Source organism: Myxine glutinosa, chromosome 10 (assembly GCF_964187855.1).
Source record: "Myxine glutinosa chromosome 10, kmMyxGlut1.1, whole genome shotgun sequence".
Classification (NCBI taxonomy): domain Eukaryota; kingdom Metazoa; phylum Chordata; class Myxini; order Myxiniformes; family Myxinidae; genus Myxine; species Myxine glutinosa.
Genome location: NC_136270.1, coordinates 30818661 through 30962064, shown reverse-complemented (window position 1 = coordinate 30962064; position 143404 = coordinate 30818661). Strand labels below are relative to the sequence as shown.

At 45.6% G+C, this 143404-nt stretch overlaps 7 protein-coding genes across 12 annotated transcripts in view; 4 read left to right on the top strand and 3 right to left on the bottom strand.

The window, feature by feature from the left end:
• Nucleotides 1–31965: 31965 nt before the first annotated feature.
• Nucleotides 31966–37956, top strand: TMEM167A (transmembrane protein 167A). Its single transcript, XM_068127385.2, has 4 exons — nucleotides 31966–32105; nucleotides 32609–32718; nucleotides 37157–37191; nucleotides 37574–37956. Exons 1-4 carry the CDS (start codon nucleotides 32103–32105, stop codon nucleotides 37642–37644), a joined length of 219 nt encoding a protein of 72 aa, XP_067983486.1. The 5' UTR covers nucleotides 31966–32102; the 3' UTR covers nucleotides 37645–37956.
• A 4375-nt stretch (nucleotides 37957–42331) lies between these two features.
• Nucleotides 42332–44238, top strand: LOC137434411 (BLOC-1-related complex subunit 8). The gene is made up of 5 exons (XM_078785516.1): nucleotides 42332–42570; nucleotides 42723–42785; nucleotides 43272–43384; nucleotides 43546–43610; nucleotides 43896–44238. Coding segments are annotated over exons 2-5 (342 nt in total). The 5' UTR covers nucleotides 42332–42570; nucleotides 42723–42784; the 3' UTR covers nucleotides 44059–44238.
• On the bottom strand, nucleotides 44229–63704 carry SPG21 (SPG21 abhydrolase domain containing, maspardin). 2 transcript variants are annotated; one of them, XM_068127378.2, is made up of 9 exons: nucleotides 63603–63704; nucleotides 59130–59195; nucleotides 53161–53322; nucleotides 52818–52898; nucleotides 52525–52670; nucleotides 51718–51826; nucleotides 51256–51363; nucleotides 50975–51115; nucleotides 44229–45832 (listed from the first exon to the last, which is right to left on the bottom strand). In XM_068127378.2, exons 2-9 carry the CDS (start codon nucleotides 59190–59192, stop codon nucleotides 45521–45523), a joined length of 1122 nt encoding a protein of 373 aa, XP_067983479.2. In that variant the 5' UTR covers nucleotides 59193–59195; nucleotides 63603–63704; the 3' UTR covers nucleotides 44229–45520. The 2 variants fall into 2 exon arrangements, with proteins under 2 accessions (XP_067983479.2, XP_067983478.2); XM_068127377.2 differs by lacking the exon at nucleotides 63603–63704 and adding an exon at nucleotides 63250–63361.
• Nucleotides 63705–64021: 317 nt separating this feature from the next.
• On the top strand, nucleotides 64022–78582 carry DDA1 (DET1 and DDB1 associated 1). Its single transcript, XM_068127376.2, has 5 exons — nucleotides 64022–64110; nucleotides 64213–64293; nucleotides 65904–65955; nucleotides 75850–75911; nucleotides 77542–78582. The coding sequence occupies exons 1-5, from the start codon at nucleotides 64057–64059 to the stop codon at nucleotides 77650–77652; spliced, it is 360 nt and encodes a 119-aa protein (XP_067983477.1). The 5' UTR covers nucleotides 64022–64056; the 3' UTR covers nucleotides 77653–78582.
• Nucleotides 78583–94670: 16088 nt separating this feature from the next.
• Nucleotides 94671–122395, bottom strand: PMF1 (polyamine modulated factor 1). Of its 3 annotated transcripts, none has more exons than XM_078785512.1 (7): nucleotides 122179–122380; nucleotides 121726–121820; nucleotides 121438–121575; nucleotides 117696–117801; nucleotides 99952–100052; nucleotides 95331–95526; nucleotides 94671–95100 (listed from the first exon to the last, which is right to left on the bottom strand). In XM_078785512.1, the coding sequence occupies exons 2-7, from the start codon at nucleotides 121767–121769 to the stop codon at nucleotides 95032–95034; spliced, it is 654 nt and encodes a 217-aa protein (XP_078641638.1). In that variant the 5' UTR covers nucleotides 121770–121820; nucleotides 122179–122380; the 3' UTR covers nucleotides 94671–95031. The 3 variants fall into 3 exon arrangements, with proteins under 3 accessions (XP_078641638.1, XP_078641639.1, XP_078641640.1); XM_078785513.1 differs by having other exon boundaries at nucleotides 122095–122187; XM_078785514.1 differs by lacking the exon at nucleotides 121726–121820 and having other exon boundaries at nucleotides 122179–122395.
• A 139-nt stretch (nucleotides 122396–122534) lies between these two features.
• On the top strand, nucleotides 122535–132027 carry FXN (frataxin). Of its 2 annotated transcripts, none has more exons than XM_068127370.2 (5): nucleotides 122535–122704; nucleotides 122840–122913; nucleotides 123609–123729; nucleotides 131282–131379; nucleotides 131722–132027. In XM_068127370.2, the coding sequence occupies exons 1-5, from the start codon at nucleotides 122624–122626 to the stop codon at nucleotides 131873–131875; spliced, it is 528 nt and encodes a 175-aa protein (XP_067983471.1). In that variant the 5' UTR covers nucleotides 122535–122623; the 3' UTR covers nucleotides 131876–132027. The 2 variants fall into 2 exon arrangements, with proteins under 2 accessions (XP_067983471.1, XP_067983472.1); XM_068127371.2 differs by having other exon boundaries at nucleotides 122563–122704; nucleotides 122870–122913.
• A 1768-nt stretch (nucleotides 132028–133795) lies between these two features.
• Nucleotides 133796–143404, bottom strand: part of DUT (deoxyuridine triphosphatase) — a 19872-nt gene continuing 10263 nt past the window's right edge. For both annotated transcript variants that reach the window (XM_068127369.2, XM_078785515.1), the window contains exons 3-7: nucleotides 141949–142040; nucleotides 139870–139914; nucleotides 138673–138747; nucleotides 137351–137421; nucleotides 133796–133952 (exon numbers count right to left, since the gene is read on the bottom strand). In XM_068127369.2, the coding sequence (XP_067983470.1) occupies nucleotides 133896–133952; nucleotides 137351–137421; nucleotides 138673–138747; nucleotides 139870–139914; nucleotides 141949–142040 (340 nt within the window). In that variant the 3' untranslated portion in view covers nucleotides 133796–133895. The remainder of the gene's footprint in view (nucleotides 133953–137350; nucleotides 137422–138672; nucleotides 138748–139869; nucleotides 139915–141948; nucleotides 142041–143404) is intronic.

The following is a 143404-nucleotide window of genomic DNA, read 5'->3' as shown; positions in this document are numbered from 1 at the left end:
CCTCATCATTTGAACACCTGGCTTTTAAACTCTCTGGTCGCACGCAGTCAGTCATGGCTGTCGTCTACCGCCCTCCCAAACCACACCCATCATTCCTGTCTGACTTCTCCTACTTTCTGACACAGCTATGTTCCCTCTCCCCCTCAATCCTCCTCCTTGGTGATTTCAATATCCACATGGACTCCACTGACTCCACAATAACCACTGACTTCACTGATTTACTCACCTGCTTTAACCTCACTCAACATGTCGACTTTCCTACCCATATCCGTGGTCACATTTTGGACCTTGTCTGCTCCACTGGATTAAATTTGCACCATCTCTCTGGCTCCGACCTCACCCTCTCTGACCACTTAGCTATCACTATGACCATCAACATCCCCACCCCAACACCAAGACATTATCGCACTATCAACTTCCATAAGCTAAACGCTCTTTCACCGACCTCATTCTCATCCACCCTCTCTGAAAAAATGTCCACTTCTCCCTTCGTTGACCTCCACACCCCTTCCGACCTCACTGACTACTACAACCACACTCTCTCCTCCTGCCTTGACCAGCTTGCGCCTGTAAAAACCAAAACAGTTTCTTTCACCCATTCTGCTCCCTGGTTTACCCCTGAACTCCGCCTGATGAAAACTCGTGCTCGCCAACTTGAAAGACCGCAATAAAACAGGTCTCACAGTTCACTCCCAAGCCTACAAGGACCACCTACAACACTACAAAGATGCCCTCTCCCGCGCCCGCTCCGCCTACTACTCTCAAATTATCCACTCTGGCTCTGGAAACCCAAAAGCACTCTTCTCGACAATAAACAAACTCCTCCGCCCCCTGAACACCACCACCCAGTCATTCACAGTAGACAACTGCATCTCCTTCCTCTCTTTCTTCCAACGCAAAATTGACAACATCTACAACAGCTTGACCAACGCCGCACCCGCTCCCCCTCCAACCACCTGCCCCCCCTTGTCCTGCCATCTCCTGTCTCGGTTCTCCCCAATCTCCACTACTGACCTCTCTGAACTCCTCATAGGAATGAAAACTGCCACCTGCACTCTTGACCCCATTTCCTCCAGCTTTGTCAAGGCCTCCCTCCCTGCTCTCTCTCCACTTATCATTGCAACAATAAACTCGTTCCTGTCTACAGGCATCGTCCCACCTTCCCTCAAAATTGCTGCTGTTACCCCCATTCTAAAAAAACCTGGTCTAAACCCTGACACCCTAAACAACTTCAGACCCATCTCCAACCTACCCTTTCTGTCAAAAGTTTTGGAATGCGCTGAAGCCACTCAACTCAAACATCACCTCTCTGCCAATAACCTGTATGAAACATTCCAATCCGGATTGCGCTCCAACCACAGTACTGAAACTGCTCTCCTCAAAATCACCAACGACCTTCTCCTCTCCTCTGACGCTGGCAACCTCAACATTCTCGTCCTCTTCGACCTCAGCGCTGCCTTTGACACCATCGATCACACCATCCTCCTCACCCGACTTGAATCCACCTTTAACGTTACCGGCACTGCCCTCTCTTGGATTAAATCATACCTCTCTGACAGACGCCAGTTCATCTCCATCAATAACTGCAAATCCCCCATTGCTCCCCTCCCCCAAGGTGTCCCCCAAGGTTCAGTTCTTGGCCCCCTCCTCTTCATCCTTTACCTGTCCCCCCTCGGTCACTTAATCCGCCGTCATGGTCTCCAATTCCACTGCTTCGCCGATGACATCCAGCTTTTCATCTCCACCAAATTTGCACCATCTCTCTGGCTCCGACCTCACCCTCTCTGACCACTTAGCTATCACTATGACCATCAACATCCCCACCCCAACACCAAGACATTATCGCACTATCAGCTTCCGTAAGCTAAACGCTCTTTCACCGACCTCATTCTCATCCACCCTCTCTGAAAAAATGTCCACTTCTCCCTTCGTTGACCTCCACACCCCTTCCGACCTCACTGACTACTACAACCACACTCTCTCCTCCTGCCTTGACCAGCTTGCGCCTGTAAAAACCAAAACAGTTTCTTTCACCCATTCTGCTCCCTGGTTTACCCCTGAACTCCGCCTGATGAAAACTCGTGCTCGCCAACTTGAAAGACCGCAATAAAACAGGTCTCACAGTTCACTCCCAAGCCTACAAGGACCACCTACAACACTACAAAGATGCCCTCTCCCGCGCCCGCTCCGCCTACTACTCTCAAATTATCCACTCTGGCCTCCCTCCCTGCTCTCTCTCCACTTATCATTGCAACAATAAACTCGTCCCCGTCTACAGGCATCGTCCCACCTTCCCTCAAAATTGCTGCTGTTACCCCCATTCTAAAAAAACCTGGTCTAAACCCTGACACCCTAAACAACTTCAGACCCATCTCCAACCTACCCTTTCTGTCAAAAGTTTTGGAATGCGCTGAAGCCACTCAACTCAAACATCACCTCTCTGCCAATAACCTGTATGAAACATTCCAATCCGGATTCCGCTCCAACCACAGTACTGAAACTGCTCTCCTCAAAATCACCAACGACCTTCTCCTCTCCTCTGACGCTGGCAACCTCAACATTCTCGTCCTCTTCGACCTCAGCGCTGCCTTTGACACCATCGATCACACCATCCTCCTCACCCGACTTGAATCCACCTTTAACGTTACCGGCACTGCCCTCTCTTGGATTAAATCATACCTCTCTGACAGACGCCAGTTCATCTCCATCAATAACTGCAAATCCCCCATTGCTCCCCTCCCCCAAGGTGTCCCCCAAGGTTCAGTTCTTGGCCCCCTCCTCTTCATCCTTTACCTGTCCCCCCCTCGGTCACTTAATCCGCCGTCATGGTCTCCAATTCCACTGCTTCGCCGATGACATCCAGCTTTTCATCTCCACCAAGTCCGTCTCCACCGACACCCACTCTATCCTGACAAACTGCATCACTGAAATAAAATCCTGGCTTCAAATCAATTTCCTCAAACTTAACTATGATAAATCTGAAATAATCATCATTGGCCCAAAAACGCTCACAAAATCCACCCATAACTTTGCCCTCAACATCGACGGTATCCCAGTATCCACCTCCCCTCACATCCGGAATCTTGGCATCATCTTTGACCAAACCCTCTCCTTCGACAAATACACTAAACAGATCACAAAGTCAGCCTTCTTTCACCTGAAAAACATTGCCCGTCTCCGCTCATCCCTCTCCTCCACGGCTGCAGAAACCCTCATCCACGCCTTCATCACCTCCCATCTGGACTACTGCAATAGCCTCCTCTATGGTTCACCCTAAAAAATCACCAATAAACTCCAATACATTCAGAACTCCGCTGCCCGTCTGCTCACCCATTCCCGGACCCGTGACCACATCACCCCCGTCCTTTACAAGCTTCACTGGCTCCCCATCCCCCAGAGAATCCAGTACAAAATCCTCCTCTTGACATACAAAGCCCTCCATAACCTGGCCCCATCCTACCTGGCTGACCTCCTCTCCAGACACACTCCCACCCGCAACCTCCACTCTGCTGGTACCAACCTCCTGACCCCCTCCATCCGGACCAAATTCAGATCCTGGGGGGACAGGGCCTTCTCCATCGCTGCTCCCACCCTCTGGAACTCACTACCTCACACCATCAGAGACTCCTCCTCACTCACCACATTCAAAACATCACTAAAGACCCACCTGTTCAACACTGCATTCAACATTCAACCCACAGCATTTAACCCCTGACTATCTCTTCTCCTTCTCCCTCCTTTTGCTTTAAATATTTCCCTATTGATTCTTGTCTTTTTGCAATTGTTGTTTTCATGTATTGTTATGCATTATGTTTTCCACTCTGTCAAAGCGCCTTTGGGCTTCTTGAAAAGCGCTATACAAAATAAATGAATTATTATTATTATTATTATTAATGTTTGGTACCTTCCGGGTGTCGTAGAAATTTGGCGTTCCGACGGACATCGAAGCCGGTGCACTGGGAAAAATCACAGAACCGTCGGAAAGCGTCCGTAAATGAAAATTTATGTTAAATAAACTTTAAACGCATATGTAAAAACCAGATGGTATTCATAGAATACTTACCCTGCGCAGTCAACTTTGTGTGAGCCAACTCTTCTATTTTTGAACGTTTCTTTTTTTTTATCCAACATGGCAGCCAGACCACGTCAGCGATTACATCATAAATTTATATTCTCTAAATAATTGTTGCGTAGATCACGCTCAATACATTTCAAACTGATCAGACTGAGCGTTGTCCCTGTCGAATTATGACGTCCAATTATGAATTATGGCACCAATGACGTCATCGTTTACAACACCTATTCCCCATATGGAGTTATTTACAATGAGCCACGTTTCAATTTTTAAAATGCTGACACGGCACACACTTTACTTTACTGAAATGCAGACACAAATGTTATATTTTCGTCAAAAATCGTCGGAATTTTGCCAAATCTGTTTTTGTCTTGTGTTAATATACCTCGGCGATTCACAAATCTGAAATCAGAATTTTATTTGAGGTCAAAATGACCCCGTGAGGTACTTTGCCTCCGTACTTTGCCTGCTCGTCATGTGCAGTGTGATAATTAATTCCATGGCCACTCGAGAAGACTCTTATTCTTTTCGCAATAACAACTTCTAGCTTCCAGACCGTACATCCAATCATCTTGAAATTTTGCAGACTTGTTACACTTCATTATCTCTAATATAATGTAAAGTTTCACGTCGATCAATGAAGCGGTTCAAGAGTTGTAATTTTTTAAAATATTTTCGTTTAATTATTTATATCTGCCAAACCACGTCACCTATCACAAATTCCAAAATCATTTTAGTAGACTGATATGCTGAACACATCTGTGAAGTTTCCCCTTGAACGGATCAAAAATGAGGGAGGAGCTAGGTTTTAAAAGTTTATGCTTAAAAACGTCATATATCCGAAACCATGTGATGCATGACGTCATGCTCGCTGACTTTTTTGTTCGTCATGGGTATGCGATTCTGCTTGCAAAGTTTGGCCTCGATCTGTTCAGTCGTTTTGGAGAAAATTTGATTTTAGTGTTTTTCAGGCTTTTCACTCAAAACAATATGGCGGCCGAACCACGTGACCTACGACGTCATTACAATTTTATTTCTGCATCAATTTATACCGAGAAGATGCTCAAGAAATTTCATCCTGATCGGATAAAGTTTTTTACTTGTCGAATTATCACGTCATAACAGCAGCACCTATGACGTCATCATTATATAAACCACCTTTAGAGGCCATTTTTCCCTGCAAGCGGGGGTTGGCCTTTTTCGGGCACCGTGGTTGTTGTTGTTTTTTTGGTCCCCTTTTTAAAGCACATCATTCACATCATTCACATATGTTATTCCGCATGGAGAGTTCTTTGCAATGAGACCTGTCTCAATTATTTATGTGCAGCGGTTTTTGAGATATAGAGGTGCAAAGTTTTTTGATTTTTCCAAGATGGCGCCCGTACCACGTGACGTGTGACGTCATATTATTCACTAAAATATTCTACAGGAGGAGTCCCTCCTATGGGGAAAATTTCATGTCAATCGGACCAACGGTTGCAGTGAACATGAATTTTTTAAATGCTGACACGGCACACACTTTACTGAAATGCAGACATGCACGTACGAACAATGCTTAACCCTGCCTTTCGCTTCGCGAGCGCAGAGTAATAACAAGACTGAAAGTCTAACAGCGGCGTAGCTGGGCTTGTTTGATACTTTAGTTGAAGAGGATAGTATGACCTGGGTGGAGATACCAGTTAGCAAATAATGTAAGTATTAAATTACTTTGAAGTACTCTCAGTCTCTAAGCTGTCTGTCAGTGAAGAGATGAGATTGAAGTGAAGATATTGCATTGAGACGCTGGTTTATTCTATAGGTTGGTCAGTTATTCAACACTATCAAAGTGACCCCAGCACAACACTATCAAAGCGACACCACTGTGTGTGTTACGGAATGAGGTGTTTTACGGAATGAGGTGTTTTACGGCGGCCGGAGTGCAAATCCTGCCACCAACCTCCTTGAGAGAGGACCCAGTACTCTGGTACTCATTTTGCCGACCTCGGAAGAATGACAGGTTGAGTAAACCCCACCTGGTGTTAATTCAGCAGCTGACCGGGATTCAAACTCAGGACCCTAGGCTCCCAAGCCCGCCACCCAAACCATTAAGCCAACACCAGGCTCAGGGTGGTTGGAGGCAGTCATAAGAAATGCTTCAATGTTTGAAGAGCCCTCAATCAAAGTTTTAATTATAAATGATATGGGGGGCATGCACCTCACCCCTCCTTCCCACATCCCGTCATATATCATCTACCTATTGTCATAATTTCAGTTTCCCCCAATCGTCAAGTGTGATAATTTGCCCGTTCATATATTGTCAAGTGTGATAATATAGTTGACGTTCCCAAAAGGGTGTTGAAAGAAATATAACTGGCAAAGCCAAATGGTGGTACATTCTACCTTTCAGAAGCGTAATTGTCAGCTATAAAACTCACCCAATATGTAGGATGAATATGTGAGGGACATACATATGTACATACATATGGAGAGACAAATGCTGTAAACACAGGGAAAAAACATCTACGCCGTAAAAAATCGTTTGTTTAATTACGAATTTGCCAGTTCTAAAAGCCTCTTTGTGAGTTTGAAGAATAGGAAGAAGCGCTAATGTATGGTTTATTCACACAGCAGTTTGAACAACAACACAACAACAACATGCATTTTAAGGCCATTTTCCCCGCTAGAGCGGGGGTTAGCCTTGCGGTCCCCATGACAATCTTCTCCATTTTGCCCTATTTTCTGCATCTCCCCTTGTTAACACCGTTGCCCGCATTTCTTCTTTCACCACCTTTAGCCAAGTCTTTCTCGGTCTTCCCCGTCCTCTACTTCCTTCTACATTTATTTCCATCACTCTTCTCAACCAGTCACTTTCATCCTTCCTCAACACATGACCAAACCATCTCAACCTGTTTCTCTTCACAACATCAATCACAGGCTCTATTCCCATCGTCTTTTGCAATTCATCATTTGTCTTCCTCTCTCTCAACGATACTCCGCACATCCACCGAACCATTCGCATTTCCACCCTTTCCAGCCTTCGTTGCTGCTCTACGTTCATTACGCATGTCTCACTCCCATAAATCATAACATTTCTCACACATGCAGCATACACCTTTCCCTACAGCTTCAACGACACACTCCCCTCCTCGTCAGCACACCACTCAGTTCCCGAAACTTCTTCCATGTACATCTCACTCCAGCAACCGTTGCCGAGTCTGATCCACCTTCTCCATTCAGCATGTCTCCTAGGTTGGGATGAAGTGGAAACGTCTAGGAGCAACAACAGCTCAGCCGCGAAGTGGTAGGCCACACAAGCTCACAGAATGGGACCGCTGAGTGCTGAAGCACATAAAAATCGTCTGTCCTCGGTTGCAACACTCACTACCGAGTTACAAACTGCCTCTGGAAGCAACGTCAGCACAACAACTGTTCGTCGGGAGCTTCATGAAATGGGTTTCCATGGCCTAGCAGCCGCACACAAGCCTAAGATCACCATGCGCAATGCCAAGCGTCGACTGGAGTGGTTTAAAGCTCACCACCATTGGACTCTGGAGCAGTGGAATCGCTTTCTCTGGAGTGATGAATCACGCTTCACCATCTGGAAGTCTGACGGATGAATCTCGGTTTGGCGGATGCCAGGAGAACCCTACCCGCCCGAATGCGTAGTGCCAAATGTAAAGTTTGGTGGGGGAGGAATAATGGTCTGGGGATGTTTTTCATGGTTCGGGCTAGGCCCCTTAGTTCCAGTGAAGGGAAATCGTAACTCCACAGTATACAATGACATTCTAGACGATTGTGTGCTTCCAACTTTGTGGCAACAGTTTGGGGAAGGCCCTTTCCTGTTTTAGCATGACAATGCCCCCCATGCACAAAGCGAGGTCCATACAGAAATGGTTTGTCGGGATCGGTGTGGAACAACTCGACTGGCCTGCACAGAGCCCTCACCTCAACCCCATTGAACACCTTTGGGTTGAATTGGAACGTCGACTGCGAGCCAGGCCTAATCGCCCAACATCAGTGCCCAATCTCACTAATGCTCTTGTGGCTGAATGGAAGCAAATCTCCGCAGCAATTTTCCAACATCTAGTGGAAAGCCTTCCCAGAAGAGTGGAGGCTGTTATAGCAGCAAATGGGGAAGGACCAACTCCATATTAATGTCCATGCTTTTGGAATGAGATGTTCGATGTTCGGGTGTCCACATACTTTTAGTCATGTAGTGTAGTTATAGTAGTGATATTTTGCGAAGCAATAGAAAAATATATAAAACTACACAGAATGAGCCCACAAACAACAACAACAGCCACGATAACGATCGATGTTAAAAAAAGATCTTTATTTTCACGTGTTTTATTTCAAGTGTTTCACACTGAATTAAAAATGTAAAGGTAGAGCATGCAGATTGTGATACATGACAGGTTCAACGATATGTCCGGCCTGAAAAGCATAGGAATCAAAATGGCGGTGTGTGGAGTCAGCCATCGTACTGCAGTAATGACATCACATCACCCCTGTCATGTGACCAGATCCTCAGCTTTGATTGGTGTACGTTTGAGGGGACATACATACATACGGACAGGCAAACACTGTTCTAGACGGCTTTGCCCTATGGCTACGTCGTCAAAAAAAACTCAATGTCTAGCTTTTGAAAATTTTAATTTCTATAACTGTAAACGGTGAAATAAACCTGACAATAAAGTCCGTAAATGAAAAAAAAAGAATAAGCGTCCATTAATGAAAATTTACGTTAAGAAAACTTTCAACGCATATATTTAAAAAAAAAAAAAAACGCAATATCTCGCATTTAAAAATTGTAATTTCTAAAAAATAGTAAAAGCATACGTTTAAAAAAACCTCAATCGCTATCTAGCATTTGAAAATTATAATTTCTATAACGGTAAACTGTGCCAATAATGCCAATAATAAGCATGCCAATAATGTCTGTAAATGCGAAAAAGAAAAAGCATCCATAAATGAAATTTTACGTTAAAGACCGTAAACGCATATGTAAAAAAAAAACCTCAATCGATATCTAGCATTTGAAAATTATCATTTATAGAACTGTAAACTGTGAAATAAACATCTCAATGCAAATTTACGTAAAAACCATAAATGCGTCCATAAAATAAATAAATAAATATACCTAAATCGATATCAGTCGGTGATGCTTGCCTGTAATCATAAAGCTTCTATTTATTTTGTACCTATGTACGAAGCGCAGTTTTTTTTTGCCGCTTCGGACAAATTAGCCCAGGTTTCTTAATACAGTAATATTGTTTTGTAATCTATCTATAATTCCAGTAATCTCTGTGTGTGTGTGTGTCTGTGTGTGTGTTTGTCTGTGACCGCTGTTTCTCGACAACCACGGGTCCGATATACTTGAAACTTGCCAGATATATTGCTGGGGACCTGAGGATGTGCCTTTTCAAGGTTTCATATTAATCGGAGAAGTAGTTACCGAGCTATGTCCAAAAAACGATTCAACCAATCAGAGAGCAGTGAGCTATCACGTGTGCCGAACGTGGCGAACAGACTCTGCCTCGGACGGCACATTTGAGAGCGTATTCATTTATTTCACGTTGGCAAACTATGTTGGCGCTATGTTGGCGTTAAACTATGTTTTAAAACTAATTAAAACTAATTTGCGATTCATCGTAACTGCGATATGCGACCTTCCGGACAGTCAAATGAGGACGTCACTTCCGGACTTACGGATAGTCATAGTGACGACGTACTGATGCTGAACGTGGCGAGCAGACGCTGCCTCGGACGGCACATTTGAGAGCGTATTCATTTATTTGACGTTGCAATCTGTGTTGATTGTTGTAAGGTACGATCGATTGTAGTACACGTTTATAATAACTCTGCCGATACAGGCCCGATTAACTGCAGCGCCATCCGAGCTGCGGCGTCGGGACGATACATTCATTGTACGGTCACATCACGCACTTACGGGCACGCCCATGGAGACATTTTTTTTTTTTTTTTTGGCAAGGAACGGGCACCCACGTACGGGCACGTCCTAGTAATAATAATAGCGTTAATACTAATTTAAAAAATTCCCTTTTTAAGGCCATTTTCCCTGCTAGAGTGGGGGTTAGCCTTGCAGGCCCCATGACAATCATCATGGTTCCCTTTTTGAGGCAATGTTTTTATGACCGGATGCCCTTCCTGACGCCAACCCTTTGGTCGCCTCTTACGACACGCAAATATACAGTGTACCTGTTCTAAAGTGGGGCACACCCCAGCACATTCATCCCAGCAAGCTGGTACTTAATTTGCCGACCTTGGAAGGATGACAGGCTGAGTCAATCCCCCTGGCAATAAATCAATGATCGACTGGGATTCGAACTCAGGATCCTAGGATCCCAAGCCAGCATTCGAACTCAGGATCCTAGGATCCCAAGCCAGCACCCTAACCGCTAAGCCAACACCAGGATAGCGTTAATACTAATAATATAGTAAATATAACGTAATACTGCTAATCCTTTTGTTGTTATTGCAAAGTTTCTAGATTGAAGCAGTGTATGGTTGGTTCATTGTTGACTCGAAACATCTAATAAACTAATACCGGGATTAGCCGGTATCGTGCATGTGCATCGTGGTGAAGAAGTGTCCTCAAATTTGTAGTTCTGTTTTTAGTTTATTTTAATTAATATTTAAATTTAGCAAACAAGGGAGTTCCAATGCTTCAATATGGATTCATACATAATGACTGTTCAGACACCTTGAGCTCCCTGTATTGCATGGTTCGGTGCTGGGGTTCTGTCTCTTGAGGCCTACGTGGTTCTGCAATGGCTGACCCTCTGATGGTCTCGGTGCCTGCACGGACTACGTGCCCCTGTTCGTGGATGTGGCGGTTTTTGTGATGCTCATGTTGGTATCCCCACCCAGGTCATACTATCTTCTTCAACGAAAGTATCAAACAAGCCCAGGCTATGCCGATGTTACACTTTCGGTCTTGTTTTTTGGAGATCAGATCCAAGATGGCCGACTGGCGGCCATTTTATCACTTAAACGTGTCCCCAACCATTTCTCGACATGCATGGACAAAATTTGTTCCGACTTGGCACAAAGACAATGCATGATGGTGCACATATGCAGAAGATTTTGTTTTGTAATCCCATCAAAGATGGTCGACTGACTGCCTTTAACTCAAAATTATTAGACCATGGGCCATGGGGGCTATGGCATTTTACGTGTTTTTTTCTTCTTCAAGTTTAATTATTATTATTATTATTTTTTAATACAGGATCGAGACTCGTGTAAGAGCTAACACATTAAACATGAAAACATGCACAGCCACATAAAACATACAATGAAGGGAGTGGGAGACAAGAGGAGAGACAGGGAAGCACACAAGCACAACAACAGGAGGGAACAGGGACGTCGGTAGATCTGTGGAAGGGAGAGGGCTGGCAGGAGGGGGGGAGAGGGCTGGCAGGAGGGGGGGAGAGGGCTGGCAGGAGGGGGGGAGAGGGCTGGCAGGAGGGGGGGAGAGGGCTGGCAGGAGGGGGGGAGAGGGCTGGCAGGAGGGGGGGGAGAGGGCTGGCAGGAGGGGGGGAGAGGGCTGGCAGGAGGGGGGAGAGGGCTGGCAGGAGGGGGGAGAGGGCTGGCAGGAGGGGGGAGAGGGCTGGCAGGAGGGGGAGAGGGCTGGCAGGAGGGGGGAGGGGGTACATGGTATAAAGCAAATGAACACTACGGTACTAGGAATTTCAGGAAAGAAGTTGGAGATTGAAATGGGCGGATTTGGGGTGTTTTACCACGGATAGAAAAGATCAATGTTTTGGATGGGGGAAGATAAGAGATGGTGGTGAACAGCTGTTTTAAAGACCTGGAGGGAGGAGTGGGATTGAAGAGAGTGAGGGAGTTTGTTCCAGAGGTGGAAGAGAAGAAGAATGAAAGAGTGAAGGTGAGCAGAGAGTCTTGATTTTGGCAAGTCGTACTATATCCCAAGTTTACATTTTCACAAAATGGAGATCTGAAATGTGCAGCTTTATTTGAAAAAACCCAAAAAGATTTCTTGAAGGACGTACCAGGATATTATAAAACGAGAACGGCACTCAGTAGAGAGCATACCTCTGCCAGGTGAACAGTTTACGTTTTGTATCCCAGGGTGGACCAGAAATCACAATACAGAATCACATTTAATCAAAATCATCCGTCCACAACTTTATGACATATCCTGCTATGTATCGTTTTCGGCTCTATCTCCCAATGGTGAAGAATCACTTTAAAAATTCTACTAGCCGGATCCAGATCCAGATCTCCAAAATTGAATCGATTCTTCCTTGTCACACACACAACCTGTCCACCAAGTTTCGTCCAAAACCATTTATAATTTTGAGATATCCTGCTATATGTTGGTTTTAACACTATCTCTCAATGGTGAAGAATCACTGAAAAAATCAAATAATTCTCCTATCCGAATCCATATTCAGATCTTCACCAAAATCGAAACAATTAGTCTTTGTCAGACACCCAACCGATCCACCAAGTTTCGTCCAAATCCGTACACAACTTTTTGACATATCCTGCTATGTATCGTTTTTGGCACTGTCTCCCAATGGTGAAGAATCACTGAAAAAATTCTCGTAGCTGGATCCGAATCCGGATCTTCACCAAAATCTAATAATTTCGTCCTTGTCGCATACGCTACATCTCCGACAAATTTCGTCCGAATCCGTCCACAACTTTTTGAGATATCTTGTTCACAAACAAACAAACAAGAAGACGTCATGCGGAGCACGATACTTGCAAAATACGCCCCCCCCCCCCTCCCCAAGAAAAAAAATTCCATTGATACAGCAAATTGTCCATTTCATCAAGATTAAAATTGACAATCTTGATCAAAGCTCGGGTCAATAGGAAGAAAAGTGACGATTTTTCAGATGAAAAATGATGATTTTGGAAGGTTGACCTTGAGTTGACCTTTTGACCTCAAAAATAGTTGATTTCCCTACTTAGTGACTCAATGTGCAAATGCTGTTCAATGTTCAAGTCAATCGGATGAAAATTGACGGTTTTTCAGATAAAAAGTGATGATTTTGGAAGTTTGACCTTGACCTTTGACCTTTTGACCTAAAAATAGTATATTTCCCAATTTAGTGACTCGATATGCAAATGCTGTTCAATTTTCAAGTCAATCGGTTGAGAATTGACGGCTTTTTAGATGAAAATTGATGATTTTTAAAATTTGACCTTGAGTTGACCTTTGACCTTTTGACCTCAAAAATAGTATGTTTCCCAATTTATTGACTCGATATGCAAATGCTGTTCAATTTTCAAGTCAATCGGTTGAGAATTGACGGCTTTTTAGATAAAAATTGATTATTTTAAAAATTTGACCTTAAGTTGACCTTTGACCTTTTGACCTCAAAAATAGTATGTTTCCCAATTTAGTGACTTGATATACAAATGCTATTCAATTTTCAAGTCAATCGGATTTAAAATGGCTATTTTAGAAATTCGACCTCCAGATGACCTTTGACCTTTGACCTCAAAATCAATATGATTCTGAATTGGGACGACTTATACAACGTGGTGAAGTTTCGTGACGATCGGTTTAGAATTGTGACCTGCAGGCCGGTGACAAACAGACAAACAGACAGAACCACAAACGGAACCGACCAATATACTTGAAAAAAATCTTCGATTTTGCAAGTAACAAACAAACAAACAGACAGACAGACAGACAGACAGACAGACAGATAGACAGACAGGGGATGAAAACATAACCTCCATCCACCTTTGGTAGCAGAGGTACAAATTATTAAAAGTAACAAACAGAGCCAAAACAGAACATGGATTTATTAAATTTTTTGGACACATGCATAAAACTTAATAAAAACAAAGCAGAAGAGTATTGTTGAATTTATGAAAATGTAAAAAATTAAATCCAAGTACTTATTTTTCAAAAAAAAAAAAGAAGTCTTTCTTATTAACAAAATACTTATTTTTTCATGCGATTCTTTCCCACTATTATATTTCATTTTCTATTTTTCTACAATCGAACTGATTGCTATTCATTGAAAAGAGATATGCAATTAATGCGTTATCATATAGTAGTTATGTTCAGGTAAAAAGACAGAAATATCGTTGTTTACCTCCGAGATAAAGCTATGTTACTACCCCCACCCACATTGTGTGAATTATTTTGTATTTGTAGATTATAACCGACCATGGAAACAAGTCAAGATGAAGAATGGCTGGAGCTTTGTCCGTCCGAATCAAAACGTAGCAACACCAGTGACTGTATTATTAGCTCACCTGGTTCACTGCACTGATGATGATGATACAAATCTGGTGTCAACTGATTCTGAGTTCATGAAAAACATCATTAGAAGCTGTAAAAACAAGAGAACATTCTGCTATTTTCGAACTATCAAAAACAGTGAAAAGATGAAAGAGCAGCGGTGTATTATCATACAAAATGTAGGAGTTCATTTACACACAAAAAGTTCTTACTCAAGAAAAAAATGTATTTTTTGGAGTAAATTGAATAAATACCAGGACAGAACAACCAGAGAAACATTCATTACACTGGTCAACAAAATTTTAAAAGTTTTAGGGTTCTAGTATATTTTGAGGTGATTCTAACCAACATGAACCTGTGGATTTCGATTATGATATCCAATTTTCACGAGCACATCCAGTTTTTGAGAACCAGGATACCATAGGAATACCACTTCATTTGAAATTTACAAACCTCTTGTTGACCCTGAGAAGGTATTCTTACCACCACTTCATTTGAAACTTGGTTTGATGAAGAACTTTGTGAAGGCCATGGATCAAGATGGTGCTGGCTTCCATTATTTGCTAATGAAGTTCCAAGGCATTGTTCCACTTGGTTCCAAGTCAGAACCATCGACTTCCGCTTCCGGTCCGGTCTGGAGAGGACTCTGGCGTTACTTGTTCGCCGCTTCTCCGACTGGGCCATTGTACATAGTTTGCTTTTCTGGTGGTCGTGGCGGATTTTTGACCGTTGGGTCTGCCCTCTGCTCGGTCCCGGCTCTGCTCCTGGCTTCGCCTGCCCAGCTCCTCCACTGTTTCCTCAGGCCCGCTCCCGTTGTCTGTGGCCGTTGTTTGTGGCGGTGGCTGTTTGCCGCTGCGGTCTTGATTAGCGGCTGCGGTCGTTTGCCGCTGTGTTTGCCGCTTTGCCTCCTCGACCTTGGCCTCATACTCGTCCCTTCGCTCCTGCCTGGCATGGCTCTGAGGTACTCCGCCGCAAGGCTTCTTCTGATCAATACTCACTCCACCCCATCATGCATCTCTGCAATCAAATCCCACGGACTCCTGCGACGACCCAGATACATTCATAGAGGCTCCGGTCGTAAGTTTGTTTATTTACAAACAGGTCACTTCATTCCCGTACTCTGGTCGGCTCAGCGCACTCCCACTCATTGTCCCAGCGCACCTGGTCACAGCAATGCACACGATCGCACCTCCTGTCTGCAAACCCTGGCTAAATCACCTGAGTTCATCCCCACCATACAAAACAACATCAAGCTCACCCTGTTCAATACCCGGTCCCTCAACAACAAAAGCCTCATCCTGAACAACTACATTCTGGATAATAAACTGGACTTTCTCTGTCTCACTGAAACCTGGCAACTACCTCTGGACTACTTCTCACTCAACCTCACTACACCCAATGGATATTCGTACATCAATAAACCACGCTCGGAGGGCCGAGGTGGTGGAATTGCCGTAATTCACCGACAAGACATCAAGACCAGCCTCATCTCAATCTCATCTGCTCCATCATTTGAAGACCTGGCTTTTAAACTCTCTGGTCACACACAGTCAGTCATGGCTGTCGTCTACCGCCCTCCCAAACCACACCCATCATTCCTGTCTGACTTCTCCTACTTTCTGACCCAGCTCTGTTCCCTCTCCCCCTCAATCCTCCTCGGTGATTTCAATATCCACATGGACTCCACTGACTCCACAATAACCACTGACTTCACTGATTTACTCACCTGCTTTAACCTCACTCAACATGTCAATTTTCCTACTCATAACCATGGGCACATTCTGGACCTTGTCTGCTCTACTGGATTAATTTTGCACCATCTCTCTGGCTCCGACCTCACCCTCTCCGACAACTTAGCCATCACTATGACCATCAACATCCCCACCCCAGCATCAAGGCATTATCGCACTATCAACTTCCGTAAGCTAAACGCTCTTTCACCTACCTCATTCTCATCCACCCTCTCTGAAAAAATGTCCACTTCTCCCTTCGTTGACCTCCACACCCCTTCTGACTTCACTGACTACTACAACCACACTCTCTCCTCCTGCCTTGACCAGCTTGCGTCTATAAAAACCAAAACAGTTTCTTTCACCCATTCTGCTCCCTGGTTTACCCCTGAACTCTGCCTGATGAAAACTCGTGCTCGCCAACTTGAAAGACTCCGCAATAAAACAGGTCTCACAATTCACTCCCAAGCCTACAAGGACCACCTACAACACTACAAAGATGCCCTCTCCCGCGCCCGCTCCGCCTACTACTCTCAAATTATCCACTCTGGCTCCGGAAACCCAAAAGCACTCTTCTCTACAATAAACAAACTCCTCAGCCCCCTGAACACCACCACCCAGTCATTCACAGTCGACAACTGCATCTCCTTCCTTTCATTCTTCCAATGCAAAATTGACAACATCTACAACAGCTTAACCACCACCGCACCCGCTCCCCCTCAAACCACCTGCCCCCCCTTATCCTGCCAACCCCTGTCTCAATTCTCCCCAGTCTCCCCTACTGACCTCTCTGAACCCCTCATAGGAATGAAAACTGCCACCTGCACTCTTGACCCCATCCCCTCCAGCTTTGTCAAGGCCTCCCTTCCTGCTCTCTCTCCACTTATCACTGCAACAATAAACTCCTCCCTGTCTACAGGCATCGTCCCACCATCCCTCAAAATTGCTGCTATTACCCCCATTCTGAAAAAACCTGGACTCAACCCTGACACCCTAAATAACTTCAGACCCATCTCCACCCTACCCTTTCTGTCAAAAGTTTTGGAACGCGCTGTAGCCACTCAACTCAAACATCACCTCTCTGCCAATAACCTGTATGAAACATTCCAATCCGGATTCCGCTCCAACCACAGTACTGAAACTGCTCTCCTCAAAATCACCAACGACCTTCTCCTCTCCTCTGACGCTGGCAACCTCAAGATTCTCATCCTCCTCGACCTCAGCGCCGCCTTTGACACCATCAATCACACCATCCTCCTCACCCGACTTGAAACCACCTTTAACATTACCGGCACTGCCCTCTCTTGGATCAAATCATACCTCTCTGACAGACGCCAGTTCATCTCCATCAATAACTGCAAATCCCCCACTGCTCCCCTCCCCCAAGGTGTCCCCCAAGGTTCAGTTCTTGGCCCCCTCCTCTTCATCCTGTACCTGTCCCCCCTTGGTCACTTAATCCGCCGTCATGGTCTCCAATTCCACTGCTTCGCCGATGACATCCAGCTTTTCATCTCCACCAAGTCGATCTCCACCGCCACCCACTCTATCCTGACAAACTGCATCAATGAAATAAAATCCTGGCTTCAAATCAACTTCCTCAAACTTAACTATGATAAATCTGAAATAATCATCATTGGCCCAAAAACGCTCACCAAATCCACCCATAACTTTGCCCTCAACATCGACGGTTTCCCAGTATCCACCTCCCCTCACATCCGGAATCTTAAAGTTCATATTATAGTTCAAATAAAAACTTAAAGTTCATATTATTTTTTGTGATATTTTATAAAGTTCATATTATTTTTTGATATATTATAAAGTTCATATTATTTATTTTTGGAGATTTACATTTTTTAAATGTGATGTAAATAAAAACTTAAAGTTCATATTATTTTTTGTGATATTTTATAAAGCTCATATTATTTTTGAAGATTTACATTTCTTTTATGTGATGTAAATAAAAACTTAAAGTTCATATTATTTTTTGTGATATTTTATAAAGTTCATATTATTTTTTGTGATATTTTATAAAGTTCATATTATTTTTGGAGATTTACATTTTTTTATGTGATGTAAATAAAAACTTTAAGTTCATATTATTTTTTGTGACAATAAATATACTTATTGAGACTTAATCAAGAAATTCGCATGCTCTAAAGATTTTTTCCACATTTATGATGTACTACGTCAAGGTTACGTGATAGCGAAATTTTAAGGTCAGATTCGGATTCGTGGGCACCAAATTAGTTAGAAACAGTTGAAAATAAGTCAGAACCAATTTGGCGGTTGACCAGTGTTTGGAGTCGAGATACTTTGAGAAAAAACTGTTTGAAGGATAGCAACTGAAAAACAGGACTATACTATCCTGGCTATCTATATACAGTCAGGGATTAGTTACTGTTGAAACCCACTATTCTTATTAGCAAATACAAAAACATACAAATAAATGCTGTGCAGAGGACGGGGTTATGTAATCACTTCTGTGCGTCTGTGTGTGTATATGTCATAACTTTTTTTTTTTTACCATTTGAGCTATTGTCATCAAATTTCACCAAAGCTTTAAACTTTGTGATTTTACCTTGAATTTCCATTTATCAACTAAAATATTTTAAGAAGGTGCATGACGTGCACATTGGGTTTAAATCTAGGCATATGCAGTTACTAATATTTATTCCAACAAATTCCACATCAAGTACAGTTTCTACATCATAATATTTAAGTGTGCAATATCTAGAATAAATTGGGTCAGCATTAGTAACAAAACAGACATGGTACTCATAAAAATTTATAAAAGCAAGTAATTAAATAATATGACAAGATGGGCTCAAATATGTATATTTAACGGTATATTTTAGAGTCAATTTTAGATAGTAGGCCTGAGAGTGAGGACTTGTTTCCGACCCTTTTTTGAAATCTACATGCTTTAAATGATATGGATGCAAATTTTCAAACTTTCTGCCAGAAGTGAACATCTTATTCCATTTTTGTTGCATATCCACCCCACTATTAGGATTCCTCCATCTCTAAATTTTGCGAAATAAATAAATAAGTGAAAGCCTTGTGCAATAAAATGCAATAAAATAAATAACATTAAATGAAATAAAAATGAAATGCCATAAATTAATGCAATAAAATGCAATGTTTATATAAATATTGGGAATCAAGAGAAGATAATGGATCAGGCTCTGCACACAGGCATGGAGTGAATGTCACACAGGCATGGAGTGAATGTCACACATGATGGATGATATGTTATGCTCAAGATGTGGAAAGGTTTGACCTGTGCAGGTTTCCTGGCATGCCAAGAATTGCAGGAACCCGAGATGCTGGTCCCTGTAGTATTCACTGGACCATTGTGTGCTTTCTGCCACCGGTGTCGGAGATGTCCAAATGGCTTCTTCTTCACTTTATGACAACAGAAATATTGATGTATTATTATCTCCCTCGTGCCAGGAAACTTATGGCTGTTCATATTCCACTCCAGATTCACTTACATCCTCCTTACTCCGTCTCCATTTTCCCGTTAATATACAGGGTGTTTCAAACAGATGGACCCAATTTCAAAGCAGTATATTTCACGATGGCAACATGTTTACAATTACACAAAAATGTTACAAACGGTTTAATGAGTTATCAAGTTTTAACCATTTTATAAATGCTCTTTGTGCCCTCCACCTGCTGCAAGGACAACATCGAGACGATAGTTGAATTCGTCCCAAACGTCTCTCAGTGTTTTCTTTCACTGAAGTCACCGCTGCCGTGATTCTGTTTTTGAGGTCATCCAGATTAGTCGCTAATGGTGGCACAAAAACACGGTCTTTGACGTATCCCCACAAGAAAAAGTCGCAGGGTGTAATGTCTGGGGATCTTGGGGGCCAAGTGTGTAGCGCCAAGTCTTGGGGTCCCGTGCGACCTATCCAACGTTGAGGCAGCGTGTCATTTAGAAAACGTCGAACCTGCAGGTGCCAATGTGGCGGTGCTCCGTCTTGCTGAAAAATGAAGTCATCGGAATCTTCATTAAGTTGTGGAAAGAGCCAGGTCTGCAGCATTTCGAGATAGGTTTGCCCCGTAACTGTTTTTCCCTCGAAAAAGAAAGGGCCATAAACCTTTATTTGAGAAACGGCACAAAACACGTTCACTTTCGGGGAATCACGCTCATGCTCTACAGTTTCGTGTGGATTCTCTAGTCCCCATACGCGCACATTGTGATGGTTAACTTTACCGCTTGGATGAAACGTTGCTTCATCACTAAAAATTAAACGCGGTAAGAAGCTGTCGTCTTCCATGTTCTGTAACATCGCATCACTAAATTCTACACGCTTTCCTTTGTCACCTGTATGAAGAGCCTGTACCAGTTGCAACCGGTATGGCCTCAGGATTAAACGTCGCCTTAACACACGCCAGACAGTCGTATGAGGGATCGCAAGTTCTCGGCTGGCACGACGAGTGGACTTGCGCGGGCAACGCAGAAAACTCTCTTGAATTCTTCTCACGTTTTCCTCTGAAGTGCGTGGTCGCCCTGGGCTCTTCCCCTTACATAAACAGCCTGTTTCCTCAAATCGTCGGTACCAACGACGAATGCTCTTTGGCATTGGCGGATCAATGCCAAAACGCCGTTGAAACGCACGCTGCACCGCAATTACGGATTCAGTCTTGCTGAAATGCAGAACGCAAAACGCCTTGTGTTGCGGGGTCGCCATCTTGCGAACGACTGAGGCTAGAGGCTATCGGTGCGCTGGGAGAGCCATCTAGCGGTGGTCATTTGAAACTCTATGCCCCGCCCTTTCAAGTGGTAAGCGGTTCATTTATGGGCGGTTCGTGGTTGCAGAGATATAGCGATTTCAAATCGGGTCCATCTTTTTGAAACACCCTGTATTGTCATGAGCCCGGAGCTTCCACCCCGTGCTTTGAGCATCTTGTCGAGGACAAACCACAAGAACGGACAAGACCTTTTATTTATTGTGACTGAGCTCCACCAGGTGCACCCAGTGAGGTTTCTACAATTTAATGTCCATGATCCAATTAAAACCATGGAGTCACAAGTTATAAATGTAGCCTCACGATCTTATTCCACTTCAAATTAACTCTCATATTCAACCATGGCAAACACTACTACTATTATAATGACCACCATTACTACTAATATGAATACGCATTGCGTAGAGTGAGAGCTTCGTCGACAATGGTCAGTCGATCGAGTACGCAGCCCTCACAAACATCTGTAGGCCTCGGCCTAGCGAGGCTAGGTTGTTTGGTCTTGGGCTTATAATTAAAATTCAAATTAATTTTATTGAATGGATACATTGGGATAGAATGCAGGACTTACCCACTGTAGGCTATATAGTCTAGACTTCTAGTCGACTATACCAGGTACGTAGGTCCGACTGGCAGGTACGTACTGAAATCGGTGTACCTGGCTGAAATGAAGTCGGTGTAGCTGGCGGAAAACTGAAGCCGGTGTAGCTGGTGGAAAAAATAAGTCGGTGTAGCTGGCATAAATTGATGAGCGGTTTCGAATTCAAAATCCGTTCTGTACAGTACTGTATTGTAATTTATTGATTTTAATCACCAGGTGAAAATAATTTTAATCAACAGGTGAAAATAATTTATTGGCCGCGCCAGACCAAAGCAAGATCATGTGAGCAAGATGCTTTTATGAAAAAGCGAACAATGAACAATAAATGAATAAATGAATTCATGTATATATATATATATATATATATATATATATATATATATATATATATATATATATATATATATATATATATATATATACATATATATATTGATTTTAATCACCAGGTGAAAATAATTTATCGGTCGCGCCAGACCAAAGCAAGATCACATGAGCAAGATGGCGGATCATGGAAGGGACAAGATGGCGGATCATGGAAGGGACATTTCAAATGACAACATGAAATTTTGTTCCCAAGGGAATGGGGAAAGATTTGAAATTTTTTTTAGTGAAATTTGAAATGAAAGTGAACTTTTGAATGGATTTACAGAAAATTTTGAATGGATTTACATATACATGCAATTGCCATAGAGGTTCACTTAAGAAGCTCTTGACTACTACTACTACTACTACTACTACTACTACCTCTACTACTATGACCATAACTACGACTGCTACTACTATTACTTTAATGACCTCAATTATTCCCACCTTCTTTTGGCGTTTGCCAGGGAACGTTTGTGACCTGCCTTTCACGAACCAGCTGGCCAGGCCTGACGTTCAACTGAAGCCAATTTGGGCAGGAATTTATCATTTGTGCAGTCCTCAGGGTGCCGACGATAAGTGTGTGTGTGTGTGTGTGTGTATGTGTGTGTATGTGTGTCAGAGTGTATGTGTGTGTGTGTGTGTGTGTTTATGTGTGTGTATGAGTATGTGAACGTGTGTGTATGGGTGTGTGTGCATGTGTATGTCAGTGTGTGTGTGTATATGAGTATGTGAATGTGTGTGTATTGGTGTGTGTATGTGTGTGTCAGTTTGTGCGTGTTGTTACGACCTGGCCCCTGCGTGAAGGGCTCGGGGTACTGCCTATTGCTCCGGAGATCCTAATTGACGTGCTCGGGAGGCCAATACGTTCCCCGTGGGCTGGTCGCACCGTATGAGCAGTCAGAAGTGACCGAGCGAAGTTACCATCCAAATGCTGACGCAATTTTACACCCCCCCCCCCCCCCCCCCCCACCCCTCCTCCCCACTCTTCAACACACAGTATGCGCCAATCCAGAAATGCAAGGCACATTCAAAACAGTGGAATACATGCAAATCCTTCACCCAGGACCAAGAAAAACACAGGGTATATCACCAAGGAATAGATAAATCGTAAGGAAAATAAATCCCGCTGATATGCAGCAGCAAAGATCAAGTAATTAAAGGACAGACAGGCACCAAGACAATACGGACAAGACAATTAAACGACCCACCCGGTATCCCTAGCTAAGGCCAAAAAAAAAAAATTGCTGGTCTCTGTTCAGACCAAAGTTCCAGAATTGATGCAGCGATGCGTTTTTTTTTTTTTGTTTTTTTTTGAAAAGCATGGATTGCACATATAAAGGTGTTGTTTTTTGTGGCCTCATGCCTTGCGGTCCTCCTCATCTGCCGTGGCGCCGTCCAGAGAGAAATTAAAGACAGCCAATGGGACAGGTCGGCCTTTTTGTAAATAATGAACACAAGCTTAAGTTATTTTAAAATGTATTTATTCTGAAAATCATTAAGCTCTTCAAGCATATTATAGAATGTCATTTCGTTCTCGAGATCGCCTCGCCCTACCGTCAAACATTCCAATGCGTCGATCGCGTCAACACTGCGCATGCGCAAGTAGTCTAACAGGCGATTGCCGAAGCATTTGAATGCTGAAAAAACCGCGCATGTGCAAATGACTACACCCCGGACCAATCTTCGTGTACGGGATGACACGCTTCATGTGTATAAAAGCCGCGCATGCGCAGATGGGCTGTATGGTGTGGTTCAAATCGGCGCATGCGCAGCTGGGCTAAATGGCTAACGCGGCAGCGCTTGAATCCATGCCAATGGTCTCCCACGATCTCTTCTCCCAGTCCACCAGATTATCACAGACACTTACAACTTCATGACAAACGAGATAGGATCCAGGCCTAACTAAGGAGACCACCCGCAGCTCTCTATGCCTTCTGGTTGCTTCACAAAAACCCGACAAAGAACGTCTTCGTTTCAATTCTTTGTTTTCACTGACGTCACAAATTACCCATCTCGCATTGCGCGGCGGCCATTTTGATACCCAAGCTAATCTGTCCGTGTGCACTGATATTGATTTGTTGTGTTGGTTTATGGTGAATGCGGATCGCAAAAAGTCTGTTTTATAAAGTAATTTTGTTTGTTTTGTCACGTTCATGTGGAGTGTGGTGCCATCTAGTTTATATTACGTATTGTTGCCCAACAAACACAGAACATTCGGTTTAAGTTTTCCGTGGACCAGTGAACTGGTGAACACCTGGGCAGTGGGTCAACCTGCAACCAACTACCTGTAGAACAGACTTGGAGTGTACGTAAGGATACGGTAGATCCAGGCTTGAGTATGGCTAGCAGTGCGAGTGCCAACCTTGGCTACGAAGAGACGCTCCCCCCGGACGTTCTTGTTCGTTACAAAGAGAAGATTTCTGTCATTGGGTGTGACCCTTATGGTCTATCAAATGATCAATTTGAGAAGAATGTGAGCAAGTGGCCTCAGGTGACCCACATCGACGTGATCAACTACCTGTTGTTCAGCAAATCGGCCTATACCAAAGATGAGTTGAAGAAGTATAAATCCCTCGAGGCATACAGGTTGTACCAATATGGATGGGTGCGACAAATCCTACACAAAGAACTGAATGACGTCCACTTGATTCGATCCAAGGTATTAATATATTAAACAAACATGTATTTTTTAAAGCTGCTTGTGCTAATGTTATGGACCTGATTGATTAAGTGCCCTCCATTTGTTCAAATGTATGTATTGTATTCAATATCATTAATGATTATAGTAATTGTATGGTTATACAATGAAACATGTTCTTACTTACTGTTAACAAAATGCTCGGAGCAGACAGGTGTGCGATCCCACTGTGATTCTGTTTGGATGTCACTGCGATTGATGGCAGCCTTCCACAAACGCCGCCTCTCTTCACTTAAATTTCTTGTTTCCTCACCCTGATTCAGTAGAAGTTTGGGCGTTTTGTAAAACTTAACTCCTGGCCTAACGCCTGGCCTGTTTGAACAACGAAATACGCCGCAAATTGGCATGACTGGTCGTGAACAAAAACTATTTAATGTGAATCCGCTGACGACGTTGTTCGAGAGGGTATCAAAATGGCCAAGGTGTCCCAGGGTGCCCTGCGCGCGTGCTCCGATGACGTCACAAGAAAACAAGCAATAAATGACAATAACCAGCCAATTGGATTCATGACGGCACGACACACAAAACTACTCATATCTTTGGAACGGCTGGTTGGATTTGGACAAACTAAACGTAATTTTGCAGGGGCGAACCGTGCGCAAACGTCGATATCAATGGCGACCCTCATAGACCCGTACTTCCCGAGATCAGTGTTGCCACTCGGGTTTTTCGAATTTCTCCAATCGGGTGCCTAAATTTCACCAAATTGAAGTAGATTTCACCAGATGCCAAGTTTTCATTAGATATCGACTGCGAAATGATAACAAACTTGTAAATATTGTTTACGATACAAACCTTATTGACAAATGAACTGTCGAACAAACTTTTTTCATGAAAATCTCGCAAATCTCAAAATCTTGCGTAAAGTTCGCAAAACAGCCTCATCATTTGCCGTGGTCTGACGTCACCGGCCCTTCCCTCCAATCAGCGTGCAGCTTGTTGGTAGGTCTTTTTCGCCCTCCGCACCGAATGGCCGAATGTTTGCACCTCCCTCACTGATTGGCCGAGGTGTCATTGGTCGCACTTCGATTGTCAGTGGCCAATCAATGTGGCCCGCTTCTTGTATGCCCCTCCCCCTTGTCAATCAAAGGACCTCCTCGGCGTGGCTATTGCTTGCCTTGCACGATGTTTGCCTGTCATGGTGTTGTACTGGTGATGTGGCTGACTGCGGCACAATCGGCAGTGCCCCGAACTGGCTTCCTGTTGGTTCTTAACTACTTAACATGCCCTGCCCCCTCGTGGCGGGGAGGATTGTTGATATTTAATAATAATAATAATAATAATAATTCATTTATTTTGTATAGCGCTTTTCAAGAAGCCCAAAGGCGCTTTGACAGAGTGGAAAACATAATGCATAACAATACATGAAAACAACAATTGCAAAAAGACAAGAATCAATAGGGAAATATTTAAAGCAAAAGGAGGGAGAAGGAGAAGAGATAGTCAGGGGTTAAATGCTGTGGGTTGAATGTTGAATGCAGTGTTGAACAGGTGGGTCTTTAGTGATGTTTTGAATGTGGTGAGTGAGGAGGAGTCTCTGATGGTGTGAGGTAGTGAGTTCCAGAGGGTGGGAGCAGCGATGGAGAAGGCCCTGTCCCCCCAGGATCTGAATTTGGTCCGGATGGAGGGGGTCAGGAGGTTGGTACCAGCAGAGCGGAGGTTGCGGGTGGGAGTGTGTCTGGAGAGGAGGTCAGCCAGGTAGGATGGGGCCAGGTTATGGAGGGCTTTGTATGTCAAGAGGAGGATTTTGTACTGGATTCTCTGGGGGATGGGGAGCCAGTGAAGCTTGTAAAGGACGGGGGTGATGTGGTCACGGGTCAGGGAATGGGTGAGTAGACGGGCAGCGGAGTTCTGAATGTATTGGAGTTTATTGGTGATTTTTGAGGGTGAACCATAGAGGAGGCTATTGCAGTAGTCCAGACGGGAGGTGATGAAGGCGTGGATGAGGGTTTCTGCAGCCGTGGAGGAGAGGGATGAGTGGAGACGGGCAATGTTTTTCAGATGAAAGAAGGCTGACTTTGTGATCTGTTTAGTGTATTTGTCGAAGGAGTGGGTTTGGTCAAAGATGACGCCAAGATTCCGGATGTGAGGGGAGGTGGATACTGGGATACCGTCGATGGTGAGGGCAAAGTTATGGGTGGATTTTGTGAGCGTTTTTGGGCCAATGATGATTATTTCAGATTTATCACAGTTAAGCTTGAGGAAGTTGATTTGAAGCCAGGATTTTATTTCAGTGATGCAGTTTGTCAGGATAGAGTGGGTGTCGGTGGAGACAGACTTGGTGGAGATGAAAAGCTGGATGTCATCGGCGAAGCAGTGGAATTGGAGACCATGACGGCGGATTAAGTGACCAAGGGGGGACAGGTAAAGGATGAAGAGGAGGGGGCCAAGAACTGAACCTTGGGGGACACCTTGGGGGAGGGGAGCAGTGGGGGATTTGCAGTTATTGATGGAGATGAACTGGCGTCTGTCAGAGAGGTATGATTTAATCCAAGAGAGGGCAGTGCCGGTAACGTTAAAGGTGGATTCAAGTCGGGTGAGGAGGATGGTGTGATCGATGGTGTCAAAGGCAGCACTGAGGTCGAGGAGGACGAGAATGTTGAGGTTGCCAGTGTCAGAGGAGAGGAGAAGGTCGTTGGTGATTTTGAGGAGAGCAGTTTCAGTACTGTGGTTGGAGCGGAATCCGGATTGGAATGTTTCATACAGGTTATTGGCAGAGAGGTGATGTTTGAGTTGAGTGGCTACAGTGCGTTCCAAAACTTTTGACAGAAAGGGTAGGTTGGAGATGGGTCTGAAGTTGTTTAGGGTGTCAGGGTTTAGACCAGGTTTTTTTAGAATGGGGGTAACAGCAGCAATTTTGAGGGAAGGTGGGACGATGCCTGTAGACAGGGAGGAGTTTATTGTTGCAATGATAAGTGGAGAGAGAGCAGGGAGGGAGGCCTTGACAAAGCTGGAGGGGATGGGGTCAAGAGTGCAGGTGGCAGTTTTCATTCCGATGAGGAGTTCAGAGAGGTCAGTAGGGGAGATTGGGGAGAACAGAGACAGGGGATGGCAGGACAAGGGGGGGCAGGTGGTTGGAGGGGGAGCGGGTGCGGCGGTGGTCAAGCTGTTGTAGATGTTGTCAATTTTGCGTTGGAAGAAAGAGAGGAAGGAGATGCAGTTGTCTACTGTGAATGACTGGGTGGTGGTGTTCAGGGGGCGGAGGAGTTTGTTTATTGTCGAGAAGAGTGCTTTTGGGTTTCCGGAGCAAGAGTGGATAATTTGAGAGTAGTAGGCGGAGCGGGCGCGGGAGAGGGCATCTTTGTAGTGTTGTAGGTCGTCCTTGTAGGCTTGGGAGTGAACTGTGAGACCTGTTTTATTGCGGAGTCTTTCAAGTTGGTGAGCACGAGTTTTCATCAGGCGGAGTTCAGGGGTAAACCAGGGAGCAGAATGGGTGAAAGAAACATGTTTTGGTTTTTACAGGCGCAAGCTGGTCAAGGCAGGAGGAGAGAGTGTGGTTGTAGTAGTCAGTGAGGTCGGAAGGGGTGTGGAGGTCAACGAAGGGAGAAGTGGACATTTTTTCAGAGAGGGTGGATGAGAATGAGGTAGGTGAAAGAGCGTTTAGCTTACGGAAGTTGATTGTGCGATAATGTCTTGGTGTTGGGGTGGGGATGTTGATGGTCAGAGTGATGGCTAAGTGGTCAGAGAGGGTGAGGTCGGAGCCAGAGAGATGGTGCAAATTTAATCCAGTGGAGCAGACAAGGTCCAAAATGTGACCACGGATATGGGTAGGAAAGTCGACATTTTGAGTGAGGTTAAAGCAGTTGAGTAAATCAGTGAAGTCAGTGGTTATTGTGGAATCAGTGGAGTCCATGTGGATATTGAAATCACCAAGGAGGAGGATTGAGGGGGAGAGGGAACATAGCTGGGTCAGAAAGTAGGAGAAGTCAGACAGGAATGATGGGTGTGGTTTGGGAGGGCGGTAGACGACAGCCATGACTGACTGCGTGCGACCAGAGAGTTTAAAAGCCAGGTGTTCAAATGATGAGGATGAGGCGATGGGGATGAGGCTGGTCCTGATGTCTTGACGGTGGATAACGGCAATTCCACCACCTCGGCCCCCCGAGCGTGGTTTATTGACGTAGGAATATCCATTGGGTGTGGTGAGGTTGAGTGTGTAGTAGTCCAGAGGTTGTTGCCAGGTTTCGGTGAGACAGAGAAAGTCCAGTTTGTTATCCAGGATGTATTCGTTCAGGATGAGGCATTTGTTGTTGAGGGACCGGGTGTTGAACAGGGTGAGCTTGATGTTGTTTTGAACAGCAGGGATGAATTCAGGTGATTTAGCCAGGGTTCGTAGGCAGGAGGTGCGATTGTGTGCGTTGCTGTGACCAGGTGCGCTGGGACGAAGAGTGAGAGTGTGCTGAGCCAACCAGAGGACGGGGATGGAGTGACCTGATTGCAAATATACAAACTTACGACCGGAGCCACGGTGAATGTACCTGGGTCGTCGGAGGAGTCCATTTGATTTGATGGCAGACATGCATGATGGGGTGGAGCGGGTATTGAGCAGAAGGAGCCTTGCGGCGGAGTACCGCAGAGCCATGTCAGGCAGGAGCGGAGAGACGAGACGAGGCCAAGGTTGAGGAGGTGAAACAATGGTCCCAACCCACGGGAGCGGGCCCGAGGAAACGGAGGAGCCAGGTAGGTGAAGCCAGGAGCAGAGCCGGGACCAAGCAGAGGGCAGGCAGGAGCAAAGAGACGATCACGAGGCCAAGGTTGATCACGGCAAAGCGGCAAATGCAGCGGCAATCGACCGCCGCCGCTACAAATCTAGATCACGGCGGGAAACCGCCACCAAACCGCTGCGATGGTCACAACCCACGAGAGCGTGCCCGAGGAAACAGCGAGCAGGCGAAGGAGCCGGGCAGGCAAAGCAGGGAGCAGAGCCGGGGCTATGCAGAGGGCAGACTCAATGGCCAAAAAATCCGCACGACCACCAAAAAAGCAAGCAACTGACAGTGGCCCGGTCGAAGAAGCGGCGAGCATGTGACGCCTGCGTCCTCTTCATACCGGACCGGAAGCGGCAGTCAAGTCAAGTATATAAGTATTTCACCAGATTTAGACCAATTTCGATTTCTTCCACCAGATCACCAGACTCGGACCGATTTCACCCAATTGGGTGAAATTTCACCAAGAGTAGCAACGAAGCCCGAGATAGAGCGCCGGCCCGGCAACATGCATACATTATATGGCTCCTCACGCTCGAAATCGCGTTTTCGGCGAGAACGTGACGTCACGGCTCACTTAATTGCAATTATCTCGTCTCGGAGCCGCCTCAAGTATCCGCGAATACTTGAGGCAGCGCGGCATTCTTTATGTTTAATGTGCTCTATAATTTATGATGTGCTCTATGCCTCTATATTATATAGACGGCGCACGCTGTTGTAGGTAGCCACCATTGGAAATTTGAAATAAAAATAAATTGTTGACGCACAGGGTCAATCGATGCGCGCGCTGACCAGAGACCGGAAATATATTTTTCTCAGCCTAATCCCAAAGGGGAGGGAGGGGTAAGCAAAATAACAAAGGAATATTCACCAGCTTATAAAGAATATAATGGGTAAAATAAAACTGGGAGAGGAGGGGGGAAATTCAGGCCTGTTTCAGGTGGCATTCCAGCTGCCTCGCCGCAGACACGTGTCCCGAGGGTGGTGCCTCACCTCCACTCTTCTCTTTCTCAGTGGGTGTCCTCAAACTCCACGAACGACTTGCCCAGAGCAGTTTCTGAAAAACCATGAAGCCACACGTTGCCTCTGGTCGGCTCAGACGATACTTGACGAGGAGCAAACGCTTCTGCTCCCTCTCCCACTTTTCCTCATGATCCCACATGCACCAGGAAAACCCTCATCCACCCCTATCTCTCCGGCACTGACTGTGCCTCCAACAGGCAGCCCTCAGAGAGATTAATCAAATCCTCAAAAAGCTCACACAGGCTCAGTTTCTCGTCAAAACTTGGACCGCGCGTCCTGCATTCGTTTTCACCTTCCTTCCCCCGTCCCGACACACTCTTCTTCCTCTCACCTCCTGTTCTTTATTTTTCTCCCCAAGGTTCTTTCTCTATTCAATTATGTAGACCTCCGGTGGGAGGGAGAAGGTCGATAAGGAAGATCTTTCTTTTTTTAACAAAATAATAAAATAAAGTCGAAAGGGAAGGAAGAAAGAAAAGAGCTAATCTGGTTTCTCAGCTGGCCCGGCATATCACACAAGATACACCCTAACGATCACAGTTTCTCGTCAATGCAAGCCCAGCCCCACGAGTGTACCATCATTAAACAATCCACCCCACGAGTGTAACAGTGTGTGTGTGTCAGTGTGTGCGTGTGTGTGTTTATGTGTGTGTGTGTGTGTGTGTGTGTTTGCATGCATGTGTGTGTGTGTGTGTGTGTGTGTGTGTGAGTATTGGTGTGTGCGCGTGTGTGTATAGCCGTATAGGTGTATGTGTATGTCAGTGTGTGTGTGTGTGTGTGTGTGTCAGTGTATGCGTGTGTGTGTGTTTGCGTGTGTGTGTGTGTGTGTGTGTGTGTGTGTGTGTGTGTGTGTGTGTGTGTGTGTGTGTGTGAGTGTGCATGTGTGTGTGTGTGTATATGTGTGTGTATATGTGTGTTTGTGTGTTGTTTGTTTGTTGTTTGTTTGTCAGGCTCCTCCTACAGTTCTGAGCCGATTACATCCAGACTTGCTACATAGGATCAGCATTACCCCGATTTAGTGTATATAAATATAGGGGTGTTTTTATATTTGCTGGTGCTCTTCGTCTTAGGGGAGGATGCGTAAATTTATCGATGCTAATGTGTTTCGTGTGGTGCCGCCTCCACGTGGGAGAGGGTATTACAAGTCCCACTGTTTACAGTGCAGTATTCTTGTTCCCACGTTTTGCAGTGCAGTGCAGTGAGGCGTTTTGAGTTACACGTCTGAATAAGGATAAAACGTTACTCTATAACAATAACATCACCCACCTGGCCGCTCCCATAGGGCGAGATTCTTTCTCGTGAAGAATATTTTGTTGAAGAAAAAGAAGATGTTAAAAGTCCTTTTAGTTATGAAATAAAAACATTAAAAAGTATAATAAGTAAAAGTTTATAATTGAAAAATAGCGAATAAAAACATTATGAGGTATAAATTTACTCGAACATGAAACATCAGCATATTATTATTAGTAGGCTTGATACATCACGAACGAATCATAGTTTTTTGTTGCGTATTTATTTGGCTCTATTGGAAGCTAGAGTGCTTCAGACATCTGCCAGTTGGTTCAATACTGTACGTATGTGTCGATTTCCTCGGGTTAATTAACCTTTACTGCATTGCATTTGATCGGTTTGTATTCGCTACAACGATGTAGTTCGTGGCAGTAGCTTCACATAATTCGATTTTTTTTTTCGTCAGTCATGTCAAACTAAACAATTATTTGTTTAGTAGTAGAAGTGTATGTATATGAAGCTTGTCTCATTTGTAAAAAATAAACAAACAAACAAAAAAAACCGTCAAAACATATGCAAAGAGTGGATTGAGGTTGAGGAAGATATTTTATTATTTAACTATGAAGAAGAAGAGAGGAAAATTATTATACAAGTGACGTGGAGTTTCTTTCTCTGGAACTTTTTCAGATGGTAAGTATAAAGTAAACGTTTCTTTTTCGACGTTAATTTATATGATTGAAAAACCATTCGGCCGTTGTTGGTCATAACATAATTGACACGATCGTGTGGTGTTCGCGGTTTAGTTGGTTCTTGCTGAGATGTTGATTGTGGATTGTTGTCGGGCTGCTGTCGTTGCTCAGTGCTGGCATAACTAGCCGAGTAACTGTCATAACTAACTGTAAGTAACTGTAAGTAACTGTAACTGTCATAACATAACTAGCCGAACTATTCTGTCATAACTAGCCGAGCGTCGGTGTCGTGGTTGCACTAGGCCTCGGCTTACTCGAAGCTCATGATTTCCTCTGTTCCTGTTTGTGTTATTAAACTCCTCTATGCTTACGAATTCTCTAGATTTCTCCTGCATTCGTCATGTTGATGTAATTTGATGGATAATTGACAGCATCACTGATTAATTATATACAGTATTAATGTGTTCTTCCTAACCGTTGTTTTGTGTCGGTCCCTTGGTGCAGTCGGCCCTATTTAACTTTCAGTCTCTGCTGACGGTTGTTTTGCTCCTAATCTGTACGTGTGCGTACATCAGAGCACACTTTCCCACCATGTTGGACAAGAACAAAACTGGGTCAGTGGCATCAAAATCGTTATACCGCAAAGTATTACAATATCTATCATGACTAACTGGAGATTGCTCCGTTTGGTCCTTTCCTAGGTCTTCCATGAAAACATTCCTTTAATTCTCAAGTGGAATTCCTTGTGCTTTTTGCTCCTTGGCCCCTGATTCACCTTCAGTTTTTTTATTACATTTAAACACACTATTTGACCTTTGAACCCTGACATCCTCTCTCTCTATCTCTGGCGTCATCCCCAGACCGTACACCCCCCCCCCCCCCCACCCCAATATAATTGATCACAATGTCTGCATGGTGAATAGTAACCTACTCCTGATTTGCCATGAGTTGATATCCTGTCTTTTAACTTTGAAATGATGTTAAGGATGGTACGTAGAGGCGTGAATCCTGCACCAATCTGCGCTGCGTACTATTTTGCCAAATCTTTCGGAAAGTCCTGGGAAGTACGGCAGTGCAGTGCCCAAGCCTGTCTAGCTCCTTCTGTTCTACCATTCTCCGTTCTTTTAGGCGAGGAGTATATGTATAGTATACCTTTTACTACACCCATTATTAAGCAGGAGTAGTCTTGCTAATCTAGTTAATTAAATTGCATCGACTTTGGAAGATGACACTGCATGACAGGTGCAAAAGTATTCACCCCCTCCAAAGTGAACTATTTCAAAGTGATGCAGAAAAATGCAGACTAAATGTGAATACGTTTGATTAACGGAGAAAATCAGATGATTCTCAGTTGCACAAGTATTCAAACCCTTCGCCTAATTAACCCTAAATCTCTTCAGGAGCAAATGATTTGTTTGAAAGGTTACAAAATAAGTGTAATCGTTTTCACCTGGATATAATCGGTGGTTTAACTTTAAAAAATAATGTCCCCACTTGTCTAAGGAGTTTTAAGGTGCAACTCACTTGGTGAAACAACAAGGCAAACATGAAGACCGAGGAGCTTTCCAAAGAAGTCAGACTTGAAGTGATGGAGAAGCACCGATCAGGAGAGGGTTATAAGAAGATTTGAAAAATCACTTATTATCCCTTTGAGTATGGATAAATCCATCATTAAGAAGTGTAAGACGTGTATCATACCACCCAGACCCTACCCAGATGAGGTCGCCCATCCAAGCTCAGAAGCCGGGCAAGCAGGAAACTGGTTCAGGATGTCACTGTAAATCGATCAATAACTTTGAAAGATCTGCAAGGTTCTACATCCAAGATGGGGGTCATCGTTTATCAATCAACAATATCTCGTTCCCTTCACAAAGCTGGGCTATATGGATAGGTGACAAGAAAGAACCTATTACTGAAAAAGACACATCTAAAAGCTCATATGGAGTTTGGGAAAAAGCATCTTGATTATACTGCAGGCAAGTGGAGAAACGTTTTGTGGTCAGACGACACAAAAATTGAACTTTTTGGTCTAAATTCAGTGTGTTACGTCAGGCACAAGCCCAAAGCTGTACATTACCCAGTCATCACCTTCCTTACTGTCAAGCATGGTGGTGGCAGCATCATGTTATGGGGCTGCTTTTCATCAGCAGGGACTGACGAGCTTATCAGGGTAGAAGGGACGATGGACGGTGCAAAGTACAGGAGAATCCTTGATGAAACCTGCTTGTCTGCCATGAATCTGAAATTGGGTAGGCGATTCACATTTCAGAAGAACAATGATCTGATGCACAAAGCTAAAGCCACGAGGGAGTGGCTGAATAAGAAGAAATTAAATGTTCTTCAGTGTCCTTGTCAAATTCCTGGCTTGAACTCTATTGAACATTTATGGTGAGACTTGGACATTGTATTCCTTGACAATCCCTATCAAAGTTGGCAGAACTAAAGTAATTTTCACATGAATAATGGGCAAACATTTCTCCATCTCACTGTGAAAAGCTGGTAGAGACCAACCCAAAAAGACTCGTAGAAGTTATTGCTGCAAAAGGTGCTTCCACCAGGTACTGCCCCAAGGGGCTGAATATTTTTACAACCAGTGAATTTTGTGTTGTACATGTTTTTTGCAGGTATTCCTGACGTGACCTCCAACTATAACGGTTTCATTTGATCTCTTTATGAATAAAAAAAAGTTCATTTGGAAAAATTGTTTTCACATAATTCACTAAATGTGGCATTATTGGTAGGGGTGAATGCTTTTGCAGGTCATTCATTGTACAGTGTGTGATGTGGGTGATTCGGTTGCAGCATTTTAAATCCAGTAATCTGTTGGTGTGAGTTGGTTTTTGGTTTCCTCCACATCCTTCCACGTCCAAAAACGGCAATTTGGTTTATTTGTCGATCGCTTTCATGAAGCTAAGGCTGGAAAGGCCTGGAACATGAGACCACCATCTTGTGCAACTTTGTGGATGTGGGGGGTGGGGGGGGGGTAGTATTTGCGTGATGGGGTTTACCACTAGGTTTGATTTGAATTTGGTTTACGGGTTTGATTTGAGGATGCCAAGGGCGGATGGACGAAGGCTGACAGAACAATTTGATACCATGAAGGGTGGGACAACCGATGTGGGGGTTGGGGTGAGGCACAGGTTTACGAACGATTCAGGAATGAAACAAAGGAAGTATAGAAGAGGGATGTTTGTAAATGTGAGTAGGAAGATTAAACATTTAAAAATTGTCATTTATATGACTTGGGTTGGTGGAGTGGGATGGGAGGAGGAAGAAAAGAGGGAAGTTAGAAAAGAACGTTTTTGGACTGAATGACTTGACAAATGACCTCAGAATAAGTAGTAACAAGTACAGATACATTCAAAGTACACCGCCCCCATGCCAAAAAAAACTAATGTCTTCCAGTGCGGTATTGCTGGGGTGGCCAGCGATACCGCCGTGCAGCACATAGAAGATGGTATTGTGAGGGAGAGGTGTAAAATAATTGATTGATTAATTGCAAAATTAAAATCAATAAATACTAATCGTAAAATAATTTCTTGATCAATTGGCTAATGGCATACCTCAACCACCAGTGTTTCATCCGAAGCTGTAACTTTTTGAAAATTAATCGATAATAATCGAGTAATCAAAAAACAAAAAATACAATTTTTGTCAAAGCATGTGCTCACTATTGTGCTGAAATTTCAGCTTCCTAGCTCAAAGCATGGCAATCGCCCGGACAACCAAAGAAGAAAGAAACCGGAGTGAAAACTGAGTACTGCATTTCAGCGCGCGTCATCCCCAGGCCCCCTTCGGTGCCTGGTGATGACGTCATGCAGCACCTGGAGGTGGAATAGGAAAGGAGCGGTGTACAATAATGAATGTCTTTGTATTCTTATTTGTGGTTATTTCGAGAAGGAAATGAGGGAAAGGTTTTGAGACACGGAATATGAATTAAACTGGGCATGTGGGCCTCGGTGGTGTCCTAAGCTGGTCGGTGTTATGACTCGTCCCTTCCCCCCTCCATCTGGAGCTGATCTTAACGAAGGTTGAAACTTTCACAGGGTAATATGCAGCTGTATAAATGGTCTCAGCAGAGAGGACATTGAACAACGTTGAATGGAGGAAAGCTGTGATGTCCATGATGTGCTGATAAAAATTCCTCCAATTCCATGAAGAAGGAAAGCCGTACAAAAGACTATTTTAAAAGTAGGAAACATGGCTGAGGCCCACTATTTAGTAAACTTTTTGAGACTACACCATGGAGCATACTCCAATTTATATATTCCTCGTTCTTACCTACTATTTCATCCCTCTGTCCTGTATGCCATACAGGTGTATTTAAGCCTTGTGGGGAAGCTTATACCTGTTGTAGGGTTTGTTTCTACAATTGGTTCCCCCAAGTTTATTAGACCCCTATAATTACTAAACCACCATTTAGGTTTTTTCTTGTATTCCTGCCAATGCAGGTGTACCTCGTTCTGTACCTCGTTCCTGGCTGGTACTTTCAGAATGAAATTTTGCATCAATAATGCCAATACGAAGTATGCAGGGTTAACGTAATTTTTTTGGACTTTGATCTAATTTTAAGGTCATGACCTAATTATACCATTTAATTTTTCCCCCACAACTCTATGAAGGTTTGTCCGATCAGACCGAAATTGCCCTCTCGGTAGCCTAGATCAAGGCACATTCATGCTTGATTCACATCATTCCCTTCTGGATTAAAGGTCAAGGTCAACTGGCGGTCTGGAAAAATAAAAAAAATTGTTTTTGTCATCGCTCAGTTTTGCCAATGCGGAATCTCAAGACTTATAGGCCTTCCAAGATGTTCTTGCATCATAATGGTGTACCTGTACTGAAGTTGTGCGCCTGATATTTGATTCGTGTCCTTGACCTACTTTTTCAGATTGTGACCTAATTAACAAAAAACACCTTTTCGATCATTACTTGAATCATTTTACTTAACGCAAAAGCTCATTACTTAACGTTTCCTCTACATGATTATCCATGAACTGTGAACGGTTTGTCTCAAGGATTGCAATACCATGGAGATTTTTGTTGTTGCAGGTTCCTTGGAATATTCTGGAAGTGTGCAAGGATAGGTATGTACGTTTTGGGTTGCATTATGTCAAGACTTTTTGGTTGGTGAAAGGATGGATAACCCAGATGTGGATTTGTGAAAGTCGGAAACATCCAGTTTTTAATAAATTTAACGTTTTCATCCATCCTGTCTTGGAATCGTTCCAAATAAACAAATTGGAAATGAACTCGTTTGAATGAGGCGACTTTGATGTGCAAGTGTCCGCCTTTTGTGCGGAGTCCAACATTATTATCCATGCCTCGTTTCTTATTGTTTCGTCATCTTGTCTCGTACGATTTCCATTTTTATTCAAACTGGTTCTGGTTACGGCGGTGACGGATCCATGCATTCTGTGCCCAAAATGCCTGCGGAAGCTCTTGCAGTTCATCCTGTGTTCCTTGCAGGGGAACGCAAGAGCCCTTACGTGGCCATCTGCTGCATGGCAATGGCATTCAGCATCCTTTTCATGCAGTGAAGACATTTGCAAAAAGCTGACCAAAGCCGGCCGTCCTGATGCTTGGGATCCATCTGAAGTTGGTAAAACAATTGTTGCGCATCGAGTCCTTGGTTTGTGGGAAGAAGATACGACCTGACGGAAGCTCGTCCTGGACTTGCTGTTTGTGTACAAGTCGGGTGGCTAATTCTGCAACACAAAAGCTTTGGAGTTTTCTATTTTATTTTATATTTGTGTTGTTGTTGTTTCCCATACCACATTCCCAATTATTGCCTCTTGTTTTTCTTTAAATGAAATGTACAGCTCTTTATTAAACATTTTCGTTAATCCAAAGTTGTTGTTTTTATTTGGTTAATTTTTTTTTTTTTTTTTTAACCTTTTGGGCTTGCAGGAAATCGACGAGTTCATCACAATTTGAGCTGGAACGGCAGTCGGTAGAGAGCACATACCTCCGCCAGCCTGAAACAATTTGTTTTGTATCCACTGATGGGCCGGGTCCAGATTCGGACATGAACCAAAATCGAATCTGCTTGTTCTTGTCACCTAACCAACCCATCCACCAAGTTTTGTCCAAATCTGTCAATTTTTCTGAGATATCCTGTTCACAGACAGACGGATGAATTAACAGCGCATTACACCAGAACAGTGCACATCCGTGCATGCCAATCACGTTTCCCAATCCAAATGTGCATGTACACACCAATCACGTTTGCCAATCCAAATATGCATGCATGTGTACAATGTACATGCCAAACACGTTTGCCAATCCAAATGTGTGTACACGCCAATCACGTTTGCCAATCCAAATATGCATGCATGTGTACAATGTACATGCCAAACACGTTTGCCAATCCAAATGTGTGTACACGCCAATCACGTTTGCCAATCCAAATATGCATGCATGTGTACAATGTACATGCCAAACACGTTTGCCAATCCAAATGTGTGTACACGCCAATCACGTTTGCCAATCCAAATGTGCCTGTACACGCCAATCACGTTTACCAATCCAAATATGCATGTGCGTGTACATGCCAATCACGTTTACCACTCCAAATATGCGTGTGCATGTACATGTCAATCATGTTTGCCAATCCAAATATGCATGTGCGTGTACTTTATTTTCAAATTTTGCCCTTGTATAAGTAAACCAAAGTTCATTTAGTAAACAAGTTTCTAAGGCACTAAATTTTACCATAGGAGCTCCTCCGCCTGTAGAATTTTTTTAAATGATAATTATTATGATGTAATCGCTCACGTGGTCTGGCAGCCATATTGGATCAAAGAAAAAAACCGTTCAAAAACAGAACAGTTGGCTTGCATCAAGTTGACTGCACACGGTAAGTATTCTATAAATACCATCTAGTTGATGACAGTTTGCTGAGTACCACGTGTTTTAATTTGTTAATGCCTCCGCCCCCGAAGGTGGCCAGAGGCATTATGTTTTCGGGTTGTCCGTCCGTACTACTATACGGGCTAAACCTCGTTTTTCTCAGCAACCACATGGCCAATTGAGACAAAATTTTCAGGGTAGGAGTGACACCCATGCAGAATGTTTTTATGGTAATTGTCACGTCATAGGTCACATGGTATGGCAGCCATCTTGGATTAAATGCGAATAATTGAAAAAATATTTCTTAGAAACCATTCAATGTATAAATTTGAAACCGCACAATGTCAAGTACTCCCAATGAGGAACAAAAGCATGATAATGACATCGGTGAAGTGGTATAGCAGAAATAAATGTTTTAATCGAATTCCTTATCCTAAAAATCTGAAATTGCTTGCACATGCTCTATGACCCATTTGTATTGAAATATTAAATTTATGACATAGGTCACATGGTATGGCAGCCATATTGGATTGAAGGATGATATTAAATAATTATATCTCTGAAAGCGCTTACCCGATCGATGCGAAATTTTACAAATGTCATCTACCACCATTGTTGCATATAGTTTGAAAATGATGATGTAGGTCACGTGGTTTGGCAGCCATCTTGGATAGAAAAACGAACCTAATCCGATCAACACCAAACTTCACAAACGTGATCCCCTACCCATACATATGCAGAGTGTGCATTTTTGACATCATATGGCACGTGGTATGGCAGCCATATTAGCTTCATAGTCGGTATTTTTTTTAAATCCCTTCTCCGAAAACGCTTCACTGATCGGTGTCCTGTCCTGTGGTAAAAATGTGATACTTTAAAACAGCTGAAGGATTTAAACCAAATTTTTGGCCATGATGATTTTTGTTGTTGCAGGTTCCTTGGAATATTCTGGAAGTGTGCAAGGATAGATATGTATTGTTGCGGATCTCCGACGTCAGCTCTCCCCTTATGAAGGGGGGATTAATCCCCTTGTCTTTTTATCTGGCCGACGTGAGTCCTGGAAGTTATAACGTCCTTCTAGGTGCGGCGTTAGATAGGGTTTGTTAGGCCTAGGGATTCGCTACTACCTAAGTACTAACGCCGACCGGGCACGAGGGAATAACTCCCGCTCGAACCACGGATATGGATGGAATAGGCCGAGCGGATAGCAATCCGCGACCCGAGCTGTTAACAATGACTAACCCGATTCTAAGTGGTTGCGATCGTGCCACGTTTACCCAATGGAGAAAAGACTGATGCGATTGGACAAGAGGAAACCAGAAATAACAGGGCAATTTATTAACAAATGTACAAGAAGAAGAGGAAACGAAAGAAATGTACATGAAAGAAAGAGGAAGGAGAAGTACACAGGGCAGTCTTAATTACAGGCTTAACTTATTCCCTGGACAAACGGGCCCGTCTCACATACAAACACTCACACGGGGATTGCAGATGGTAGGTTGATGGTCACCAGCGCGTCCAGGCTCCAGTCCAGGCGATGGAAAACCCGGCAGGCAGCTCTTCATGTAGCGTAATGCGAACGGACAATTATATCACGGGGGAAGGCTGGTATATTGCGTACGTACTTTGCGCACGACTTGCGCCAAACGCCGCCTCCCCAATGTCCTGTACGCAAGCGCCAATTGTGCAAGTCCTGTCCTCTCCGCACCGTCCTAAGGTCGACCTTCGCACCGTCCTCTCATCAGCGCGCTTCCTCGCAGTCCTCCTGCAACGCGTAGATTGTCCAAGTCCTCTTAGCGCAAGCTTCCGCTGTAAGTCCTTCTACCAAGCGCGCTTCCTTATAGTCCTATTTAACGAGCGCTGCTGCCTAAGTCCTGTGGTAATCAGCGCCAGCGAGTAAGTCCTGTAAAAGGGCTTTGTGCGCTGGCTTTTATAAGTGAATCTGTGCCGCTCCGCGAGCCCCAACCACACCCTGTCAGGCGATGTCTGTCACTCCAGCCCTGGTTGGCTGGTTATTGCTTACCGGCCCCGCCTTGACGGCTGGGTGACGTGGCCACACCTTCTCCCTGGTGCTCCGCCCCCTTTTTCCGGGCTTTACCTCGTGGCTTATGGTGGCGTTGGGCGAGTTCACGCTCAAGGGCAGCGAAGGCTGCTGCTGCTGGCCAAGGAGCGTACCAAACCGGGAGGGGCCATGGGGCACAGACTGGGGAGCGCGCTTAATGGCGTCGCTTGGAGGGAGGCTGCAAAATGGACGGGGGGACCTACTCTTATTTGATTGACGCAACGCAGATTCAACTATTGGAAAATGGCCTTCTCTAACACATACTAAGAAATAACTGATGTCCTATGGTGACCTACGTGTTGCTTGTGGCCTATCTATGGGGTGCTACCTTTAACCTTTAATGATGTGATATTTACAACAAGTGTGGGTTCTCAAAACCGCAACAGTATGTTTTGTATGCAGGTGCATGGTGCAGAGTGATGCATGGTGCAGAGTCCAACATTTATTTTTGAAACTATAGAGAGATCGAGTTTAAAGGAAATGATGTGAGGTTTCCTCACCCATCCCGTGACATTCGCGGATTCACCATTTACATCATGTAAATATTACCCACCTCACTTCTGGTGCGTTCAGCTGTACTGAGGTTTTTTTTGCCAAAGTCCTTCACGAACTGGCTGCCCATGCATGACGTTCGACTGAAGATGTCACCATAATGTGGAATTTATTGGTTCATGGGTTAACATCCGCCGTTTCCGCATTGTCTGTGCGAACATGGCCACCGACCTGTGCATAGCACAGGTACCTCGCAGGTTGGCGAATAAAACGGACGTGCACCTGCATTAATTCGTCGCTTTCGTTCTTCCAGTAACCATAAGCCACATATATGTACCAACTGATACGAAATTAAACTATTGTATTGTAAACTTGGAGATGTCGTTCACTAAGCCGTCCATGTTGGCCATGGTGATGTTGTTCGCGTGAGCTACCGGTACATGTTTTGCCGAAAGTTCATTTAATCGATTTGTTGTTGTACGAGTTCATTCTGTTTCAAACGCCGTGAATATTTGCTTACAAAGGAATAAAACGACATAGCGATACTTTCCACCTTTTAAATACCCACCTAACCAAGCCAGCGCCAGCGTCCAGAAAGCTTTTCAAGGTAGGCCTCGCTCCCTCACCTTGCTGGCCTCGCTTCCTCACCTTGCTGGCCTCGCTCCCTCACCTGGCTGGTCTCTCATTGACCTGGATCAATTGACCTCTGGAATCTCTTATTGACCTGGCTCGACCTTGCTGGCCTCGCTCCCTCACCTGGCTGGTCTCTCTCATTGACCTTGGTCTCATTGACCTGGATCAATTGACCTCTGGCACTCTGGAATCTCATTGACCTGGCTTGACCTTGCTCGCTCACCTTGCTGGCCTCGTTCGCTCACCTTGCTGGCCTCGCTCGCTCACCTTGCTAGCCTTTGCTCCCTCACCTGGCTGGCCTCTCTCCCTCACCTTGCTGGCCTCGCTCCCTCACCTGCTGGCCTCGCTCCCTCACCTGCTGGCCTCGCTCCCTCACCTGCTGGCCTCGCTCCCTCACCTGCTGCAAGGAACTCCGTTTGTGCCAAAGGTTCCTCACCCAGAAGTTTGTATTTTTACATTTGTGGCAGTTTGTCCTGATTAACATCACGTGTTCACCTCATTGAGTGAATAATACCGGAAACGATGTCTTCATCAATTGGCTTTTTTAAAAGTTTAAATTGATGTGCGATGCCATTGCAGGTGTTTATTGTTGGCGGGAAAGATGGACGATCCAGAAATACATCAGAAAGCTAAAAAAGGCAAGTACGTTATTAATCAAATAAATCATGAATTCGAAACTCCGTGAAGAGTAGGCGAGCTATCGCCGGCACCATGGCCAAATTACAAATTCCAGTCCTAACCTTAGTCGAACGTGAGGCCTCGCCAGCCGGTTCGTGAAAGACGGGTCCAGCTTCCTCCAGGCAACTCCACAAGGAATAATCGTGGCCCGTTAGAGAAGAATCTCGAATTCGAAATAAACGTTTTAACGATTAACCAATCAGAGGGTCGATGTGCTTGTGCTCCAAAGGAGCTGGTTTTGTCCATCTTGTACCGTTAACTCATTAACTTAGCACTGGGTGGTGTTCCTTTGACCCATGCAACACAACCCTGCATGCTGTCACATACACCTGACCTCCACCCATTACTCGTCCCACAAAAGAACATACACACGAAGTTGGATGAGCTTCATAGGAATTGGGTGAAGTTTGACGGCGCAAGTCCTCCTTGTAACTGTTGTTGTATCCACAGTGACTGACAGAGTCACCGAGATGGTCCTGGTGCTCGCACAAGAACCCAGTGTTGGTCTTTTCCGACTGCAGGAGCACATTCTGAAATCCCTGCCCGACTTGGTTGATCTCAAGGTGGGATCGGTGAAGGGCAAAATTAACTGTGCTTTGACCTGTGTTCATGAGGCCATATAAATGTGAATTATTGATGATAAAATATGGACTTTGGGATCCTAAGGTACAAAAATTAATAAACTACACAAAAAGGTCTAAATGTGATTGCTCATTGCATACAGGTGAGCTTCCAGGAGATCTACAAGAAGTGCAACGGTGTTGTTTATGACGTGGAGTATACCACCAGGTGTGCAACGGTTTCCATTTCTTCCTGTTGATCCCAATAATTAATTTTCTGCCAAAAAACTTTTTCCACCATAGTTTGTAAAATGCAGAGATTACTTTGTATTTGTGTTCTGCTGCTTATGGTAAAAGGGCATAATCTAAAATTATATACTGTGGGGGAAGAGGAGGAAATGGCAAAGGGAGTGGGCATGTTGAAAACCTGTGTGCAATGTTTCCCAATGGGGAGATGGATGTTTAGTTCATGGTCATGGGGTCATGGAATGACGTCATCATGCTGTTTATGTAGTCCGTTGCAGGGTATAGAGAGAAGCAGCACAGTATTCGGCAACGTGGAATCGCTGCTCCGACAAGCCATCGACGCCAGCAACCAGCGCCGCGCTGATCCATTGCTCCCTCAATCCTCCGAACCCGCCGTGGAGTCACAAAGGTGCAGCCAAGCAGACATTTAAATAGGCTCAAGTATTCTGGACACCTGCATCTGAAAGCACTTTAAACACACGAACTTCTGTCTCACCTCCACGAGGCTGCGCTGCCATTAAGATGCACACCACAAAGGGAGTTAGTGTGGAACACTTTGTACATTTCACCTCGGTGTAAAATACATCAATAAAGTACCACCTTTACCAAAATTGCAGTTTATTTCAAGTCACCCCAAAAAAAGAAGAAGAAGAAAAAAAATCATCATTAACTGAAAGATTGGATCATTGATTTACACAAAGGTAAATAGCTCTTGCAATACGGAGCACTCGCTGTTAACACGTGAAATGTACGAGCACGAGGGCGGTCGGTCTCGGCACAGATTTGTTTTTAAACATCCTGCGGGTCGAGCTCCGTTATATGGCACGATATAGGATATGGATTCCATTACCGTCGAATATGTACAAAATACACTGTCGTCTGACATGTAGGGCACGTCACCCATTTTTGGTCTCGCTTTGTCTGACGTACGTATGGAAACGGTTGTAACTGTGGCTCCAATCGAGTGAAGAGTACGCCAGGCCGCTAAGAATGTACAAAGGAAGCTTCTGCTCAGGTTCGCTCTGGACAATACACGATGCTCGTATCATTTGAATTGCACTTTGAAAACTGAAAAGCAGATAAAACTCAGACAACTAGGGGGCTCGTATATGTTCTTTTTACCCCAAATCACATTTCACCGTACCTATTCGACCGGAGGTAAAGCCCCGACGGGATGTACAACCGATAATCACATTCTGCGGCCTTGTTTACTTAAACGTTATAAGTCGGAGGCAAGAGACTTCCACAAAATGCATAATCACAGTTACAAAGACGTACATGGATATAGATTGGTTTAAAAAAAAAAAAGTGTTTAATGCAGTAAAGAAACTGATGCTTTGGAAATGGCAGTCAGAGAGGGTTCTGGTAAATATTTGGCTTTTTATGTATTTCACCACTTTGAATTGAAAAATTGATCGACAAATGATTCCAAACAAAACTGTGAATCGACAAAAATCACTCAAACTCCAAATTAAATGGTTGATAATTTGATACCGATCCCAGACACCAATGGCCTGCATCGTCCGCTAATCAAATCACTTTGGCAATGAGGACTGAAGCGGACGTGCACTGCGAGTGGAAGACGGTAAATGTACAGGCCCGAGCACCAAAACTGCGCAACTGACCTCAAAGCGCCGAGACTAAAATGCAGGTACTCCGTGCAAATACAAAGGAAATCCTGTTGAGCTAGAAAAATTGCCAGCGCAGAGTTGTGATTCTCCAGCAACAAAATAAGAAAAAAGAAATTGAAGGAATAGAAGTTGATGCTGCAACCGCATCCAGCACCAAGAGGCACACCAGCAAATTGGCACGGCCGTTGCAGCCCTTTAACAGTGGCTGCGTCTATGCATTAAGTGAAGGCCGATATTGTATTGCGAAGGATGCCAAAGCACGTCAGCCTGTCGGCTGCTCCTCATCCGGCTGCCCCTCATCCGGCTGCCCCTCATCCGGCTGCCCCTCATCCGGCTGCTCCTCATCCGGCTGAGAGTCACCATTAGCACTCTCGCTGGGTGCCAGCATATCGTTACCATCACTCGCCCCGGCAGGTTCTGCGTCGCTGTTGCTGCTGCAACCTGCCTGCGTGTCCACTTCGCCACTCGCATCAACCGACTCTGGCTCGGGACAGAGAGCCTGCAGTTCCTCAGAGTCGATCATAGTTGGGTCGATGGCGGCGTACTGTGTTCCATGAAACTGCCGGAGGTGGATCTGAGGATGTGAGAGAAAAATGGCGAAGATGTACGTTGAAGGGAATGGCCTTGCTGCAGTCACAGCTTTGTTACGGCTGACCAGTCACCGCCACATGAATCCAACACAAACACCAAAGTTTCCAAAAACATTTTCAGTACTCGGCTGTTGGTAATCTAATTGGACGCAAAATCCAATTAAACACCTAATTCAAAGCAACCGCATGACTAAAACATCAGAACACACCACCTGAACGGCAACGACTGGGAATAAAGGTATTGTCAACACCTCGCAAATAACTAACGGCAAATACCAGAACTTCACCCCCTTCCACCAAGACAAAACCTCGAGGATGACCGGGATATGCCATTTGTTTATTCAGCGTCAAGGCTTGTGGAGGAGGGAGAACGCAGTAGGGATCAGGATGCACAGGACAACCAGAAAAGCAGAAACAGTATGGGGTAGGGGGGGGCACCAACAGCAGGGTTGAGGGAGAAAAATGGAGGGAGACTTGGAGAAATGAAGGACATGCAGAAGAAATAAACTCAAGCCCAGAAGTGGATGGAAAAACTGCAAACCCAGAAAGAGGTGGGATTGCGTAGGGTTAATGGGGGTAGAAAAGATCATTGTTGTGGTTGAAGGATGTCTTGAGATGGTGGTGAACATCTGTTTTGAAGCCCTGGAGGGAAGAATGAGATTGAAGAGAGTATGGAAGTGGCTCCAGTTTGCGTGGAGGATGCGCAGTTGGTGAATGGCTTTGAAGGCCAACGTGTGTGGTTTGCCCAAGAAAGATCATGGCTGATGGTGAGGCCCAAATGTTTTTTTGAATGACAACTTCAAGAGGAGTGTTTCAAAAGTAGATATGAGAGTTTGTCAGATGGTCCTTTCGGAGAGAAAGAGAGCGAGTGCGAGATTTGTCAGGATTGAAAGTTGTGTTGAAAGTGTTTGACCAACTTGTGATTTTGTAAACGTCTACAGAGTGGGAAGAGACTGCTGCCCTTCAGGGAGTCAGAGAGATCTCTGATGACCATTAGGAGCAGGACTGGGCCCAGAACATTGACAGGGAGGGGAGATGAGAGGACCCTGTTGAGGGGCACACGTTGGCAACGAAAGTCGGGAAGCCATGTATGGAGTTGGCCTTGGATGCCAAAGGCAGAGAGTTTAGAGAGCAAGGCGGATGCCAGACTGTATTGAATGCTCGAGACGTGTCTCGAAGAGAAGGCCCTGTTTTGTATCGAGCCTGTGGCTGCTGGTTGCATCATTTTCTGGAAGTGCCGCTGATGCAATGCCCGTTACCAGTACGCTGTCACTCATTTTGCTAACTTCGGAAGGGGAAAAGTACGTATTTGCACAAATACAATCATTATTATTATCAGTATAACTGCCATGACGGACTCCATTGCTGAGGATTGCAAGTAATCTGGTAGGGCTGTAGTTCAGTGGATCGGTTTTTGCACCTTTTCTGTGTAATGCAGTGATCTTGGCTGACTTCCAATCAAATGAGATGGAATTAATCAGTACATGAGAGAGCATGTTTCTGAGGAAGAATTCCCAGGCCAAGTCAATATCAGTGACAGCAGATATTGGAGACCAGTCCTGAAGTGAGATGGTGGATTGTAGTCCCTGCCAGTCAACCTAAATGAACTGCCAGACTCGCTGGCGCTGAGGCAGGCGACTCTCAGAAAAGCACATGATCAGACATACCAATTGGAGCAGAGGAAGAACAGGAGACATTAGCAGGAAAGTTGGTCATTACCAAGCGCAGAAGCCAGGATTTGGCATCGACATAAATCTGGGTCAGAAAATTGACAGATGGAGTCAGGCCCACAAAGTCACAGAAGGCCTTTGCTGTAATGCCATGGCTTTTAGAGGTACGAGCACCCAGCCAATTGGTATGGTGACAGTTGGAATCACCAAATACGAGGAAGAGAGAGTTGGCATGGATGGTTAAAAGGTGCTCCATGTTGGTTGAGAGCAAGATGTAAATGGAGTCGTCACTGTCAGGAGAATGGCCCAACATAGACAAACAGAGGGTGGGGGCAGAGGGATAGTCATAGGCCAAAGTTTATGCCTGGGGGTTTGGAAATGTAACAGCATTACATTGACAATAGGAAATGGAACACTGTAAAGTGAAACTCTGCCGCTGGATGAGTGTTCAGTCCAGTCAAACTGGAGGCGATAGCCAGAGAGAGAGAGAGAGAGAGAGAGACAGCCAGGAGTCCCTTGGAAGAGTCAGGGACGTCCTGTGGGAGGAAGGATTCTGTCAAGCATTCAATTCTGTCTTTCCCTCGTGGTCCCCCTGTGCTGTCTTTCCCTCACGGTCCCCCCCTGTGCTGTCTTTCCCTCGCGGCCCCCCTGTGCTGTCTTTCCCTCGCGGTCCCCCTGTGCTGTCTTTCCCTCGCGGTCCCCCTGTGCTGTCTTTCCCTCGCGGTCCCCCTGTGCTGTCTTTCCCTCGCGGTCCCCCTGTGCTGTCTTTCCCTCGCGGTCCCCCTGTGCTGTCTTTCCCTCGCGGTCCCCCTGTGCTGTCTTTCCCTCGCGGTCCCCCTGTGCTGTCTTTCCCTCGCGGTCCCCCTGTGCCGTCTTTCCCTCGCGGTCCCCCTGTGCCGTCTTTCCCTCGCGGTCCCCCTGTGCCGTCTTTCCCTCGCGGTCCCCCTGTGCCGTCTTTCCCTCGCGGTCCCCCTGTGCCGTCTTTCCCTCGCGGTCCCCCTGTGCTGTCTTTCCCTCGCGGTCCCCCTGTGCTGTCTTTCCCTCGCGGTCCCCCTGTGCTGTCTTTCCCTCGCGGTCCCCCTGTGCTGTCTTTCCCTCGCGGTCCCGCTGTGCTGTCTTTCCCTCGCGGTCCCCCTGTGCTGTCTTTCCCTCGCGGTCCCCCTGTGCTGTCTTTCCCTCGCGGTCCCCCTGTGCTGTCTTTCCCTCGCGGTCCCCCTGTGCTGTCTTTCCCTCGCGGTCCCCCTGTGCTGTCTTTCCCTCGCGGTCCCCCTGTGCTGTCTTTCCCTCGCGGTCCCCCTGTGCTGTCTTTCCCTCGCGGTCCCCCTGTGCTGTCCTTCCCTCGCGGTCCCCCTGTGCTGTCTTTCCCTCACGGTCCCCCTGTGCTGTCTTTCCCTCGTGGTCCCCCTGTGCTGTCTTTCCCTCGCGGTCCCCGAGTGCTGTCTTTCCCTCGTGGTCCCCCTGTGCTGTCTTTCCCTCATGGTCCCCCTGTACTGTCTTTCCCTCGTGGTCCCCCTGTGCTGTCTTTCCCTCATGGTCCCCCTGTACTGTCTTTCCCTTGTGGTCCCCCTGTGCTGTCTTTCCCTCATGGTCCCCCTGTACTGTCTTTCCCTTGTGGTCCCCCTGTGCTGTCTTTCCCTCACGGTCCCCCTGTGCTGTCTTTCCCTCGTGGTCCCCCTGTGCTGTCTTTCCCTCGTGGTCCCCCTGTGCTGTCTTTCCCTCACGGTCCCCCTGTGCTGTCTTTCCCTCGTGGTCCCCCTGTGCTGTCTTTCCCTCGTGGTCCCCCTGTGCTGTCTTTCCCTCGTGGTCCCCCTGTGCTGTCTTTCCCTCGTGGTCCCCCTGTGCTGTCTTTCCCTCGTGGTCCCCCTGTGCTGTCTTTCCCTCGTGGTCCCCCTGTGCTGTCTTTCCCTCGCGGTTGTCAGCTCTTTCACGAGCCTCGATTCAGTAATTAAAAAAAAGGAAAAAAGAAAAAAAAGAAGCAGATGATGTCTGGTGTATCAGGAGCTGCCTGGATTGAGAGATCTGTCAGGTTGGAGCAGAGGTTGTGGGTGAGGAGGGAGGCAGGAGAGGGTGGGTCGAGGTGAATAGGGGAGGATATGGGTGGCAGGGTGAGGATGGGAGGGGCCAGGATGGAGGGGCGAAGTGGAGGATATGGGTGGCAGGGTGAGGATGGGGGGGCGAAGTGGAGGATATGGGTGGCAGGGTGAGGATGGGGGGGGGGCAGGATGGGGGGGCGAAGTGGAGGATGTGACGGGGGACGATGGGAGTGGTGGGGAGCGTGAGGATGGGAGTGGTGGGGCGAGATGGAGGTTAGGAAGCAGGTGGGGCAAGGGGGAGGTTGGGTAGAGGAGGAAGATGGGATGTGGTGGAGGAGGAAGATGGGATGTGGTGGAGGAGGAAGATGGGATGTGGTGGAGGAGGATAAACTTTTTGTTGGTGGAGTGAGGATGAAACTTTTGGAAGGTGGGGTGTGGGAAACTTTAAAGGGGATGCAGCAAGAAAGGACATGAAGTGCAAGGATGCTGAAGAGGGGGGACACACAGAAGGGGTGGTGTTGGAAGGACGTAGGCATGTAGGAGATGTGGGGGAGTGTCTGCATATACAGAGACAGTCATCATGGGTGAGGTGTTAATGGTCTTTGGTGAAGCATGGAGGACAATGGTGCTGTAGCTACAGGAGGAAGCTTGATGGACCAAAGGTTTAGGAGCGAGACTGGTTTGGAAAATATTAGTTGTAAAGAAGAAGATTTAAAAATAGTGATGAAAAATAATACTGGCGTGCTCGGACAGAGAAATTAGGAAAGTGAAGCATTTTAAAATACATTTAAATGTTCTTAAAGGAAGCTACATACAAAAGAAGAAGTTCTAAGATTCAATCAACATTCAGTTTGAAGATATTGAGAAAATGAAATGATAAAAATAAAGTGTAGGAAAACCAGGGACATAGAGTTTGGGGTTTGGAGAGAAGATGATAACGTTTTTTTGTTTGTTTTTTTGAAGCAAGGAGGGGGAAGGAATACGAGAAAGCTGGAGGCTGAAAGGACAATACTCTGGAGAAAACAAGTGAAACGAGGCACGGAATGTCATAGCACAGACAGATTTTGCACACCGGACAGGCGAGGACGAACCCCAAGCTACATGGACACAAATTCAACAATCCAGCACAACGAGGTACAGATCAACTCAGAAAATTGGACGAAAACACAAACAGCAACACAGGGACTAAAATACAACGGAAAAACAGGACGAACTTGGTCCGGAAAACTTAGCTGGGATGAACTGGAAGGAGGAACTGCCGGTCCAACATCCATGTGCAGCAACCCCTGAACCGGAAGTGCGTTTGCAATTCATGAACTACTTAACTCCACTGCAAATAACACTACTTCTCTAAATCGTATCACAACATATTCCTTGGCACACTCCCTCCCAGATGTGCGCAAAACGGTTTCGAACTACTCACCTGGAAGTACAGGTTGACATCCGCGCTGCGACACAGGTACGGAAAGTTTCCTCCCGTTTTTAGGTGCGCGCGCTTCGCTGTGGGATAAAGCTTGTACATGTCTTCCTTTGCGGCCTGTGTCAGAGCACTTTGGTCAAACACCTAGCACAAGGCAGGATGGAACGACCACGATATCAACGTGAGGGGGCGAGGAGACAACAGGAGATACAGCAAGGGAAAGGAAAACAAGAGGACAGCACGGGAGGGGAGTATGCAAGAAAGACAACGAAACGAGCACGCACATCCATAATGGTGATGGGTATTTCGTGTACACGCTGAGGTTCCACGTATGCATTCTGACAGTTCAGTGTGAGCCGAGCTGCCAACTCTGCCTGGCTTAGGGATTCGATCTGCAAGATAGGATGTAGGCCAAGGCCGAACATGATTGCTGGGATAGGGAAAGAGTTGACAATTGAAAAAGAGGAAAAAAATAGATCCCACAGGTGGCATCAGGTGGTACGGGTGGTACGCACAGGTCCCACAGGTGGCATCATGGGTACGCAAGGAAAGTTTCCAGTGTGGATCAGAGTTTTTACAAAATGCTGTCGTCAACCTGTCGAGGAGGTTTGTCCGAGGAGGTTTGTCCGAGGAAGCTCACAAAGCTGAAACCTTACATTTGCATAAACGTCAAAATTGCATTGTGAAATATTCTTAACCATCAACTAGATAGCTAGTCAATACCGGAAATGCACGTGCACACTTACTCGATCCACCATGAAGTCGATAGCATCTGCCATTGCTGGATCAACTGGTCCAGCTGTGAAATTGGCCATGACGAGCTTTTTCAGCATGAATGCCGGCATGAGCCAAAAGCTGCCACAAGAGGGGCGAGAGGGCAATTATGGAGGAGAAACAAAAATCATTCAAAGTAAAACATGGAGCGGGATGACGGTGAAAATGAATTACTCTCAGGGTAAGGAAAGTCTATTTACATATTACATACACATCGGGAAAGGAGAGAATACTACTACTATGGCCCCAAATCTTCCCATCTTGTGAGGTCGACTGGGAAAGGTTTTTGTCCCAAGTCTTTCACGAGCTGGCTGGGCAGGCCTGACATTCGACTTAACATGGCAGGAATTTAGATTTTGGCCAGCTTGTCTGTGATACCTCATCCACTCTTACACCGTGGTAATTTGACATCTACCAGCTAATGCTAGCAGACAGGACACCCGGCTTAACAGGATCCATCGGAAGGACAGTGGACTTTGATGTTGTGCTCTGCCTGTCAAGGACCAATGTGACGATTTGTAGTCGGGTCGAGAATCAAACCCAGACGATACAGCTGAAAGGTAAGCGGGCAACTTCTTTAATCGGACTGGGGAAGAAAAGTAGGGAATGTAATGAATATATTATGTGAATGGGAAGGAGAGGGAGAAAATGGAAAGAATAGTTTACGGAGAAGGATGCGGGATGGGAGAGTGGTTCTTCCTTTTAAAAATGTATATAAAATTGTACACAACAGCATAAGGAATCAATTGGAGACAGGAAGCTGCAACTAAAACATTCACCTGCTGGCCGTCCAGTTTTGTTGGAAGATGGATGTATCACTGAAGGCGTTGCACAAGATGAGGGAGTGGACACGTGGAGAGCGGTGCGTAAATTCCGTAAATTTCTGTGCCAGAAACCCTCCAAGTGATGCCCCAAATATGTGCACCTGAACATCACAGCATGTGGGGCAGGGTTAGAACCTGGAATGCCGTTTGCATACTGGGCTGATATACACTCATATTGTGCTCGGAGTGAGAAGTGTGGGGTGCGAGAGGGGTTCGGTGGAGGTGGACGACGACGCAATCGGAAGCACCTTGTCCAGTTGTAGGTGATCGAGAAGTTTGCGGAATCCATCACAAAATTCATTCACATTCCAGTAGACAGGGTACTGGAGCTAGGGGCGCAACATGGTTGATAGGAGGTACATCAACAATATAAATGCAGCTTCAGTGTACTTAATCAAGAGGAAGTGATCAGATGAGAAGATGAGGAGATGAGGAGGAAGAGAAAAAAAAATGAATGGAGAGACAAGAATTGCATACAGGAAAACATGAGTTTGAGCCTAAATGGATCTGCACCCAAAAGAAGGTTCAATATTGCCGTTGTGAAACGGGTGGTGCTGACAACGTGGTGCGAGCGGTCTGCGCAGTACGTACAGAAATGACTCTGTAGCCCTTTCCACTCAGCGCCTGAATCTGCTGGAAGTACACGTCAGCCGTGCCACTGACCGGGGGGAAGAGGATGAGCGGACAACGAACGTGCCTCGGCCCAGCGTCATACAGCGACCAGACCTTGCGATCGTCTTCATCAACAATGATCTGTCAGGCCCACAGACAATTTCACCATCCTTGGACTCGCATATTGGACGGCCAAAAAGCAAGCGTACTGCAACACTTTCACAATGATGTACATGGTCATGAGATTTAAATACAGTCCTTACTGGAAACGCTTGGCACAGCCACTGTGACGCATGATCAGCTGACCAAGCGATGATGTGTACCGTCACATGATACGACTTTACTCTTTGACCACAAAGAAGGAAAGAGTGCATGCGATTTAGTTTTATGATTCAATGCGATTTGCTTCACAAGGAGAAGTTACAACAAACACTTTGCAACTAAGTGAGAGAGAGAGAGTGAGAGTGAGAGAGAGAGAGAGAGTGAGAGAGTGAGAGAGTGAGAGAGTGAGAGAGTGAGAGAGTGAGAGAGTGAGAGAGAGGAGAGAGAGAGAGAGAGAGAGAGAGAGAGAGAGAGAGAGAGAGAGAGAGAGAGAGAGAGAGAGAGTGAGAGTGAGAGAGAGAGAGAGAGAGTGAGAGAGTGAGAGAGAGAGAGAGTGAGAGAGTGAGAGAGAGAGAGAGTGAGAGAGAGAGAGAGTGAGAGAGAGTGAGAGAGAGAGAGTGAGAGAGAGAGAGAGAGAGACAAAACACAAGGGTTATAAAGGTCAAAAGAGCATTAACTTGAGGGAATCCACCCCACACAAGACAGATTGGAGACCCTGGGTATACAAGTTGGAGATGCAAATGAGAATAATGAAGATTTAAACTCGAACGTTAGAGCCGCGCAGTCGCAAACCCCCCGCTTCCCATCAAAAGGAAGGTTGAACGATGGCAAAAGGTTTCACCAGGAATGAGGCAATATCGAATTTTGAGTTAATTTTCCACCTCATTACCTCTGCCAACAATGGAGGATGGAGGTTATGGTTTCACCACTGTCTGTTTGTCCGTTTGTCTGTCTGTCCGTTTGTGAACAAAATATCTAAAAAAGTTGCGGACGGATTCGGACGAAATTTGGCAGAGATGTATTGTATGTCACAAGAACGAAATGATTAGATTTTGGTGAAGATCCGGATTCGACTACTAGAATTTTTAAAGTGATTCTTCACCATTGGGAGACAGGGCCAAAACCGACATATAGCAGGATATCCCAAAACGTTATGGACGGATTTGGACAAAACTTGGTGGAGAGGTTGCGTGTGTGACAATGAAGAAATAGTTCAATTTTGGTGAAGATCTGAATATAAATTCGGATACGAGAATTATTTAATTACCAATGTGATCCTAAATCCATATCCGCTGGGGCGTGAACGTGGTATTTGACTTTTTGACCATACCCCAGAGTTGGGGCAAAAAATGATACCGCTCTCGTACCTGCATGCCACGCGGTGATCATAACTACCAGGTAAGGTGAATTTCTGCCCAACCAACGAGGTATGGCTGACGTGGAGCATTTATCATTCATCTTTTGCTCTGATGAGGGGCTGATCACATGATCTGATCACATGCACACGCGTCCTTTCCATTGGCGGGAAACATTTATTTATTTTGATTGACCATACTCTACTATCGGAGCTGCCGAAGCAGTTTGTTGACGAGGGTTATGGGTGGTTTGCCATTGCCTTCACAACGTCTTTGTCCGTGCTCTATACCTTTAAATGCTGAGCATCAAGCAAAGAAGCAGCACTGACCATTGTTTTTAAGTATTTGGTATGACTCGGTCTCCCAGACCCAGAGGGGACACTCTAACCAGGACATCACCCAGTCTGGTTGGAGGTAAATATACTTATGTAATTGATAAAATCCATTATCTTTTATCAACACAAATGATCCACAGAATAAAATACAAATACAGTACCGAGTTCAAAAATAAAATAAACAAGCGTTACGCCTAGGTCCCCCGTCGTTGGTGATGCGAGTTGACAAAGTGGAAGATGCAAGGCGGCCCAATTTTGACGTGGCGACGGATCTTGGATTTTGACGTGGCGACCCAATTTTCAATAGCACTCTTCCTTATGCGTAGATACACCCACACACCCGATTAGAAGTTGGTACTTCGCTTATTTTTCAAGATATTTCGCTCACAACGTTCAGACATACATGGCGGCGGCCATCTTGGATTTTGACGTGGCGACCCAATTTTCAATAGCGTTCTTCCTTATGCGTAGATACACCCACACACCCGATTAGAAGTTGGTACTTCGCTTATTTTTCAAGATATTTCGCTCACAAGGTTCAGACATTCATGGCGGCGGACATACATGGTGGCGGCCATCTTGGATTTTTACGTGGGTTGCACCCACACACCAAATTAGAATTAGGTCCTTTGCTTACGCACGCACGCACGTTCGCACGCACGCCCGCACACACGGACGGAGGGGAAAACCATCGTCCCCCTTTCGCTCCGCGGTGCGACGGGGGACAATAAATCGGTATTATGCAATATTTATTTACGAGCAATGGCAGGAAGTCTCTCAAATCAACCATGCCTCTCACATACACGATGCTCATCATCGGTAGATCGTTTTTTGATATTTCAACACAGTGAAAATGCCACATAATGAAGATTTAAACTGAAACGTTAGAGCATAACTCTGATTGGATGAGCATGGAGTGCTGGATGCCCAGCTGTGCATTAACTGGAATTTGAAAGTCTTCATTTTTATTTGAAATGAATATCAAATTGCGTGCAAAAGGGGGTTAGGGTTTGAAATCCGAGTTCCAAAGAGAACTACAAGTGTGCACTGAACGCAGTCATACGCAAGCTGAACGCCGAGAAGATTGGTGCAGTCATAAAAATAAAATAATAACAAGTCAGGAGACGACGACGGTTCACGAGAGAGCGGTATTCAATGACAAAGGACGGACTATAACCGAAACAGGCCCGGACAGGCCAGGCCCGGAAATGTCAAAACGAAGGTTACTGACCTTGAAATGACATAGAAAATAATGTATAATCAGTTATGAGGTTGGTTAGCTACACAATACCGAAAATTCAGTGAAAAATGAAATGAAAAAAATATATAAATATATATCTCTATATATATATATGAAAAACGAAAAATCGAGCTCCGTGGGGCTAGACACATGACATTGGCCTAGCCAAATATCGAAACCCCCGTCAGATTCCACCAACTCCCTCGGAGAAGATGTAGCTTGAACTTGATTACCCCCTAAAAAGACATCTTTTTCGGGCGTGGCTCCGCCCCCAATGGGCGCCATACGCCCACTCTAGGCAGGACACAACTAGATCATTATATCAACCTCCCACCCAAGTTTCATCAAGATCGGATGATATCATCGGGTAGTTATGCTGCGGACACACACACACACACACACACACACACACACACACACACACACACACACACACACACACACACACACACACACACACACACACACACACACACACACACACACACACACACACACACACACACCGAATATCGTGGTCACTTGATAACTCGTCAACCAACAATAACAATAATCATTACAAGAACAATAGGCTTCCAATGGAAATATCCACTGGAACCCTAATTAAATAATAATAATAATAACCTATATTATAAAAGGAGACGTGTCTGTCTGTCTGTCTGTCGTGTTGTAACTTGAGAACGGATTAACGGATTTCAATAAATTCAACGACGGTGGATTCGGGTAACTCCCAGGAGTGTTTGTCATCCAATATATATATACATATATACATATATATATATATTTTTTTTTTTTAATGGGTACATGGATACGCGTTTCAAAACTGCAAATGCCAACACATGACGTTGGTTATCCCTGCAAGGAGAGCAGGATCTCCCAGGAATACTTCTTTTTCTTCCCCCATAGATTATCCATCGCAGCAAAGATTGGTATTTCCATCAGCGAAGCGACGGATCTTATATTCTAGTGATAATAAACATAAGGGAAATACCCCTGCTGCTCACCTGGTAGAATAAACCGTATACTGCACTAACTAAAGGTATTTTAAACCAATTGCAATGCTTGCTGGAAGACAAGGCAGCATGTAGAATCATACTAACATAATCATAAGACTTTAAACAAACAAACACAAAAATACTTATTTTGGGGGGCAACCCCTCCCCCCCCCCTTACCCCGTGTACCTCCTCAGACCCAAATTTTTCCAATGCCTTGAAAAACATTTGCCCATTGCTTATTCGGGGTCCTTCTGATGACTCCAATGTCGTATTTGGTTTTCCATTGCATTGGTACGTCACGGATGATGAAGGTTGTGGTGAGGTTTCATGAAAATTGTGTTTGTAGGTTCTGAGAAAAAAGCAAATACCTATTTTGGGGGCAAGTCCCCCCTCCCCCCATAGACCACCTTAGACCCCGATTTTATAAATGCCAGGAACAAACTTTAGTCACAACACAACAAATATCATTCATGCCAAATTTGGTCGCAATCCCATCAGCGGTTTCGGAGAAGAAGTTTAAAGTGTTTACGGATGGACGGACTGACTGACTGCCTGACTGCCTGACTGCCTGACTACACGCTATCGCATAAGCTCCCCTGAACTTCGTTCCAGGTGAGCTAATAATAAGGATGTTAAACATCTTGATCGACATGATGCATCATCAAATGAAGTTGAAACCCCCAAAACAATTGCCAATTAAATTTTATTTCAATACAAAAACTGCAAGGAGTGGGAAGGGGGTCTAGTGGAGGGAGAGGGGATCAAAACAATTTGGGCTAAAATGGCCAAAAAAAGTTGTTGTTTTTTTTGTTAGCAGAATATATATATATTTTAACACATTGTATGATATTGCTTCATTCCTGGTGGAACATTTTACCATCTTTCAACGTTGGGTGGGACGCGTGGGGACGTGCGATGGTGCGCCATTGACTACACTCTAGTTACCTCCGCCACCAAAGGTGGATGGAGGTTATGTTTTCACCCCTGTCTGTCCGTTTGTGAACAAGATGTCTCAAAAAGTTGTGGACGGATTCGGACAAATTTGGCAGAGATGTGGCGTATGTGACACGGACGAAATGATTAGATTTTGGTGAAGATCCGGATTCGGATCCGGCTACTAGAATTTTTAAAGCGATTCTTCACCATTGGGAGATGGGGCCAAAAACGATACATAGCAGGATATCTCAAAAAGGTGTGGACGGATTTGGACGAAACTTGGTTGAACCGGTTGTGTGTGTGACACGGACAAATAGATTCGATTTTGGTGAAGATCTGAATTTGGATTTGGATATGAGAATTATTTAATTTTTTAAGTGATTCTTCACCATTGAGGGATAGGGATAGTGATTCTTCACCTTCACCATTCTGGTGTGGCCTGCCCGAGGGGCAACCAATTTTTTCAACATTCTATGAGCCCTGTGCACACCACCCTATTTAACACGTTACATTACTTCTTCGTGCCCTTTATGACGTCATTAAAAACAGTAAGTTTCCTGCTTGGAATGATTTTCAATCTTGTTTGACTGCCAGAAGACAGACAGACAAGCAGTTGTTTCAGCACACGCAGGACGAGATGTCGTACAATTAGCCAAATTACTGATAAACTGCAGGTTCATGTTCGGATTCGTGTTCGAAATATAATATTCAATTGAAATCAAGTTGTTCAACGATCATAGAATGACGTCTGTAGACCGACAGACAGTGAACCAATTGCTTTACCCCGCTTTGTAATTAGCAAGTCAGGATGGCCAAATACAAAAAAAAAAATTGAGAGAATGAATGAAAGAATGAACACACGAACACACACACACACACACACACACACACACACACACACACACACACACACACACACACACACACACACACACACACACACACACACACACACACACACACACACACACACACACACCTCACCCGTTTGAGTGAAACAGTACTTCGGAATGAGTTGTACTCCTGGGAATGTTTAATGTCCGTCATGCCCTGCACACAAACAGTCACAAAGCCAAGCACACAGTGACCAACACTAACAAAACCAGAATAAAGTGAATTGTCAATAATGGTACCATCATCTATCTATAATTCCAGTAATCTCTGTACGTTTGTACGTTTGTACGTTTGTCTGTCTGTGACCGCTGTTTCTCGACAACCACGGGTCCGATATACTTTTAACTTGCCAGGTATATTGCTGGGGACCCGAGGATGTGCCTTTTCAAGGTTTCATATTAATCGGACAATTACTTACCGAGCTATGTACAAAAAACGATTCAACCAATCAGAGAGCAGCGAACGATCGCGTGTGCCGAACGTGGCGGACACACTCTGCCTCGGATGGCACATTTGAGAGCGTATTCATTTATTTCACGTTTGCAAACTATGTTGGCGTTAAACTATGTTTTAAAACTAATAAAAACGAATTTGCGATTCATTCGCTTTCCTGCGCGTTTGTGCACGCGATGGCGATTTCTTTACCAAACTCCGGAAGCCGTTCGCTTTGGACCAAACCATTGCATGTAAATAGAGGGGGGGGATTGTCACCACTCGCAAGCCGTTCGCTTTGGACCAAACCATTTCATGTAAATAGAGGGGGGGGATATAATTTTAGATATATATATAGTACGGGCATGCCCTAGTTAGTACAACTAGGGCATTGCCCGTACTATATCTATATCTAAAATTATATCCCCCCCCCTCTATTTACATGAAATGGTTTGGTCCAAAGCGAACGGCTTCCGGAGTTTGGTAAAGAAATCGCCATCGCGTGCACAAACGCGCAGGAAAGCGAATGAATCGCAAATTCGTTTTTATTAGTTTTAAAACATAGGTTAACGCCAACATAGTTTGCAAACGTGAAATAAATGAATACGCTCTCAAATGTGCCATCCGAGGCAGAGTGTGTCCGCCACGTTCGGCACACGCGATAGTTCGCTGCTCTCTGATTGGTTGAATCGTTTTTTGGACATAGCTCGGTAAGTAATTGTCCGATTAATATGAAACCTTGAAAAGGCACATCCTCGGGTCCCCAGCAATATACCTGGCAAGTTAAAAGTATATCGGACCCGTGGTTGTCGAGAAACAGCGGTCACAGACAAACAAACGTACAAACGTACAGAGATTACTGGAATTATAGATAGATACAGTTACAATACAAATTGAGGAGGGGAGTGTCGTTGAAGCTGAAGGGAAAGGTGTGTGCTGCATGTGTGAGAAGTGTTATGATTTATGGGAGCGAGACATGGGTAATGAACGTAGAGCAGCAACGAAGGCTGGAAAGGGTGGAAATGCGAATGGTTCGGTGGATGTGTGGAGTATCGTTGAGAGAGAGGAAGACAAATGATGAATTGTGAAAGATGATGGGAATAGAGCCTGTGATTGATGCTGTGAAGAGGAACAGGTTGAGATGGTTTGGTCATGTGTTGAGGAAGGATGAAAGTGACTGGTTGAGAAGAGTGATGGAAATGAATGTAGAAGGAAGTAGAGGACGGGGAAGACCGAGAAAGACTTGGCTAAAGATGGTGGAAGAAGAAATGCGGGCAAGGGGGTTAACAAGGGGAGATGCAGAAAATAGGGCAAAATGGAGAAGATTGTCATGGGGACCGGGGAAAATGGCCTTTAAATGCCTGTTGTATTACTATTAGTACAATACAGCATTTATCTATCTTACACTTCCTGCATGCAGCCTATAAATGGGCATTTGATCTATCAAGTATGTACGCACAAACCAATAGGAGAGGGGAGAATGGGGTGTGGGGTTCTAAATTGAGAAATTTCAAATCCAAAAGAAAAGGAAGAGAAAGGGAGAGGATAAGATACAATGAACGGGTAGGGTGAGGGTCGGGCATACCAAAGAGAAGGGAGGTCAAAGAAAGGCGTGTTTGAAAATTATGAGAGGTATGGGGTTGGAAGAGTGGGGGGAGAAAGAGCTAAACAAATGTGCCAGTGTACATGTGTGTGGTGTGCATATATATGTGTATGGCGTGTGTGTATACGAGTCAGTACGTGTGGTGCGAGTCAGTACGTGTGGTGCGAGTCAGTACGTGTGGTGCGAGTCAGTGCGTGTGGTGCGAGTCAGTGCGTGTGGTGCGAGTCAGCGCGCATGGTGCGAGTCAGCGCGCGTGGTGCGAGTCAGCGCGCGTGGTGCGAGTCAGTGCGAGTCAGTGCATGTGGGGCGAGTCAGTGCGCGTGGTGCGAGTCAGTGCGTGGTGCGAGTCAGTGCGCATGGTGCGAGTCAGTGCGCATGGTGCGAGTCAGTGCGCATGGTGCGAGTCAGTGCGTGGTGCGAGTCAGTGCGTAGTGTGAGTCAGTGCGCGTGGTGCGAGTCAGTGCGCGTGGTGCGAGTCAGTGCGCGTGGTGCGAGTCAGTGCGCGTGGTGCGAGTCAGTGCGCGTGGTGCGAGTCAGTGCGCGTGGTGCGAGTCAGTGCGCGTGGTGCGAGTCAGTGCGCGTGGTGCGAGTCAGTGCGTGTGGTGCGAGTCAGTGTGCGTGGTGCGAGTCAGTGCGCGTGGTGCGAGTCAGTGCGCGTGGTGCGAGTCAGTGCGCGTGGTGCGAGTCAGTGCGCGTGGTGCGAGTCAGTGCGCGTGGTGCGAGTCAGTGCGCGTGGTGCGAGTCAGTGCGCGTGGTGCGAGTCAGTGCGCGTGGTGCGAGTCAGTGCGCGTGGTGCGAGTCAGTGCGCGTGGTGCGAGTCAGTGCGCGTGGTGCGAGTCAGTGCGCGTGGGGCGAGTCAGTGCGCGTGGTGCGAGTCAGTGCGCGTGGTGCGAGTCAGTGCGCGTGGTGCGAGTCAGTGCGCGTGGGGCGAGTCAGTGCGCGTGGTGCGAGTCAGTGCGCGTCAGTGCGTGGTGCGAGTCAGTGCGTGGTGCGAGTCAGTGCGCGTGGTGCGAGTCAGTGCGCGTGGTGCGAGTCAGTGCGCGTGGTGCGAGTCAGTGCGCGTGGTGCGAGTCAGTGCGTGTGGTGTGAGTCAGTGCGTGTGGTGTGTATGCACGTATGTGTGGTGTGTGCGCACGTACGTGTGGTGTGTGTGCGCGTAAGTGTGGGGTGTGCGCGCGTAAGTGTGGGGTGTGCGCGTGTGTCTGTGGTGTGTGCGCGCATCTGTGGTGTGTGGTGTGTGTGTACGTGTGGTGTGCGTGTGGTGTGTGTGCGCGTGTCTGTGGTGTGTGCGCGCATCTGTGGTGTGTGTGTGTACGTGTGGTGTGCGTGTACGTGTGGTGTGTGTGTGTGTGTGTGTGTGTATGTGTACGTGTGGTGTGTGTGTGTACGTGTGGTGTGTGTACGTACGTATGGTGTGTGCACGCACGTGTGGTGTGTGCGCGCGTACATGGTGTGTGCACGCGTACGTGTGGTGTGTGTACGTGTGGTGTGTGCACGCGTACGTGTGGTGTGTGGTGTGTGTGCGCGTGTCTGTGCGCATGTCTGTGGTGTGTGTACGTGTGGTGGTGTGTGTGTGTGTGTACGTGTGGTGTGTGTGTACGTGTGGTGTGTGTGTGTACGTGTGGTGTGGTTGTACGTGTGGTGTGGTTGTACGTGTGTGTGTGTGTGTTGTGTGTTGTACGTATGTATGTTGTACGTGTGTGTGTGTTTACGTGTGGTGTGGTTGTACGTATGTATGTTGTACGTGTGTATGTTGTACGTGTGTGTGCGTGTGTGTTACTGTACACAGATGGTTTCCAACCATAAAAAACGAGACGTTAGTTACCAGGAAATTTAAATTCCCCCTCTCTTTCCCCAACACTCCACAAACAATCAAACTGAACTCGTATCTCACATTAAAGATCAGGCCACGTTGGTTATAAACCTCGTTCGTGACGATCACAATCAAAACGTTTAATCAATCAATTCAGGGAACGTATGCATTGACCAACACAAACGTGATCAATCATGTGGGCCACACCACCACCACCACCACTTTTCGTTAAAACAACAACAATCGGACTTTTAACCACCGAACATAAACTATACATATAAATATACATACAATACATGTATAGTATATATATCATTATATGTGATCAGGTTTATGTGAGGGGCAATTTGCCATGTACTTACCACAGGATGAAATAGCTCTACGCCCACATCCAACGTAAGCACACAACACCAAGCAATTTACAAATCCAAACATGAAAAAACGCCAAGCGTTATCATTCATACGTCATCGCGCTATTCACGTGGTGACGTCATGACAAACCACCAATCCTTACATATTTATAGATCGATGTCATTCGGTCAGAGGAATTTTTTTTCCTCACTTGATATAAAAACGTTTACGAATATTGCAAGATAATTAAGATAATTAAGAAGGGCATTTGGTCCATCCCGCTTTCGCCATATCCACATTCTATCAACCACCATACTGTTACTAAAATAACCCCTTTTTGTTTATAAACTTCAGATCCACATACCTTTAGCGTTACAGATAAGTGAAACAAATGGACATTTATCTACGACGACGGAAGGAGGTAAAATAAAACTTAACATTTTATTTCATTGTTACAACGTGGAATGGGCGTTACCTGACTAACTCCCCCTTCTTATGAGAATGTTGTCAGATGAGCGATTATGTAAGTAAGAAACTTCATTTTAACTTTTTTAGAACTTTATCATTGAATACGAGATCCACTGTACAAAAAAAATTAAACCCCAGACTATACACCGCTCAAAATAGACTGAAATACGTTCGACAATATCACTGTACAATTTAAATAATCCTGCACATATTACTTAAGAAAATATAATATATTACGAAGTATAAGACTTATTCAGAAGACAATACAAATTCTTTGAAAGAAAATCGACATTTTCCAGAAGCCGAGAACGGAAGTGCTAAGCCGGCGATGAAATGCGCGAGCGGATCAAATGGAATGCTTTTCCTGGTTCGTGACGTATTTCCGGAACTCTGTGGTCGCAATGGTGAGACGTTTTAATGTTGTGGTGTCTGAAGACGAGTTTGAGCGAGCATTCGTTTTTGGATTTTAAGGTGGCGTTTACGGCTGTGTGTGTTTATCCGTGCAGGCAGACTTTCTCAAGGAATTGCCCGTGTACAACGAGAGCAACTTCAGCCGATTTCACCCCGATTCCGTATGCAAGGCCTCGGTTAGTTGATGCCCGTGATGCTTTATGGTTGCTGTGTGAACTGTGATGCCGTTGGGGAAAAAGAAACACCGGGCGGGTGCTGCAATCACGTCTGTCCGGCACGTTATCTCTTGGTAAAGGGTTGGGCAAAAATTCACCAATATTGGTAATTACTAATTATGATCTTGACATGGCAAGGGGGTGCGACAGCAGCGTCATTTTTAGCGTCGCCCCCTGGCCTGGGGCTCTGGGGCTCTGGGGCGACATCAAAAGGTCAACTGCCAAAAGTAAAATGCAATTACGGGCACATTTTAAAGGAGACTTTATATATCCAATTAACATTGGGGGAGTCAAGAAATATGTTGCGATTTGTTTTGGATTTAACCCCCACACCCCCTCTGGTTTCATGCTGCAGGGATGGGGACTTGGGCTTGGGGGGTCACCAGGGTCAAAACGGTAGATTTTTTTTTTTTTTTACTCAAAATTTTATATTTGGCCACTCCTGGTGGAACTTTTTTTGCCGTCTGTGATGATTTGTGATGACGTGTCATCAACATTTGCAAGCAACATTGAAATTGACCAAAGTAGCAAATTGATGAAAGACCAAAGTAGTAGAAATTGTCCAAAGTAGTAGAAATTGAAATTGACCAAAGTAGCAAATTGACCAAAGACCAAAGTAGTAGAAATGGTCCAAAGTAGTAGAAATTGAAATTGCCCAAGGTAGTAGAAATTGAAATTGACCAAAGTAGTAGAAATTGACCAAAGACCAAAGTAGTAGAAATTGACCAAAGACCAAAGTAGTAGAAATTGAAATTGTCCAAGGTAGTAGAAATTGAAATTGACCAAAGTAGTAGAAATTGACCAAAGACCAAAGTAGTAGAAATGGTCCAAAGTAGTAGAAATTGAAATTGACCAAAGTAGTAGAAATTGACCAAAGACCAAAGTAGTAGAAATTGACCAAAGACCAAAGTAGTAGAAATTGAAATTGTCCAAGGTAGTAGAAATTGAAATTGACCAAAGTAGTAGAAATTGACCAAAGACCAAAGTAGTAGAAATTGTCCAAAGTAGTAGAAATTGAAATTGACCAAAGTAGTAGAAATTGACCAAAGACCAAAGTAGTAGAAATTGTCCAAAGTAGTAGAAATTGAAATTGTCCAAAGTAGTAGAAATTGAAATTGTCCAAAGTAGTAGAAATTGACCAACAAGCAGCCTGGCCTCGAGGGATGCACACACACCTTTAAGCTGTCTAGCCCGGGTTTGAATCCTCACCCAGATATATCCCGGTGTTTCACAGGTACGGTGATTTATCAATGTGTGTGTCGTCCCTCGGATGGATGTTAAGCTGGGCGTCCCATCTGTCGGCATTAGCTGGTGGACGTTAAAAGATCCCAGGGTGTCCTTCACGAAGAGTCTGCGAGCTATCGCCGGGAACCTGAACAAATTACAAATGCCTGCCGTGAATATTGCTGGGAAGGCAATGGCAAACCACCCAGTACAACCCTTGCCAAGAAACTGTTTTGTCAACACTGACGCTCTGTAACAGAGTATGGTACATCAGAATCAGAACACTTTTAAGAATCAAGCATTGCGTAGTCTTTTTGATGTTTTTTGAAAATTGTCTTGTTTTGTAGAGTCGAAGACCACCTGTGTATTTACCCACGCGAGAGTACCCTTCTGAACAAGGTAAAACCGTTGGATTGTTAAAATTGTATCCTGAATTATGAATCGGTAGATATTAAAACAAGAAAGATGAGCGATGAATGTATCTTAAATACTTTCTCAAAATAATACGTGTTTTGGCAAACGAGTTGCGAGTCTGAATATAAGTGAATGATTCCATCTAATTTTGCGATTGATGTACCTCCCAATAAACTCCACACACACGTACAACTCTGCCATCTTTAAGCTCCATCGTATATTTGTTTTTCTTCATCGTCCATTGTTGATATTTATTTCTACCATCGAGTTATTATACCCATGCTCCGCCTGTCCGTCACGCTATCTCCACCTAAATGGTTGGGTAGAAATTCACCAAACTTGGTCGTTATGATCAACACATGGCAAGAAGGTGCAAGAGCAGTATCAATTTTTGGCCTGCCCCTTGGGCAGGGTCAAAAAACAAGAAATGCAATTGTGGGCACATTTGAAAACTTTTTTTTAATGAAACGTTGTCGATTCAATCAGCATTAGCGGACATATGAAACATGCCTCAAGTTTTTGGATTTGCCCCCAGTCCATGCCCCGGGAGGTGAGGACTTGTGGTCACAACCGGAATTTTTTTAACTCAAAATTTAATATTGGGTCATTCCTGGTGGAACGTTTTGGCATCTTTCAACTTTGCTTTCGGTGGGAAGCGTGGAGATGTGCTATGACGTGCCATCGACTTCGCTCTAGTTTTATTTGGAAAAAAAAGTATCAAGTTGGACTGCCGCTTCCGGTACCTTGAGCAAGGTTACGACTTCGACGTCTGCACGGCATCAGAGTTTTAAGTATTTTTCCAATTTGTGTCTTTGCCAAATTTCCGCTCGTTATTTTATTGTGCATGTGTTACTGTGTGTTTCGAGTTAATCTTGGTTTGCAATTCGTGCAAACTTGTGTGTAATTAAATCGTTTTCTGTTCGCACCGCGTGTGCGGCCTGGTAACTTGAGGCTTCCCTCACCCCGTCGGTGTTTTGTGTATTTAAGCTCTTTCCTTCCCTGTATTGTTTATTTCTTAGATTTCCTTTTCTGCCTAACGTCTATCCTTTGTTTAACGTTTTATATACAATTTTTTTTATTTTGTTTCCTTCTCTCCTCGCCCCACCCCCTTTATCTCCTTCTCTTCCACCTCTTCCTTCCATCTCCAGCCGTAATTCGGCTTTCACATCCGAGTTTCCTCCATCTCATTTAACCATTTCTCCTTTCTCTGATACATGCCCTCACTTCAGGGACTTTTCCCAGATTGTTTTTCACAGTTTTGTTAAAATATGTTTAAACTTTCCCCTGCAATGGTTTATTGAACAGTGGTTTATTACAACACGCTGTTTTTCTTCCTTTTGAAAAGGCTTTTATAAATTTCCTCTTCAAATCATTCCACTTCAAAAAAAATTTATATCTCTTACAGTCATTCCTTCCTACATTCTCCAAACTCACCTTCATTCCACCCACCCCTCTATCGTTCTCAAACAGATCTCTGACTTGAAAATCACAATAAATCCAGGTTGGAATAAATGTTTGTTTTTCATCAATCGTCCACTTTCTAAACTCCCCCCTCACCCATCCCCTTCAAAACTCCCCCTTCAAAACTCCCCCTCACCCCTCCCCTTCAAAACTCCTCCTCACCCCTCCCCTCCTGAACTCCCTCCTCACCTCTCCCCTCCTAAACTCCCCCTCACCCCTCCCCTTCAAAACTCCCCCTCACCCCTCCTCTTCAAAACTCCCCGCTCACCCATCCCCTTCAAAACTCCCCCCCTCACCCTCCCCTTCAAAACTCCCTCCTCACCCCTCCCAAATCTGCCTCCTTCCCACTTCCTCTCCCTTCCATCACATACCTCCACCTCCTCCAACCTTCGAATTTGCTCTGCCCCCCCTCTCCTCAAACAACACCTCACTGTGCCTCTTCCCATCACCATCAAACCTTTTGTCCTTCTCATCCTTCTTTTCATCATCTCTTCGTCGTCCTGCTCATCTCATCGCCTGCTCCGTGCCCATCCTCTCATCGCCTGCTCCGTGCCCATCCTCTCAACCGCTTCCACCAGAGATATGTCGCCATTTTGTGTCCCTCGCCCCGTCTGTGCTTGTGACTTGACGCCTTAGTTTTTATCGGATTTATTTTACTTCATTGTATATAGTTATTATTGATTTCATTCTCCGTTTATTTGTTCGGGATTAAACCCGTTTGGTTTTATTCAAAGCTTTATCCCGGTGTGTACCCTGGTTAAAATAGGTACACCGTATCCCTGCATGTCGTAAGAGGCGACTAAGAGGGTTGGGCGTCAGGAAGGGCATCCGGCCATAAAAACATTGCCTCAAAAAGAGAACCATGACAATTACAACGACATATGGGCCCGAAGTGGAGATCGGTTTCTGAGGTTTGGGACATGGGATGGAGGGACAATGACAGGGAGATCAGGAGAAGTGGTGGAAGTATTGATCAGAAGAAGAGTGGACATATGTTGTGTGCAAGAGACGAGATGGAAGGGAAGTGGTGTGAGAATGGTGAAGGGTAGGCAGGGACAGAAATACAAGTTTGTGTGGTAAGGGTGCCCGGAGGGCATGAATGGTGTTGGTGTCCTGTTTTCTGAGGAGTTTGTAGATAGTGTGGTGAGTGTGACTAGAGTGAGTGATAGGTTGATGATGGTGAAAATGATGATTGGAAAGCTCTTGGTGAACGTCATCTCGGGATATGCTCCGCAGGTTGGTCGGAGCGATGAAGAGAAGGACAAGTTCTGGTGTGCGATAGAGAAGCTGATGGAAAACGTGAAAGATGAGGAAGTTGTTGTGGTGGGAGGAGACCTAAATGGACATGTGGGAAGGAGTATGGACGGTTTTGAGGGAGTTCATGGGGGTTACGGATATGGTGTGAGAAATGGAGAAGGTGAAAGGATTTTGGAGTTTGCTGATGGAGCTGATTTGTTGATTTGTAATACTCAGTTCCAGAAAGAGGATAATAAGCTTGTTACATACACGTCAGGTGGGTCGATGACAACCGTTGACTACCTGATGGTGCGTAGTCGAGATAGGGAGCACTTCCGGGACACAAAGGTGATCCCGGGGGAGGAGGCTGTTTCACAGCACCACTTGGTTGTCTGCGACATAAGGGTGAAAGGTGCGAGGAGAGCTCAGCGGGTAAAGTACCAACCGAGAATGAAGGTGTGGAGGTTGAAAGAGGTGACAGTAAGGGAGGCATTAAAAGAGAGGCTGAGTAGGGTAGAGGATGATGTGGTTGAGCTTAAACGTGGTTGGATGTCAATGAAAGATAGTCTGTTGGGAGCCGTTGGTGAGGTATGTGGATGGACAAAAGGACCACCGAGGCACTCGGAAACATGGTGGTGGGATGAGGAAGTTGGAAAGAGGATTGACGAGAAGAGGAAGAAGTTCAAGGAGTGGCAGAAGGCGAAGGGTACGGGAGCAGAGCAGAGCAGAGCAAGCAGAGCATGAAAGTTAAGGCAGCCAAGAAGGCTGCAAAGAAAGAGGTAGCAAAGGTGCAGGAGGCAAATAGGAAAATGTTCGGAGAAAGCTTGGATTCGGAAGAGGGTCAGAGAGCGGTATTCAGGATTGCAAAGCAGATAGCGAAAGAGAGGTGTGATGTGATGGGGGTGAGTTGCTTGAAGGATGAAGTGGGACAAATCGTTATGGACCCAGAGGGAATTCAAGGAAGATGGAAAAGATATATGGAAATGCTGTTGAATACAGAGAATGAATGGGATGGCAACATAGAGAGTAACCCAGTTTTAGGACCGGCAGAGAAGATAACTGAGAGGAAGTTGAGGAAGCGATAAAAGCAATGAAGAGTAGAAAAGTGGGAGGGCCGACGGGAGTTGTGGGAGATATGTTGAAGGCAGCAGGAAGTTGGGGTGTGAAGAGAATGACAGAGATCTGTAATCTGGTGGTGAAAGAAGGCCGCATTCCAGTGGATTGGGAACTGAGTACCCTCGTCCCTCTATACAAGGGCAAAGGTGACCCTCTGGAGTGTGGCTCGTACCGAGCGATAAAGTTATTGGAGCATGGAATGAAGGTATTGGAAAGGGTGTTGGAGAGGAGGATAAGGAAGAAAGTGAAGATCGATGAAATGCAGTTTGGATTTATGCCAGGAAGAGGAACGACAGACGTGCTTTTTATTGTGAGGCAGTTGCAGGAGAAGTACATGGAGAAGAGGAAGAAGTTGTTTCTTGGGTTTGTTGATCTGGAGAAAGCATTCGATAGGGTTCCACGCGAAGTATTGACATGGGCATTGAGGAAGTTAAGAGTGGAGGAATGGTTGATCAGAGTAGTGATGGCAATGTACAAAAGAGCGCGCACAGCTGTAAGGACGAAGGACGGGAACAGTGGTGAGTTTGAGGTGAACGTAGGAGTGCATAAGGGGTCGGTACTAAGTCCACTACTATTTGTAGCTGTGATGGAGGTGCTGGCTCAGAACGTAAAGGAGGGTTTGCCATGGGAGTTGTTGTATGCAGATGATCTGGTGGTGTTTGCGGAAAGTATGGATGGACTGAAGGAAAAGATGAACAAGTGGAAGGAATGAATGGAGACAAAAGGTCTGAAGGTGAATATAGGAAAGACGAAGGTGATGGCAAGTGGTAAAGCACGTGGTGAGGTGGAAAGAACTGGGAAGTGGCCATGTGCTGTGTGCAGGAAAGGTGTCGGAGTGAACTCCATTCATTGTACAATGTGCGCTGAGTGGGTTCATCAAAAATGTCGTGGTCTGAGAGGGTCATTAACCAGTGTGGCAGCTACATTCAAATGTAAGGTGTGCACAGAGGGAGCTGCAGATGGAGGAAATGTTGAGTTGGATCTTGGAGATGGCGTGAAGCTGGAAGGTGTGAAAACATTTTGCTACCTCGGAGACATGCTGAATGGAGAAGGTGGATCAGACTCGGCAACGGTTGCAAGAGTGAGATGTGCATGGAAGAAGTTTCGGGAACTGAGTGGCGTGCTGATGATGAGGGGAGTGTCGTTGAAGCTGAAGGGAAAGGTGTATGCTGCATGTGTGAGAAGTGTTATGATTTATGGGTAATGGGTAATGAGCCCAGACATGGGTAATGAACGTAGAGCAGCAACGACGGCTGGAAAGGGTGGAAATGCGAATGGTTCGGTGGATGTGCGGAGTATCGTTGAGAGAGAGGAAGACAAATGATGAATTGCGAAAGATGATTGGAATAGAGTCTGTGATTGATGCTGTGAAGAGGAACAGGTTGAGATGGTTTGGTCATGTGTTGAGGAAGGATGAAAGTGACTGGTTGAGAAGAGTGATGGAAATGAATGTAGAAGGAAGTAGAGGACAGGGAAGACCGAGAAAGACTGGGCTAAAGATGGTGGAAGAAGAAATGCAGGCAAGAGAGTTAACAAGGAGAGATGCAGAAAATAGGGCAAAATGGAGAAGATTGTCATGGGGACCGCAAGGCTAACCCCCGCTCTTGCAGGGAAAATGGCCTTAAAATGCATGTATGTTGTTGTATCCTTCCCTTTCTTCTAACTCTTCTGCAATCTCTGACACACTATCAACAGCTCTCCCGACCTCCCCCTCTCACCCCTCATCTTACCCTACCCCTCCCCTCCCCTGTCATGTACCCAACGCTCCCCTCCCTCTTCTTTAACGGTATGGACCTCAAACATCCGGGCCTTCACTCAAACCTGACTGATCTCTCCATCCAGGTTGCTCCTTCAAGATGTCTCTGATTCTTTAATATCTCTTCCTGGTTACTCTCTCCTCCGGTATGATAGACCTGATCCTCATCCTGGTAGTGGGGTTGCTATCTTTATCAAAAACTCTTCCTCACTCTCCTTGCACTGCCCTCTCCACCCCACCCCCAGGAGTACCGCTGGCTACGGCTTCCTCTCCGCTCCCACCTTTTGTTCATATGTGTTCTGGACCGTCCTCCAAACAGTGATGACTCCATTTACATTTCGCTGTCTGCCAACATGGACCAACTTCTATCCACTCATCCCAACTCTCTCCTCGTATGTGGCGACTTCAACTGTCATGTCAGCTGGCTGGGTGTGGGTTCCTCTCTCATCAGCCATGGCATCTCAGCAAAGGACTTCTGCGACTCATTGGGACTGACACAATCTGTAAATTTCCCGACCCGGATCTCAGTCAATGGAGTATCTTCTCTTCTCGACTTGGTTATGACAAACTTCCCTGCAAATGTCTGCTGCTCTTCTTCTGCTCCAATCGGTTCTTCTGATCATGTGCTTGTTAAAGTGGACATCTCTCTGGCCATTCTGAGAGAGCCTCCTCAGCGCCGACGAGTCTGGCATTTCACTCAGGCTGACTGGCACGGTCTTCAAGCAGCCATCAATCATCTGGACTGGTCTCCCATCTCTACCGCCTCTGACATCAACTCTTCCTGGGAATTCTTCCAAAGTAAACTGCTCTCTCCCATGCACAGATTTATCCCATCTCGTCTTCAGTTGTCATACCCTTCCTCCCGTCCATGGTCCACTGAAGCTTGTGGTGAGACAGTTGCCATGAAGCAACTTGCCTTCACCTCATGGAAGGCTAATCCAACCGAAGGAAATCTCAGTTCCTTTCACAAAGCTCGGAACAAGTGTGTGGCTACCCTTAGGAGAGCCAGGAAACAATATCTCTCTACTCTCAAGACTGAACTCTCAAACCTGTCTCCATCCTCCAAATCTTGGTGGTGTCTGGTCAAATCTGTTTCTGGTGTTTGTTCCCCTTCCATCCCCTCCCTTACCTCAAAGGGCTACACAGCTGACACTGCACGTGAAAAAGCCGAATGCCTCAACTCTGTGTTTGCTTTAAAATATTGTGTCCCAAACCCATCTCTGTCTGCACCGACCTTTCCCAGTCGAACCCAGCTGCTCCAGGACTCTGTGTCCTTCTCTCCTGACAAGGTGGAGAAGTTTTTGTGAAACCTCGACTCTGATTCTGCAACTGGACCAGACGGCATTAGCCGACAGGTCCTAAAATCCTGCTCTGCCACTCTATCTCATCCTCTCCTTTGCTCAAGATCATCTGCCATCAGCTTGGAAATCAGCCAACATTACCGCTTTACACAAAAAGGTGCAAAAACAGATCCTTGCAACTAAATATCAATCAGCAAGGTCATGGAATCAATCATCGCTTCTGACATCAAATCCTTCCTCTTCTCCAATGGCTTGACCTCAGATCATCAATTTGGATTCAGACCAGGTCATTCTACTCTGGACATGCTGCTTCTGCTGTCTCAACAATGGATGGAGGTCCTCAATGCCAAACAGGAAATTAGAGCTGTCTCCCTTGACATATCATATGCCTTCGGTATGGTCTGGCATCCTGCTCTGCTCACCAAACTCTCTTCCTATGGTATCCATGGAAACCTCCACGCATGGCTTGCGGACTTCCTCTCTTGTCGTAGTCAACGTGTGGCCCTGAATGGTTTTCTCTCATCTCCACCTCCTGTTCAGGCTGGAGTTCCCCAAGGTAGTGTTCTGGGCCCTGTGCTTTTTCTGGTCTTCATCAATGATCTCTCCGACTCTGGAAAATCCTCTCTCTGCCGCTCCATTCCTCATCCCTCAGATCGGCAGTCTGCAGCCTCCTCACTCTCTGCAGACCTGGACAAAATTAGACTGGTCAAACAAATGGAACATGTCTTTCAATCCTGACAAATCTCACATTCTCACTATGTCTCTCCGAAAAGACCGACTGGAAAACCCTTCCATCTACTTTCTGAACAACCCTCTCCAAGAAGTTCTGTTACTCAAGCTTTTGGGTCTCACTATCTGCCATGATCTTTCCTGGGAAAACCATATTTCCAAGCTGGCCTCCAAAGCCAGTCGCCGACTGGGCATCATCTGTCGTGTGAAGTCCTTCCTTGGCACACCTGAACTCCTCACCACATACAAGGCTTTCATCCACAGCTCAATGGAATACTGCTCTTCCCTCTGGGCTGGTGCTCCTTCCTCCCACCTAGCTCGTCTTCACGCTGTTGAAACCAAAGCTTTCAGAATCATTGGAATCTCCCGCGATAAAGCTAACTCCGAGGGCCTTTCACTCACTCACCGCAGGCAGGTTGTTGTTCTTTCTGTCTTCTACCGACTCCTCTCCGGCCTTGCTCCCCCAGCTCTGTCTGTGCTTTGTCTCCCAAATATTCCAACAGGTCGCACAAGATCTGCCAGCAACCCTCTTATGGTTAAACTGCCAAAATCAAGACTCTCTATTCACCTTCACTGTTTCATTCCTCTTTTCTCCCACCTGTGGAACAAACTCCCTCGCTCTTTTCAATCCCACTCCTCCCTCCAGGTCTTTAAAACAGCTGTTCACCACCATCTCTTTTCTTCCCCCATCCAAAATCTTGATCTTTTCTACCCCCGTTAATTCACCCCAGATACACTTTTTTGAAATTCCAACTTCTTTCCTGGAAGTCCTTGCAGTGTTCATGTTTTGTACATCTCCCACCCCCCCCCCCCTTCCCGTGCCTCCTCCCCCCAAGCCCTCTCCCTCCCACAGATCTCCCGATGTCCCTGCTCTCAAATGTTGTACTTGTGTGGTTCCCTCTCTCTCCCCATCTTGTCTCCCGCTCCCTTTATCTTTTATTTTATGTGTCAGTTTGTCTTTTTGTTATTAATGTTAGCTCTTACACGAGCGTCGATCTTGTATACAAAAAAAAAAAAAAGGTTAGGAATTTGAAAGTTGGGAATTGTATGTTTTTCTTATTGTAAGGGGTGGGATAAGTGGGGAGGGGGAGGAGCGTGGCCTTGTACTGCATGCTTGAAGTTCTGGTGTGGAGAGGGGGAAACAACAACCTCTAGTAGGTGGTTCTTAAAAATTAAATAAAAAGGTTTTGCTCTGGTAATGGTATGCAACATGTTTGCCAAGTTTTGTGTGATCAGCTGGAAAAAGATGACACTGCCTCTCGGTACAATGTGTGCGGAGTTGGCATGGTTCAAAGCAAGTGCAGTGGACGGTAACTGTGGAGCATGAAGCACTTTTGTCTTGCCATGTGATGTACACAACGCAAGCGCTTCACGCACGTCATCATTCATGCACAGGGTATTTGGAAAAAGCATCAGATTTATAGTTAAGATTTATTTGCTTGATTTGTCGGCATTTAGCCTTTACTCATTTAGTGCCAATTTTAGGGGGTGGGGACAGCACTTAATTTCGACGAGTTTATGAGATGTCAATTAAAAAAAAAAAAAAATTGTCATGGAAGTTTCTGGAGGGCTGTCCCTCACCTATGAGCTGTCACCTGGGCCTATTCCTAACCAAACTGTGAATTCCTATCCAGGTGATTTATAGGCAAGGTGATGCAACACTTATTCTGTTGTCTTCCGTTGTGGGACGTTTTGCTGGGTATCCTATGTGCTAGTATTTGCTGGTGTATGTTAAAGGTCCCACGAGGTCATTCATAAATACTGGGCCATTGTGTGCCAGTGCCCAAGCAAAATTTTAAATTGTTTTAACCTAATGGTGGGGGATAGGGAGGGGAGGACGAGGGGTAACTGCATCACAGTGTCACTTGTGTTCCCCAGAAATGATGCAACCAGAAAGCAGGTGCTGCATACATATTTACCTCCATCAGCGAGGGTGGACGCATGTTATATTTTCACCCCTGTCTGTCTGTCTGTCTGTCTGTGAGCACGATATCTCAAAAAGGTGTGGACTAGTTATGACAAAACTTGGGGGACGAGTTGGTTAGGTGACAAGAACAAGCCGATTCGATTTTGGTTCTGATCGGGATCCAGATCCGGCCTATCAGTAGGATACAAAACAAAAACTGTTCAGCCTGGCGCAGGTATGCACTCCACCGAGTGCGGTTCCATTAATGAATGTAATTTAAGCTGTACTGCCCTTGAATTTTTTTTTATCAAACGTAGTTTGTTTTATTTAATCTTTCTTTCCTCCATTCCTGCACCACCCCTGTGTGGATTCAGTTATAATCACAGAGAAAACGAACATCCTTCTGCGGTACCTGAACCAGCGGTTCGATAGAAAGGTGACATGCAAATCTTGCTGTTTCTGTCATTGATCTTTTCCGATTATCGATTGTAAATGCATCTTGCCGGGTCACACGTGATTGCAGATTAACATGACTGAGGTTATGAAGGTTCACTATGAATGCGTGTGCATGATTGGGCGAGCCGAAATATCTGGCAAACCTAATAGTGAGGTTTGGGGCTTCCTCGGCTGGGTTATTTCTCTATCCTTTACTTGAAAAGTTATGAGATTACCCATGTCGGCTATTCAACGTTTGTGTCGTACGACGGCCATATTGGATTTATACTAATGAGGGATGCTCCCCCGAAGCAAAAAGGATTGCATAATTAAATCCCCATACCTGAAAACCGATATTGGAACACAGAAATCATCTTTCCATTTCTACCAAGTTGGTAGTTGTAAAAAAACCTGTAACAGGGGGTTTATGGGTGGTCATCTTGGATTTATGTCGGTGAGTGTTCCAATCGGCAAGATTTTTGTTCCAATCGATTCCCATACCCAAAAACCTATATTTAGACACCAAATTCATCCTTCTATGTCCATTAGTTCAGACATTATGAGGCATTCCCTATATCAGGTAAATAGGTTAAATGAACTCGTTAAATGCCTAATTGAGGTGAAAAATATGAATGAATGAATGATCGTTTTAAGGCCATTTTCCCCGCTAGAGCGGGGGTTAGCCTTGCGGGCCCCATGACAATCATGGTTCCCTGTTTGAGGCAGTTTTTATGGCCGGATGCCCTTCCTGACGCCAACCCTTGGTCACGCTCTTACGATGCACAGGGATACGGTGTACCTATTCTAAATCGTGGTACACACCGTGATCATTCATCCCAGCAAGCTGGTACTCAATTTGCCGACCTCGGAAGGATGACAGGCTGAGTCAACCCCCCTGGCGTTAATTCAGCGATCGACCGGGATTCGAACCCAGGATCCCAAGCCAGCACCCTAACCACTAAGCCAACACCAGGCTAAGCCAAATGCCTAATTGAGGTACTTTAATTAAATGTCCAATTGAGGTACCAAAACATCATTTGTAAATTGGACAGCGTCAAATTACATATTCTGCACACCCTCAAGTACCCAAATCATCGAACCTGTCATATTCACAATCACCATGCCCTACTTTTACATTGCTAAACATAAACTTCCGGGAGCATGCGAGGCAGCACTTTGTTGCATATACACCGCCCAAAAAAAATGGAGTCCCGTGGGTTCCTGCTAGTAATCGTATAAAGTTCCATGAATATGTGTAGAATGTGTAGAATAAAAATGGAAATTAGCCAGAAATAAGGAGACATCTTGGATTACAATTAAAGTTGTCCAAGCTCGGAGTCCCCATGGCTCAAAGCTCGCTCAGCCAGGGCACACGGAGTGCCTGCATCAGTTACAAGATCGCTTGCACCATGTCCTCAAACGTCAAGTAGTCTCCGCGAAAGTTCGGGGTGAGTACGCAGTGCAGATCAAGCACTGCTGCGGTCCCTGCGCCCAGGCCTTGCAAACGGGTGGAGAAGGTTGACATTTTTCGTAACATATGTCCATCATACCCTGCCATCTCGAATAAGCAGAATATAAAATTGTATTGGCTGTCTAACGTTGGCCGTCTCTTGTGTGGGGAAAACCCACAGAACGCTGCAAAGAAAAGGGACCCTGCACAGATGGAAGCCGAGACGGAAGCTGCTGCTCCTCCCCAGAAGGTTCCTCGCCACGATGGAGAAGACATGAATGAAGACACTTAGATGACTTCAACAGAACTTTTCAAACACCTCTGTAGCTCTTGTTGTACTCCTTTATGCTTATTGTTATTTCTTTTGCCATTTTATTTTCCTCCAGCAAACAACCTTTTCATATTGTGACGGGTGCTACTGCTTCAAATCTCAGTACTGCCTCCGCTCTCCCGACTCTAGGCCATTAGGATTGCGGGCAGTGGCGAGGCCGGTGGATCCACTAGCGTGGCGATGTCATACCTGGTGGAAAAGCTCTCCGGGAGGCTGTTTGGGTGGAACTGGCTTACTGTATGCAGTCCACACTGTACTATTTCAGATTAATGCCCCCCCCCCTCCCCCTCCCCCTCCCCTCTGCTCCCCTCACTTCCCCAACTAACGAAGTCCTTATGATGTCAAGACATGGCATTTAGCAACAGTTAACACCAGGGAAAAACTACAAATTGTAAGTATATTGTATAATTGATTAACCTTTTTTTATTTACCAAAAATAACCGAGTTTAGCTGCAAGGAATTTACAGGAATTCAAACGATTTTTTTTCTCAATGTCCAAGGGAATATTATATGATATTTAGGTTTCCTTTTCTTTGGAACCTGTATTGTTTTTTAAATATCAAGTAAAATTCCTAGTGCCTCGTTTTGTGTACTCTATCAGTATTCCTTTTTCCAGGATTGCTCCGGTCTGTGCACGCACAGGTTTCTCTTTAGACGCAGCTGTAGATTGTTTTAAACAATGGAATTGTTTGGGCTTCCTGCAAAGTCACTTTGCTTTTCATTTTGTCGAGTTTCAAACTGTTTGCACAAGTCAGGTCTGTGCCTGAACGACCATACTGTTTTGCTCAACAAAATTGCTGCCGGGTTTTGAATTTTCATGTTGAACAAATAATGATAACTGTACATTCTGATTGATCTATGATGTTGCAAATAGTAAATTGGCTTCATGAAGCTTGGTTGTTGCTATTACAAATGTCGCAGGATTGGAGTTTGACCAAAAATAAGTTTCCATAGGATAACTGTATATCCAGTTTGATGCTTCTTTCGCTACATTGTTGGGTAGATTCCGTTTTCTCAGTGGCGGTGCGGACGCAAGAACAAATGTTCAAATTTTATCTGGGATGTACAGTATGCCCATACCCCTCTGACTATGCTGTCGCTCGATGCTGATCTGGAATTGATTAGAAGCTGGTCAATGGAGCTTGTCTTTCAATCCAGCCTCACCATTAGCTATGCCATTTTCGATGCAGACCATATAACAAAGCCGGCTACAGTCGGGGCATTCTCCGTTTTTCAAAGTCCTTCCGTGAAAAATCATTATTCACACCTGCAGGGATTTTTTGCTTTAGCTCAATGGAGTATTTCTGGCCCCGCATTACCCAGCACCCGCAACATCGGATGTCTCTCCTGCACTCTAAACTCTAAAGCTCTTGACACTTGGTCTCTCCTTCATGAGGCAGAAGCACAAGGCAAGACCTTTTGCTCTCAGCCCTTCCCCAGCTAATCCAGGGTACACGTTTTTTGAGTAACCCCCTTCTGAACTCTCACAATGCACTTTTTGCCCACCTCCACTCTTTTCAGTTTGTACCATTTGTGGTATTGCGTTCTGGGCACAGTTCAATCATACTCTTCGAGCAGATGGTGTACTACACTCTCTTCACATCCTATATCCGAGTATCCGTACTCAAGGTCTTGTCCACTGATAAACCCTATCTCACTGAAACCTCTCACTTGTGAGATGTGCGTTTCCTCCCCTCCAGCCTCTCTCTCTCTTTTCCTTGCTTGTTTTGTCTACATCGAGTCTCACTGTTGGTACGTTTCCTTTTTACCTTGAGTAACCGTGCTCTTCCATGAGCCTAGAATCCTTAGATGTTTTAGGTATCAAGGGAGGCACAAAGCGCCCCTCCCTTTATATGGAACGCTTTCTCAGGATGCAACTTTAACCTACAACATGCATTTTAAGGCCATTTTCCCTGCTAGAGCGGGGGTTAGCCTTGCGGGCCCCATGACAATCTTCTCCATCTTGCCCTATTTTCTGCATCTCCCCTTGTTTAACCCCCTTGCCCACATTTCTTCTTCCACCATCTTTAGCCAAGTCTTTCTCGGTCTTCCCCATCCTCTACTCCCTTCCACATTCATTTCCATAACTCTTCTCAACCAGTCACTTTCATCCTTCCTCAACACATGACCAAACCATCTCAAACTGTTTCTCTTCACAGCATCCATCACAGGCTCTATTCCCATCATCTTTCGCAATTCATCATTTGTCTTCCTCTCTCTCAACGATACTCCGCACATCCATCGAACCATTCGCATTTCCACCCTTTCCAGCCTTCGTTGCTGCTCTACGTTCATTACCCATGTCTCGCTCCCATAAATCATAACACTTCTCACACATGCAGCATACACCTTTCCCTTCAGCTTCAATGACACTCCCCTCATCATCAGCACGCCACTCAGTTCCCGAAACTTCTTCCATGCACATCTCACTCACAACCGTTGCTGAGTCTGATCCACCTTCTCCATTCAGCATTCATCCAACTTTAACATGGGGAATGAAAATTCGTTTCTCGGCTTCTACTGCATGAAATTGGCTGCAAATTTCAGAAGCAAATACTTTGTACGTTGAGGTAATATGTTCCAAATTTCAGCAACGTCCGTTTCCAGCATTCTTGAGTTGTATTAAGAAAACCCTCGAATCCACATTGGGTCTGTCAATCTGCAAAAAAATGTGTTGGTGCTCATACTTCAAAGGCTACACATTGAAACTAGCTGAAACTTGGAATATACATCGGCCAATACGTCTCATTAATGGCTTTCGAAGCAAATTCAAATCTGCGCTCATTAAGTGGGCCTGGGGGGGTGTTTACCACATCCAAAATAGGTATTTGCCCTCTTCAATGAAACCACACACGATTTTGATGAAACTTGGCCCACAAACTGCACATCTGATGCCCAATGCTGGACTGCCCTTGTGTCCCTTTGTTTATATGTTGAAGGCTCCTGGCACAGGCTATATAGTCCTCATCGAGGCCAGGCCTAAATAAAAGGGCTGCGTCGATAGAAAAGTGAAGAAAGAGAGAACAGTCTACGAGTTTTTGAGGAAGTAAAAAAAAAAAAAAATCTGCTTATTGAAAAGGGGAAGATCATAAATGTTTGAAAAGACGAGAAGGTAAAGAAGAGCCCCAGGGTGTGGCGGTGGTAGGGAATAAACAAACATAATGGGCCACCCTTGATTTGCCAATGGCCACACAATAATCATGAGATGTAGTGGCTTGTCGAGTATTCCGTGGTCTCGCTAATGGCGGAGGAACACAAGCAGCAAGTTCTTGGGAGCAGAAACGTAAGAAATATCTGTAGAAAAGAGAAAGAGCCAACTTTGTGGTGTAATTCGAGCGGGTCGAGTTTTGAGGTCAGATTGAGAGAGTTGATAAGTCGGATTACTTTGGATTCAATTCTGTCCAATAATTATGTGGAGCTAGAACCTCCCCAGATGTGAGAGCAGTTCTCTACACAAGGACGAATCAATCCTTTATATAGTTGAAGAAACTGTTGAGAGGAGAAGAATCTTCGACATCTGAACAGGACTCGTAGTTTCTTCGAGACAGACTTAGCTATTTGTGTAATGTGTGGATTCCAGGATAAATTTGATGTTAGGGTAATACTTGGTAGGTTTATTGTATCATGTGGTGTAAATGTGGAGCTTTCAAAGCAGATTGGAGAGTTGAGAGGGGTTTTCGAGAGAGAGATGTGAAGAAATCGAGTTTCAGAAGCATTGAATTTAACCTGATTAGTGATTACATTTGCCCACGAGGAAATATTGTCCAAATCCAAATTTAAAGAGGTGGCTGTGATCAAATGAGATGGAGATCGGGCAGTTGGGAAAAACGGAGGAATGGAATGTCGAATCATCAGCATACGAGTGCATTTGGTTATTTGTAGAAGAAAGGTCATTGATAAAAAGAAGAGTGTCAGAGACAGGACAGAACCCTGAGGTTCCGCTGTCGATAGTGAAGGAGGAAGATATTGAACCATCAACAATTACAAAGACAGCAAACTACCCATCTTTTTCAAACAGCACGTAATCTATCTATAATTCCAGTAATCTCTGTGTGTATGTGTGTCTGTGACCGCTGTTTCTCGACAACCACGGGTCCGATATACTTGAAACTTGCCAGGTATATTGCTGGGGACCCGAGGATGTGCCTTTTCAAGGTTTCATATTAATCGGACAAGTAGTTACCGAGCTATGGCGATTTAGCCGTTCGCCGTTCGCTTTGGCTTTGCGAATGGACCAAACCATTTCATGTAAATAGAGGGGGGGGGGGGGGGGGTTCTGTGGTCGTTGCGAATGGACCAAACCATTTCATGTAAATAGAGGGGGGGTTCTGTGGTCGTTACTGCCACGTGGTTTCAAAGTTTTTTTTGTTGTTGTTTGCACGCACGTACGGGCACCCACGTACGGGCACGTCCTAGTATTTTAAAAGAGATTATAACATGGGCTTCCCTGTGACTCTACCTGCAGCTGACACCACAGCTCCAATACTTTCCCCTCCCTCATCCCAATCTCTCCCCTGCCTTCCACTCAAAGTTGAGCAACAACGTCATTTCAAATATTTCATCAAAACGGCAAAGAAAGCAAATGGAAAAGTTAAAAGAATGGTGAATTCGCTGAGTGCCATTACCTAGCAGAGTTTCGAGCGCTCCCCAGGTGGCTTAAGCAATCGAGAAAGCACCTCCAAGAAAACTCTTGAGATGCCCAGTGTCCATCAATGTCTGGATTGGACCATGAACTATTTTCTTTAGCAGTCGGAACTGCTTCGAAGGTCAATTCCACAGTTAAAAATTTTAAATTCGGTTCAGGTAAAGAGGTTATTGAGCTTATCGCGTTTTTTTTTGTTTTTTTTGTATACAGAGTCGAGGCTCGTGAAAGAGCTAACATTTATCAAACAAATAAGCAAACAAAGTATATAAAAAGGGGAGCGGACAACAAGATGGGGAGAGAAGGGGAGGAAGCACACAAACACAACATTTGAGAGCAGGGACATCGGGAGATGTTTTTGGAGGGAGAGGGCCTGGGGGGAGGCAGGATAGGAAAAAACGCAAGGACACCAAGGACTTCCAGGAAAGCAGTCAAAAGTCACCTCAAAAAAGTGGATTTGGGGTGAAATTAGCGGGGGTAGAAAAGATCAAGGTTTTGGATTGGGGAAGATTAGCTCTTTCACGAGCCTCGATCTTGTATACAAAAAAAAAAAAAAAAAGGATGGTGGTGAACAGCCGTTTTAAAGACCTGGAGGGAGGAGTGGGATTGAAGTGAGTGAGGGAGTTTGTTCCAGAGGTGGGAGAAAAGACGAGTGAAGGTGAGCAGAGAGTCTTGATTTTGGCAGTTTAACCATAAGAGGGTTGCAGGCAGATCTTGTGCGACCTGCAGGAATATTTGGGGGACAGAGCCCAGAGAGAGCTGGGGGAGCAAGGCCGGAGAGGAGTCGGTAGAAGACGGAAAGACCACCAACCTGCCTGCAGTGATTAAGTGAAAGGCCCTCGGAGATAGCGTCATCGCGGGAGATTCCAATGATTCTGAACGCTTTGGTTTCAACAGCATGAAGACGGGCCAGGTGTGAGGCAGGAGCACCAGCCCAGAGGGGAGAGCAGTACTCCATTGAGCTGCGGATGAAAGCCTTGTATGTGGTGAGGAGCTCAGGTGTGCCAAGGAAGAACTTCGCACGACGGAGGCTGCCCAGTCGGCGACTGGCTTTGGAGGCCAGCTTGGAAATGTGGTTTTCCCAGGAAAGATCATGGCAGATAGTGAGACCCAAAAGCTTGAGTGACAGAACTTCTTGGAGAGGATTATTCAGAAAGTAGATGGGAGGGTTGTCCAGTCGGTCTTTTCGGAGAGACATCGTAAGAGTGTGAGATTTGTCAGGATTGAAAGACATGTTCCACTTGTTTGCCCAGTCTGTGATTTTGTCCAGGTCTGCAGAGAGTGAGGAGGCTGCAGACTGCCGATCTGAGGGATGAGGAATGGAGCGGCAGAGAGTGGAGTCATCAGCAAAGAGATATAGTCTAGTAGGAAGACTAGGTCCCCCTGCACCCCCCGGAGATATACTTCTAATCAGTGTTTCTAGATTGGAAAAAATGTGTAGAAAATGACTAGCTATGGCCCCAAGCTGAAAAAATGTCCCACATACCATTTTTATGCAAATTACTGCTGCAAATTTTATGCAAAATTATGCAAATTTTATGCAAATTTTTGATGAGGAGTAGAGTTGAGGGGTCTTTGAGGGCTTCATCGAGGTGCTCTCGGTTGCAAGACTGGGTCATTCTGAGAAGCACAGCAGGGTCAGAGATCATGATGTTCTCCTCCTCAGTGAATCTCTCCATCAACAGCCTCTCCATTGCCTCACACACTGTTTTGAGGCAAAAGAGGGACTTTGCGTAGGCCTTTCCACTGAGAACACCTTTGAGAGATCCACTTGTTACTAGTTGTGCCTCAAAGAGAATCTCTGCATATCCAGAACCACGCATCTTGTGTCCAGTGAGCATCCCGATGTAGTTCATGGATGTGTGGAAGGGTCCAATCGTTACTACATGACTAGCAAATTCATTTGGCCAGCGCCAGATGATGGGAAGGGCTTTCATGCAGACACCCAGATCAAATGTATTCAGGACCCATCTCTGACCCACCTCAGCAGTTGCTGCCTCGGAACGCTTCAGTAGCTCACGAACAACTGCGTTGTCTGTGATCGGTTGGTGGATAGGCGTGCAGTAGTCGACTGTTGATTTGCTGGGTGGGGGAGAACCAGTTGCAGAGGTGAAACCCCCTAGCCCAGGCACAGGCTGCAGGCCATTGCCATGCCATGCAGGCACCAGGCACAGACCGATCACAGACAACGCAGTTGTTCGTGAGCTACTGAAGCGTTCCGAGGCAGCAACTGCTGAGGTGGGTCAGAGATGGGTCCTGAATACATTTGATCTGGGTGTCTGCATGAAAGCCCTTCCCATCATCTGGCGCTGGCCAAATGAATTTGCTAGTCATGTAGTAACGATTGGACCCTTCCACACATCCATGAACTACATCGGGATGCTCACTGGACACAAGATGCGTGGTTCTGGATATGCAGAGATTCTCTTTGAGGCACAACTAGTAACAAGTGGATCTCTCAAAGGTGTTCTCAGTGGAAAGGCCTACGCAAAGTCCCTCTTTTGCCTCAAAACAGTGTGTGAGGCAATGGAGAGGCTGTTGATGGAGAGATTCACTGAGGAGGAGAACATCATGATCTCTGACCCTGCTGTGCTTCTCAGAATGACCCAGTCTTGCAACCGAGAGCACCTCGATGAAGCCCTCAAAGACCCCTCAACTCTACTCCTCATCAAAAATTTGCATAAAATTTGCATAATTTTGCATAAAATTTGCAGCAGTAATTTGCATAAAAATGGTATGTGGGACACTTTTTCAGCTTGGGGCCATAGCTAGTCATTTTCTACACATTTTTTCCAATCTAGAAACACTGATTAGAAGTATATCTCCGGGGGGTGCAGGGGGACCTAGTCTTCCTACTAGACTAATAGAGAGGATTTTCAAGAGTCAGAGAGATCATTGATGAAGACCAGAAAAAGCACAGGGCCCAGAACACTGCCTTGGGGAACTCCAGCCTGAACAGGAAGAGGAGATGAGAGAAACCCATTCAGGGCCACACGTTGACTACGACTAGAGAGGAAGTCCGCCAGCCATGCGTGGAGATTTCCATGGATACCAAAGGAGGAGAGTTTGGTGAGCAGAGCGGGGTGCCAGACCGTATCGAAGGCACGTGATATGTCGAGGGAGACAGCTCTAATTTCCTGTTTGGCATTGAGGACCTCCATCCATTGTTGACAGCAGAAGCAGCATGTCCAGATTAGAGTGACCTGGTCTGAAACCAAATTGATGATCAGAGATCAAGCCATTGGAGAAGAGGAAAGATTTCATATCCGAAGCAATGATGGATTCCATGACTTTGCTGATAATTGGGAGAAGGCCGATTGGTCTGTAGTTGCTAGGATCTGTTTTTGCACCTTTTTGTGCAAAGCGGTGATGTTGGCTGATTTAATGTTAGATATAATGTTAGATATAAATTGGGTGTGGAAACTAAATAAAGGCAGGACCACTGGCATTTATAAGCATTGTGCTATCTCCAGGAATACAGTGATTCATCGGTATGAAGATCAGCGATATTACCAGTCGTAGTTATGAAGCTTTATTGTACAGAAACGGATCTGTATTGAAGCAAGGCATATTTTAGCTGAGTGGGCAAAATGGTGGAATTAAGACCCCAAGCTGAATGTAGGTTGAGCAAAGGTAAGCCTGTTTCAAGTTTTAGTGTAAATTTTGGCATAAATTATTTTCAAAAGTGTTTTAACACATCCAATTACCCAGTTGTAAGCTTTATTGTCCAGAAACTGACCTGTTTTCAGGCAAGGAATATTTGAGCTGAACGGACAAAATGGTGTAATTAAGACCCCAGGCTAACCAAAGGTAAGCCTGTCTAGTTTTAGTGTAAATTAGCTTCAAAAAGGGTGTTTTTACACCCAAACACTCAGTTTTAATTCATGCTCTCCCTTGGACTTCAGGAAGTATGCATTCAAACTTTGGGGCCGCCAGGTTACGTGGTTTTGGAGTTATGGAGGAGACACACACAAATACACACACACAATATTATAGACTAGCAAAGGTACCTGGCGTCGCCGGGCAATGCAGTCACCTCGTGACAGGAATATGAAGAGGGGGGGGGAGGGGTAGAGAAAGGAGAGACAGGGGTGGGAGAGAGGAGGGGTTGCGGAGAAAAAAAAAAGGGAAAGGTGAGGGTAGTGGGGGTTAGCAAAGAATGATATGTCATGCTTAATGAATGAACACACACACACACACACACACACGGCATTTAATATGGAATTTTTTTTTTGTGGGGGTGAACGTACTTTTCAAGATGACTTGGAACCAAAAGTTCATTCGAATTATGTTGAAATTATTCTAGATTTTGTTAATGTGACCTTTAAAAGAAGCAAAAACCACATTTGACATTTCGAAGTAAATAAATTGATCCTTGAAAGTGATGTAAACTGATATCGAAGTCAATTCACGGACAGTACTGTGTTAAACTTCTGTACGTTTTCCAGAAGCATCTCTTTATTTTGCACATTAGCCAAAAAATTGTTTTAACAAAAACAAAAGTTCAATTACGACTGGGATTACGGACAGTAAAATGACAGTTCAGTACTTCGTGTAACCCCCACGAGCATTCAGGAGAGCACATACACGTTGAGGCATGCTGTTCACGAGATTTGCCAAGGTTTGGACAGGAATCGCCTGCCATGCAGTGACAATAGCCTGCTGCAATTCACGCACAGAGGTGGGCTGCTGGTCCAAGTTGTCGATTTGACGCGTTAATTCTGCCCACAAGTTCTTCACCGGATTCATATCCGGGGACATGGCAGGCCACTCCATATGCTCTACACCATGGTCAGCAAGAAAGTGTTGGATCATGCGAGCACGATGAGGCCGTGCATTGTCATCTTGGAAGACAAAGTTTCCTCGAAAGGCTGCACGAGCAAATGGAAGCAATGTTTCTTCCAGAATGGCCCTGTACTTGAACTGGTTCAGGTTTCCATTCAGAACAACCAGGTCAGTTTTGCCACCTGCATGAAAAGCAGCCCAAACGGTCACCCCACCACCTCCAGCTTGGACTCTTGGCACTATACAATCTTCATTGTAGGCTTCATGCACTTGTCTGCGCACTCGGACGTGGCCATCTTGACGGTAGACCAGAAATCTAGACTCGTCACTGAAGATCACGTGATTCCAGTGTCCTGGCTGCCATTGACGGTGCTCTCTGGCCCACTGCAATCGGCACTGGCGGTGTTGTCTGGTCAGGCGTGGCTTTCTCAGGGGACGCTTGGCCTGATAGCCTGCTTGAACCAGTCATTGGTTGACTAGCCTTCTGGATACAGGCACATTTGTCAGTTGCTGCCACTCAGCCCTAAGCCGATTAGCTGACTTGGTACGGCCATTGCGGACTAACCGGTGCAGCTGGCGATCATCCCTCCCTGTGGTTCTGTGGGGACGTCCTGGCCTCGGTATTGGAGTAGGGACACCCCTCTGAGCATTTCGTTTCAGGATATTTGACACCTGACCTTGAGTGATGCCATACTGCCGAACAATAACACGCTCTTTCATGCCGTAATTTCGTAAAGCCACCACTCCATGACAAACAGCATTGTCGAGTTGACGGACCATCTCCAGAGGAAGCGGCAATAACTTTTGTAGACGTGCAGCAGTTGTTTTCCACTAATACAGAACCAACAACCCTTATATACCCGATTGTGAAGCCAATCGTCAAATGTACCTGCGTACATTTTGTCACGCCACCTGTGATATAATCCTGTTATTGACTTCTTGCTGTGACAGACAATCAGTGACATGGTTCTTTTAACAAAGAAATCACCGAAGCATAAAAGAAACTCACCAGATTGATATACTGAGTTCAGAAAGTAAACCCAAGTCAAGAAAAAATATATATTCCATATTAAATGCCAAGTCTGTAGTATGGATAGGAGGATAAAGAGAAACTTACCTTTATCAAAGGGAGAAAAGCGGGAGTAAAGGATATCAAATATGGTAAAATACCACAAATAAATCACAAAACACCACAGATACACGTCACGGATGAAAGCAAAAAAATTGCACGACGCCAAAATCAGAAGTACAAACCTTGCAGATCACGTGATATTTTCCACGAAAATAAATAATTAATAAACTCGTAAATCATGTGAAATAGAAAATGCTTCAATTTGTCAAAGGAATCAAAGTGCTGATCACATTGCAAAGATGATAAAACAATAAATTAAGTTGAGAGAAACTCAGGAAGCACGTGAGATAATGACAAAGCACACAAAGATTTGAAAATGACTTGAATACGTCACAGATAAGTCACAAAATAGCGCTGCGGATTAGAAGCCTTCACTCAAACTAATCACATGTAAATTACGTTCACAGCATTGATAAATATAGCTTGGGTCTGGATCCAACTTATGTAAAGTAGGGGTGTGGTGAAAATCAAGGTGAGTCCACACAAACTCCAGATCATGAGCTTTAATCCAATTGAATTCAGCAGCATCTATAAAAGAGTAATACACTAATAAGCAAGCGTTCCTCAATCATTAATAAGAGGCAGTGTCATATAAGGCATACTATCTTTCTTACCAACTCAAAGCCGAACAATTGCAGTCATCCCTCTCGCTGCAAACCAACTCTTATAAGCTGCAAGCGGATGAGGAGGGTACTGCATCGGTTAGTAACCACAGTTACATCTCAAGGGGTACTTTTTTTTACAATTAATTATTTATTTATCTTACACCTGAACGGGGAAAAAAATTATAAGACAGAAATATCTGTCACCACCTTTAAGGAGCATACCTGGAAGGTCATGCAAATAAACATTTCTATAAAAAGTTGTAGCACAACAAAAATAATGTCGGGTCTCCGGGCCGGATGCACGTTATGCCACCTCAGGTGTTTTTTGTTTTTTATTTTTGTATACAAAGTCGAGGCCTGTGTAAGAGCAAACACAAAAAACCAGAAACAAAAACGCATAAAACATATAATTCAGGGAGCGGGGGACAAGAAGGGGAGAGAGGAGGAACAAACAAGCACAACAACAATAGAGAACAGGGACATTGGTAGATCTGTGGAAGGAAGAGGGCGGAGGGCACGCGGGATAAAGAAAATGGACACTACGAGAACTTTCAGGAAAGCGAATGGAATTTGAAAAAAGTGGATCTGGGGTGTATTAACGGGGGTAGAAAAGATCATGGTTTTGCATCATGGTTTTACATAAGAGATGGTGGTGAACAGCTGTTTTAAAGACCTGGAGGGAGGAGTGGGATTGAAGAGAGGGAGGAGTGGGATTGAAGAGAGTGAGGGAGTTTGTTCGAGAGGCGGGAGTAAAGAGGAATGAAAGAGTGAAGGTGAGCAGAGGGTCTTGATTTTGGCAGTTTCACCATTTAAGAGGGTTGCTGGCAGATCTTGTGCGACCTGTAGGAATATTTGGGGGACAGGGCACAGACAGAGCTGGGGGAGCAAGGCCGGAGAGGAGTCGGTAGAAGACAAACACCACCAACCTGCCTGCGATGAGAGAGTGAAAGGCCCTCGGAGTTAGCTTCGTCGCGGGAGATATCAATGATTCTAAAAGCAAATTCCAAAAGGGTTAATGACAAATCCACAGGGAAGATTAAATTGACAATGTTCTCCAAAAAGAGACTGGTGGAATTAACAATTCACCTCCTTCTTCCTGCATCAATGTTCCTTGTTAAGATTTATTGGTCTCGTATTGAAGTGCTCACAAACCAACAGACATGATCGGGTTTTGTATTCAACAAAAACACATTTTTACTTGGTAAAATGTAAAGACGGTATTTCGATTTTTCCCGTTAAGTTCAAAAGAGGAAACGGCGATGCAAAACTCCAATGGACGCTACTTCCACACTTACCGACGTAGACAGATGTTCTGCCTGGCGGACATGTGATCACAGTAACGCGCTTGCAAGCTTTTCTACCCAGATAACTTCGACACGAATGTACACGGTTAAGAAATACAACAACAACAACAACAACATGCATTTTAAAGACCATTTTCCCCGCTAGAGCGGGGGTCAGCCTTGCGGTCCCCATGACAATCCTCTCCATTCTGCCCTATCCTCTGCATCTCTCCTTGTTAACCCCCTTGCCCGCATTTCTTCTTCCACCATCTTTAGCCAAGTCTTTCTCGGTCCTCCCCGTCCTCCACCCACCCCCCCCCCCCCACACTCATTTCCATCACTCTTCTCAACCAGTCACCCTCATCCCTCCCCAACACATGACCAAACCATCTCAACCCGCTCCTCTTCACAGCATCAATCACAGGCTCTATTCCCATCATCTTTCGCAATTCATCATCTGTCCTCCTCTCTCTCAACGACACTCCGCACATCCGTCGAACCATTCGCATTTCCACCCTTTCCAATCCTCGTCGCCGCTCCACGTTCACCACCCATGTCTCGCTCCCATAAATCACAACACTTCTCACACATGCAGCATACACCTTTCCCTTCAGCTTCAACGACACTCCCCTCATCATCAGCACGCCACCCAATTCCCGAAACTTCTTCCATGCACATCCCACCCGAGCAACCGCTGCCGAGTCTGATCCACCCTCTCCACCCAGCACGTCTCCGAGGTAGCAAAATCTTTTCACACCTTCCAGCCCCACGCCGTCTCCAAGATCCAACCCAACATCCCCTCCATCTGCAGCTCCCTCCGTACACACCCCACACCGGAATGCAGCTGCCACACCGGTCAACGACCCTCTCAGACCACCACACCCTCGATGAACCCACTCAGCGCCCACCGCACACCGAATGGAGCCCACTCCGACACCCCTCCTACACACAGCACAGGGCCACTTCCCAGCTCCCTCCACCCCACCACACGCTCCACCACTTGCCATCACCTTCGTCTTTCCGATATTCACCTTCAGACCTTTTGTCTCCATACATTCCTTCCACGTGTTCATCTTTTCCTTCAGTTTATCCATACTTTCCGCAATCAACACCAGATCATCTGCATACAACAACTCCCACGGTAAACCCTCCTTTACGTTCTGAGCCAGCACCTCCATCACAGCTACAAATAGTAGTGGACTTAGTACCGACCCCTGATGCACTCCCACCTTCACCTCAAACCCACCACTGTTCCCGTCCTTCGTCCTTACAGCTGTGCGCGCTCTTTTGTACATTGCCATCACTACTCTGATCAACCATTCCTCCACTCCTAACCTCCTCAATGCCCATGTCAATACTTTGCGTGGAACCCGATCGAATGCTTTCTCCAGATCAACAAACCCAAGAAAAAACTTCCTCCTCTTCTCCATGTACTTCTCCTGCAACTGCCTCACAATGAAAAGCACGTCTGTCGTTCCTCTTCCTGGCATGAATCCAAACTGTATTTTGTCGATCTTCACTTTCTTCCTTATCCTCCTCTCCAACACCCTTTCCAATATCTTCATTCCATGCTCCAATAACTTTATCGCTCGGTACGAGCCACACTCCAGAGGGTCACCTTTCCCCTTGTATAGAGGGACGAGGGTACTTAGTTCCCAATCCACTGGAATGCGGCCTTCTTTCACCACCAGATTACAGATCTCTGTCATTCTCTTCACACCCCAACTTCCTGCTGCCTTCAACATATCTCCCACAACTCCCGTCGGCCCTCCCACTTTTCTACCCTTCATTGCTTTTATCGCTTCCTCAACTTCCTTCTCAGTTATCTTCTCTGCCGGTCCTAAAACTGGGTTACTCTCTATGTTGCCATCCCATTCATTCTCTGTATTCAACAGCATTTCCATATATATTTTCCATCTTCCTTTAATTCCATCTGGGTCGACAACGATTTGTCCCACTTCATCCTTCAAGCAACTCACCCCCATCACATCACACCTCTCTTTCGCTATCTGCTTTGCAATCCTGAATACTGCTTTCTGACCCTCTTCCGAATCCAAGCGTTCTCCGAACATTTTCCTACATGCCTCCTGCGCCTTTGCTACCTCTTTCTTTGCAGCCTTCCTGGCTGCCTTTTAACTTTCATGCTCTGCTGTTTCTGCTCCCGTACCCTTCGCCTTCTGCCACTCCTTGAACTTCTTCCTCTTCTCGTCAATCCTCCCTCCAACTTCATCATCCCACCACCATGTTTCCGAGTGCCTCTGTGGTCCTTTTGTCCATCCACACACCTCACCAACGGCTCCCAACAGACTAGCTTTCATTGACATTCAACCACTTTCAAGCTCAACCACATCATCCTCGACCCTACTCAGCCTCTCTTTAAATGCCTCCCTTACTGTCACCTCTTTCAACCTCCACACCTTCATTCTCGGTTGGTACTTCACCCGCCGAGGTCTCCTCGCACCTTTCACCCTTACGTCGCAGACAACCAAGTGGTGCTGTGAAACAGCCTCCTCCCCTGGGATCACCTTTGTGTCCCGGAGGTGCCCCCTATCTCGCCTACGCACCATCAGGTAGTCAACGGTTGTCGTCGACCCACCTGACGTGTATGTAACCAGCTTATTATCCTCTTTCTGAAACTGAGTATCACAAATCAACAAATCAGCTCCATCAGCAAACTCCAAAATCCTTTCACCTTCTCCATTTCTCACACCATATCCGCAACCCCCATGAACTCCGTCAAAACCATCCATACTCCTTCCCACATGTCCATTTAGGTCTCCTCCTACCACAACAACCCCCCCATCCTTCACGTCCTCCATCAGCTTCTCTATCGCACACCAGAACCCGTCCCTCTCCTCATCGCCTCGACCAACCCGCGGAGCACATCCCGAGATGACGCTCACCAAGAGCCCTCCAATCATCACTTTCACCATCATCAACCTATCACTCACTCTAGTCACACTCACCACACTGTCTACAAACTCCTCAGAAAACAGGACACCAACACCACCCACGCCCTCCGGGCACCCCCGCCACACAAACTTGTATTTCTGTCCCTGCCTACGCTTCACCATTCTCACACCACTTCCCTTCCATCTCGTCTCTTGCACACAACATATGTCCACTCTTCTTCTGAGCAATACTTCCACCACTTCTCCTGATCTCCCTGTGATTGTCCCTACATTCCATGTCCCAAACCTCAGAAACCGATCTCCACTTCGGGCTGTACCCTGCCCATATGTACTTGTAATTGTCATTGTTCTCTTTTTGAGGCAATGTTTTTATGGCCGGATGCCCTTCCTGACGCCAACCCTCTTATTCGCCTCCTACGACACGCAGGGATACGGCGTACCTATTCTTATATAGGGTACACACTGGGAAACGTTTAAAACATGGAAATTCTGGGGGGTGGGGGGTGGGGGGGGGGCGGCGTCAGCATCACGGCTGCGGTTTAAACATATTTAAATATGAATGAATCAGCATATTGGAATAGCACCTCAATTCCCAAAAATTGCAGCATGTTTATCTAATGATGGAAATACGCAAACCTCTGTATGGGTCGTTAAAAAATACGGAATTCTGTGCTATACGGAGGGAGTTTCACCCATGAGCATAGCAGGAAGGGTGTCACGTTCTTTGAATTCAATTTTTAATTCGATTTATTTTGCCTTCCTAACTTGGAGGTCTCCACGGAGTATACAAGCACGACTGCGGAAGCCTTGCCATCGATCCTGCTGGTTAATCATTTTCATTGTACTCAATTCCCGTTGGTTAATTATTTTCATTTTACTCAATAAAGTTACACTTTGGGCACATTCCTTAATATTTTCTTCACTCAATATAATTGTTAGAACAGTAGAAAAAGTTAACTTTAATACTTTGGCAATGTGGACAAGGAGGAAGGAGAGCCTTGCTGAAAGCTCAGTAAAAGACATGAACTTGGATTCTAAGAATTGTCAATGTGTTAAATTTTTAAAATTTCGATACTTAAGTATATGGGACCTCATCCTCAAATCCGAATCCAGATTTTGATTACATGCTTTAATTAGTTCTTGAGTAGATAGTGTTTCCAAGTCTCATATGCTTCAATAAGTTCTTCGGCAGAAACAAAATGGCGGTTAAAGAACCCAGCCTTGTCACAGGGCTGACCAAGATGGCATACGGCCATTTTGGTAAGGCTTATTTTTTTTGTTGTTACTAGCACCCCATTAATCACCTTCAAAAAGGGTGTTTTACTACACACAAACTTCCAGTTTTCCTCAAGTATGCATACAAAGTTTGGGGCCGTTATGTTTCATGGTTTTGGAGTTATGGAGGATGCACATGCACAGATGCACAAACACACACACACACACTTCTATTATTACTATTATCTACCATATAAAACGTCAGTTTGTGTATTTGTACAGATGTCTGTACCCCCCTTGCCCCCACCCCCCAACCATCCTCCCATCCCCCTTGTTTTAAGGACGAATCTTTTAACACGAATGCGTGTTCACGAGTCTATTTTTGAGAATAAAATAAACTCGAAAAACATTTTCCATAAAAAGAGCGATTCAATCGTCCATAATTATGGCTCTTTAATGAGAAAAGCGTTAAAAAAAAAAATGCAAGGCACAGGCAGGTGAAATTTGCTGCACTTGATGTGACACACGCACACACACACACGCACACACACACACACACACACACACACACACACACACACACACACACACACACACACACACACACAAACGAGTGTTCATTTATATCCATAGGATGTCTAATAAATAAAGACCGTATCAACACACCGATTACCAAAGTGAACTAAGCTGAGGCTTCAGACTTTGGTACGCTCACGAGGCTGCACCGCTGAATAAACTTTTCCAACCCGTCATTTTAAACGAGCTTCTATAATAGTAGATTATATTCAACTATTTTTTCAACTTTGGCCACGTCTTGATGGAGGCTGTGAAGATTCTAGGAAAAGGGAATTGGGTAGGCAGAGGGATGGGTGCAGAAAAATATATTAATGCCAAATTATGGGGAAAAATGATAACCGAAGACGAAATCAAATCTGTGATACAAACTGCTGATTAGCACTTAAATCAGTTGGGTCTTCTACATTAATCCGTTATGTGCAATTAATGTGTCTGCTTTTATGTATGGCAGGCGCAAGGGCCTAGTCCTCTGAGTAGCCACCCTTGTACCTTCCAGCGCTGCTGGCGAACATCGAGTTGTTTCTTCAGCTCTTGTACACGCTCACGACCCTGCACCACATTCCTGGCTAGCTCCGTGGCATTCTGTTCAATATCCCGAACCTCAAGCTTCAATTTCTGACACTCCAGGTGCTTGTAAGGAAGGAGGTGGGGCAGGAAGTCCTCAGCGGGTTCTCCGCTTGGCCTCCTGTCAACAAAACAAACAAACAACAACAACAACAGGCATTTTAAAGCCATTTTCCCTGCTAGAGCGGTGGTTAGCCTTGCGGCAATAATAACCGCATTTATCATTATAATAATTATAATAACCTGTCATCAATAACCGCATTTATCCTCTCCACTTTTTGATTTTGTTTCTTGTGTCTATGCATACAGTGGACTTCCGGTTCCTCGGGCGAGTGAGGCGTGCTTCGAGCTCTCCACGGCATCGAAGTTTGAGTGTTTTCCCATTCTTGTCTTTGTCAAATTTCCACTGGTTATTTTGCTGTGTACATGTTATTGTGTGTTTCTAGTAGTAGTTGGTGTTGGTTTGTGCAAACTTGTGTGTAATTAATCGTTTTCTGGGTCGTACCTCGTGCGCGGCCTGGTGACTTGGGGCTTCCCTCCCCCCGTCGGTGTTTTTTTTCGGTTTGGGTTATTTCCTTCGCTGTATTGCTTGTTTCTTTTATTTTGTTTTCTCCCCCTCACCTCACCTCCCTCGACAAAGAATTCTATATTAATTCTTTCTCTCCTCCCGGACACGTGCTTGTTCGCTCTCCTCCTCATCTCGGCTTGTGCCCCGCCCCCTGTATCTCGTTTTTCTTCCGCCCCCTGTATCTCGTTTTTCTTCCGCCTCTGCCCCTTCTTTCTCAAATCCACGTTCTCGCTTGGAGACTTTTCCCGGATTGTTTTTCATGGTTTTCATGGTTCTGTTTGGATATAGTTGGAATATGTTTAAACCGCAGCCGTGATGCTGACGCCCCCCACCCCCCCCCCTCAGAATTTCCATGTTTTAAACGTTTCCCAGTGTGTACCCTGGTCAGAATAGGTACACCGTATCCCTGCGTGTCGTAAAATACGACTAAGAGGGTTGGCGTCAGGAAGGGCATCCGGCCATAAAAACATTGCCTCACAAAGAGAACCATGACAATTACAACTACATATGGGCAGGGTACAGCCCGAAGTGGAGATCGGTTTCTGAGGTTTGGGACATGGAATGTAGGGACAATGACAGGGAGATCAGGAGAAGTGGTGGAAGTATTGGTCAGAAGAAGAGTGGACATATGTTGTGTGCAAGAGACGAGATGGAAGGGAAGTGGTGTGAGAATGGTGAAGGGTAGGCAGGGACAGAAATACAAGTTTGTGTGGCAAGGGTGCCTGGAGGGCATGAATGGTATTGGTGTCCTGTTTTCTGAGGAGTTTGTGGACAGTGTGGTGAGTGTGACCAGAGTGAGTGATAGGTTGATGATGGTGAAAATGATGATTGGAAAGCTCTTGGTGAACGTCATCTCGGGATATGCTCCGCAGGTTGGTCGAAGCGATGAAGAGAAGGACAAGTTCTGGTGTGCGATAGAGAAGCTGATGGAAAACGTGAAAGATGAGGAAGTTGTTGTGGTGGGAGGAGACCTGAATGGACATGTGGGAAGGAGTATGGATGGTTTTGAGGGAGTTCATGGGGGTTACGGATATGGTGTGAGAAATGGAGAAGGTGAAAGGATTTTGGAGTTTGCTGATGGAGCTGATTTGTTGATTTGTAATACTCAGTTCCAGAAAGAGGATAATAAGCTTGTTACATACACGTCAGGTGGGTCGACGACAACCGTTGACTACCTGATGGTGCGTAGGCGAGATAGGGGGCACCTCCGGGACACAAAGGTGATCCCGGGGGAGGAAGCTGATTCAGAGCACCACTTGGTTGTCTGCGACATAAGGGTGAAAGGTGCGAGGAGAGCTCGGCGGGTGAAGTACCAACCGAGAATGAAGGTGTGGAGGTTGAAAGAGGTGACAGTAAGGGAGGCATTAAAAGAGAGGCTGAGTAGGGTAGAGGATGATGTGGTTGAGCTTGAAAGTGGATGGATGTCAATGAAAGCTAGTCTGTTGGGAGCCGTTGGTGAGGTATGTGGATGGACAAAAGGACCACCGAGGCACTCGGAAACATGGTGGTGGGATGATGAAGTTGGAAAGAGGATTGACGAGAAGAAGAAGAAGTTCAAGGAGTGGCAGAAGGCGAAGGGTACGGGAGCAGAAACAGCAGAGCATGAAAGTTATAAGGCAGCCAAGAAGGCTGCAAAGAAAGAGGTAGGAAAGGCGCAGGAGGCATGTAGGAAAATGTTCGGAGAACGCTTGGATTCGGAAGAGGGTCAGAAAGCAGTATTCAGGATTGCAAAGCACATAGCGAAAGAGAGGTGTGATGTGATGGGGGTGAGTTGCTTGAAGGATGAAGTGGGACAAATCGTTGTCGACCCAGATGGAATTAAAGGAAGATGGAAAATATATATGGAAATGCTGTTGAATACATAGAATGAATGGGATGGCAACATAGAGAGTAACCCAGTTTTAGGACCGGCAGAGAAGATAACTGAGAAGGAAGTTGAGGAAGCGATAAAAGCAATGAAGAGTGGAAAAGCGGGAGGGCCGACGGGAGTTGTGGGAGATATGTTGAAGGCAGCAGGAAGTTGGGGTGTGAAGAGAATGACAGAGATCTGTAATCTGGTGGTGAAAGAAGGCCGCATTCCAGTGGATTGGGAACTGAGTACCCTCGTCCCTCTATACAAGGGGGTGACCCTCTGGAGTGTGGCTCGTACCGAGCGATAAAGTTATTGGAGCATGGAATGAAGGTATTGGAAAGGGTGTTGGAGAGGAGGATAAGGAAGAAAGTGAAGATCGACGAAATGCAGTTTGGATTTATGCCAGGAAGAGGAACGACAGATGCGCTTTTCATTGTGAGGCAGTTGCAGGAGAAGTACATGGATAAGAGGAAGAAGTTGTTTTTTGGGTTTGTTGATCTGGAGAAAGCATTCGATAGGGTTCCACGCAAAGTATTGACATGGGCATTGAGGAAGTTAGGAGTGGAGGAATGGTTGATCAGAGTAGTGATGGCAATGTACAAAAGAGCGCGCACAGCTGTAAGGACGAAGGACGGGAACAGTGGTGAGTTTGAGGTGAAGGTGGGAGTGCATCAGGGGTCGGTACTAAGTCCACTACTATTTGTAGCTGTGATGGAGGTGCTGGCTCAGAACGTAAAGGAGGGTTTACTGTGGGAGTTGTTGTATGCAGATGATCTGGTGTTGATTGCGGAAAGTATGGATGGACTGAAGGAAAAGATGAACAAGTGGAAGGAATGTATGGAGACAAAAGGTCTGAAGATGAATATCAGAAAGACGAAGGTGATGGCAAGTGGTAAAGCATGTGGTGAGGTGGAAAGAACTGGGAAGTGGCCGTGTGCTGTGTGCAGGAAGGGTGTCGGAGTGAACTCCATTCAATGTACAATGTGCGCTGAGTGGGTTCATCAAAAATGTAGTGGTCTGAGAGGGTCATTTACCAGTGTGGCAGCTATATTCAAATGTAAGGTGTGCACAGAGGGAGCTGCAGATGGAGGAAATGTTGAGTTGGATCTTGGAGACGGCGTGAAGCTGGAAGGTGTGAAAACATTTTGCTACCTCGGAGACATGCTGAATGGAGAAGGTGGATCAGACTCGGCAACGGTTGCTCGAGTGAGATGTGCATGGAAGAAGTTTCGGGAACTGAGTGGCGTGCTGATGAGGAGGAGAGTGTCGCTGAAGCTGAAGGGAAAGGTGTATGCTGCATGTGTGAGAAGTGTTATGATTTATGGGAGCGAGACATGGGTAATGAACGTAGAGCAGCAACGAAGGCTGGAAAGGGTGGAAATGCGAATGGTTCGATGGATGTGCGGAGTATCGTTGAGAGAGAGGAAGACAAATGATGAATTGCGAAAGATGATGGGAATATTGCCTGTGATTGATGCTGTGAAGAGGAACAGGTTGAGATGGTTTGGTCATGTGTTGAGGAAGGATGAAAGTGACTGTTTGAGAAGAGTGATGGAAGTTAATGTAGAAGGAAGTAGAGGACGGGGAAGACCGAGAAAGACTTGGCTAAAGATGGTGGAAGAAGAAATGCGGGCAAGGGGGTTAAAACAAGGAGAGATGCAGAAAATAGGGCAAAATGGAGAAGATTGTCATGGGGACCGCAAGGCTAACCCCCGCTCTAGCAGGGAAAATGGCCTTAAAATGCATGTTGTTGTTGTTGTTTTGTCTATGCATACAGTATCAGATTTTGGATCACTCTGTTCTTTGAATGGGATGTTACGTTTGCTGTATTTTCTGCCTGCATTGCTTGTGGGTGGAACCAATTTTACAATACCATTATTAGCATTAGCAGGCTGAATATAATAGTACCCGAAAACAAAATTCAGAGCATTTGTGTAGTATTCAAAGAACCTCCAAATTGAACATTGCCTGCAATAATATAAATACATTTCATAACAAATTTTTGGTTTGAGTGATATTGATTGGCAATTCTAGTCTTGTTCTACATATTGTAAAAAAAATGATAATAAACCAAAGAACGTAAAGGTTTCTTGTTTTAGAAGGAAAACGTGAATGAAAAGTGTTACCACATAGACTTGCCACTTCCTGCTGCTGCTTCCTCCAGCTTGTCCAGTTTTCCCAAAAGTTCTTCAATCATTTCAGCCTGAAGAACCATGTCAATCTCTTTCTGGAGTGCACCGACACAGCAAAAGTCAATAAGCAACACTTTCAACATATTGTTGTGGTTATGAGTTCCAAATGAATCCTCTCGTAGTTAAGCAGTTATTTCATATATATATATTGTTGCGGATATGGGATTTGCATCCATCCATATCCGCTTGTAAATATTCCCCTATTTCCTCAATACTTCCCAACTATCCCCAATCCCCCATTCCCTAGTCCCATTTTCTGTAAACAACACTCTGTAGACCCGACCTCCCCCTATTTCCCCCATTAAATGTCGTGCCCAGGTTCACCGCATCTCATGTAAGACAACTATAGGACATCTTGCTAGTTATTCTTAGTCTATGTCAGTTAAGGACTCGTTTCCATTAATTCTGACCCTTCGTTGCACCAGAATGTGATTGTATGGCACCGTTAGGAAGTTTAGGACCTCTCAATACCTCCCCGCAGCTCTTCCTCACAGTTCAACAACAACAACAACAACAACGAGCGCAGGAAGTGCGCGTCCTCACTCCGGCTTGGTTGGTAGGGGGTGTTGGGAGGGCACCAGGCCTTCCCAACGAGCCGCCATCGAACATGTGCTCGACGGGGTTACCAAATAGGGGCTCCCTGTCAGCTCCTCGTCAAGGGCGGAGCCCGGTAACCCCCGCACCCAATGGAAGCGGCGGACCGGCCCCAGTGGGGCGGAACCAACCAGCCGAGGGCGTGTCACTCCCCGCTGAGCATGCGCAGTGAGAGGGAGGTGACGTCAGATGCGCGCTGAGCTTGGAGAAAGAAAGACGTCACCTCCGAGCGCTGTGAGGCCTCCCCGCATATTCTGGACCGTGCTTTATCCTGTCCCCGAGCCAAGGTGCACCTTGTGTTATCGACCTACCTGTCCCTTCCTGCCATCAATCCCTGTGTAAGTCTGCCTTGTTCCGTTTGTCTGTGGTCTGTCTGGGATAAGATAAGATGGTAATTAAGTGCCCATCTCTTCTGTGTCTTTACCTCACTGCCTTGTAATCTACCCCTTTTCTCCACCACTGTAATTATACCCTCCTCCGGAGGTCTTGAGAACTGTACCCCTTGCGTCGTTTCCTCTTTCCCAGTCGTCGTGTCCTTTCTATCATTGATTTGGTATAGCGCGATTTGGCCAACGTCTGGGTGAATCGGGTGAGTTGGGGAAGAATCGGGGGAACTGTTAGGTCGCGGCAATACCACCGCTCGGTAAATAACATCTTTAACCGCGGACCGTAACAATTGGTGTCTGGGAGTGAGATACGGACCCGAAGCGCGCTTATCGCGCTCAAAATTACAAGTCACTGAAATTTGATTTTGTTTTACAAAAAAACCCGAATTTTGAAAGTCGCGCTATGGGAGATCAAGACGGCTGGGTTCCGGTAGAGGAGAGTGAGGCAGGGTCGATCCAGGACCAAATTGAGGGACATGAGGAGAGCGAAGCAGTGAGGGCGGCAGGTTCGCAAAATGGCGTCCTCGCGCACGAGGTTACGGGCGCGCAAAATGGCGCCTCGCAGATGGCTACGGCGACCGCGCCCGCGACCGTAGCAGCGCCGCTGGTGGATTTGAACCTTTTTTTTATACAAATGAAGGCCCTTATGGCCCTTATGGCCCTTATGGCCCAAATGAAGGCCCAGCGAACAATTGGAACAAAGAATGGGCAATCAATTAAGGGAGGACATGGGGGCCAATAGCCAACGGTTAGAACAAAGGATGGGGTCCAAGAGCGAGAAATTGAGGGAGGACATGGGGGCCAATAGCCAACGGTTAGAACAAAGGATGGGGTCCAATAGCGAGAAATTGAGGGAGGACATGGGGGCCCAGATCGGAGGGTTAGGGAGTAGAATAGAGGGATTAGGAAACAAATTTGAGGGACTAGACAACAAATTTGAGGGATTAGACAATAGATTAGGGGAAATACAGGAGGGGTTAACGGGGGTAGAAAACAGAATGGCCGCTCAAGAGAATCAAATGGAAGGGATGAAAAAGGGGTTAAAGGGGTTAGAAAACAGTATGGAAGGCAAATTGAGGGACATGAGGGACCAAGCGGAAAGGGAAGTTAAACAAATGGGGCAGCAGATAGAGGGGGTCAGAATGGGGGTAGAAACTAAATTGGATGCTCACAGGGAGGAAATGGAGCAGATGAGGGTGGCATCTGGGCAGGAGATGCAGGTGATGAAAGGGGAGATCAGAAGAGGTGTGAGTGAGGAGGTCGGGGGAGTGCACGAGGAGGTGAGGCACTGTGAGGAGCGCATGGAGAAGGAGGTGAGAAAGGGGACTGTAAAATTGCAAGGTGGTATAGAGGAGTTGACGCTGGGAGTGGAACAGCTGACGGAGGGACAAAAAGAACTAACGGAGCAGGTTCAAAGGAACACTGCGGTACTAGGAGGGTTAAAAGCGACACAAAACGACATAAAAAATACTTGATAGCGACACAGAGGCAATGTCAGATGGTACGTGAGGGACTGACAACGAGGTTGGACGAGGTGACACAGGTAATGGAGACGAAGGACCGGCAGGTGAGGACGCACATAGAAACGGTCAAGGTAGCCTTAGAGGACGAACTTGAGGAGACGCACCGGGAAATAAAAGAGGTGAAGCAGAAATTAGAAGAAGTGGAAGAAGGGGTGAGCGAAATTAAGAAGCGACGGAGAGGGGATAAGAAAGAGATAAAAGAGGAAGTAAAAGAATTGGTCCAAAGTCTGTGTTCGGATCGTGATGATGTGCTCATTAACCGGATGAGGGATTCGCAGGTGATGGAGGAGAAGCGAAGAGAAAGAGGACCCGGTGTAAGTGGTGACCAATATGGTCGTGCGTTTGATGCGCCAGGTGATTTAATAAGCTTGGGGGTCGAGATGGACCCGGATGTTCGTGAGAGGCCAAGAGTGAGGTGTATGGCTGGTCCGGAGTGTATGGAACGAGGGTGCGAGCGAGAGGGTCCGGTGATGGGAGAGGTGCGAGGTGTGAGTGAGCAAGGTTGTGGTGGTATGGAATGGGTAGCGGGTTGCGGAAGCGTGACCCATGCATCGACACCAACAGGGGTAGTTTTTAGAGGGACAGGGGAGGCACGGGAGCCCCTTTGGGGTAATGTACTGTGGGGGCCCGGCCGGTTCGGCCCCGCGCTGACCCCGCAAGGGGCGACGCACGGGGTCCGGCAGGCGGGCAACGACACATACGAGGTGGTCCCACAAGGTCCCACTCGCGCCGTATGACGGTGGGTAAGGGTGGCATCCCTGCCACCCTTCCCATGATGGGGGCAAATGCGCTATAGATTATGGGGTGTATGGCAGTGAAAACTAGCCCGGGTGGGTTAGGTTATATTGATAGGGACTAGAGGTGACTATGGGTGACAAGATTTAAGTAAGAGACTTGGTACCTCTAGTGGGGACGTAGTAGCTTAGTGTTTGATAATGACGTGGGAGCGCTGAGTGTAAGGGAAGACGGAGGAGCGCGAGTTTTAGAAGGGAGTAGACAGAGCAGATGATGCAGTGTGAATGGAAGTGCTGGTGAGCAGCTTCAAATGAGGCATCGGTGAGGCAATGCTCCGAGGTGTGTGTGAGTGTACAAGTGATGAATGAGAGAGCATTGCGGATGAGTGTCATGGTGAGTAGTGAGTGTTGTGGATCAGCGCGAATGCGCTTGGGGGAGAGAAGGGTGCAGGCGGCACCAAGTATGAGAGCACAGGTGTGCAAGTACAGGTGTGTGGAATATATGGAGCAGAGAATGAGTGGTGTGGAGAGAGTTGGAGTAAGTGGTAAGGAGTGGTGTGCGTGGTGCGAAGGTGTGGATGGGGAAAGAGTGGACCCCCATCACGGATACCCGGGGCAGGTAGTGTAAGTGTTAGGTAGAGGGTATAGGTAAATTGTGGTTGGATATTGGCATCTGTGGTGCGGGTGGAAGAATGATGATTGGATGGGTGCATTAGTGTTGTGGAAATGGCTGGGCGTGTAGCCTGTTAGTGTGTGTAGTTGGTTTGGGCACTCCACCACTGTGAGGATGTCGGCCAGGTGAGGCCGCAGGTGGGCTCTGGGAGCCGGTAGTAGTTGTTGTGGATGGGGCCCGAGGATCCGGAGGACGGACCCGGGTAGCCCAGTGTCAGAGGGCACCGAGGGGTGACAGAGCCAGGAGGGGCCTTCCCCAGTTAGTTAGGTTAGGGTGAGGAGCTAGGTAAGCTCGGGTGGCAACTGCAGTGGTGGAGGTGTGCAGGTGGGTAGACCTGCTGGGAGAGCTACACGTCGCAGCCCAGAAATTGTGCAAGGGCACCGGGAGATGAATCGGGGGAGTGAGACCCCAAATTGAGAAGCACCACAGTTTGGTCAATGGGAATTGGTTTTTAGAACCCATAGTGTAAGTTGGCCAATGGATTGGCAGGGAAAGACCCCGGGTAATGTAAAGTTGTTAAAGTCATTTAGGAAATAGTTAGGATTGATGAACCTGTCGCACCATACGCAGCCACTTACCTGAGGTGATGCTGATGACTCCACACCTGTGTTTTCTTTGTTTTGTGTTGCAGGAAATGAGAATTGCTGTTTGGATTTGTGAGACGCATCACGACGTGGATAAGACATTGGGGTGATTCCATCTCTCCCTCCTTAGGAGGGACTGATGATGAATGGGTGATGGCAGATTTTGATGTTGAGTTGGAGATGGCAGATTTTGATGAGAGTTGGAAATGGCAAATTTGATTGGTTAGGAGGGAGAGAAGACGAATTTGGTTTATGGGAGGAACGGGGAAGACAGTAGGGACGTTGTTGATGTGTAAAGTAGATGTTTATGGGTAGTGTTGTGTTTTGTGGATACAGTAAGGGGTAAGGGAGGGGCAATGTAGGTTACCTGGTGGGGGGGGGGGGGGGCGTACGGTAGGAACGTACCTGTCTCACCTGGTTCCCATGTGCCCCCAGTGTGCATTACCTTGTATTGCGTGCACTTTTGCGCCCTTACCACCTTACTCACTTGTCTTCTTTTGTCTCCCACCTCCGAGGATCTGGCTTTGGGGCAGAGAGAGAGGAGAGAGAGGTGCTGGCTCCGCAGTTGTGGGCCTGTACTTTCGCTGCTTGCTGCCTGGATCGATACACCATATGGACCGCAATTTTTGTGGCCGCCCACAATGGACCGCAGTTCTTTTGCGGTCAAGCACCACCCGTTGATGGACCTCTGGGTCAACGTGGCACCTATGCCATACAGGTGAACCACTTTTAGTTGGCCCCCCTGACGGCCACAATTCAGAAATGGACGCGGTTGGCGCCTTTCTTTATTTCTAAAGAAGCCAGAAGGCCAAGTGCACTCCATGAAGGCAAGACCAGCGGCAGAACATCGGCCGGCTGCGACACCACCGGTGACCATGGACACTTAATTGTGCATTTTTATTGAACACTTTATTGGTGCACCGGATGGTGCTGACTGTGCATAATGGGGTGGTGCTTTTGGTGCTTGGAAGGGGTGCTCTGCACATTATTAAAGGCCGTAGGGCCACAGGGCACTCGTGGGTTGGTGTATCGATGCTGGCATGCGTGCTCTCCCTATGCATAACATCTGCATGTGTTCCTCAAAGAACAGGTCCTGGATCGTAGTGTAAATATCAGTGTTGTATAAATAATGCTCCCTACCGGCTGTATGTTTAGTTTGAGGATGCTTTCCGCGATTCGGTTATCCTGTGGGTGTGTTTCTGTTAGGAGAAGGGTGCAACGTCGCAAGGGGACATATTTACTCATTTGTGAACATCTGTAAAACTGTCGCACTCAGGGTTGAGTTAATAGTAGAGGGAACTACATCTGAGTGCCACACTAAAGTAGGTAAAAATTTATCGGGTCGGGATGCCCCGAGGTAGAGAAGGGTGCAGTGTTGCGGATATGGGATTTGCATCCATCCATATCCGCTTGTAAATATTCCCCTATTTCCTCAATACTTCCCAACTATCCCCAATCCCCTATTCCCTAGTCCCATTTTCTGTAAAAAACACTCTGTAGACCCGACCTCCCCCTATTTCCCCCATTAAATGTTGTGCCCAGGTTCACCGCATCTCATGTAAGACAACTATAGGACATCTTGCTAGTTATTCTTAGTCTATGTCAGTTAAGGACTCGTTTCCATTAATTCTGACCCTTCGTTGCACCAGAATGCGATTGTATGGCACCGTTAGGAAGTTTAGGACCTCCCAATACCTCCCCGCAGCTCTTCCTCACAGTTCAACAACAACAACATCATCAACAACAACAACGAGCGCAGGAAGTGCGCGTCCTCACTCCGGCTTGGTTGGTAGGGGGTGTTGGGAGGGCACCAGGCCTTCCCAACGAGCCGCCATCGAACATGTGCTCGACGGGGTTACCAAATAGGGGCTCCCTGTCAGCTCCTCGTCAAGGGCGGAGCCCGGTAACCCCCGCACCCAATGGAAGCGGCGGACCGGCCCCAGTGGGGCAGAACCAACTAGCCGAGGGCGTGTCACTCCCCGCTGAGCATGCGCAGTGAGAGGGAGGTGACGTCAGATGCGCGCTGAGCTTGGAGAAAGAAAGACGTCACCTCCGAGCGCTGTGAGGCCTCCCCGCATCTTCTGGACCGTGCTTTATCCTGTCCCCGAGCCAAGGTGCACCTTGTGCTATTGACCTACCTGTCCCTTCCTGCCATCAATCCCTGTGTAAGTCTGCCTTGTTCCGTTTGTCTGTGGTCTGTCTGGGATAAGATAAGACGGTAATTAAGTGCCCATCTCTTCTGTGTCTTTACCTCACTGCCTTGTAATCTACCCCTTTTCTCCACCACTGTAATTATACCCTCCTCCGGAGGTCTTGAGAACTGTACCCCTTGCGTCGTTTCCTCTTTCCCAGTCGTCGTGTCCTTTCTATCATTGATTTGGCATAGCGCGATTTGGCCAACGTCTGGCTGAATCGGGTGAGTTGGGGAAGAATCGGGGGAACTGTTAGGTCGCGGCAATACCACCGCTCGGTAAATAACATCTTTAACCGCGTCCGCAACAATATATTGTCGCTTGACTACCCTTGGCGAACACCTTAGGGTAGCACGGATGACCAAACGAGCTGTTACTCCAAGGCGTTCAGTTCAAATGGCGGAGAATACGCGTGGGGAAGCAAGAGGGAGGGGGAGAAACCGGAGCCTCACCTGAACGGCTTCCACTCGACATCTCCACACCTGAAAAAAATAACTCAAACGAAAACGGATTTTAAATGTACAAAAATAACAGGTTTATTTAAATAAATGCAGGTACAAAGAAAATGTGCAACAAACTAAATTCCTAAAATGGGACGTCCCCACGACAAACCCGAAAACAGACGAAGGTAAAATAACTGGAAAATAAATAGCGTTTGTGCGCACTTCACTCTGATCGCTGGTGGGGTCTCGTCAGTAATCGTGGAAATCGTCCGGGGCCTTGGCGGGAACCGCATGTTCGTTGGCACGCGTGGGCGGGAAGCCAGGCCTCACTGTGTGTCACGCTCACTCCGGGCCTCGTCGCGCTGCAGCGAGCCAGCAGCACTCATCCACCCGTCGCTCTTGCTTGGGAAGCCGTGGCTCTTCCTCTTCACGACCACCAGCAAGATATCCAAACACGGCCATTCACGATCGCTCCCTTGAGCCCGAGAGAAAAAATGCCGCCCTTCGTACGAGGTCCAGGCGAGAAAAAGCGCAAGAGGGAATCGTGACCGTTCGCTATCGTCTTCAGAACAACAAGGCACACGAGAGGGAAATGTCGGTCTGAGCGAGGAGCCAAGCAGAAGAGAGAGCAAAATGTCCGCTAGAGCGTCCTTTTATCACCCAGGCTCCAACGTCACCTGGGGTGCTTCGCCAATCAGCGAGTCGCTTCCTACCAGCCCTTCCCTGCTCCTATCAGCAAATCCCATCTTACCCCGGGCTTGTGCCAATCAAAACCCCGAACAATCACTGCCCTTCTGGATCTTTCGTCCAATGTGCTTCCAAAGTCGGGGTAATCAGCACGAGAGCTTCATGCATGATTTCCGGTGGCTTTTTAAAGAGGTTAGCTCAATTAGGGTGTCAATTGCGTGGCTTGGCTATGTCTCTATGGTGTGGTGCCAAAAGGGACATAGGAATAAAGTACAGAGGTAACGACATACAAGGGATAAATTACCCATAATCCCTGAGCTAATTAACATACCCCACTCCTCGTAGTGGGGACGAAGATACACGTTACACGACATCCTGGCAAAACAGAATCCTTACTTATTACATGGTGGTTCTTCTTCTTCATCGCGACATACGGAGCATGCTAATTTATGCACTCCACCTGGTCTATGGTATCCCTACCCCCTACAAACGTAACAACAAACAAACAACAGGCATTTTAAGGCCATTTTCCCTGCTAGTGTGGAGGTTAGCCTTGTGGGCCCCATGACAATCTTCTCCATTTTGCCCTATTTTCTGCATCTCCCCTTGTTAACCCCCTTGCCCGCATTTCTTCTTCCACCACCTTTCGCCAAGTCTTTCTCAGTCTTCCCCGTCCTCTACTTCCTTCTACATTCATTTCCATCATTCTTCTCAACCAGTCACTTTCTTCCTTCCTCAACACATGACGAAACTATCTAAACCTGTTCCTCTTCACAGCATCAACCACAGGCTCTATTCCCATCATCTTTCGCAATTCATCATGTCTTCATCTCTCTCAACGATACTCCACACATCCACCGAACCATTCGCATTTCCCCCCTTTCCAGCCTTTGTTGCTGCTCTACGTTCATTACCCATGTCTCGCTCCCATAAATCATAACACTTCTCACACATGCAGCATACACGTTTCCCTTCAGATTCAACGACAGTCCCCTCCTCGTCAGCACACCACTCAGTTCCCGAAACTTCTTCCATGCACATCTCACTCGAGCAACCGTTGCTGAGTCTGATCCACCTTCTCCATTCAACATGTCTCCTAGGTAGCAAAATGTTTTCACACCTTCTAGCTTCATGCCGTCTCCAAGATCCAACTCAACATTTCCTCCATCTGCAGCTCCCTCTGTGCACACCTTACACTTGAATGTATCTGCCACACTGGTTAATGACCCTCTCAGACCACAACATTTTTGATGAACCCACTCAGCACACATTGTACATTGAATGGAGTTCACTCCAACACCCTTCCTGCACACAGCACACGGCCACTTCCCAGTTCTTTCCACCTCACCACATGCTTTACCACTTGCCCACCTTCGTTTTTCCAATATTCACCTTCAGACCTTTTGTCTCCATGCATTCCTTCCCTTGTTCATCTTCTCCTTCAGTCCATCCATACTTTCCGCAATCAACAACAAATCATCTGCATACAACAACTCCCACGGTAAACCTTCCTTTACATTCCGAGCCAGCACCTGCATCACAGCTACAAATAGTAGTGGACTTCGTACTGACCCCTGATGCACTCCCACCTTCACCTCAAACTCACCACTGTTCCCGTCGTTCGTCCTTACAGCTGTGCGCGCTCCCTTGTACATTGCCATCACTACTCTGATCAACCATTCCTCCACTCCTAACTTCCTCAATGCCCATGTCAATACTTTGCGTGGAACCCGATCGAATGCTTTCTCCAGATCAACAAACCCAAGAAACAACTTCTTCCTCTTCTCCATGTACTTCTCCAACTCCAACTGCCTGACAATAAAAAGTGCGTCTGTCGTTCCTCTTCCTGGGATGAACCCAAACTGCATTTCTTCGATCTTCACTTTCTTCCATATCCTCCTCTCCAACAAACCCAAGAAACAACTTCTTCCTCTTCTCCATGTACTTCTCCTCCAACTGCCTGACAATAAAAAGTGCGTCTGTCGTTCTTCTTCCTGGCATGAACCCAAACTGCATTTCGTCGATCTTCACTTTCTTCGTTATCCTCCTCTCCAACACCCTTTCCAATACCTTCATTCCATGCTCCAAAAACTTTATCGCTCAATACGAGCCACTGTCCAGAGGGCCACCTTTCCCCTTGTATAGAGGGACAAGGGTACTAAGTTCCCAATCCACTGGAATGCGGCCTTCTTTCACCACCAGATTACAGATCTCTGCCATTCTCTTCACACCCCAACTTCCCGCTGCCTTCAACATATCTCCAACAACTCCCGTCGGCCCTCCCGCTTTTCTACTCTTCATTGCTTTTATCGCTTCCTCAACTTCCTTCTCAGTTATCTTCTCTGCCGGTCATTAAAACTGGGTTACTCTCTGTGTTGCCATCCCATTCATTCTCTGCATTCAACAGTATTTCCATTTACACTATCTCTTCCATCTTCCTTTAATTCCATCTGGGTACTCAATACCCCATAATGACAAAGAGAAAACAGAAAACAGAAAGAGAAAAAGAGAAGTTTTGCAAATTTATTAAAAAGAAAAAACTGAAATATCACATTGACATAAGTATTCATACCCTTTGCTAAGACACTTGAAATTTAGCTCAGGTGCCTCCCATTTCTCTTGATCATCTTTGAGATGTTTGCACACCTTGATTGGAGTCCACCTGTGGTAAATTCAATTGATTGGACATGATTTTGAAAGGCACACACCTGTCTATATAGGATTTCACAGCTGACAATGCATATCAGAGCGAAAACCAAGCCATGAGGTCGAAGGAACTGCCTGCAGAGCTCAGAGACAGGATTGTGTCGACGCAAAGATCCTGGGAAGCCTAAAAAAAAAATTCTGCTGCATTGAAGGTTCCTAAGACCACTGTGGCCTCCATCTATCTATAATTCCAGTAATCTCTGTACGTTTGTACGTTTGTTTGTCTGTGACCGCTGTTTCTCGACAACCACGGGTCCGATATACTTTAAACTTGCCAGGTATATTGCTGGGGACCCGAGGATGTGCCTTTTCAAGGTTTCATATTAATCGGACAATTACTTACCGAGCTATGTCCAAAAAACGATTCAACCAATCAGAGAGCAGCGAGCTATCGCGTGTGCCGAACGTGGCGGACACACTCTGCCTCGGATGGCACATTTGAGAGCGTATTCATTTATTTCACGTTTGCAAACTATGTTGGCGCTATGTTGCCGTTAAACTATGTTTTAAAACTAATAAAAACCATTTCATGTAAATAGAGGGGGGGGGGGGGGGGATTGTCACTGTACTTGCACGAGCAGATGGCGGAAGTGCCTGACCGCCAAGTGAAGTCCGAGCAACTCGCGGTCGAAGGTACTGTAACGGCGTTCGGGCGGGCGAAGCTGCCGGCTAAAGAACGCCAGCGGTTGCCAAGCTCCGTTTTAAAACTAATTAAAACCCCGGGGGGATTGTCACTGTACTCGCAAGCCGTTCGCCGTTCGCTTTGGCGTTGCGAATGGACCAAAACATTTCATGCACCAAACCATTTCATGTAAAGCGTTCGCCGTTCGCTTTGGCGTTGCGAATGGACCAAAACATTTCATGGACCAAACCATTTCATGTAAATAGAGGGGGGGATATAATTTTAGATATAGATATAGTACGGGCATGCCCTAGTAATTCTTAAATGGAAGAAGTTTGGAACAACCAGGACTTCCTAGAGCTGGTCGCCCGGCCAAACCGAGCAATCGGGGGAGAAGGGCCTTGGCAAGAGAGGGGACCGGGGACCAAGAACCCGATGGTCACTCTGGCTGAGCTCCAGAGATCCTGTGTGGAGATGGGAGAAACATCCAGAAGGACAACCATCACTGCAACACTCCACCGATCTGGGCTTTATGGCAGAGTGGGTCGAGGGAAGCCTCTCCTCAGTGAAAGACACATGAAAGCCCGCTTGGAGTTTGCAAAAAAGCACCTAAAGGACTCTTAGACTGTGAGAAACAAGATTCTGTAGTCTGATCAACCAAGATTGAACTGTTTGGCTTCCGTCTGGATACCATGATGTCCCTCATCCTTCTGACAGACAGGCAGCACCCCCTCCTTCTCTTCAGACCTTGGCCACACACTTGGAATATGTCTATATATCCTGAGAAATCACAATCTGTCTGTCTCTCAGTCTCTCTCTCTGTCTTTGTGGACTGTATCGACAATCCTACCATCTACTTTCTCAACAACCCTTTCAAAGAGGCCCAGTCACTCAAACTCTTCGGTCTCACTCTCAGCCATGATCTCTCTTGGGCAAGCCTCCAAAGCCAGATGCCAACTGAGCATCCTCCATCGTGCAACGTCCTTCCTTGGCACACCTGAGCTCCTATGCACCTACAGGGTTTTCATCCGCAGCTTGGGGCGCTGCTCTCCACTCTGGGCTGGATCCCCTGCCTCACATCTTGCTCAGCTTGACGCCATGGAAACCAAAGCTTTCAAGATCATTGGAATCTCGCGATGAAGCCGAGTCTATGGGCCTATCACGTCGCCATCGGCAACAGGTCAGTGGTCTCCATCTTCTTCCACCTAATTTCTGGTCTTGCATCCTCTGCCCCTCTCTATGCTTTCTCCCCTCCCATCCTCCATGTATCTGGCATTGTACTTTAAACATGTATCTGTACATGTGCTTCAAAAATGGTACGTGCTGCTTCCTTGCTGGCTCAGTATTTTAAAAGGATAGAGCATGGACAAACAACCATAGGTTGGCATCCATTGTGGAGGCATTATGACTACCAAAATGCCACCCTCCCCCCCCCCCCCCCACCCCACCTTCCCACACAAGCGATCTTGTTCCAAGAGTGCAACTTTTTATTTGGGCGGTGTGTAGGCAACAGACCACTCCCTCGATCGCTCCCAAAAATAAAGAAATAACCCAGGTCATCTATCTATAATTCCAGTAATCTCTGTGTGTGTGTGTGTCTGTGTGTGTGTCTGTGTGTTTGTTTGTCTGTGACCGCTGTTTCTCGACAACCACGGGTCCGATATACTTGAAACTTGCCAGGTATATTGCTGGGGACCTGAGGATGTGCCTTTTCAAGGTTTCATATTAATCGGAGAAGTAGTTACCGAGCTATGGCGATTTAGCCGTTCGCCGTTCGCTTTGGCTTTGCGAATGGACCAAACCATTTCATGTAAATAGAGGGGGGGGGGTTCTACCGTACTCGCAAGCCGTTCGCTTTGGCTTTGCGAATGGACCAAACCATTTCATGTAAATAGAGGGGGGGGTTCTGTGGTCGTTACTGCCACGTGGTTTCAAAGTTTTTTTTTGTTGTTGTTGTTTGCACGCATGTTTTTTTGCACCCACGTACGGGCACGCCCTAGTATACATAAAACAAAAACATATTGTTGCGGTTTTGAGTTTTGTATAATAAAGGTTAAATTTCCCCCTCATAGTTAGTCACACAAACAACACGTAGCCTCGCCATAGTTCAGTTATTTCATAGTATGTGTGAGAATAGTCCTTTTCCTGTGTTAGTTTTGCGTTGAGTAGAATAATGAGAGTAGGTCCTTCTCGTACTTCCATTGCCTTACCCGCCTCCATTGCCTTATGCCTCTTACGCCTCTTTGTGCTGCCTTTGGCTTTTTGGCGCGAATTAACACGAGGCCGGCCTAGCAGGTCGGGTCTGGACCGAATGAGGGCGGTGAAGGAACTGACGGTAAGCACAAGCCGCCAATCAGGGCTCAGAGGGTGTGGCTGCGGCAATGCGTCACGGCGTGGTTGGAACGTTCGAGAAGGCTCAGGGCGTGGCAAATATAACCCGTTGCGCAAAGCCCCCAGGAGTGCGGTGAGTTACAGAAGAGAGGAGGAGTTGAAGGAGCGCGGTCAGCAGTAGAGTTTGAGAGATACGAGATCGGAGAAAGACGCGCATGAACCGTATAAACGCTCCTAGTAAAGTGACGCTCGGTTGAGCTTGAAGCCGAGCCGCTATAGTGCATTGGGTTACGCGAGTGATAGCGCGCTGGTGGCTAAACGCGCTGTGGAACCGCCAGCCGCGCCGAGAGACGCGTACATTCCTTCCCGCTTTCCTGCCTCATCATCTGCCTTTGTCCGAGAGACGCGCTACGAGGATCCTTCCACCGCCTGCTTGCCATCATCGCGGGACGTGCTGTGACGGAGGAGAGCTGGACGGGGCCGTTCGTGGACGACCAAGTCGGTGCGTTTGGCCTGAACATCATCCTGCCTACAATTTCCCTGTGTGAGTGCGAACGGGCCCTGTCTGGGCTTTAAGAATAAGACTGCTTAAGTTCTGCTCTGTGTCTCTGCTTCTACCGATCATTGTACATAATATTGGGAATAATAATTAAACCTGTGTTCTTCCTTCCATTCGATTGTTCTTGTGTTTTCCATCATTGACTAAGCGTGGTACGAATAGAACAGCTCTAATCGGGGTCCACTATTAACGGTGACTGCACGGACCACGTGGTACGCAATCCGCTCGGTGTACTCAAATTACACGTGGCTCATGCGAGGCTTGGTTCCCCGCTTCCGTGGCGGCGCAGGTATTTAGGTACGAGCGAGACTTGGTCCCGAAACCCTACCTTGCGTTTGCCCGGAAGAGGCGTTTCAAGTCTCTCGGTTACGCCAGGCCCAGAAAGAACAAGGGGCTTAATCCCCCCTAGGTAAGGGTAAGAAGGGTGGCGGGAAACCGTAACAATATGTACTGCTCAAGTGCACATATACAGTACACTACATCGTGGTTATATAGCTTGGATAATTCCAATTGGAGACCTGGAGAGGTCTGGAGCAGAAGGCCTGTTGCCTTCACAAGATCCGTGACACCAATTGGCTCCAACCTTTTGATAGTTGATGATCGTTTTAACAGTCACATAGGTTGTTTTACACTGAATGGAAAACTTGTAGGGAAGGCATGGCGAATGAATACGAGACTTCCGAAGAGTTCTTAGGCTTACCATAGCACCAAAATGACAGACATATGATTTGTTTTCCAGGTTACAATTGTGGGCAGCGTCAAGTCAGTTGTCGATCAAATATGTATAGAAAGGACAAACAAAAACTTGCTCCATTATATATATTGCTCCATTATATATAGATTATTATTGTGAGAGCCGTACCAAAAGTCAAGAGCATCAGTGGATTCCACACGTTTGTGCCAAATATAGAAGAACATGAGTTATTGGCGACATCTATCTGTCTATCCTCTCCAATATAAACACAGGCTCGGCACATGCGCAAGACTGGTGTTGCCACAATCCATTGTGGCAAAATGGCTGACAACGACGGATCCTTTCGCCAACGCACAGTGATTGAATTCCTTGTGAAGGAGAACAACTCAGCTGCAAATATACAAGGCCGATTGAGTCAGGGGTACGGAAATGCCTGCATGGGCGCTAGCAGTGTCAGAAAGCTGGTGAAACACTTTAATGACAGAAACATGGACATCGCCGATCAACCATGCTATGGTTGGCCGAGAAGTGCCACGACTGAACACAATGAGCAGAAAGTTGATGCACTCATCAGTGAGGACCGAAGGGTGATGGACACTGAGATCGCAGCACAGCTTGGCATAGGACACCATGCCGTACAGGATATGAAAGCGACCTTGGGATATCGGAAAGTCTATTCCCATTGGGTTTCCTGTTTGCTTATGGAGAAACACAAAAACACACATGGACATGTCATCACAGTTGCTTCCAAGACATGCTGCCGAGGGCGATGACTTCCTATTCCGTATCGTGACTGGTGATGAAAGCTGGCTCCACCATTTCAACCCAGAAACCCAGCAGAAAGCATGGAATGGCATCACTCCACATCTCCAAAAAAGAAGACCAAAAGAGTACCCTCTGCCAGCAAAGTTCTGGGAACAGTCTTCTGTGATGCTGAGGGACGCATACCGATTGATTTCCTATCCAAAGGGGAAACCATCAACGTGGCTCGCCACGATCAGATGCTCAAGAAACTGAAATGTGCACTTCGGGAAAAGCTTCTGATGAAAAAAGCTGTTATCTTTCAACATGACAATGCTAGACCTCGCATTGCGCATCTGACATTGGAGAAAATCTCAAAGAATGGCTGGGAAATGCTCCCCAGCCCCTGCACAGTCTGGACTTGGCCCCTTCAAACTACCATCTGTTCAGGCCCTTGAAAGATCATATCAGAGGCCAGCACTATAAAAATGCCAAGGCAGTCCAGATAGCCGTGCGTAGCTGATTGCGAAATGTTGGAATGGATTTCTAAGCTCGTGCAATGCTGGCAGAAATGCGTGGATCATTCTGGAGATTTCTTCAAAGAGTAATGTGATATGTCCAGTTACTATTGACACGATCAGTTTTTTTACATGTACCTTTGTTACCCTCGTCTGAGGAGATGGTATTGCATTTGAGTCCGTTTGTTACTTGGGGAAAAAAAAAATTTTTGACAAGTATGTTGATCACTCCGGTTTGTGTGTTTGTCTGTCCGCTCACTTATATTTGCCTACAGGTCACAATTTTAAACCGATATTCACGAAAATTCACCAACTGGTGGAGTTCGTGGTCTGACAAAATCCTATATATTTGAGGTCAAAAGGTTAACATAGGCCAAAGGTCAAGCACTTTTTTCAAATTTCTAATTTTCATCCGATTGACTTGAAACCTGAATAGGATTTACATATCAGTTAACTGAATTCAACCACCAATTATTTTTGAGGTCAAAAGGATGCTCTCCTGAGTGCCATTCTACTTTGTTCTGTTTTGCCAAGTGTCGTTCTACGAGTGATTTTTCATTTGTCTGTTTCTTTGTCTGTCTGTTTGTTTATCCGCACAGAATAAATAAGATTTTCTCTGCAACCGTTGGTCCGATTGACAGGAAATTTTCACCATAGATGTAACTCCGCCTTTAGAATTTTTAAGGATAATTATGACGTCATAGGTCACGTGGTAAGATGCCATCTTGGAAAACTCAAAAAACTGCACCTCAATATCTCCGAAAGCGCTGCTTCGAAAAAGTTGAGACATGGGCTCATTGTAAAGAACTCTTCATGTGGAATAACATGTTAATGATGATGTCATAGGTGCCTCCATTATGACGTCATAATTCGACAAGTACAAAACTTCATCCGATCAAGATGAAATTTATTGAGCATCATCTAGGAATAAATTGGTGGAGGTAAGAAAAAAATGACGTCATCGGTCATGTGGTTCGGCCACCAATCTTTGTTTTAACACCAAAGCCTTAAAATCACTAAAACACATCTTGGCGAGGGTCTGCAATCTCTGATTGCTCTTTCTCATTACCCTCGCCTGAGGAGAGGGTATTGCATTTGAATCCGTTTGTCTGTCTTTCTGTCTGCCTGTCTGCAGAGAGTAAATATGATTTTCTCTGCAACCGTTGGTCCGATTGACAGGAAATTTTCACCATAGGTGCAACTCCACCTGTATATTTTTTTATGATAATTATGACGTCATAGGTCACGTGGTTCGGCCGCCATCTTGGAAAAACCGAAAAACCTTGCACCACTATATCTCCGAAAGTGCTGAAGAGAAACAAATTGAGACATGGCTCATTGTAAAGAACTCTCCATGGGGAATAAAATTTGTTAATGATGATGTCATAGGTACCTCCATTATGACATCATAATTCGACAAGTATAAAACTTCATCCTATCAAGATGAAATTTATTGAGCGTCATGTAGGCATAAATTGGTGGAGAAATGTTTTTTTTAATGATGACGTCATCAGTCACGTGGTTCGGCCGCCATATTTGTTTTAACACAAAAGCCTTAAAAAACACTGAAAATACATCCAGACGAGGGTTTGCAATCTCTGATTGCTCTTTTTTTAACTATGCAATAAGCATGCTAATGACTCGGTACGGACTTCATATTAATGCCGTAATAACCAACTGAAAAGTCATACCAGGATATTGTTTTGTAGTTCTCTGATGAAGAAGTCATGAATATTCTTCAGACTGTGCGGGTTGTTTTTGCTGTGCGCAAAGTATGCTTTGGCAAAGTGCTTGTACCTGCAAACAGGGTAGGGATCACAATCCAGGTTCAAACTCAGCAAACAGCTCCTGGAGTGAGGTCAAGCTTCATGCTAACAGAACACAACAATTAAGCTTAATGCTAACATAACACACCACGCAAGCTTCATGCTAACATAGCACACCAAGAAAGCTTCATGCTAACAGAACACACTAAGCAAGCTTCATGCTAACAGAACACACCAAGCGAGCTTCATGCTAACAGAACACACTAAGCAAGCTTCATGCTAACTGACCACACTAAGCAAGCTTCATGCTGAGGAGAGACTAACAGAACACAACAGGCGAGCTTCATGCTAACAGAACACGCCAAGCAGGCTTCATGCTAACAGAACACACCAAGCGAGCTTCATGCAAACAGAACACACCAAGCGAGCTTAATGCTAACAGAACACACCAAGCGAGCTTCATGCTAATAGAACACACCAAGCGAGCTTAATGCTAACAGAACACACCAAGCGAGCTTAATGCTAACAGAACATGCCAAGCAGGCTTCATGCTGACAGAACACACTAAGCAGGCTTCATGCTAACAGAACACACCAAGCGAGCTTAATGCTAACAGAACACACCAAGCGAGCTTCATGCTAACAGAACACACCAAGCGAGCTTCATGCTAACAGAACACACCAAGCGAGCTTCATGCTAACAGAACACGCCAAGCAGGCTTCATGCTAACAGAACACGCCAAGCAGGCTTCATGCTAACAGAACACACCAAGCGAGCTTCATGCTAACAGAACACACCAAGCAAGCTACATGCTAACAGAACACACCAAGCAAGCTACATGCTAACAGAACACACCAAGTAAGCTGCTTGCTATTTGGGAGATTTGTGAAGAAAGTCATATGCGATTATCTTTAGGCATTTAAAATAACAAACACCTTTGATGTGAAACTTCGCGAATAATAAATGCCAAGCAATCCTATGTCATGACAAAAATGGGGAAAACAAATAAATGAAACACATGACACAGTGTTTCCTGCTCCGTTTGGTTGACCGAGAATGGAGAGAGGCGAGAAGAACGAGATTATCTGCTTGTCCTTGTCCTCCTTGCCAAAACTCCACACACCAAGGACGCTCGTATTCTCGATCTTTGACATTATGTAGCCTTCAGGGGTTAGCTTCATGCACAGACAAAGAGCTCAAACGGACCACTGATTTCGACACCAGCAGCGCTTTCGGCACCTTGAGTACCGTAAAATGGGGTGAATAGGGACAGCAAGGTGAATAGGGACAGCAAGGTGAATAGGGACAGCAAGGTGAATAGGGACAGCAAGGTGAATAGGGACAGCAAGGTGAATAGGGACAGCAAGGTGAATAGGGACAGCAAGGTGAATAAGGAAACAAACTGAAAAAAAGTTCGGAAACCTTTTTCGCTGAAAATTGATAACCACTGATTTATTGATATTTGGGTTGAAAGTGTTCTCTTGTTTAAAAAAAAAGCAACTTATAGTCCCTATTAACCCCATATATGGGTCAAATAGGAATAAATAGGATTTTTATGGCTGTCCCTATTCACCCCGTTTTACGGGTGAATAGGGACAGTCACTAATACAAAAAAATAATAATCAAGAAATCGGGACAGTTTGGAGAAACTTTTTATCCCATATTTTTTTCATTGGCACCGTGGTTTATATTGTGGGTGCATATTATGTGCATCCATCGGAGCTATCAATTTAGCAATAAGTTGGAAACTCAGGATTGTTTCTTGATTATTATTTTTTGTATTAGTGACTGTCCCTATTCACCCGTAAAACGGGGTGAATAGGGACAGCCATAAAAATCCTATTTATTCCTATTTAACCCATATATGGGGTTAATAGGGACTATAAGTTGCTTTTTAAAAAAACACGAGAACACTTTCAACCCAAATATCAACAAATCAGTATGGTTATCAATTTTCAGCGAAAAAAGTTTCCGAACTTTTTTTCACCTTGCTGTCCCTATTCACCTTGCTGTCCCTATTCACCCCATTTTTACAGTCGTCATTGCTTGTTTGGAGATCTATTGCTTCATGGTATACCATTTACATTACATCTTGGACAATATACATTCCATATTACATCACCTGCTTTATTTTATGCAGCTGCCTTTAATACGGGTATATCTTTTAAGAGAAACTCAACACACTAAACGCTCATAGTAGTCAATACACCATCAATATCCGGGATCAAGGTGCGATTTACGTACTGCGCATGAGCAGCAACTACCGTGATAATTAATTTCCATTATCTTCATCACAATAGCAAATCTAAAGCATGATTATCGGTCCCATCGCGATGTCGCCCAGCAGTAGTACATAACCATATACGTTTGTTCCATAATAATGAGATTCTTACCCATCCCCAGCACCTTGCATTTGTTTGTGCTAAATTGCATCTGCCAATCTTTTGTATTTATCAATAACATTAAGACAGTGTGTGTGTGTGTGTGTGTGTGTGTGTGTGTGTCAGCGTGTGTGTGTGTCAGCGTGTGTGTGTCAACGTGCGTGTGTGTGTGTGTGTGTGTATGTGTGTGTCAGCGTGTGTGTGTGTGTCAGCGTGTGTGTGTGTGTGTCAGCGTGTGTGTGTGTGTCAGCGTGTGTGTGTGTGTGTGTGTCAGCGTGTGTGTGTGTGTGTCAGCGTGTGTGTGTGTCAGCGTGTGTGTGTGTCAGCGTGTGTGTGTGTCAGCGTGTGTGTGTGTCAGCGTGTGTGTGTGTGTGTGTGTGTGTGTGTCAGCGTGTTTGTATGTCAGCGTGTTTGTATGTGTGTGTGTGTGTGTGTGTGTCAGCGTGTTTGTGTGTGTGTGTGTGTCGGCGTGTGTGTGTGTGTGTCAGCGTGTGTGTGTGTGTGTCAGCGTGTGTGTGTGTGTGTGTCAGCGTATGTGTGTGTGTGTCAGCGTATGTGTGTGTGTGTGTCAGTGTGTGTGTGTGTCAGTGTGTGTGTGTGTCAGTGTGTGTGTGTCAGCGTGTGTGTGTGTGTGTGTGTGTGTGTGTGTGTGTGTGTGTGTGTGTGTGTCAGCGTGTGTGTCAGCGTATGTGTGTGTGTGTCAGCGTATGTGTGTGTGTGTCAGCATGTGTGTGTGTGTGTGTGTGTGTGTGTGTGTGTGTCAGCATGTGTGTGTGTGTGTGTGTCAGCGTGTGTGTGTGTGTGTGTCAGCGTGTGTGTGTGTGTGTGTGTGTGTCAGCGTGTGTGTGTGTGTGTGTGTGTGTGTGTGTGTGTGTGTGTGTGTGTGTGTGTGTGTGTGTGTGTGTGTGTGTGTGTGTGAAGTGCTTCTTCATCATTGGGAGATGGTGCCAAAAACGATACATCGCGGGATATCTGAAAAAGTTATGGATGGATTTGGACGAAACTAGTTGGACGGGTTGTGCGTGTGACGAGGACGAATCGATTCAATTTTGGTGAAGATCCGGATCCGGCCAGTATAATTTTTAAAGTGATTTTTCACCATCGAGTGATATGGCCAACCAGGTGGAGGTTATGCTCTCTACTGAGTGCCGTTCTAGTTAATAGAGTACAGGACAAAAGACCTTCTCCTTCCACCACAACGTCTGGATGTACTGTGTGTACCCTGTGGATCATGCTCGCTCTCTCGGGATCACGTTACCCGGGCCGATAAATGAAAGAGAACTCACTTTCCGGATTTCAACATTTTTTCCAAAGCCTTCCTGATGGCGTCTCTCATCAGCTCAAAACGGGACGATTTGCTGGAGCCTTCGCGAGCGTCGACAGTTCGGCCCGTCGATGCCTCGCTGTTGGTCTCCATGTAGTCCCTGCGTCCCACAACAATGACAATCAAAACTATGACTCATTACACGTTTGTGCAAACGTCATTGTTATCATAACCGTTAAAATTCTTTTTCACATCATATATAATAATCACTCCTCCACATTTGTTTGACAATATAAGCAGCATCACTTACAGTTCGTCCTCCGCTGTGGCCGAAGTTCCAACTCGGTTATCCATGAGTAGACAGAACTGCTCAACGTTTCCCGATTTAGGGAGACACGTCGCTCACTAAGAGCGGGAAAACGAAAAGCCTCAACTCACGATTTTAAACGGTGATCAAGGTTTTACGTCCCTTCCGCCCCCCAAACGTCACACATACAAAAACAACGAGATTGTTATGAGGAAAAGGGGATAATATTAGGCAAATGGGTTGAGGAAAACGTTGGAAAAGAGTCGGGAATAATTTTAAAGAATTATGATGAAAGGTAGAAATAACAATAACAATATGAAACGCACGTTTCAATATCCTCCACTGTGAAATAAAATCGAAAGATAAACCCACCAAACTGTTACCACTCGACAAACACGTTGATACGGAACGGCTGGCTTGGCAAGCGATAGAAAGCAGCTTCCTAACGGAACGTACCACTGGGTTCTTTCACGAGTGAGGGGACGCTGGTGTTTCCTCAGGAAAAAGGTTTCGAAAGGAGTCCATGGCTAAAGAAGACAAAACGATATGATCAGAAATTAAAATTAACGGATCGGTAGGCAAAAAAGGCGGTAAAAATATCAGTAACGTTAAGCGGCAAGATTATATCTTCTTCCTCTTCCGTTTCTTCTTCTTCTTCATTTTTTTCAAAGAGGAAGACCTCTATACGGCAATAAATATATAAAGGAGAAAACATAAACGGAAAAGCAGGACAACGAAGATAAGTAAACGTGATTAAATTTGATAATCAGGTAAAAGAAGAAAAATAAAAAAAACCCCTCAACGGTGATGACAGCTTTATGTCCTTCCGGTTCCCATTACGCCCGGCAATGCACGAGGAAGAAAAGCATTGTGGGGGAGGTGCGTGAAGAATGATTCCATCATGTCGTGGTTTGTGTGTATTACAAGAAGAAGAAGATTGCTTGGTGCGCTGCTGTGGGGGTCCGAAGGGGTGCCCATAACCGTAAGTATATTGTGGTGAATTGGTAACGTGACTACGGCGACCATTGCAAAGCGGTTACGGCTCTTATTACTAAACCAGAAATGATCATTTGTTGAAGATGTATGTGATGGATTCGTGACTGATTCTGGTTTACAGTTTCGGCACTCCGCGTGTGCTCCAAACCAGAGACAACATCCATCACGCTGGATAAGTGGCGAACAGGTGTCTAGGTAAGAATCAGACCTGGCAGGGACATGGTGGGACAGCCGAGAGGGAGGGAGGTGGTTGCGGCGTCCTGTCATCGGCATTGTCAGTACGGTTGTCTCATATTGGGCTTGGGGTTTGCTTCGTTATTATATTAGATGAGAGGTGCATGCTAGTGTAGGGGAGGTAGAGGTATGACTGTTCCTCTCCTTTCCACTCACCTTCACCCCACTCACTCTCCCTTCCCCCTCCCACTTGAAACTACCTCACCTCCCCGCCCCCACCCGCCTCACCTCCCCGCCCCCACCCGCCTCACCTCCCCGCCCCCACCCGCCTCACCTCCCCGCCCCCACCCGCCTCTCCACCCCCCACCACCCGCCTCACTCCACCCCCCACCACCCGCCTCACTCCACCCACCCGCCTCACTCCACCCACCCGCCTCACTCCACCCCCCACCACACTCCACCCCCCACCTCACTCCACCCCCCACCACCCGCCTCACTCCACCCCCCACCACCCGCCTCACTCCACCCCCCACCACCCGCCTCACTCCACCCCCCACCACCCGCCTCACTTCCCTCCCCCACCCGCCTCTTTTGTGAGGGAACCGGAATCATACGCTTGCCTTGAATGCAACTTCTGGATTGGATTTATCAACATTTAACTTTAGTTCCTCCATCTTGTTTACCAATGAATGTGCCTCTTATTGTTTTGTCCCAAGTCCTCTGGACCAGGCTACTTATGAGAAGTTTGCAGATGAGACACTGGATGCGATGGCAGAATTTTTTGAAGATCTTGCAGATGCAGACTGTACAGCAAAAGACTACGACGCTTCTTTCTCGGTCAGTGTTGGTTGACATGGACATTTGTGTGGCCGTTTAGATGCAACGTCGGTGAAACTAATTATTTCTGCTTGTATAATCCATCCTGTCCTCTGTGAAACTGGTACCGGTGACATTGACCTGAACACAACAAACGAAACCGCATGGGGTAAAATTAATGTAGACTTCACTTGTGCTACTGGTGAATCGTCTATAATGATTGACAAAGCTCCTGCGCCCACCGGCTTGCCAGAGTATAGACTGCGCATGCGCTGTGCGACTGTCACACGTTGAAGGGCGATGTCACAAAAACTTGCATTTCTTAATTAAATACATGTAAGGAAGCAATACTGACACATTCAGTGAGCTGAGCGAATACTGATGTATAAATACATGGAAATCCCTGGAAAGGGAGTGGAGGGGTACAGGTATATTGGCAGGACTTGCAGGTAGCTCGAGTATGGATGGGTGATTGTGATGTCTGGAGGAGGTTCTCATCAAGGGATCGGTGTTGTTCACTCTTACACCTAAATCTGCCTTCACCCATATTTTTAAACACGGATGGTGTTTAAAAATTATGAACATGCTACCAATTAAAAATGAATGAAAAATTAAAAACAATTCATTTTTCATTCATTCATTCATAACAATTAAAAACGCCTCTCTCCCCCAAATGAAAATCAACACAAGTATTTGTTTGTTTGTTTTTTCAAACCAACCTGGTGATGTCCGAGTCTGCCACACTTTTCTCATACCCACTCCTGAAGAGTGGGTATCGTGGGTCTCATACCCACGAATCAACCTGAAGAACTCATAGAACATGATGCCCCACATAGTGTTCAACTAAATAAAATGATTAACAAAAAAAAAAAATCCAGAAGTTTTGTGGACATAGTCCAGAAACAGTCCCCAACACCACCCCGTTGTACCTTTTATTAGTCCCCTACCGGTGTACACCAGAGGGGACTATAGGTTTGCACGCCGTCCCTCCGTCAGTCTGTCTGTCCGTCACGCAAAGAACAGTTTTCCAGCCTTTTTTTCTAAACGCTTAATGCTAATAACTTCAAACTTGGCACATGGTTTCCTCATAAGTTACAGATCAAGTTCGAACTTCACGACGTTTCGATCATTTTTGACAAAGTTATGGCACTTTGAACTTTGGTAATTCTGATAATTCTGATGCTCCTTAACTCAGTGCCATTTTAAGTTCCTTTAAAAACCATTTTCTCTGCAATAATTGGACCGATTGAGATCAAATTTTCATCGGAGGGGGGACTCGGTCTGTAGAATATTTTAATGGTAATTATGACGTCACAGGTCACGTGGTTCGGCCGCCATATTTTTCATAAAAACACGAAAACCCCTTTTTCTCTGCAACGGCTGAACAGATCGAGGCCAAACTTTGCAGGCAGAATCGCATACCCATGACAAACAAAAAGTCAGCGAGCATGTCATGCGTCACATGGTTTGAGTTATGACGTTTTTAAGCATGAACCTTTAAAACCGAGCCCCTCCCTCATTTTTGATCCAATCAAGGGGAAACTTCACAGATCTGTTCAGCATGTCAGTCTACTAAAATATCCTTTTGGAATTTGCGATAGGGCATGTAATGTGGTTTGGCAGATATCGTTAATTAAACGAAAATATTAAAACAAAAATGGATATCTCTTGAATCGCTAGTACCTCAGACCGTGAGTTGGTAATTATACAATTCATACAGTGCAATACGTGCAGGCTGCTCCACAGAGCGACTTTGCGGGCTTATCAACGAGGCGAGGCGTGACACACGTGTCTCAGCGTACCTCAGATCAAGTTTGAAAACCAGCATCAACCGAGCATAAATTTGCATATTCGATCATTTTTGACAAAGTTATGGCAATTTGAACTTTGGTAGGGGACATGTATTGCAACGCAATACTCAGAATGCTTGTTTAAATTGAAGTTCTGCATACCTGGAGGTTCTTTAAGTATGATGGTTATTTGTGTTCTCATCACATATGTAATTTAAATTGTAAAAGTCAAATTCTGAGTTTTAACACCGTTTGACCCAGCGTATATTGCATCATGCTATCTGACACGTCCCACTAATTCTTCATGCCTGTTTGTGGACCGTCTCATCCATCCTTTAAAACCAGTCGAATAATTTTCAATTTTGTTTCACTGGCAGGCAGACGAAGAAAAATTTCTCCTCTGTGCATTTGCAATCGGGACGAATTCAAAGTCAAAGTACAGAAAAATGAGAAACCTGTCTTCCGATTAATTTTCAAAACGCAACATTCTATTTAAACAAGTTGTTCCTCGATCATAAACGGATTAGACAGACGGACGTGAACCAATTGCTTAACCCCACTTTGTCCTTCGAGTGTGCAGGGTAATTACGCCGTTAGCTTGACTGTTAGCACAGGCTAGATGGCCGAATGGTCTCCTGCATCGATTTTCCTTGTTACAAAGAACACATTGCATGGACCCGGAAATCCATCACGTAAAAGCCACAGTATTATCTTTTTATATCTGACTTTTATCAGGTATTCAATTCTATCTTTAAAAATGAGTGACCCTGCTCCACATGTCAGCATTGTTTTTGCGCATGCAAATACTTTCCTATAACTGCCCAAGTTCTGCCTGTTAACAAAAAAGAAAAAAAAAAAAAAAAAAACACAATTTATTCCTTTTAACTACACATTGTTATGAACATGCCTTGTGGTCTTGGTGGCCTTGTTTGCCGCTGTGGTCTTGATTAGCGGCTGCAGTCGTTTGCCGCTGCGTTTGCCGCTGCGTTTGCCGCTTTGCCTCCTCGACCTTGGCCTCGTACTCGTCCCTTCGCTCCTGCCTGGCATGGCTCTGAAGTACTCCGCCGCAAGGCTTCTTCTGCTCAATACCCGCTCCACCCCATCATGCATCTCTGCCATCAAATCAAATGGACTCCTCCGACGACCCAGGTACATTCACCGTGGCTCCGGTCGCAAGTTTGTTTATTTGCAATCAGGTCACTCCATCCCCGTCCTCTGGTCGGCTCAGCGCACTCTCACTCTTCGTCCCAGCGCACCTGGTCACAGCAACCCACACGATCGCACCTCTTGCCTACGAACCCTGGCTAAATCACCTGAATTCATCCCTGCTGTTCAAAACAACATCAAGCTCACCCTGTTCAACACCCGGTCCCTCAACAATAAATGCCTCATCCTGAACGAATACATCCTGGATAACAAACTGGACTTTCTCTGTCTCACCGAAACCTGGCAACAACCTCTGGACTACTACACACTCAACCTCACCACACCCAATGGATATTCCTACGTCAATAAACCACGCTCGGAGGGCCGAGGTGGTGGAATTGCCGTTATCCACCGTCAAGACATCAAGACCAACCTCATCTCCATCTCATCTGCTCCATCATTTGAACACCTGGCTTTAAAACTCTCTGGTCACACGCAGTCAGTCATGGCTGTCGTCTACCGCCCTCCCAAACCACACCCATCATTCCTGTCTGACTTCTCCTACTTTCTGACCCAGCTATGTTCCCTCTCCCCCTCAATCCTCCTCCTTGGTGATTTCAATATCCACATGGACTCCACTGACTCCACAATAACCACTGACTTCACTGATTTACTCACCTGCTTTAACCTCACTCAACATGTCGACTTTCCTACCCATATCCGTGGTCACATTTTGGACCTTGTCTGCTCCACTGGATTAAATTTGCACCATCTCTATGGCTCCGACCTCACCCTCTCTGACCACTTAGCCATCACTCTGACCATCAACATCCCCGCCCCAACACCAAGGCATTATCGCACAATCAACTTCCGTAAGCTAAACGCTCTTTCACCTACCTCATTCTCATCCACCCTCTCTGAAAAAATGTCCACTTCTCCCTTCATTGACCTCCACACCCCTTCCGACCTCACTGACTACTACAACCACACTCTCTCCTCCTGCCTTGACCAGCTTGCGCCTGTAAAAACCAAAACAGTTTCTTTCACCCATTCTGCTCCCTGGTTTACCCCTGAACTCCACCTGATGAAAACTCGTGCTCGCCAACTTGAAAGACTCCGCAATAAAACAGGTCTCACAGTTCACTCCCAAGCCTACAAGGACCACATACAACACTACAAAGATGCCCTCTCCCGCGCCCGCTCTGCCTACTACTCTCAAATTATCCACTCTGGCTCCGGAAACCCAAAAGCACTCTTCTCGACAATAAACAAACTCCTCCGCCCCCTGAACACCACCACCCAGTCATTCACAGTAGACAACTGCATCTCCTTCCTCTCTTTCTTCCAACGCAAAATTGACAACATCTACAACAGCTTGACCACCGCCGCACCCGCTCCCCCTCCAACCACCTGCCCCCCCTTGTCCTGCCATCCCCTGTCTCGGTTCTCCCCAATCTCTCCTACTGACCTCTCTGAACTCCTCATAGGAATGAAAACTGCCACCTGCACTCTTGACCCCATCCCCTCCAGCTTTGTCAAAGCCTCCCTCCCTGCTCTCTCTCCACTTATCATTGCAACAATAAACTCCTCCCTGTCTACAGGCATCGTCCCACCTTCCCTCAAAATTGCTGCTGTTACCCCCATTCTAAAAAAACCTGGTCTAAACCCTGACACCCTAAACAACTTCAGACCCATCTCCAACCTACCCTTTCTGTCAAAAGTTTTGGAACGCGCTGTAGCCACTCAACTCAAACATCATCTCTCTGCCAATAACTTGTATGAAACATTCCAATCCGGATTCCGCTCCAACCACAGTACTGAAACTGCTCTCCTCAAAATCACCAACGACCTTCTCCTCTCCTCTGACGCTGGCAACCTCAACATTCTCGTCCTCCTCGACCTCAGCGCTGCCTTTGACACCATCGATCACACTATCCTCCTCACCCGACTTGAATCCACCTTTAACGTCACCGGCACTGCCCTCTCTTGGATTAAATCATACCTCTCTGACAGATGCCAGTTCATCTCCATCAATAACTGCAAATCCCCCACTGCCCCCCTCCCCCAAGGTGTCCCCCAAGGTTCAGTTCTTGGCCCCCTCCTCTTCATCCTTTACCTGTCCCCGCTCGGTCACTTAATCCGCCGTCATGGTCTCCAATTCCACTGCTTCGCCGATGACATCCAGCTTTTCATCTCCACCAAGTCCGTCTCCACCGACACCCACTCTATCCTGACAAACTGCATCACTGAAATAAAATCCTGGCTTCAAATCAACTTCCTCAAGCTTAACTGTGATAAATCTGAAATAATCATCATTGGCCCAAAAACGCTCACAAAATCCACCCATAACTTTGCCCTCAACATCGACGGTATCCCAGTATCCACCTCCCCTCACATCCGGAATCTTGGCGTCATCTTTGACCAAACCCTTTCCTTCGACAAATACACTAAACAGATCACAAAGTCAGCCTTCTTTCACCTGAAAAACATTGCCCGTCTCCGCTCATCCCTCTCCTCCACGGCTGCAGAAACCCTCATCCACGCCTTCATCACCTCCCGTCTGGACTACTGCAATAGCCTCCTCTATGGTTCACCCTCAAAAATCACCAATAAACTCCAATACATTCAGAACTCCGCTGCCCGTCTACTCACTCATTCCCGGACCCGTGACCACATCACCCCCGTCCTTTACAAGCTTCACTGGCTCCCCATCCCCCAGAGAATCCAGTACAAAATCCTCCTCCTGACATACAAAGCCCTCCATAACCTGGCCCCATCCTACCTGGCTGACCTCCTCTCCAGACACACTCCCACCCGCAACCTCCGCTCTGCTGGTACCAACCTCCTGACCCCCTCCATCCGGACCAAATTCAGATCCTGGGGGGACAGGGCCTTCTCCATCGCTGCTCCCACCCTCTGGAACTCACTACCTCACACCATCAGAGACTCCTCCTCACTCACCACATTCAAAACATCACTAAAGACCCACCTGTTCAACGCTGCATTCAACATTCAACCCACAGCATTTAACCCCTGACTATCTCTTCTCCTTCTCCCTCCTTTTGCTTTAAATATTTCCCTATTGATTCTTGTCTTGTCTTTTTGATTCTTGTCTTATATATATATGCCGTATATCGCTGCTGTTTGTTTTCTTGATTCTTGTCTTTTTGCAATTGTTGTTTTCATGTATTGTTATGCATTATGTTTTCCACTCTGTCAAAGCGCCTTTGGGCTTCTGGAAAAGCGCTATACAAAATAAATGAATTATTATTATTGTGCATTTTGTCAAGTATCTTACGACAAGTTATTTGTTGTGTAGTTAATCTCCAAGCCATTTCCAATTAGAAAGACACTACGTTACAGCGTCGACCAATATGCCTCCGCCCACATTATTACATACTTGTACCAAGTTTGATTGAAATCCATTCAGCTGTTCTGAAGTTATCACATTTTTAACTGACAGGACCTCTGATCTGTTAATGCCATAATCCAATGAGTTAATCTTTGCATCATATATGCTTGTACCAAGTTGGTTCAAAATCTCATCACTTGTTCACATGTTGGCACGGCAACATAATTTTTACTTAACATGACCTCTGACTTTAAAATCTAATCAGTTCATTACCTCATTATACATACCTCCAAGTTTGACTAAGATCCCTTCAGCCGTTCTCAAGTTGGAGGTAACACAGTAATTGTAACTCAACATGACTTCAGGACCCCAAAATCGAATCGATTTATCTTTGCATCATAATATATAATAATACCAAGTTTGGTCAACTCGGATATCGTGCTATGTATTGGTTTTGGCCCTATCAATGGTGGAGAATCACTTAAATTCTCGGATCCGGATTCGAATCTTCACCAAACTAATCATTTCGTCCCTGTCACATACCCGTCCTCTCCACCAAATCTGTCCATAACTGAGATATCCTGTTGTGTCGTTTTTGGCCCATCTCCCAATGGTGAAAAATCGCTTTAAAAAAATTCTCGGAGCCAAATCCGGATTTTCACCAAAATCTAACAATTGTCATACGTTACATCTCTGCCAAATTTCATCCGTATCTGTCCACAACTTTGAGATATCTTGTTCACAGACAAACAGATCAACAAAGACAGGGGTGAAAACATAACCTACATCCACCTTTGGTGGTGGAGGTAGTAACAAAAAGAATGATAACATTGTAACAAAGCAAATATTAATTAATACTAATAATAATAATAGTAGCAGCATCATTTGACAATAACGATAAACGTATAATCCCCCTCCTCCCAACCCTGGCCTAAATGCATTTGGGCTTGGTGGAAAGCAAGATAATGCTCAAGCAGTACAGCAGGCAAGTATGCAACAAGGCCACAAAGACGCATATGCAAATTTGGTCTAATGGACCAACAGGACCACTGGTGAGATAAAGATTGAGGAAGTTGGTTTCACAAGCAAGAGAAGTGGAACAAATGAATGAAGAGTAGCGAACCCAGATTGAGAGTTTCGCTCGAAGTAGGTTTGCAAAGGTAAATGCTACTGGTACGGGCTAAATACGTATCAAAACTGTTTTCCCATCATGAAATATGCTTCTGATATTCGTATGTAGGAAGTAGTTGATATTGCAGTGTAATCTGTGTGTTGGTGCTTGCAGGCTGGAGTGCTGACTGTTAAACTCGGTCAAAAGCTTGGAACGTACGTTATCAACAAACAGGCCCCAAACAGGCAGATTTGGCTTTCTTCTCCATTCAGGTAAGGATCCATGTGATATGATTGAACACCACAACCCTGGATATCTGGTTTCACCAAATCACCATTGAAAGCACACTCAGTTTTGTTATTTTATCGAGTCCAAGTTATTTAGCTGAAGAAATACACTGCAATTGGTTATTTTTGATGCTATTTATTTGTGATTAAAATAAAAACTCAGGCTCAAATGAGAAATTTTGCACGTGGCATTTGAACCACGAAGGCATTTGAACCAACGTTGTCAAATAACCGGTAATCAACCTTTGAACTCTGCCTCACCACCAACCCTCCCCCCCCCCCCCTTCCTCCAACCCGTGCACCCTTCCTCACCACACCCTCCCATAGTGGCCCGAAACGTTATGACTGGACAGGCCATGGCTGGGTGTACAACCGAGATGGTCTTGCACTGCATGATCTGCTAACTACAGAACTCTCAAAGATCCTGAACAGTTCAATTGACCTTATGTGTCTGCCACACAGTGGTGCAGTCCCACGTTAACCTCGTCGGTTCTTGTCTGGGCCTTTATGAGGCCCTCAGATTATCATGAAACTCAACTCTCTTGTCCAAATAGGCATGACCAGAGTGGAGGAAAAGGACTCGGACCATCCTGGACATTTTCATAGCTGGATTAAAATGTATAAATACCTGAATTTTGTTGTAATGCCACAGCAAAGGCTTTGCAGATACGACGTCCTCACTTGCCCCCTCGTTTTAAACACGTGGAAACCACTGTTCAAGTTTGGTTACACCTTTGCTCCAGAAGTCATGTCAGGTGATATCAGGTGAGGTGATATGCAGGTCTGAATCTGTTTTTTGTTTTATCATACACAGTACAGTTGAAACAACAACATGCATTTTAAGGCCATTTTCCCTGCAAGAGCGGGGGTTAGCCTTGCGGTCCCCATGACAATCTTCTCCATTTTGCCCTATTTTCTGCATCTCTCCTTGTTAACCCCCTTGCCCGCATTTCTTCTCCGACCATCTTTAGCCAAGTCTTTCTCGGTCTTCCCCATCCTCTACTTCCTTCTACATTCATTTCCATCACTCTTCTCAAACAGTCACTTTCATCCTTCCTCAACACATGACCAAACCATCTCAAACTGTTCCTCTTCACAGCATCCATCACAGGCTCTATTCCCATCATCTTTTGCAATTCATCATTTGTCTTCCTCCCTCAACGATACTCCACACATCCACCGAACCATTCGCATTTCCACCCTTTCCAGCCTTCATTGCTGCTCTACGTTCATTGCCCATGTCTCGCTCCCATAAATCATAACAATTCTCACACATGCAGCATACACCTTTCCCTTCAGCTTCAACGACACTCCCCTCCTCGTAAGCATGCAACTGAGTTCCCAAAACTTCTTCCATGCACATCTCACTCTAGCAACCGTTGCCGAATCTGATCCACCTTCTCCATTCAGCATGTCTCCAAGGTAACAAAATGTTTTCACACCTTCCAGCTTCACGCCATCTCCAAGATCCAACTCAACATTTCCTCCATCTGCAGCTCCCTCTGTGCACACTTTGCACTTGAATGTAGCTGCCACACTGGTTAATGACCCTCTCAAACCACTACATTTTTGATGAACCCACTCAGCACACATTGTACATTGAATGGAGTTCACTCCGACACCCTTCCTGCACACAGCACACAGACACTTCCCAGTTCTTTCCACCTCACCACATGCCATCACCTTCGTTTTTCCGATATTCACCTTTAGACCTTTTGTCTCCATACATTCCTTCCACTTGTTCATCTTCTTCTTCAGTCCATCCATACTTTCTGCAATCAACACCAGATCATCAACAACTCCCACGGTAAACCCTGCGTTCCGAGCCAGCACCTCCATCACAGCTACAAATAGTAGTGGACTTAGTACCGACCCCTGATGCACTCCCACCTTCACCTCAAACTCACCACTGTTCCCGTCCTTCGTCCTTACAGCTGTACGCACTCTTTTGTACATTGCCATCACTCCTCTGATCAACCATTCTTCCACTCCTAACTTCCTCAATGCCCATGTCACTACTTCACGTGGAACCCTATCAAATGCTTTCTCCAGATCAACAAACCCAAGAAACAACTTCTTCCTCTTCTTCTTTCTTTTTTTTCTTCCTTCTTTCTCAACAGTAAAGTTGAAAACAGGACATTATAGTATTTAGTGGCAGCAAATGCTATCGTTTGGCTTCTGTGGATTATTTGCATCACAAGGATTGGTCTGGCCTGTTAGCGTTCCCAATTGAACCCCAAGCACACAAGTGGTGAACCAAGGTTCAAATCTCATATACCAAATGGTGTAATTCATGTAAAAGTACATTTAGGCCTATGAATGCCCTTGTCATACATTTGTTATATGTACAAGCACCTGCATAAGCTTTAGACAACTTTAAAAAAAAAAATTTTTGAGCAGATAAGAATTCCAAAGTTTATTTCAAAAAACAAAACACCACTGGTTAACTGAGGGTATATGACTGTGTTCTTTTCAATCGACCAGTTAAACAACGTAAATTTCTAATTTTTCCCTGTTGAACCAAAACCACCAGAACCTCTTTCCGTATTATCCAGGGACTAGGAGTGGGGAGACAAAAAGAAATTATGGAATGAGAAGTTGAACATAAAACTGATAAAGCTTTAGTAACACAGTGTTTATATCGAGGCTTATAAACCAGCAACAGTTTTTGTGAAGCACACAAAAATAACTTTGTTGTGAGAGAAGGTAATTTGGCCCATCATACTAGCACTGCACCAACCCCAGTATCCATCACCTATTCCCACACAAGCTACCTACAAGTCTCGCCAATATCCCCATACCCCTCTACCTCACATCCAGGTACCTATCCAATCCCAACCTGAAGGCATCCACCCCTCCATTATTGCCCCCACCTTTCTGGGGAGACTATTCCTTGTATTAACCACTCTGACTAAAACCTTTAAACTGTCCTAACTCTCATCTTCTCTACCATCAGGTTGAGGCCCCTGGTTCTAACACTATCGACTCTGCTGAACCCATCTTGTCCACACCCTTCATTATCTTAAACATCTCCATCAGATCCCTTTGTTCAGGGGATCCGATAGAGTTAGACATTCACTCAAAGTTGTGTTCTTCATGTGGATTAATGTGAAACGACGCTTAGTGAAGCAAGCCTTAACATAGATCTAATTATACAAACTAGTGCGACTCGGCGCGCTCCGCGCGCCTCACCACACATCACTTCAGCGGGATAGGCATCTTTGACCATTTTGATGTCTTTTGGGTCTTCAGGGTTTAGCAAGGCATTTTGGTTCCTCTGGATTTTTAACGGTCTTTGGGGTCTTCGGTGTGTTTTGGGTCTTCGGGGGTCTTGGTGGTCTTAAGGGTCTCAGGGGACTTAAAAGGTCGTCAAAGTTCTGAAGGGTCCCAGCAGTCTAAACGTAAATTAAGAGGGTGTTAATTATATTTGAAGACGACGTTTTGGTCACATATAAATACATATTTCAATTATTCAATTTCTGATATTTTGCCTTTTCATTTGGGCCTCCCAATTGAAGCCCCGCCCGTAGGGCGAGTACCATTGCGAGTAATATATAATGGTGATACAACAATTTTTACCACTTTGCTTTGAAGAACGGGAATGAAGGGGGAGGAGCGTGTTAATATCTGTGGTTGCAGGCTTTGGGTGGTGAGGGGGCTTGAAGCCAGATTTTAATCTTACAGCCGCCATGTTGGTGCTCGCAGTCACTGCGATGTGAAGTGAATGATGCCTCAGAGCTGTCACATTCACAATTGCTCTGTGACATAGTATGTACTCCCGATACATGTTTCTTTCATTGTAAAAGCTACCAAGTCAACAGTTAATAATAATACATTTATTTTGTATAGCGCTTTTCAAGAAGCCCAAAGACGCTTAAAGGATAAAAGGATTTTGAGTCGATAGGTGTTACGGCCTTGGCAAGATCGATGGAGACAACGATCTGTTAGCTTATACACCACCCAAATAGCTATGTGGAATTCTCTAATGTAGAGATTAAACCCACGTCGTTTGAACTTTGGCCGAGGTCATTATTTACTTTTAATGTTTATATACGAATCAAAAATAAGATAATTGGTTTTGGGTCGTCCTTTCCGCATATCTCGTGGGATCGAGTTGGAGAAACGACCGTGATGGTGGGGAGGGGGTTGGCATTCTCTCAAGCAGGGATTCAACCCATGTCCTTATAAAAGGTCTTTGTCCGAGGTCATTATTTTTAACTGTGTTTTCATTCGTCAGGTTGCGATCGGTGCAGCAGTTTGTGCGGTACCCGGTAAAATAACGTTATGCGGGAGTCCAAACCTGAAAATGCTGGAGACCAAAGCTGAAATTGGAAAAACAATATAATAGCCTATTTTACTCCAGGGGGTCTCAGGATTACCCACCCAAAATATTGTTGCGATTGGTTCAGCCGTTTTTGCAGTACCTGGGAACGGACGGATGGATGGACAAACATTTGGTGAATTATAGTAAAATGGAGATCAAGTTCCTGGAGGGCATTTCTGGTCAATAATTTTACACAAAAAGCACCAGAATGATATGTATTGCAAATTAAAACGAGAAAGCATCTGAACATGCAAAGCCCATCCCCGTCAGTTTTTATGACGTATTCTTCTGTATGCTCAAAGTAATGAAAAGTAAAAAATATATATATACAAAATGAAAATTATTTTATGCAGCCTTGACCAATGAACTTTAGATGTAAAAAAAAAAAATCAGCTTTTAGCTTCAATTTGTGAACCAATATGCAAATTCTTAAAATTTCAGGTCACTCAGGTGAAAATTGACGATTTTAGGTGACGCTAACCTTTGGACAATTAATTTTCCTTCTCCGTATTATCATAATAAAGCTTTGGTGAAAATCTGACGACAATAGCTCAAATGGCAAAAACAAAGTAACGGCCTGGCCACGCACGCACAAACGCACACGAGTACAAAACCAGCAGGAGACGGGCCAATAAGATTTTAAATAAAATAAATAGTACAAGTAAGATAAAATTCAACTAACAACTTGGGAGAGAGGGGAACACTGCCTTGATGCACTCCAGCCTTGTCAGGGAGAGGAGATGAAAGGATTCCGTTGAGCCATACGTTAGCAACGAGAGTAGACGAAGCCAAAGTTGTTTGGAGATGGCCATGACCTTATGTATGAGATAGAGGGCCTCCTCCATTATTTGGGAGAGCACATGCAGCCTGTCTAAGGCAGAGTGACCTGGTCTGAATCCAAATTGATGTCATTCTGAAATTATCTGCTGCAAGCAATTTCTGACTTTGAAAGAAAAAGGAATGAAGCATCTGCTGAAAATGTTTTTTTTTTTTGTTTTTTTTAAGAAGCAGGACTTCAGGTTCACACACGTGGGGGAAAAAGGGTCACGTGTATGGCATGTTGCACCATCTTCCTGTAGTAAATGCGTTCCATACTGAAATTAAAGCAGCACTCTTAATTATGCCTCTGCCCACATATATGACATACCTGTACCAAGTTTGACTTAAATCCTTTCACCTGTTCTCAAGTATCACATTTTTACCTGAAGTGACCTCTGAGCTTTGCCGAAATCCAATCAGTTAATCTTTGAATCGTACTACTTATACCAAGTTTGGTCAAAACCCCATCACCAGTTCACGAGTTAGTGCAACAACAATTTTTTACCTAACGGGACCTTTGACCTCACAATCTAATCTATTTATCTTTAAATCATTATACACACATGTACCAAGTTTGACCTTGTTCCCTTCAGCCGTTCTTAAGTTATTGCGATAACAAAAACCTATTACAGACTCTGATCTTTGACCTCAAAATGCACATTACTTGTATTAAACAAGGTTCCCACCAGACTCGGTGTGACCTGTTTTTGTTCGAGTATCAGTGTGACACTGTGGTTATGGCTCACAGGCACAACATGTCGTTAGGCACAAGCATTCTTCTTACACGTACGCGACTCCCACACATGCACTCACCACGCATTCTTGCAGCTTTGGGTAGCAGATCTTCTCACAGATGAGCTGGGCAATCCGGTCACCTTTCTTTACTGGAGTATGTGGAACAAAGGAGATGCTTGGTAAACACGAGCAAGCACAACTCATCATTATGTACAAATGTATGCCCCGCGCCCCACAAAAACGATCGATAACAATACTTCCCGTACCACTCTGGGGAGCATCTGGGGTACCCACAAGTGTACGTGGAAATTATCATTGTTGAGCATTTACTCTGGACAGGTCACACTACTCCATCACAGGATGTGCCTGAAACAGCCATCAAAAAGGAAAGAACTGGGAATTGGCCCAGGCACACAATGGCACATTCTTTCTGAAAGGTAATGTCTCCAGGCTTGGGTGACAAAACAACACAGCCTGCTTAACGTCTTCTTAAGATAGACGTACTTTTGAATGAAACACCTGCCCCGTGAACCCCGACGATTAATAGACTGAGAATTGGTCCCAGACTCCTTCCAAGGCAAACAAACGCACTCCCTCCGAGCTATCCTGCCTGTTCCATTAACCAAACGATTCATTTGTACTCAAAAATTTTTAATGCCAAAGATGCACAAGCTCCGCAAAAATAATAAATAACCTTGTACCTGAAAGTACTTATTTATTTTCATAATTTACATAAATCATTTTTGTCGTTTAAAGCGCAGTACATATTGTTGAAATTCCTTCATACTCAAAATTTTATTATTTACTTTGAATTTTGGACATGGTAAGCGTTTGGACCCAACATCCCTCACCATTCACTAACCTCAACGTTATTCAAGCATAGTTTCCTTTCTCATGGTACACACACGCACACACACCTTCATTTGCAGCACAAGGCTGTGGGATAGAATCACTGGCTGAGGGTGCAGCTGTGCCCTCTACTAGTTAGGCCAGGAATTTATTTGTTCATGGTGCTGTCGATCCCTCGACTACTCATTTTGAAGGACACCGTCAAGTCTTTAATGGCCACCAACTAATACAAGGAGATGAGACCCCCCCGTTTTAACGTCCATCCGAGGGATGGAATCGTGGCACAAACGTTACACCGGGACGACAGTTTGTGCTTGTGAAACATGGGGATGACAGGATTCGAACCCAGGCGAGACAACTCAGCCGAGTGTGCGTACCTCCAGACCATATTGTCAGCCATTCCCCACACATGAAAAGCCCTCTGAAAATGAAAAGGTTAAAATAATTTTACAATCCTATTTTAAATCAAAATAACCCCGAAGCATTACAGTGTTACACAGTTTAGTTCAACGTGCACAGCCGATGCCGGTCATTCTTGGATTGGTCCGTACCAGAATACAATTTCTTGCTGAAGTTGAACAGCACGATGCTGACGCTCCCTCTGTAGTCGGCATCGATCACTCCAGCTGCAGCAACACGATTCAAGCCAAAGTTCGGGATTAAAACCGCAAGGCTCGGAGTGCATCGAGTCAAATCCAAACTGTCCCCAAATGTCAACATTTGTTACCTTCGCCACAGAAGGTGGATGTGGGTTATGTTTTCACCCCTTTGTCTGTCAAAAGGTTGTGGTCCGATTTGGATGAAATTTTATGGAGAGGGTGGGTGGGTGTGTCAAGGAATAATTTATTCGATTTTTGATGAAGATCTGGATCCGGATCGGAGAATTTTAAGTGATTCTTCACCATTGCGAGATGGGGTCAAAAATTATATAAAAACCACCTTTTAGAGGCCATTTTTCCCCACAGAGCAGGGGTTGGCCTTTTTCGGGCACCGTGGTCCCCTTTTTGAAGCAATGTTTTATGGCCGGATGCCCTTCCTGCCGCCAACCTTGTTGGTCGCCTCTTGCGACACACAGGGAATTACCAGTGAGCTGGTACTCAATTTGCCGACCTCGGAAGGATGACAGGCTGAGTAAACCCCCCTGGTGTTAATTCAGCGATCGACCGGGATTCGAACCCAGGATCCTAGGATCCCAAGCCGGCACCCTAACCGCTAAGCCAACACCAGGAACCTAAGCTAACACCTAATTCAAAAATTATATAAAACACGAAATTTCAAAAAGTTATGGACGAGTTATGACAAAACTAAGTGAATGAGTTTGGTATGTGTCAAGAACAAGCCGATTCGATTTTGGTTCAGAGGTCCGAATCCAGATCCGGCCTATCACTGTTCAGCCTGGCAGAGGAATGCGCTCCACTGAGCCCCATTCTATTTGCAATTTTCAATCTACCCTGACCAGTCCTCACAATCACTGCACCGTCGTCATTCATCACATGAATGCTTCATCAAGAGCTGTTTCCAGTCGAGATTCAAACCCAGGTAAGACGGCTTCAGGGCAAGTGTGTGTACCTCATAGGTATCGCGTCAACACAAAATGAAATCATACTCACCACGATCAACAACAAAAATCGTTTTCTAAATATTTTTTAAACTTAGGAAACACAGACATTAAATCGGGATTATTGGCAAGCTTTGATTGTACTTTCATCATCTGATATTCACTAGATTAAGGGTTTACAAGCACGTACCTCCAACATCCAGGCCATGCTTGACCGCCAAGCCAGAGCGTGGAGCTGGCAAACATTGGGAAAAATGGGAAGAGTCAAGTCATGCATGTTCCATCGGAAGATCGACAACATGGTGTGTAAAATCTGTAATAAAACTGTCACCGGATTCTGCATTACAAAGCAAAACGAACAGGTAGTATGTATTCGGACAACTTAGGATGACGGTGCATCAGCTGAGCAAATGTAAATCAACACGACGTGTCCATTAATGTCCCGGCTTTGTCTACCACGATTCCCCTAATGTCCCACGAGAGTACACTTTATTAATTTCACTGGGACTTTAATCGGCTGATAGCACGTGCCCCCAACTCTGATCATTTGACGTAAGGAGCCATTTGTCAAATACTTTTGGGGACCATCCATTTATTACGTATGCACAGTGATTGGTTGCACATGCACATTACGTATGCACAATTGATCCATTTAGGAGTGGAGGAATGGTTGATCAGAGTAGTGATGCCAATGTACAAAAGAGCGCGCACAGCTGTAAGGACGAAGGACGGGAACAGTGGTGAGTTTGAGGTGAAGGTGGGAGTGCATCAGGGGTCGGTACTAAGTCCACTACTATTTGTAGCTGTGATGGAGGTGCTGGCTCGGAACGTAAAGGAGGGTTTACCGTGGGAGTTGTTGTATGCAGATGATCTGGTGTTGATTGCAGAAAGTATGGATGGACTGAAGGAGAAGATGAACAAGTGGAAGGAATGTATGGAGACGAAAGGTCTGAAGGTGAATATCGGAAAAACGAAGGTGATGGCAAGTGGTAAAGCATGTGGTGAGGTGGAAAGAACTGGGAAGTGGCCATGTGCTATATGCAGGAAGGGTGTCGGAGTGAACTCGATTCAATGTACAATGTGTGCTGAGTGGGTTCATCAAAAATGTAGTGGTCTGAGAGGGTCATTAACCAGTGTGGCAGCTACATTCAAGAGTAAGGTGTGCACAGAGGGAGCTGCAGATGGAGGAAATGTTGAGTTGGATCTTGGAGACGGCATGAAGCTGGAAGGTGTGAAAGCATTTTGTTACCTAGGAGACATGCTGAATGGAGAAGGTGGATCAGACTCGGCAACGGTTGCTCGAGTGAGATGTGCATGGAAGAAGTTTCGGGAACTGAGTGGCGTGCTGACAAGGAGGGGAGTGTCGAAGCTGAAGGGAAAGGTGTATTCTGCATGTGTGAGAAGTGTTATGATTTATGGGAGCGAGACATGGGTAATGAACGTAGAGCAGCAACGAAGGCTGGAAATGCGAATGGTTCGGTGGATGTGTGGAGTATCGTTGAGAGAGAGGAAGCCAAATGATGAATTGCGAAAGATGATGGAATAGAGCCTGTGATTGATGCTGTGAAGAGGAACAGGTTGAGATGGTTTGGTCATGTGTTGAGGAAGGATGAAAGTGACTGGTTGAGAAGAGTGATGGAAATGAATGTGGAAGGAAGTAGAGGACGGGGAAGACCGAGAAAGACTTGGCTAAAGATTGTGGAAGAAGAAATGCGGGCAAGGGGGTTAACAAGGGGAGATGCAGAAAATAGGGCAAAATGGAGAACATTGTCATGGGGACCACAAGGCTAACCCCCGCTCTAGCAGGGAAAATGGCCTTTTAAAATGCCTGTTGTTGTTGCACAGTGATTGGTTGTTGATAGGAGCCAAATTGAGAATGGGAAAAGAGGGAGAGAATGATTGGACAGAGAAACAGAAAGAGAAAGAGAGCGAAGGGAAGAAGGTAGGACACATGCCGCATACGGGATGTGGAAAGGGGTGGGTGTGTGGGGTTAAATTCCACCATCTTTGACTATCGAAAAAGAAATGGCCTCCAAAGCGAAATGGTGTCTTTTTTGATTCATGCTCCCCCAACTATCCCATTACTTCCATAGGCATGAGCCTAGTTCCCTAGTCGAAGGCCTCATACTATGGTAAGCAATCTATGCACATCAACCAACTACCAACTTCACTCAATTTTATATTACAACGTCCCGTTACGTTGTACCACACGAACGACACAACACTCAATATTGTAACCAACAACAAATTCCATGAAGCCCAAATTCACCGATTCTGCCGTAGCATCCACGAGGTAGGGAGATTTGTATGTCGGTCTTGACGACCTTTCTGTCCATAGAAGCGATCTCGGCTTCCTCGGCACTGCACGACAAACGGCGGTTCGACACTTTGAATCGATATAACAAACGGCTCAAGGATCAAAATATAAATTTCCTCATAATCATCATCGAAAGTTTGAGTTCTGGTCTTCTGGAGTTTGCTGAAGCATCATGCGGAACCACAGGAGTCTGAATAAGCACTTGGGATGTGGGATTCATCACTTCATTCAAAAAGACCTAAAGCTCTTCTTGGCTGGAACCTGAATTGGAAAAATAATAATAATAATAATAATAACAGTGACGGTAACTATGGACACATGAGTGTTAACCATGAAATAATCAAATCAATTCGACCCCAGGTAGAAATAAAACGGCAATGGACAAAACTTGTTACATCCCAATGGTCTTCCGCAAGGAATTCTTGCACCACAGGATGGCGCCGTGGTTGCGTACTGGCCCGCCGGGGTGTGTAGTCTGGGTTCGATTCCTGACCCGCCTAGAAACTGTCCGATCGGTGCTTCGTGGGCAGGGTGTGCCGCATCACGGAGTGCGCCGTCCCTCGGAGTGGACGTTAAGCCGGCTGTCCCTTCTGTTGGGATTGGTTAAACATTCCCATGGCGTCTTTCATGAAGAGAAGGTGAGTTATCTATCGCCAGTACCCCGAACAAATTCCTCTCAACTTTCTCCAACATTTTGTATCAAAAGTCGAGGCTCGTGGAAGAGCCAGAACACTGAACGAATCGGGAAGCAACAGAACGAAAGGAACAGTAGAAAGAGAGAGGGGGGCACAAACAGCAAGGCTGAAGGAAAAAACATAGACTAGAGGGAGGCTTGGACAAGCAAGGGATGTGGGAAGGACACACACGGGGTGGATAGGATGGATATAGGACCAAACTCAGCAAGGAAAATCTGGAAAATTAGCAGGGGAGGGGGTTGACAGGGGGTAGATTGCATGGAAAACATGGCGAGCACTGCATACCACAAAATAAATGGTCAACACGAGTAGAGGGAGGCTGTCGTAATGCAGTGGACCTTATATATATTAATATTATATATCTGTAGGTTTCATCAACCCGAAATGTGGAAGCCCCTCTCCTGTGGGAGGATACGTACTTCCGGTGCACGCACTACACAATGCAGGATGGAGACCTGGGTGGTTGGTGCGGGTGATATTCATTCATTTTTAATCCATGCAGCTTCACGTTCTCCAATATTCAATAACTATTTATGGATATCTCCAAATGTCCGATGACTGTTTACTTCACAACTTCGAATTCTCCCGCCAAAACTTCATTCCGCGATAAAAAATGTTTTTTTTTTTTTTTACACAGCTACGAGACAAACCGTGTATATAAAAACATATTCTATAAGAGGAATTTTTTTTGGGGGGGATTTTTGGACATTTTT

Bases quoted from the DNA above. Each gene is read 5' to 3' on its own strand.
- TMEM167A (XM_068127385.2), top strand. The intron at 32,719-37,156 runs GTCAGTGGCATC...TTGTTGTTGCAG, and splicing joins TTGGACAAGAACAAAACTGG to GTTCCTTGGAATATTCTGGA. The intron at 37,192-37,573 runs GTATGTACGTTT...TGTTCCTTGCAG, and splicing joins CTGGAAGTGTGCAAGGATAG to GGGAACGCAAGAGCCCTTAC.
- FXN (XM_068127370.2), top strand. From the start codon at position 122,624: ATGTCGTGGTTTGTGTGTATTACAAGAAGAAGAAGATTGCTTGGTGCG. The intron at 122,914-123,608 runs GTAAGAATCAGA...TTTTGTCCCAAG, and splicing joins AGTGGCGAACAGGTGTCTAG to TCCTCTGGACCAGGCTACTT. The intron at 131,380-131,721 runs GTAAGGATCCAT...ACCCTCCCATAG, and splicing joins TGGCTTTCTTCTCCATTCAG to TGGCCCGAAACGTTATGACT.
- LOC137434411 (XM_078785516.1), top strand. The intron at 43,385-43,545 runs GTGGGATCGGTG...CATTGCATACAG, and splicing joins CCGACTTGGTTGATCTCAAG to GTGAGCTTCCAGGAGATCTA. The intron at 43,611-43,895 runs GTGTGCAACGGT...CTGTTTATGTAG, and splicing joins GACGTGGAGTATACCACCAG to TCCGTTGCAGGGTATAGAGA.
- PMF1 (XM_078785512.1), bottom strand. From the start codon at position 121,769: ATGGATAACCGAGTTGGAACTTCGGCCACAGCGGAGGACGAACT. The intron at 121,576-121,725 runs GTAAGTGATGCT...TGTGGGACGCAG, and splicing joins GCCACAGCGGAGGACGAACT to GGACTACATGGAGACCAACA. The intron at 95,527-99,951 runs GTAACACTTTTC...TTTTGTTGACAG, and splicing joins GGAAGTGGCAAGTCTATGTG to GAGGCCAAGCGGAGAACCCG.
- SPG21 (XM_068127378.2), bottom strand. From the start codon at position 59,192: ATGACGGACATTAAACATTCCCAGGAGTACAACTCATTCCGAAGTACT. The intron at 52,899-53,160 runs GTACGTACTGCG...TTGCGCCCCTAG, and splicing joins AGGGCTACAGAGTCATTTCT to CTCCAGTACCCTGTCTACTG. The intron at 51,364-51,717 runs GTAAGTGTGCAC...CCTATCTTGCAG, and splicing joins TCGACTTCATGGTGGATCGA to ATCGAATCCCTAAGCCAGGC.
- DDA1 (XM_068127376.2), top strand. From the start codon at position 64,057: ATGGAATGCTTTTCCTGGTTCGTGACGTATTTCCGGAACTCTGTGGTC. The intron at 64,294-65,903 runs GTTAGTTGATGC...CTTGTTTTGTAG, and splicing joins ATTCCGTATGCAAGGCCTCG to AGTCGAAGACCACCTGTGTA. The intron at 75,912-77,541 runs GTGACATGCAAA...GAAAACCCACAG, and splicing joins ACCAGCGGTTCGATAGAAAG to AACGCTGCAAAGAAAAGGGA.